Source organism: Struthio camelus, chromosome W (genome assembly GCF_040807025.1).
Source record: "Struthio camelus isolate bStrCam1 chromosome W, bStrCam1.hap1, whole genome shotgun sequence".
Classification (NCBI taxonomy): Eukaryota; Metazoa; Chordata; class Aves; order Struthioniformes; family Struthionidae; genus Struthio; species Struthio camelus.
The window spans coordinates 52511230-52655408 of record NC_090981.1 but is presented as its reverse complement, the minus strand read 5'-3'; the positions used below and the strand labels follow the sequence as shown (position 1 = coordinate 52655408).

Below are 144179 nucleotides of genomic sequence, written 5' to 3'. Positions count from 1 at the left end.
CTCATTCCATGAACACATATATACGCAACAAAATGCTGTGCTCTGACAAAGAAAACTAAAAACACTTCTGCCTCAGGGTATGCATGCTTTACTTTACTGGATTATATTGCTTCATTCCTGACATTTCGTCCACTTACTTAAATTGTTCACAAAACATTTGATTTGTGTACATTAATGCGAAACACACTCTACTGGAAGTTTCACAAATTCTTACTCCCCCCATTTCAGGTATTTACTGTTTACAGCTGTGAAAATTCTGTATTTTGGCACCTTCCAATTCTGAGGGCTAGTGATACTTAGATTTTAAACTTACTGCGCACACATTTTTGGTGAGCAATGAACACGCCAGAACTGCTAGATCAGTTTGTCTTTAAAATGTACAGTCTCCTTTGTTTAAAGTGACAGCCAATGCTGCTTTAAGCTGAAAATTTCAAAATCTATAGGGAGGGAATACTGTATTAATTTGCCTTTCATTTAAAAAATCCAGCAAGTTCACTAAAATTCTTTAATCTGAGTGGAAATAGGAAGATGGTCTCTGAGATATGCCAGGATTTGTGCATTGTCTTGAGCTTCTATTCACTTGCAGAATTTGATTTCCATATCAGGATAGGGATCTGCCGTCGTGTATTTAATGTGGAGCATTTAAGCATATTCAACTCAGTTATTTTGTGGGATCAGAAATTTCACCAACTCCACTTTTGCTCTGTTTATGTAACTGTCTTGAACTTGTTGGAATGGAGTTAATTTGCCTTTACAGAAATGCCACAGAGTCCATTAAATTCACCTGTTGTTGCACCGGGAGTGAGCATAGCCCATGGATATTATACCTTTTCTGAATGATATGCACTGGGTATTTAGAGGGTATCTAAGGGTGATATTCCTGGCAGCTCGGTTTGTTGTAATAGTGGTATTGTCTCATCCCCAGATGAGACAATGGGTTACCACTTGTTCTAGCCCATCCTCTCTCTCCTGCTGAAATCCCGGTCAAGCTGAGCTCTGAGGTAACTCAGTTCGCACCTTTTCCTTAAAGCGAACAAACACCAGCAGAGCTTTATACTCTAAAGGGGAGTTTTAGACTAAAGCCACGCAATTAAAAAAACCAAGAATCGTGAGCTTTTAAAAGATACAGCTGTGCTGGAGGAGACGGAACAACCCTGCCCAGGAGGCGCAGTGCCTGCCTGCGGGGAGGAGAGGGAGGACGGCTTTCCTCCATCTTGTTCCCACCCCAGAATCCCGTAGTGGCTTCCCAGGTTGCAGCAGTTGTTGCCCAGCCTCCTTGGCACCCCTGGCAAAAGCCCCTTTCTGCTAATGGTCGGCTTTGCTCCTGCTCCCGGCTCCTCCCCATGCCCCCTCGGCCTCCCCCACATTGCAGCCCTCCCTGTTTTCCTGGGGCACCTGCAAGCGCTGCCTGGGTGGGCTGGGACATGGCTTCCTCCTTCTTCTGGAAGGTTCCTTGGGGCCTGGAGCGCTGCTGCTGCCAGCGCCAGGTCAGGGCCCCGGGGACACTTTCCGTTTTGCTTCCCAGCTACGTGCCTGACTACACACCGCAGCCAAAAGCTGGCCCCGTTCCTCGCAGCCTTGCTTGGGAGCTCATGCATCCAGTTGTCTTTAGCCTCCATACCTGGCTTGTTCTAGCTACAAGGCAGCTCTGGCCAGAGATTTGCCTTACATTCCACTACGTTCCTGTGGAGACCATGTCTGTCTGTCTCCTCGGTGTTTGACTGGATGTCTCTCTGTGCTTGTAGCTTTTGGAGCTACGCACCTAGCGTAAGCAAGTTCAGGGAGCGAGGTGAATGACTCCAGGCTATGGAGAGCTTCCCAGGGTACACGGAAATGGCTGGCTGGTTGGGGCAGAGCCTGTTGAGGCTTCTCTGTACTGTCAGCACTGAGTTTTGCTGCCCCAAGGCTGCCAAATTCAGTTTTGCAGTGGCAGCGCCCCAGCTCCCCAGGCACCTGGGGGGGCTGGTTTGAGGGAGAAAGGGCAGGGGCTGGGAGCTGTCATTAGGATTTTGAGGATTTTGAGGTCTCCCTCTCTCCCCACTGCTCCTCTGACCTCCCCATTGCTCTGATCCCTCTGGGGAGCCACGGAAGGAAAGTCGGCTCCTGGCAAACACAGAGGGGAGGCAGGAGGCCGTGTCCTGCTGTTGTTGGTCCTGTTGTAGTTTGGCGTAGGACTCCCATACCCAGAGCTGCTGATTAACTCTGTATTACAGGGCTGAAAGAGTAGATGAAACAAATGGCCAATCCAGATGAGGATCTACATGAAAGTGCTTGTGAGAACTGACTTGGAGAGACAGCCTGGGTTTCACAGGCTCCTGGGGTTTCAGGCTAGAAAGGAACTGCTGATCTGCCTGACCTCTTGCACATCATAAGCCTTTCAACTTCATCTACTTATGACTGTATGGCTGACCTGAAGCATGATTTATGCTTATTTTGCTTCACTGATGTATGTTAATAAGAGTAGCACAAAAGTTTTGGCTGAATCCGACAAATGAAACTGCTGTTTACTGTGTTGTGATAACTCAAACTGCAGATACACATAACTACTGCTGGTTTTACTACTTTCCTTGGATACCAATCTTTTCTTTTCTTCTCTTCTCTTTTCTTCTCTTTTCTTTTCTTCTCTTGGCACATACTGGGAGAGTTTGTTTGGTCCTCAGTTGGCCATCTGGTGCCTATCCATTATCATCTTTTGGGAAAGTGACTAATTTCCTTTGGTCCAGAGTCTTGTTTAACCTGAGCTCTCTTCAGCTGAATTCCTATACCCTGCAGAAGTTCAGGAGTGGGGAGCTGAGGAGTTATTTTGAGAGCAGTAAAGTAACAGAAGACAATGTATAGAAGTAGGAGAGATTGTGCACTTACCTCTATCTTTGTGACATTTAACCTATACTGGCAAGAAAAATAGTGTTTTTAATGAGAATATAAAATAATACAGGAGAAAGAAAATTACTGAGGCAACAATCTCAGGATGGTTGCATAACAGATATGAAGTTAACATGCCTCTTTTTGGAAAAGCTCATCATACTTTGGTCCACCATTATGTTTATCTTGAAAACATATTGTTTATGTAGCAGATTATACTGTTGCCTTCTCAGGGCACTGTCATATGGTGAAAAGTACAGTTTGCTGTGAGTAGAAACATTAGGAGAAACCTTGTAGGTCAGCCAGTATAAAGTGGAGAGTCAAACTATTGCACACTTTCCCTGGAATAAATGACTAGCTACAGGTCAACACATGCTTGACATGCTGGCAGTTAGAGAAGGTCACCATCTGCTACAGGAAAAAGAAAGTCCTAAAAATTAAATTAACGAGGTGAATCACCTTTCCTCAAGGGAACTCAGTTTTCCCTCAGAGCACTAGTGATTAGTCTTAAGACTGCAGAAGACTGCACAGTAGGGAGAATCTTGCACTTGCATGAAGTAAGCGAATAGCATGAAACCTAGGTTTTAAGAGCTGTATTCTAAATAAAATTAAGCACAACATGTATAAGTAAGTACCTAATAGGCCTTTAAGTGTTTTAGTGGGGTTTAGGAAAGTGAAGGAGAGATTAATTTGTCTAATTTAGCCATGTAACTGATAGACATCCAGTGGCTTATTTCAGAGTCAGTGGAGTGCAAAGACTTTTTCTAGCCTTTTTGGTAGCCTTTCTAGGTCATTTTTAGGCACTGTCTCAGGAGGATATGAATTTGGTTATGCAAGGCATTATGAGTACTTCATTCATTGACTGAAGAAAGAGCCTAAAGGCTGACTATCTATGACTTTATGTATTTAAAAATTGGACATCTAAATATGGCCGAGATGAATCTGACGCTTGCTAAAAGCCTGGAGATGTAGTTCCCTGCATCTTATGCCTCTGGAGACCCTGGAAAAGAGATCAGTAATTTGCAGACAGTATTGTTCAGTGCAAGACTGTAAAAACTTTTACACAGCTGAATTTTCCATCTCTAGGGCTTTGCTGATTTCATCTGGCTTACAGTCTTTGCAGATGGTTCCAGATAAAGTGACCCAACTGAGTTTCTTTGCCTAGAAATTTAAGTCAACATATAATTTAGACCATTTTTATTTTTGATAAGTATAATCAATAATCATAATTGTAACATCACTGCACATTTTCCTCTGTATGCAGCATCTGAGGAGTCAAAAATTATGAGTATCTTACTTCTCAGTAGTTCACTTGCACCTTAGAATGGTGATTTATGCTTTGTTAAGAGATTTATCTACAGGTAAATTAATTTCCTGTGGAAATCAGTTGGATGAAAATCCCTCAAAGCCTTTGAGGAAATAGACTGTATTGGCTGTGCCAACACAAGTCTGTGATATGAAGGCTGCTTTTCCCATAAAAGTAAACCAAATAAATAAATTTTTTGGAAGAATTAAGCAAAATTGAAAGAGATTACCTGAGGAGAACCTCTACCTTGTATCTTACACTGGAAGGTATAAATTAAAACTTAACTTAGTTGTTGACGCATGGCATAATGAATTAGAATAAAAACCAGAGTATACAATTAAATAATCTCCTTGGCATTTACTTATTTGTTTGGGAATTCCATTTTTGATTCTTAGTTGGGTACCTTCTTGAATAAACCATTTTTTCTGATAAGATTTTCCTGATTTTTTTTTTTTTAAAGTGAGGGAAGATGGCTTGGTGTGTGGCCAACCTCCAAAACACTGCAGAAAGTCCTCTCCCCCTCACTGTTGCAACTTCTGCCTACTGGGGAAGATTGGTTATCTGCTCTGCCTGGCCACCTCTAGGACTTTGGCAGCCAAATTTGGATGCTTCAGGAAGCTGAGCATTCTCTTCTGCTCCACTGAAAATTTTTTGTAGATGGGGATAAAAGAGTGGAAAGACCAAAATAACATAGATGACTTTTCCTGTATGCTTATGGGGAATGGTGATGAGAATGTGAAGAACTGGAGCTGCCCCACCTCAAGTATGAGGGGCAAGACACATGTGCAGCAACTCACCAGACTAGAAGAACTTGCAGGAGGAGCAGACCTTAGGCTCGGTGGGGGACAATTAAAGCCAGAACTGATGAGGTAGAAATGGTGATATTACACTAAGCACTGGCTTGCAGGATTGATGTAGAGTTTGAGACTGAATGCACTGCAGAGCCAGAGAAAAGGAGATGTGGATGCCAGCCTTCTTTGGAGAGAATTGGGAAGGAAAAAAATATGCAGTATTCATTAAGTTTGAGAAAACTGGCAAAATCAACTATTTCACGCTCAATGTGGTCACCAGGGAGTTAAAAAAAAAAAGAAGAAAACACATGAAATGTATTGTTGCAGGGAGAAAGAAGTGCTTGGAGGCGGGAGGAGACATAAATGTAGTCTAAGTATGAAATATTAACCCCTCTGTCTCTGTCTGAAAGATACTTTTAAACAATGTCCTGTGGTATATTGCCTGCAGAAAGGACATCCTTGGAAACAGTGAGCTGAGTAAGAATCATCACCATGCTGGCACACGGTGGAGAAGAATGTGATGCTGCTAATTAAGCTGTTTATAAAAATTCGTGATCATTGACCAGTTACCTGACTGCTAATGAATAAAGTACATGTTCTCTGCAAACAAATTAAGTTTTGAGTAGAAATTGCTAATGTGCCTGTTCAGTTCATTGCTCAATACTAGTAATAGGACGTTCATTGCTTAATAATAGCAACAGGATATGTCGTACATCATGTGTCATTACAATGTTCTTTCATTCGATTTTTTTTGAATTTCTGGGTACAGCTGTTGTATCATCTGATGAATGGTACTGACTGTATGGCTTGTAACTCTATTAGTGTTCTTTATTCTGTGGGAGGATTTGAAGGATAATTAATGTCCTCATTTGGTGATTCAGAATCACAAACTATATCTTCATGATCAGTTGTGGTTACACTAATATGGTCATCTTTGTGTATCTGTGACTCTGGTGAATCTCTATCTGTGTAACATCTGATTGCAGATTCTCTGGGCCAGCTCTTATCACTTGGATATCATTCTTTTATCTAGGAGTTTCTTAAGAATAGTTGCATTTTTGTCCTACTAGTATTTCTGCCTTCTTTCTTCCACCAGTGACTCCTAGCCTCCATCTCTGTTTTATTTTTTATGACTTACAATTCTGGAACAATAGACAAAACTTTTATGGGAATTAGCATTTGTTCAGGTTCAGCCATTGATTCCATAGTTCTCTTGGTGCAAAATTTGGAGTAAAGGTCACATCTATTTTAATTTGCCTTGCTTTACTGTATGTTTTTCTCAGCTAGCCTGCTGGACTGCAAGCAATTGGGGCTCTAGTTAAAGGAATGAAACAGCAGGCCTTTACAAATCTAGAAAATCCCTCAGAGGTCTATTGTACTCTATTATCTCAAATTAATTTTAAAAAAATAACTAATTAAATTAAAAACTAATAGATAATGTGAAAAGAAACCCTGAAGCTGCAGTAGTTCTAACAGCTATTTTCTGCCCTGGTTTTCATGATGAGTATACATTACCCAGTTACTGCCCAGCCCACCATAAATTTTGGTCTATGAAGCCCTGACTTTTGTATCCTGACATCTGTATCCTAGTGCCTATAACCTCCATTCCCGTGAAATAAACTTACATCACTTCCAGTGCTGTCAGGGAGATTTCAAATATTTGCTCTAGAAAACTATTATGAATAAGCATTTGTTGAAAGTCATTTTTTCTTTTACCTATGAATATAAACTAAGACCTGTGTTGAAACATTATAACTCGGCTACTACCACTGAGAACCTAATCCAAATTCAATAATCAGCAAATCAAATCAAATTAATAGAGTCAATGTGGGAATACAGCTTCTTTGCATTGTCCTTGGTATTAGAGTGACAATGTCTGAATTCCTGCAGGGGAAATATAGATATGTGTTTTCATCTCCATGTAAAGAGAAGTCTAAGAAGTATTAGCAAACGATACATCCTCATAAATTGTATCAATTACAAAGTCTCAGTTGTGACGCATATTGCTGGAATATTTGTTTAGGAGTCAGTTGCCTGACTACTTCCAAGAAGTTGAACTGTGGAAATAATAACCCTGCCCCCCCCCCCCCACCCCTGCATACCTCGTTCGTATTAATGAAGCCCATTGTTCGGTAACTAAAGAACCATGCAAATGGTTTTGAGGCACACCCTGTTCTTTAGGAACCAACAGATCTTCTGCAAGCCTTGGCAGGGGTTCAGGTAATTTTGTGTCTCCCCATCACTTCCTGCACCACAAGATAGAAATGTGGTCAAATGTTTATTTTTTTAGTTTTCAGCCTCCAGTTCTTTCTCATAGTATTGGAGTCATTTTTATTAGAGTGAAGTTAGGCTCCACTCCAGAAAATGATAGCTATTTTGCCCACAAGAAACTCTCAGATGACATGCTTATTTAAAACAGTTTCGCCTGTATTCCAAAATGCTTGATTCTCTAGAACAACTGAACTTACCGAATGCAAACATGACTTTTTCCTCTTTTTATGTCTGCTTCTTCACTTACTTTGAGATTTTGTTCTTAAGAATGTGGAAGTTGCTTTATTTTAGACCCTTTCCCCAGTAGTCATTGGACTGGCTTTCATCAGGAAGCTGTGCTGTCGGACGGTTCAGCTTTGTGAATCAGGAGTAATTCCACTGGAGCCAATGATTTGACCTTGAGTATGTTCATTTATAGAAAAGGAGAAATAGGTTACACTGAATATTGACTAGAGAAGCCATTTTAACAAATAGGGAAGACATTCTAACAAACATTTAAATTAGACACAGCACTTGCTGTAATCAAGGGAAACGGCAACTCAAAAGTCAAAGACATTTCATCCTTGTAATGCAGAATCCCTCTCTCTAAGTTAGGGAAGATGCAGTTCCTATCTTATAGCTTTGCAATACTAGATCAGCCAACAGTCTGATCCTATCACCTGTAGAGAGAAAAAACTTCTTCAGGAGAAGTCATAGGAAGCCTCAGAAAAGATAACAGGAATTAGAGGTGGACCTTCTGCAGTTCGCATGTTACTATCCCTTCCCAACATTAAAGTTGTCCTGTGTCTTTAGTAATTCCTATCATCACAAAGGTATCTGTCTATTACTTGGACCCTACCGAGTCTTTTGCCACAGAGGAATCTATAGCAGCTGCTGGAATAGCAGCAGAGACTGGACTTTGGCAGCCTAAAGGAGTCACACAGTTACACATATAGTGGGATGTTCAGGAATCACCCTTTTAGTTATAACACCTGTTATAACTGGCTATCCACTGGAAATGTTGCACATCAGTCAAGAACGTCTAATATTTAGAAAAGAGATGAGAGCTGCAGATCAAGATGATTTTATTTGCTTGGCCACAGATAGTGCCAATATCATAAGTTCAGAAAAAGATCTAGCAGATCCAGTCTCTGGTTCTGATTCAACCCTTATTTGCAGCTGGAGTTATGTCTGCATGTGATGATGCAGTGCTGTGCAGAGATACCTAAAGCAGCTTGATCAGAGAGCTACGTCTTAACATAGGGAATTAATATAAGCAGTAAACTTTGCTACTATGCCTGGCTGGTGATGTAAGTGTAAAGGGAATATGCAAGCATCACTTTGTTGACGTAAATGGAATTCTATTGTTGCATCTCCAGGAGAATGAAAGTTGGATCTTCAGAACTTTAATATGGAATTCATCTTACAGATTGAGACACCTAAATTTGGGTGGGTTTATATTGGTGTTTGCATGCAAACTATACGTCTGCACTCATATCACTGCCAACAGGGATCTAGCTAACCTAGAGCATACGCTAGAGTGCTGTTCAGCTGACCATCAGCAATTCAATACACAGTGTAGCTCATACTCTTCAAATTTCCTTGTAATAGATTCCTCAGCTCCTCTGCAATTTCAGCCCATGCTCCAAAAATTTTCCTGTGGCTCTTCTCGGGCTGTGAAACTGGATACAGTGTATATGCTATGGAAATAAAGGGACATATATAGTGGTTTTGATTTATTAATGCTTAATAGTTCTGTCTCAGGCTTTCTTCCTCAGCTCTTGCTCTTTCAAACAATTTTTTGACAGAATGCTAGTTTAAATCACGTAAATTTTAAACAACTAGATAAATAACTAAAACCTCAACCATTTTGGAGTACATCTTATTTTCCATGTATAGAACCCATGATGTGTCACCCAGAGGTTGAATTTTCACTTACGTAATGGAAAAGTGCTTTGCAGTACCATTGAGAATGATTAGGAGCAGCGTGTTAGTAAACAGCTAGAGCTTTCACAGAAACTGCTAGAGTACCCCTTCTTATTTGATTAAATATAAAGTGAAATGTGCTTGACTGGAACATATACGCTTTAACTACAGAGCTTGAACCACATTGCAAAGGCAGAATTGAAACCATACGTTAATGGAATGCGGATATTGATGACAGGAAGGATGTTCTCATAAACAAAGCACTGGAAGCCATATCTCCCTCCTCCTTCTGCTTGTTTCCATCTGCTGGCCAAGTACATCCCATGACTCAGTCTGTATTAATCACTGGAAATAAGCCTAAGAGTACAGTGGACCGCAAGAAAGGTAACCGCTTAAGCACAGCAGCAGCAGCAGCAGCAGCAGCAGCAGCAGCAGCAGCTGTGAGATCATTAGCGCAAAAAGTGAATTTGAACAAAATGGATCTCGTGTGTGTGAGCATAACCCTCTATTGTCAAGGTGAAAAACTTCTTTGTGCCAAAAGACATAGTTTTGTGTGACATTTAGTTACTAGCAACAAGCTTACAAGAAAACATCCAGTGTCAAGCAGTTAATCTGTCTTCATATTGATGGAGGAATATCTGCATAATATATATTTGATTGACTCCAGACAAATCTCATCTGGAACTAAGAAAATGGTTGTTGTGAGATGAACTCTGATATAAAAATTATAGTCCTTAAAGTGCAAACAGATGCTTTTGTAAAACGCAGTTATCTCATCAGAATATAGACAAATGAAATTAACATTTATTTTGCTGCATTTGTGTCATTGCAAGCAATGGAATTACTTTGCATCAGACGTCTTACTCATCAGAAAAGACTGAAGAGTCCTGGTAGGAAATACGTTAAACATTATATAAGACTCTTCACCATTACAGAAAACTTCCAGGGAAGATTTTCCACCTCTGGGGCCCATGACATTGTCCACTATCTCTACTGTAATGGTGACAGTACTTTGGAGCCTCCTGGAGAAAGCCTGTTGAGGAGCTTTTTCATAAAGTAATAGTATAGGATATCACTTTTCATGCTGAAGTGGAGACAGTCACTAAAGTTTCTGCATGGTGGTTATAGGAAACTTGTCTTCAGGTTGTTGTTGGGTCTTGACCTTGGAGATGTATAATGGTTGCATGGTGGTGTGAGTTAGTGTGCATCTACTAGCTTGCTTATAGAACCTATTGGAGTTAGTATGTATATAATTAGTCCTTGAAGGTACTGAGGGGACCATAGGGAGAAAAAGATTGTTGTATGGTGTAAGCACTGGGATGCTGTTCTGGAGAACTGTCCCTGCTTCTGCTAATAGTACGTGCTGTAGACTCTGGGCATAAGTCAGATTTTCCACATGGATAATAAGCTTGGATTTCTCGTTTTCTGAGTGCTCAACTTAGGAACAGCAGGTCTTGGCATTTCTATCTGCTGCTAAAGTCAAAGGGCAATATAATGGTAACTATTCCATAAAATAAAGTGTGAACCTTCTCTGATTCAGTTGTTCCAAATCAGTAGACATGTTTCACCTTCACAGCTGGTGAATTCTGAGATATTCACCTCTTTGGAATGGAGATAATAAAGCCAGTCCTCTTCTGTGAATGTTATAAAAAATAAAAGTAGAATACAAATCCATCTCCAAAAAGAGGATGATCAGGCGGTATTAATAAGGAACGACTTTAACTGTTTAAAGGATATATTTATTAAAATGTTCTGACTTCAATGCGGAAGCAGTACACCTTTCAGAATACATTAAGCAGAGTTATCTGTGGGACTCTCTTCTTGTTTCTGCTTTTACTTTTCCTCAAATATATTCTACTTTTTTTTTTTTGCACCTGTTCAGGCGATTCTTAACTGCACATCAAAAAACAGATAGGTCCGATGAGAATATTTAAGGGAAAAAAAATTACTAATTGAGTGAAGTCTTCCATGTTTAATGAGCAAAGACCTTTGTGCAATAGTTGTACAAAGTAGGCAGATATGTCATGATGGGGACATAGTAAAACAGGTAACTCTCTTCAGGGGGAAGAGAAAGTGCAACATTGCCATAGAACAGAGAGTACACCCAAGACAAATAACTTTGACAATGAGTTGGAGTTTGACTAGAACTTACGAGATTCCTCTTGTGTATCTTAGCCATTTTGTCTGTTTTCAGATGCTGCCTGTTTTGCATTGAGCAGACAGAAAAAAATACCTAAAGGGAAAATTTCTATCCTCTTCTATAGAAGTCAACAAAAGTAAGCACTTAAGTTGTCTTACAACCTCAGTAGTTGCCTGGATAGCTGGAAATATTGCCCAGGAATAGCTGATGCATTAAGACAAAAAAAGTCATTATATACACATATTTCTTTCCATGAACAAACATAATCTCTCTGCACTAGTACGTCAGGCAAAAACTACATGAAATAACTCATGCATTTCCTTCACTGATAATCGCTGACATTCCTGCCTGGGTACTTTATGTGGAAGGGATCAGAAAGATGAGAAGGTCCCTTCCAAGAGAAAAAAAATCAGATATACTGAAAAACCCAGGCGACTCAGCAGCAGCAAGACAGCTGGCAAACAGCAAATCACTTGATGCATTTTGCTTTTGTAGGGGAACTTAAATCTATTCAGCTTGCAGAGTTGAACAGTGGATATTCCTCTGATGTCTTCAGTTCGTCCTCAAAGCACAAACAAGATTTCAGCTGATTTGTAAACATGAATGCAGAAGATCCAGCTGTGGGAGGAAATGACTAATAAGGAATGCATGGCAACTTGACTTACTGTTGACTTCTCGAGTGACCAGTTCAAATAGCCAGAGGATGTGTTAACTAAACCAACAACCAGATTCCAGTGGGTGGAGGTTATGACAACATTTTTCTTTCCAATCTCATGCCTGCTGACACAGACACAGGGCAGATTTCTGTTTTTTTCTGATGACTCTCTAACACATGGAATAGTCTGGAGTTCTGCATAGCTTATTTTATCTTTGGACTGTAAGAAGATACAATGTCAGGGGAGGGGAGAGGAAGTGATCTACAGGAGTGGATAGTATCTAGCTATAGAACCTTGCTGGTTTTAACAATTTCATTCTGATTTAGAATAGGATGTACCTTTTGGCATTTGCTTAGTGAATTAGAAGGAGAAGGCATTATTCACATTAAGTCATTGAGTCAAGTTATTCTAGACAAGTAGGTGCAATGCAGAAAATTGAAGTATTGTGATCATTCTCTTAGCTTTTCAACACGACCAGCTCTTTCTTACTCAAGTACTGTAAATGCACTCAGAGAGGATTCTGGCTATAAGAGAATTGTGTTGTGCTTTAATAGGATCATACTGGTTAGGGCTTTTCATGGCAGATGGCATAGGAGTCACTCTAGAGACTCCTTTTGTAGCCACTTCTTTCTTGTTTTAGAAGCGTAATCAAACAAAATAGCTTGTCATAACGGCATGCCAGTGTTGTAGTGGCACCAAACAAAATGGCTTGTCCTCATAACATGCTAGTGTGATATTGATACATAGCTGGTGTTTCAACCCCTCACAAAATGACCTTTGCGTCCCTTCACTATAGAGGCAAACTAGCTACACAGCCCTCACTTTTGTAGTGTTAGATCATTTCATATGAATGAATCTTATCCTCAGCAAGCTTCTATGAAGTTGGAGGTATTGTCTCATTTTTGGCGAAAACTGAGGCATGCAGTAGAGTGAGAGAATTGCCTTTGGCTATGTAGAAAGTCTGAACTGGAAATTGCGTTCCGGTCAGCCAAGTGCCAGAACACAAGGAGATAATGCTTCATATTGCTTTATCCTTTGTTATCATTGTTACTTACTGAATGCACAGAATACTTGCTAGAATATGAGTGATCATGGAAATTAATGACAAGTGCTTTTAAATTACTTATGAAACAGATACATTTCATTATGTCTTCGATTACACAACTTTGAAACCTAACCTTTACTTTAAAACTTAAGAGGGTAATTGCCTTGACTGGAACCTAGGTCTCCAGTTTCTAGTTTATTCTGATTATTATTTTTCTTTGAAAAATATGTTTGTAATACAGAACAGTTATACAGGTGCCTTGAATAGCAAATCCTTGTCTCTGAAGACATGTTTCAGTACGGCAGCTTCAGTTGTGTTAACAAGTGTTTGAGGCATTTGGACAAGCATAAATACAGCTGCTGTTCAACTTGGATTTCTGTTTCAATACCTTAAACACAATTCTTGTAAAAATTAGACATGCAATATTCTTTCAGACGCTCAGAACCCATAAATCTCTCATTAAAATATAAGATTATCTCAGAATTACAGAATTTAATAAAATGCCTTGTGCAATTTTACATATCTTTTGATGCATGAGTCTTCTGACTTTACATGTTCAAGATTTTTCTGTGAAGGTACAAACGCTAGAATGAACTTGATTCTTAAGGCAAAACCGAGGTTCTCTCCTCTTCCTTTGACTCCTCTAGCTGACTATATGCCTGAAAAAGTGGTAATCAGTATTGCAAAACTAACAATAGACTTGTATTTGGGACATAATGTGACAATTCTGTGCTAAAATCTTAATTCTTAATGCAAATTTGAAGCTGTATTTGCATATGTAGATAATAACTATATACACTGAACAGAGAGTGGTGATGAAGTGAGCTGACTGTTTTTTATCCCATAGTTACTAGCATGGATTTAAAAACTACTGATGAATTTAATACCAACATATAGGTACATTTAAAAACAAATACTATCTCACTGCTGTTCAACACAAATCATCACACAAGCATTTGCTCGTCCTATTATCTACTGGAGAAAGTTTCAGGTTTTTGGTCTAGAAGAGTTCATGTACGTGTAGATATTGCTCACAGACTTTGTGTGTCTTTTCTCTACAAATTGTTTGTGTAACAGAGTGCCACTGTCTGCAAAGTTCATTGGTGTTACTTCGTTGGTGAGCTAATGACAATCTGTACTTTTTAGCACTAGAATCTGTAAGAGGTACACTTAAGCTGAATCCCTCCCTTTTTCAAATTTTTTCTCTTTAGCTGCATATCTTGCATCTGAACTAAATTAGATGGACAAATCCTTTAAACACGTTCCTATAATTATTTCTTTTTGCTACTTTATAGCTGTGCAGTTTAAAATTGTGCTTTTTTAAAAGCTTTTACATATAGCATTAGCTACGTTGCTGTTAGTTTGTTACATCCCCAGCAGCGGATACCTAGGTGGCAGCGTTTTCAGCTGTCTCAGGAAAAGAACCTTCCCTTACATACTTAAATATAGAACAGTTTCCCTAACAAAATGTCAGGAATCGACCCAGTCATATTCCATAAGTTCCAGCTGATGGATTTACACCTAATCTGTTCTGGTGCAGCCTCAAAAGGAATCAGCCTCCTTTTCTTCTGTCTTCATAAACAAATACAGGGAGCAAATTATAGGTAATAATCAGAGGTGACTATTAACAGCCTTACTTCTGAAGGGAGAAAAGACAAAGGCTTGGTCCTGTCCCATAAATGGTCACTGTCTGTTACAGCTCCTTTAAGATTTTCTTTCTGTTACATTGGCTTTTCTTAAGTGGATTATTACTGGTTCCTATTTGGGCCTCGGAGGAAAACTCCCTTTTTAACTTCCAAGCTAAGTAAGAAAACTACCTGTCAATGCAGAGAACACAGGAAAGAAGAAATTAAAGCTAGAATCTGACCTATTACGCAAGTTACTCTAGGTATGAATGTCTTAGGCAATAATAAGGAATGGTTTGGGAAGGGAGAAAAATATTTAGCTGTTTTAACTCAGCTGCTTTTATTAAGAACCCACAAAAGTCATAACGGTGCTATTAATGACTGCAATTGCCTTTAGGAGAATAGAAATAACTGTAAAATTCATTGATCGAATATAGCAGTGATATGAAACTGGGTGATTTGCATACAGAGTGCTTTTTACAAGCATTTAGAGCTGTCTTTGGCCGGTGTAAATCAGTGAAGTTCTGACTTATATACTAATAGGCTAATTTATCCTAGTTGAGGACTATGACCGTTAACCTGTAGATCCCATAACTTTTTTCTGACATTGTTAATTTTTTAGTATCTCTTTGATGTAATGAAACATTAACAAGTAATGTTAATGGCAGTGTTGGAGGTAGATGTGCACCTTATGTACATATCCATGTGTGCATATATACCTGTGTATATATATATGTACTGTCTCATAGCCTGTGAGAGTAGGTTGTGACAAGCATGGTTAAAGTGCTGGGAGTCAGGAGATCTTGGGAGTATTTGCTACACTTAAGACAAAATGAGACCAAAAGCTAGAATACTGGTAACGGTTATTGGGGACTCTCTTGACAGAGAACAGAGGCACCATGTTCCCTTGCATTTAACGTTATCTTTCATGGAGTATATCTGCTTCTCCCTACCCATTTCCTGGTACAGGGCAAAAGACAGATAGTCCTGTGTTCAGAACACCTAAGGGATGTCTTCAGTATTAAAAGCACCTTGGATACCATAGTCATAAGTCATACCTAAAATAACAAGAGGGCTGTGCTTTCTGACATATCATCTCATCTTTGTATTTTCTGATTTAGGCTAAAAACAAACTTGTGAAATATTAAAATCAGATGTGCCAACAGATCACAAGGAAATAAGTTATTTTTGTCTGTCTCTCCAGAATCAAAGACATGCAAAATCTTCAGAGAAAGCTTGGCTTCATGTGATTTTTAGAATGAGACCTTAGAAGGAAATGAATTTTAGAAATACACAGCAATAGAAAACAGATTAGCAAGCCTGCTACTCAAACCTCTTAAGGTTTGAAAAAGTTCATATTTTAGATGGCAGTTTGGATTTACTACTACTTTATCTGATCTGTGCTGCTATTTCCAGAGGAGCAAGTGCCTCTATATTTATTGATATATATATTTTTTTCTATTTCTGTAGTACTTTGCAGAGTTATGCCACAGGAATTGAAAAAGAACCAAGTTTTCAGATGTGTGAGCCTGGCAATGAAAAGTATCCTCTGTCTATATTTTTAGATGAAACTCCAAAGTCACATACTACCTCCAGCAGTGACTTTCTGTTCCTTTTCTTTCTTATTTTATGTCTATCCTCCCTTTTTTATATTTGATGGCCTTCTGATTTAATTTGCCTTATGCATATTAAGCAAAAGTGAACAATCCTCGTCAAGTCATATCTAATCCTGGCAATGTGCTTATATCCGACTTTATGCATAAGATGTGAGCAAATCTGTTAAAATCAGTGAGGCTTTTCTAATGTGTGGGATCAGGCATAGTAACAAATGTCTCAGAAACTGACCTGGTTTTGGCAAAGGTGTGGAGGAAGAGGTAGAGCTCAAAATGTTACATTCGGTCCTTTCCATATGGACAAAGTCAGCTGCTGAACATGACAGGTTAATCATATTTCTATTATTCTGTAGTGGAACTTCCTTTGTTTAATTTACAGTTGAAAAGAAATGCTCTTTAAGAAAAGAAAATGGTATGTAACCTCTGATCAGTGCTGAATTTCTTGAGCTTGATGTACTAAGCTCTCTCCACTGTCTTGTTTCCAGTGATTTGTTAGCTTATGGCAAGGGTATTTTGCAGACTGGCATGACACCACATGTTTGCTGTATGACTTTATAGTTGCCATGTTTCCATCCCTGTTTCTCCCCCACCCCCCTCCATCCCCATTTAGTGGCTGTGATGCAGCAACACAATATATCTTACCAGGAAATCTTAACCACTTAGCAATATCCAATGCGTATGAACTGCTTGTCTCCCTCAGCAATGCTGATTATTACAAACACACATCATTACATGTCATCACCAGACTGATCCTGCCCTCCTTAATCTTTTTCCTAGATAATTTAAAATCAAGCAGCACTCTTTGGGCAGAAGCTTCAGGACGCTCTGGCTACATTTAACCTAGTAAATTAAGCCTAACCAGGAACGTTTCCAGGCCCTGAGGCAGTTCCCAACCAGCATGGTGTGACCCTTGTCTATACTAGTAAACTGCCTTAACCCTGAAAACAGGGCGGTGGCCTGCAAGCTGTCTGTGGGGAGTGATCTCTGCATTGCTCTTGGTGCCACGTTGTGCTCAGGAGTTACTTGGGAGAAAGCTATTGGAATGAGTCCGTTCATGGCAGGGAACATACTAAGAGTGTACTAGCACAGAGAGTGTGCTCCAGTGACTTTACTTCTATAGGCGCAACCTCAGTGACAGGGGCTGCGATAGCTGATGAACACTGAAAGCTCCAGAATGAAGACTCTGGTTGTCGTCTTTAAGTATTATTATAAAAACTTTGTTTGCGATAGAGGAACAAACTTTGTGCAGGAAATATGTGTGATCTAACAACCATCACAAAACTCACTGCCTTCTCATTTAAATACACGACACTTTTCTTTGACTTTGACTTTTCTAGCATAGACCAAGATATATGTACCTATATAATATAGCATAACACATAAACAGTTTCAAACCAGAACACTGCACTATGCGTACTGCTTGCAGGAGAAGATAGGGCAACAGACATGAGACAATCATATTTCTTAATGTGTTGCTGTAAAGTGCTCACACACAACACTGACAGGTTTCAGCAGACCAGCTCTTGGTATTTATCAATTCTTAGGCTAATTAGCTGTTTTCTACTTGTGAGATATGCAGTGTAAGTTTTCAGCAACTCCTATTCACAATTTTCCTTTAAGAATGTGGGAGTAAGACAGCTTATTTAAAATTGAGCAGTTTGCTTTGAGAATTTTGTATATTATCATATCATCCATACTTGCAGAAACAATCTTGAATTATGACATGTAATTTCTGACTTGGTGTAGTACTGCACTGTGACTTTGAGTCCACATTTTGCCTTTTTATAAAAAATACAGTGTTTAGCAGGTGGCTCAGGCACAGTCTTAGTACAGTGTCTGTAGCTTCAGTTTCTTGGTTGTATGCCAAAACCAAAAAAGTTTTCTAAATCAAGTTGCAAAGCGACTCCAGTTATATGAACTCACTGTTCAAATTTATGAAGCTGCGCTGAATAGAAGAGCTACATTTGTATTGTTTGTACCTTAGGACACTTGAGAAGGCAAGCATTGCGAATTTACACATTTTAGAAAACCTGATAATCAATTTATTGCTTAAAATATGGAAGGTTTGCTAGCTAAATAAAATGCTGGTCATCGTATAAGGTGTGAGGGACATCCCAGGGCTAGCAAAAGCAGAAGCTTCCTGCCTTACCACCTAGTTGTTTTCCATTCAAATTTTCTTTATTCCTTTCTTTGCTCCGCATCATTTTACGTTTGTTTTCTTGTTCTGCCTGAGTCATTTTTAACTTGCTTTTCTAGCAGGATTGTCTCACACTCTCATTCTCTTAGAAAGAAAACAAACATGATAACCACAATGTTTGAGTGGGCTCACAATTAAATAAAGAGTCCTTCCATCTTTTGACAAAGCACAAAATACTGGACTCACTGATCTTGGTCATGCTGTTTGCAGTATTGAGACTTGCCAGTGGTCACTGAACACTGACAGTCTCCAGATTCAACAATGGTTAGCAGCTTAACTCGTTTCGATCTTAACCTTTTCCATTCCCACCCAGGCTAAGTTATGTGCACGTTTAAATCTTATGCAATCGCTTCTTTCCATTCTTAGTCTGTGGTTTTCTCCTCTCACTCTGAGAAGTGTGAGATAAGAATAATAGAAGTAAGCCACTGAGTAGAGATTAAAGCTAATGATGTTTTCAGTGCAAGAATGCAACTGATGGAAATAATGGGTTGATGCTTTCATATGTTATTATGCTAATAGTTTCTTAGCAGTTAAAAACTCAAATGCTGCAGTGTTGAAACTGCAGTGCAAGCTGATGACCCATTAACGTCACTTCATGATACGTAGTTTTTACCTTAGCCAAACCTGGTGATTATATTATTATATAGGATGTAAGCCCAGCAGTGAGTCATCCAGCAGTTTAATGGAGGCAAAACTTTGCCTTGTCATTGAAAAAGCAGAATGGGGTAAAAACCAGTAATAGTGTCCTTTGCTTAATTAGCTTCAGTCTGAGGTAGACATTTTGCAGACTATCAGCAGTGTAAGTAATTAATTAAGTAATTTAATTACTTTAAGATGGAAATAAGTAATAGATGTTAATGTAATGGCTTACAGTCCATATCTGTCTACCATTTTGCTAAACACGCTTTCGCAGTTCCTTTATTTTGAAAGAGAAATAGCATACTAATTTAATACCACACTAGAATTTTTAATGATCCTACATAAAAAAATTTCATAGGACTCCATGGAAATTGTGCTAATAACTGCAGAGTTCAGTAAGAAATGTGATTCTGTTTAACGTCATTCCATTGTTCCCCTAGTACAGTTGGTCGGCATTAGATAGTGGACCAAAGTTTTTGCACTCACCCAGGTCTGGGGACACTCCATAAGGAAAGACTGAGTAATTGGGATTGTTTAGACTTACCTAGAAGACACAGCAGAAAAACATGACCATGCTCTTTAAACATTTAAAAGCTGTTTAAGAATAAGGAAATAAACTCTTCCCTTAAGTAGGTAAGATGTCTGTGCCACAGTAGAGGAGATGTAAGGGGAGCAGAAAAAAGCCTCTTACACTTTCTAAAGGTAGCTAAATCCTACAGGACATTTTCTGGAGCTTCTGGGATTTCTGTTATGGAGAGTTTTAAAAATCAGGTCCAAAAGGCATCATTCAGGAATGATAAAGGTAAGGGTTGATTCTGACTTTGGCAAGGGCATAGGCTAGAAGTCCCCATGAGGCCTTTTGGACTGTAACTGTAAGTTGCTATAATGAGGCTAATGATTTTATCTCAAGGTGTGTATAATGAATCACAAATACTACATGCAAATATATTTTCACAAGTACATGTTAACATTGTTCAGGCCTTTTCATTCTCTGAACCCTTTCCTTTTTGAAGCTCCACAGTTTCAGAAACCGAATAAGGGTGCTCTATTTTGTGTGTGGCAATCTAATTTCAGGTTACGTCGTTGCTTGCTTGAACTGTGCCTGCAGAACGATGCCTGCCCTTTAATATTGACCCATTTTTTAAGAAAATTTGCAGATTATTTTGTAGTTTATATAGATCAGTGCAAAAACCAAAATATTACTCTCTAGGCAGTGCTTCATTTAAAACATTTAGCCCTGGTTAACAGCTATATATTCTTCAGATAAGCGCCTTTATTATTCATCTACTTCTTTGTTTATATTTTTAGGCAAATGGAATGCAACATTTGATTATACTTTTTTTACTAATTTAATACTACAATGCTGTTTTATTGCACTAAAATCAACTACAGTGTTTGGGATTTATTCTTCCATTCCTTTATTGACTAACCAAATCCTTCAGAAGGGTAAATCATCCAACATAAACTGAATTCAGTGGTGCTCTTTTTCAGTTTTTATGGATCGAGGAATGGCCGTAAGAATATGGACTCCAGTCTTCTATCATCTGTGTTTCTTGTGGGTCGGCTGACACTTTTACAGGGAGAATACAGGGTATGAAGGCCATACCTAAGTAGTTAGAAGAAAGAGGAAAGTCCAGTTTTAAAGCAAAGAATAGCCAGGGAATGGGGTGTCTTTTGGTGGTAAATGACTGTGCGATCTGATACGGTCTTGACCCACTGCAGTTCAGCAATGTTCTCCTCAGTTCATACAACACACTGCAGCTTCACTGCATCTGCATCTGACAGCACGTCAACTGCTTTCTGAGCAAATCTACAAAGGTGAGTAGGTGGGGAAGAAAGCAGTCAGAACTAATTTGGTTGCAGTAAGGACTAAGATAAGATCAAAAGGGAGGAAATAGGGATCTTTGAATACAAGTAAAGAAAATCTTGAAAAATGAGAATAAGAATTAGATGTACTTAAACAGCCTGAAGTTATGTGGCAGGAGGGGAGAAGCAAGAAAACCGTGAAAGTGGGAAAGAGATGCAAGGGACGTTTTATAGAGGTCATTATTGTCTGCCAAACAATTCTGTTTGATTTCTATTGGAAAGTGAGCCTTTGGGTAGGAACACCCTAAATGGATGAAGAAAACTGGAACAAACTAGGAAGGGTGAGAAAAGAAGAGAAATCTGAAGGCACGCAAAAAAATCAGATATCCCATTCTCAAAGTACAGAGTAAAACTGGCTGTAAAATGTGATAGGAATATATAAAAAAAAGTCAGCCAAGAGTCAGAGACCCTTTTCCATTCAGATAACTGAGAAGTCCCACAAGCTTTGATGGGCTCCTAATATATTTGCCTCTGGAAGCACTGAAACAGTGTGGAAGTTCTGGACAGGAAGTCACCAATGCGAAGCAGAGTAGCGTCTCTTTATAACCTGAGCTATTCCCCATTTGGGAATTTTTGTTTCCTACTTCCTTTGCATTGACCTCTATTGAATGTTACCTAACTGATTTCCAAGAATTTATCCTATTATCATGTTCAGATTGAATTCTAATCCTGTCCTCCACATCATTGCCTGTATTCCTGTGCCCCACAGACTGGGGTATATGGAGAAATCTCTGAGTTTTGAAGCGTACTTTGTAGTGCAGTGTTAAGATCATTAATAAAAAATATATAGTAACAAGCTCAGGACATACCCCTTGTGTGACATCACTTGAAATCTCCTTTCTGCTTCAGTGGTCGGTAGTCTTGAGTAATATTTTTCAATGAGAATAATACATGTGTGGTGTAGAGTATCAATATAGCTATTGCACCCTGGCTGTAGTTTTTGAGTTTTCAACTGAGAATGTCATGTAGGAGCATGTCAAAAAACTTATCAAAGCCAAGTTTTATCCAATCTACTGTGCTTCCACTATCCAATAGGTCACTTTGTCAAGCATGAAATTTGTCATTTGTGGAGTTTGGTAATAGTTAATACTTTCACTGTTTCCCCTATAAATCCTTACTTTCAGGGAACTATAACGTGATTGTAAAAATATTTTCCCGGTCTGACACTTAGGTATTCATTTCCGCAGCACATTTGTTTTCATAATATTTGAGAAACCCATTTGGTTCTTTGTCAAATTACAGTAGTGCAAGTGCAAAAAGCAAATAAAACTAAATAAAGTGAGTTACTGCTTTCAGATGTTCTTCCACGCTTCTCTAATTCAAACATTGCTTTGTTTTTCAAAATGAAATTTTGCAAACCCTCCCAATCCACCCTTTAGTGGTTGCAGACTGGTACTTTTGGCCTACTCAGGGTAATAAACATTTTAAAATAACTAAATGCATCATTTTGGAAAAACTGCTCCTGCACATGTTTAGCCACAACTTACTCAATCAAAAATGTTAGACAATTTTAAAATTGGAACATGTGGAAGTTGCAATGACATATATAAAAATAAGCCACAACAAGGGTGCACATTGGCAGATTGCTGGTATAGTTCCTGGATGTGCTGTGAGCCTGGACACCAAAGGCTGAGAGACTTCAATATCTTCAGAAGTGGGTTAATAGCACACTGCTGTGTGCTGTGTGCTGTACATCTTGACATGATTAATTGGTCTTAAGTGCAGCTTGCTGCTAGCGTATTTCATTAATCTCTTTTGGAGTTTCATTTACTATATCTTTTCACTGTGAAAAATAACGGTCAGTAGAAGAATGAGAGAAAAATTACCTGTGATTTTGAATACATTCTCTCATTTTTAACCATTCTTCTTCTCAGCCTTCTTGGACTATTCAGACTCTTTTTGATTAATTGCATTCACCCAATAAGTTGGGCTGTCCTCCCAGTAGTAGTCTGAGATGCAGCAGCTATTATTAGCAAAAAATCAACAGTGAGTTTGGAATATTGAGGAAATTTACTTCAGTTTTACTTGTGTCGATTTAACTGTCTATTAATGCTCACTCTTATGATGACTTTTATATATTTCAGTGTAATTTCCAAATGTTACAGACTTAAAACTACTTTACATTTAAGGCCCTGCAAATGCTTCAGGTAGATTTAACTTGCTGCAAATGCACATGTCATATGACTTCCCAGGCAGAACAGAACTCCTCGCCTGTTTTTAAGACAGTACTCTGTTTTTTAAGACTGTACATATGAAGTAGTAGGATCAAGATTTTAATTTTCACAATAGCTATCTAGTTAGAAATGCCTTCAGTAAGAATATCCAAAATATGGACATATCAGAGGCTTCTCATTCTCTTTATGCTCAGGAAAAGAATTATAAATTTTGCTGAGAAGCCGTACGGTACATTGTTTCTATAAGATGCTTCACACTGAAGCTGTACAGTGTTTAAATCATACTTTAGGCTTAGTTTTAATGATTATTTGTTTAGTTTAATGATTGCTTATTTGGTTTAATGATGATCTGTTTAGTTTTGTGTGGTAACACAGACACGATCTGTGTCCAAAGAATACCTGTCACTATTATCTGTGATTTTGCTAGAAAACTGAAGGTGAGATTTTTCTCATCTACTCACTTAGTCTTAGTGACTTCCTCTGACGGTCAATGAATAGAGGTTGTTGCCTGTGGAGAGGGACTCCTACTATCCTAAAATGGAAATTTATCCACTGACTAAAGAGGGTCCCAGTCACCTTTTAGACAACTGAAAATGAGTCAGATGAACCTTGGCCACTGTTTATACATGAATGTATATAATCTGAACTAGCAGGTTAAAAAATGTACTTCAGGAAAGAATTTCCTAACTAGCATACTTTTTATTTAATTAACATGTAGAAAAAAAAAAGCTATATTGTTGCTGAAAAGGAAGTGGAAACCGCAAATATATCTACTTAATGAGATAGAACCATGTTAAAGGATCAAAGTAAAGTATAACTATTTACATCTTTGCGGTTTGACAGACTGTCCATTGTAATTAAAGTAAGATTAAACCACAGCATTACAGTATCATTCCAACAAAGGAGAATACCGTTCTTCCAGATGTCGTAAACAAATGCCAGACTGGCTAATATCATTTCATATGGGAAGGATCAATATTTGCATCTTGCTATCCCAGTAGTGTGAAATTCAGCTAACAGGTTATATTGCAGTGGTTCTTCTAAATGGATAAAGAGAAGTATAAACTGCAGTCACTTTAGGCAAAGTATAAACAACAGCAACAACAAAGGAATAATTTTTAATGTGCCGTACTCTACTATACTAACTTCTGGAAAACAAAGCGAAGATTTGTCTGGGCCGCCAGCCTGACTGCAAATTCTTTGTAAAATACCTGGCTCAGCATGTGCTGTTTACTTTATAAAGGCAGAGAATGCCCAATAGTATCATATTTTTCATTATATTTTTTCTTTTCACATGAAGGTGCCTGAGTGTGTAGAAGGGTGAATTTTCTTTGAGCCATAACCTGCTGTGAGTGCAAATTCACATCAGGAAGTTCCTAGCAGGTTGAGACAGGACAGAATTCCTTTTGTTCCTCCAATTTTTTAGTGAAGATTATCACAAAGAACTTTTCATTACTTTTTTTCTGGATGAAAAATCTAAATCTTCTAAAAAGGCATTTGGTTTATGTACCTTTAAATCTGTGACATCTTTATTTCCTGAGAACTGCTTTTTTACACTTGAAAGCACCTTCCTGTGCACAAAGACAACAGCCATTTTTCTTTGAATGAGTATAGAAGACAAAATACATATACCCAGTTTCTCACATGGCGATGTCATTTTCGTTAGGCTCATTTTGCATCTTCCGTTGTGCAGGAGAACCCAACATAGATTCAGATCCTGACTGGGAGTTAACACAGACATGCTGAGCCAGATCCTCAGCAGGTATAAATCAGCACAGGTGCCACTAAAGCAAGCAGAACAGTATTCCAGGTCAGAAGAGGGTCTGGTCAAAGTTTTCTCTTATTTCTTTTGGAACTGAAACCAAATGTCAATTTACTGAAAAACCTCCAAACATAAAACAAATCCCAGTACTTTCTATTCTACTAGCCAGGATGGAGTTAGCAGGAGGGGCTAACAGAGCTGTAGACCCCTCTTCAGTGTGACCTGGAGTTGTGCACACTCCATGTCTCCAGATGGAGGGAAAGGATGTGCTTCTGAACTGCTGACGGCAATTTTGTGGCTACGTGCAGTCCTGGTTGTAATAAAAAAATTAAAAAGAGAATGGCAGGAATGGCTGTTTTTCTGAAGTTTTTGCAATGACATAAATGTTATTATTTTTAAATCAAGCTGGCAAAACTAAAATATTGTCTATAAAGTAAAACTATGTATGGAAGTCTGTTTTAGGAGCTGAAATGGGGCTGCTAAGAAAATATGTTGGCCTCTTCCTTCATGAGTAATTCAAAAGTTAGCAGTGTTGAATCTAACAATAACTTAATAGCTCATTTCTCCTAGAGTAGCAACAAAAATGGTTGTTTACTAAACACAGTGTTTGAGCTGCTGTCTGTAGCAGTCACTGAAAGTAAAGGCGGTATTTGTTAAGATAAAAGATGCATTCATGCTATTGGAAATACAGCATTATCCACATTCGCAGAATCCATAATATTAGCATTTTATGGATTTACTTTCCGAATGAAAAGAAATTATGAGAAAGTTGTCAGTCTTATGAAGCAATCTACAGGAAGGTAAATCAATTCCTTTAGATGATTTTTTATAGGTGGGAACATCTTTAACAGACTAGGACAATCAGGTAATTTACAGCCCCCCCTTTTTTATCTTTTTCATATTTAGCTGAAAATTTATGATCAAAAAATTTCTGGAAGTTCTTTTAACATCTCTGAAGGCCTTTGCATCATGTCCTAGAGTAGCCTGTTTCAGACTGTCAGGGAGTACAACGTACATCGGCAAGCTACAAGTTAGGTAGTATTTACAAGTTTCAGAAGGTGTTTACTGTCCTAAGTCTTCTCCTTTAGGTTGGCATGTACAGTCACTCCTGCACGAGCTCCTGTCACTTGTGCTAAAGCAGCAGATTACTGTCAGCTGGTAAGCTTTTGCTCTTGTTGGATTTAGTTAGAGATATGAGCATGTTAAACTAGTTTTTCATTCCTTGTTAGAACATTTTTTTAGGATGTGAAATAAATGGAATGGGGTTTCTGCCGGCAGATTTGGTCAATATTGCGCTGGTGATGGTAAATCAGAGTAGAGAAGCACTGCCACTGAGTAGAAAATAGGAAGGTTTGACCATCAGATCATTTATTTTTCCTAAGAACATTCAGCCCAGCTTTTCTAGCAGTTTCATATTAGGAGGGAGTATCAATGAGCCACTAACAGAAACGTCATACTGTAAGGATCTCTTTACCCTCTCTCTCCTTTCATAGGACTTTTCTGCATTACTGGTCTTATTTCCAGATCTAAATATTCTGCAGTCCAGCAGAAAATCCTCTAACTTTGGTGTTGTTTAAAACTTACAAACCCAAAGCCAACATGGTAAATAAGTTGGAATTGCATCTGTTTGGAGTTATTTTTTAGATTTCTCAAATGAAACCACTTTCCACAGAATTATTAGTTGGAAGTGATTTAAAACTAAACAAAGAGCATGAACAAGGAAGAATAATTATATTAGCAAAATTAGAAACAATATCTTGAAATTGTTTTCTACTATGTAACGTCTGTGCCCCTGAAAACTAGTCCCTAAAAGTAACTATAGTAAATAAGTGCTTTGTGTCTTTGCATTCTTTGTGATACGTTTTAAGAATCCAGGGGTACCACAATTAAGTGCCACTTGCCAATATTTTCCAGCACTATGTTAAGTTAACTACTCATATAAAATATATTGTCTCCTGCTGCTGACTTTTTATTGTCCTGTGTCTGTAGTAAATGCTGCACTGGTGTGCTTAAGGATATAATTTGTGCAGGAAACCACAATAAGGTCTGGGAATAATTGCAACAAAACATTAAGATTAAAAGATAGAATTTTGCAAAAATCATTTGGCATTTTTATCAAAAGGGCTTATTTAAATACGGCAATTCTAATGATAAGTTCATATACAGAGATAAATTCTAGCAAGAGTAATTGGCATTTAATGTTGCCACACACCAAAACAGTTATATAAGGCTTAATCAAGGCATGACGTTACCTTGTTATCTGGTTTAACACTGAGCTGGAAAACCATTTTGTTACAATATTTTACAATCCTTCTAGCCACGAACACAGAACCACAGAATCACAGAATGCTGGAAGTTGGAAGGGACCTCTAGAGATCTTCTAGTCCAACCCCCCTGCTCAAGGCAGGGTCACCTAGAGCACATTGCCTAGGATTGTGTCCAGATGGCTTTTGAATATCTCCAGGGAAGGAGACTCCACAGCCTCTCTGGGCAACCTCTTCGCATGCTCAGTCACCCTCACAGGAAAGAAGTTTTTCCTCATATTCAGATGGAACTTCCTATGTTTTGGTTAGTGCTTATTGCCTCTTGTCCTGTCGCTGGGCACCACGGAGAAGAGTCTGGCCCCATCCTCTTGACACCCTCCCTTCAGATACTTGTACACATTGAGCAGATCCCCCCTCAGTCTTCTCTTCTCCAGGCTAAAGAGGCCCAGCTCTCTCAGCCTTTCTTCAGAGGAGAGATGCTCCAGTGCCCTCATCATCTTGGTAGCCCTCCGCTGGACTTTCTCCAGTAGTGGCATGTCTCTCTTGTACTGGGGAGCCCAGCACTGGGCACAGTACTCCCAGTGAGGCCTCCCCAGGGCTGAGGAGAGGGGCAGGATCACCTCCCTCCACCTGCTGGCAACACTCTGCCTAATACAGCTCAGGATCCCATTGGCCTTCTTGGCCACAGGGGCACATTGCTGGCTCATGGTTAACTTGTTGCCCCCCAGGACTCCCAGGTCCTTCTCTGCAGAGCTGCTTTCCAGCAGGTCAACCCCCAGCCTGTACTGGTGCATGGGGTTATTCCTCCCTAGGTGTGGGACCCTGCATTTGCCTTTGTTGAACTTCAGGAGGTTCCTCCCTGCCCATCTCTCCAGTCTGTTGAAGTCTCTCTGAATGGCAGCACAGCCCTCTGATGTGTCAGCTGCTCCTCCCAGTTTAGTATTATCAGCAAACTTGCTGAGGGTGCATTCTGTCCCCTAATCCAGGTCACTGATGAATAAGTTGAACAATACTAGACCCAGTATTGACCCCTGGGGGACAGTGCTAGCTGCAGGCCTCCAACTAGACTGCCACTGATCACAGCACTCAGAGCCCTGCCAGTTCTCAATCCACATCACTGTCCACTCATCCAGCCTACACTTCCTGAGCTTGCCTATGAGGATGTTCAGCTCTAAGGAATATATGTTAGATATGGAATTCAGCTCAATCTTCTACTTATGGAAATCTTTTCTTGAGAACAGTTGCCATCCCTGGAGATCTATACAAGGTATGGGTGAATTTAGATTGCCTTCCATTTTAAGTTGTTCCAGTGGAGATTTTCTTTTCTGATGTATGAGGTCAGGAGAAGAAAGTTGTTTTATTCAGAAAATTTCTTCTTGATATGAAGTGGAAGGCTGCCCTAGCCTCCTTGGTGCTTGCCATTTTGCCCAAAATTCCCTTTGAATTTTTTTTTTTTTTTTGAGAGGGAGAAGAATTGATTTATGGTTCCAATGTTTCGCAGACAATTCAAACCAAGTCCACAGCAACAGAATAAGCAACGCTGTAATCCGTACAGCATGTGCCATCTGTAGAGGATGTAATTGCAATAGTGTTATAACCTCTTCTCTGTGGGCCAAACATATGGAACACTCTCTAGAAGTTATGTTTTGCTGAAAATGTTCAATGTCGTGGTATTTTGAATTGGGAAGAACATCCAGTAACAATGTACTGTTCCCAAGCAATGAACAGCTATCAAAGACAGCTTTAAAGAGGGGCTTGTAAAACACTAGGGCTTATAAAACCCGTACAGACCCACTTGTGTCCGACTGGAGGAGCTGTACTTTAAAACTTTGGTATCAGATTCATGAATTATGCATAACTGTGTTTAGTTTTACTAATTTGGTCTTGACCTGAGCATTTAATTCATGCCAGTGGGTCCAGCTGGACCAAAGAAATAAAAAATGAGCAGCTACTTGGTTTCTGAAGTGTAAAGTATCTGACTATTTTGGTGTTGAATACTGTTCTACTGTTGAAACAGTAGAAGATGCCCATGAGTGCTTTTTGTTATCAAAATGCATGGATAAACTTAGAGAAGTCATACTTTTTAATAATAATACCCTAATTGCTGTTTATTTCCACAGAAGCTTCTATCAGGATTGTGAACATTTTGTAGAAGAAAGCAGCACAGACAGTCCTTTGCCTAAAGAGCTTAAAGTCTTAAGATGGCCGACCTTTAACCTTATGCAAGTTAGCATCTGGTTTAAGCTGGGGACCTAGGCTTCTTTTATAGCCAGTGAGGAGACAGCTAACTTCTCATGATACCCGTTTCAGGCTGAGAGAATTTTCTGATGAACTTAGTGTTAAACCACAGAAATTTTCCTACTTCCTTGGCAGATGGTCTAACCTTCATTCTAGTCCAAGCAGTAACCCAATCACCAAATGGGCCATAGGTGGGTCTAAGTGTGTTGTAGAGGTTTTATACTATCCAAGGAGAGCTAACTACTATTAAATATCAGAAGCAAATATTTACAGCCAGTTGTCATTCTCTTTTCCTAGGGGGCCTGAGCTTTTGCCAGATAAATTAGAAGTACTTAGTTCTTTCCCTAGTAATTGCAACTGTGATGTGATGGACAGTGAGAAGGGATTTTGTCACACAACGGTGGATGAATTGCTAAAAGGGACTCATCATCCTTTGACAAGGGACTTGCCAAAAGTCTGAGAAACAAACACTGTTCTGACGAACACTGTTCTGAAAGAAAACCTCTTTCTCTGCCAGTTGTATATTGTGAAAGAAAGTGCTGGAAGCATCCGTGTCTTTTTATAGATGTGGTTTTGTTGATGTCAGATCAGCTAGCCAGATCCTCAGCCCCCCTGAGCACCTCACCCAGAAGAACGCCATACTTATTTAGGAGGAAGCTCAAACCTGAGGTGGGGAATCCTGATAAGAGATACAACACATACAGTTTAGAGAATCTTGACATGAAAAAGGAATTTGCCTAAGAATTGCTTAAGAATTTCAGCAGCAGCCAAATGAAGGTTGTCAGATTGAAAATTTTGATTTTTGATTCACTTATCATCTGCCACAGACCTACTTTGGAATCTCTATTTAGGTATTTTTATTTATATTTGGCCCTACATGCCTTGCCAAGGTCACATATAGCCCCTCTGGCAGCTGAGATATGAGGTCAGAATTCCAGTCCAGGGCCTTACCCACCAGATGATTATCTTTACTCTTAGACACTAAAGATATCTTTGAAAAGTTTGGTCTGTGGTTAAGATTGCAAACAGATTTCCTGTCTTCTACAGTAAACATTTCAAAGAAGGATAGCTTTTGGTTGGAGGTGACACGAGGATCTAGCACTCAACAATTGGCCTTCAAAAGTGAAGCACAGGGCTGTAATAACAAATTTACTATGGCTTTTCTCCTCTTCTCCTCAGCTTAGTCTGTAAAGAAAATTTCGTTCTATCAGAGCCAAATAAAATAGAAGCTGCATATTATTTAATCTCCTTTCCTCATTTTAGGTACTTTAGCCGGTCAGTGCTCTGGCTAAAGCAACTTTAAAGAAGACTGTAAGAACATGCTGAAGAACAGTTGAAAAACAGACTTGTTTGAGGTCCTCAAGTTCAGCATTAAATAATTGCAAAATGACTACTTAGTCTGAAAAGTCAGATCCTGTCTGGTCACATCAGGGTACCTGCCTCAGGATCTATTTCAGCATCAAGCAGGTTTCAGTGAGGCACCACTTACATTCAGCAGCCTGCTCATAGGATGCACTGTAGTATCAAAGCCTGTATATGTTTCTAATTTCAAAGATCAGCTTATCTACATGCTGCTCCCTTACCATCAAGCACAATCCAATGTGTTTTAAAGATCTAGCTCACCTCTAGTCCCTCCTGGCCCCTGTACCAGAAGAACAACCCTAGTGGTGTGCAGTGGAAATGTAGGCAGACATTTTTACAGTGATTTCTAAAGTGCATGACCTGCAAAACTAAAGGCTGCCTCCTATTTATCTACAAATCATTAAAAAGTTACAGAGCTTACACCTGATCACTTACTGCTTTTAGTCAATATAGGATAACTGAACCCTCCAAGTATTCCAGTAAAAAATAGTAGTCCATCACTAAAAACAGAAAATGAAAAAAACATTTTCATGAAAAATAATATTTATTTTGTTGATTTTGCTGAATAATGTAAACAGATAATCAAACTTTGACTCTACAAATAGGGGATTGACACTGCAGGGCACAGATGCAGAAGAGTGTGAGGTTTGAGCATATAATAAAGAAAACTGAGTCATAAATTACTTACAAAGCTTATCTGGTAGCCTCATAGTGATCAGTTCTGGAGAATGGCTAAACATAGCATCTTCTTCACACTGACCCTGGGAGCAGAGTTCAAAGCCTGAGTTAACGATATGAGTTCCCTAAAAGTTAATCAGAAGAATTTGGGAGGCAATGAGATTCTTGATGGCCTGCATATCAATCTGGTGGAGCCCAAGCTGACCCAAGAAAGGGGTGTCCCTGATCCCATTACTCTCCTGACCATACATACATATCCTCTGCCCTGAATGGGAATATGAGAGTGGGGTTCAAAGGGTAGAATAAATCCCTTATAGAATTAAAGTTTGGCCAAGTGATTTCCACTTCAAATTTTATTGAGCTTGGAATTAATTTTTCTTTGAAGGTGAAGAAAGAAGGGAGAAGAAAATAGTACCACCAATCACCTTTTGTATAATAATTTGAGGGCATTTACCATTCTCCAGTTCCTAAGAAACTGGAGGGTTCAACTCTCCCATATCTCCTTGAGAATTGCCACTATAGAGCCAAGTGACCAAACTAGTGTAGCCAGAGAAGAAGGAAGGAAGTGGAAACACATGTCTCTACTGCCAGGGATGAGGATGCTTTCAGGGACAGAGGGAGTCCTAGGTTCTCCTCCTTGGTTCCAGGACATTCTTTGCATTAAAAAACATCTTGATGTAAACATAAATAGCAGCTACAAATTGGCCCAACTTAGGCAAATCTTCATAGGGAGAATGGCAGGATATTCTGATTATGAAACTTCTTGCCAATCTTCAGGTCACTTCCTCAAAGGACAATGGTGCTAAAGCTGCTCAAAGCAAGCATCTATAACGTCTTTTTAAGATAGCACGTTTTAAACAAGGAAGATTGTTTGAGTAATGTTTTTTTCACCTCTGACATTTGACTTGTGGTTTATTAAGTCTAATGAAAGGCTGTTTGCACTTTGATGAAAAAAATTAGCAGAAAAATGTTTTCAGACAAAACTTTTGAGTGATGTGCAGTGATGAAAACTTTCTGCATCGCTATTCTCTTTTGAGAAGTTCAGAATAGGCATCCGTGTCTACACCTTTCTTTACAGAGGAAGCTCTGTGAAATTTTCTCAAGTTGAAGTGTTAGTAGAAGCAGTTTAGAAAAAATTGATAGAATGAATAGAAAACAGTTTTCACAATGAGCCAGAATTCGCATAGATTTTCTGAAGGACTGATATTTGACATTTCTAACTGACCAACTGGGCTGTGTAACCTCTTGTTTAAAGTAACACTTGTGCCAGAGGGTTGGAAGGTTGCAAATGTGACACCAGTTTTTTTCTATAAAAAGGTTCCAGAAGAACCATGCAAGGCAAATTGTTATAACTGTACTGATAAGCAGGATTAGTAGACACATATGCAAAAATAATAAGAGTGGAGGAGAACCAACAGATATTCTGTAAAAAGAAAGTTGTGCCTTTATGACAAACCTCTGAATAATGAGATTTAATTGATGTACAGTACCTGTATGGTATGGTGTACGTGCGTTTCCGAAAAGCTTTTTGATGAGCTTTCTCACAGAAGGCTAACACTGCTGTTGGATACAAGAAAAGGTGGGTTCCCGTTGTTAAAGGTAGAAATAAATGTCAGTTTCCACCGGGATCAGTGCTGGGGCCTAGTTGACACCTTCTTAAAAGAGCTGGAAAAGATGGAAGAGAAACCGTATTGGGATAGAAAATCATCAATGGCTTCGAGAAGAGTAACTGAACTATTTCTTATCATATAATAACTAGGTAGCACACAGAGGAATGCGTGATTTAAAATATGAAAAGATTACTTTTTACTACACTTAATGAAATTGTGGAAGTCAATGTCATGCAGTGTTTGGATGCCAAGAGCACAGGTGGATGCAGAAAGTTATTAAATAGATTCAAGAAAGGTAAATTTGTTGAGCACTATTAAACATGATGATATAGCACTATTAAACATGATGATATAGCTACCCCTGACCCCTACTTCCCAAGGTCAGGAAGTTCCTAAACTGCGGTTCTAAAAAGCTGCATATCGAGGGGGCCTGATTAGCTGGAGAAGGGGCAGAGGGGCAAGGTGATACAGACTGAATCATCACTTTATACTTGCTGTGTTCTTATTTTTTTTGCCTTAGCATTTTTTTTCCTTAGCCACTACCAGAGAGAAGACGCTGTGCTAGAAGAACTTCTGTGGTCTGACTGAGTACAGCAGGTACAGCTGTTTTCTGGTCTGACCATGTACAGCTGTTTCAGAAAGTGGTGTGTTACTGAAGATGAGATAATGAGTTATTTCCAGACGTTAAAAACACGATACCTGGGATGTGTGGGATCGCTTTAGATTATTACAGATGCTGTTAGCTGTCTGTTAGGCCCTCAGGATGGTGAGTTAATCCTAGCTGGCACCCGTTTGAGTAAACTAACTAAACTAAACTCTTGCCTCTATGGGGTTTATGAGAAAACTCAGGCAATTCATCTTGACTTCGCCTTCCTGGACCTCAAGGAACAAACCTGTTTCTAAATTCTTAGAGCGGGAGTAGCAGCTGGTAGATAGCAAAGGTGGAAGGCAGAGAGATGAGATGCTCAGTTTATGAGTTTTGGCTCTGGACTGGAATTATCATAGTCTGGGTTAATATTTATCTGCAGTGACTGGATACTATCCATGCAGTCCTCTCTGCCATTCTCAAGCAAACTAGGCTCTCAGTGAAATTATTATAAAGTCAGGTCATAGCTGGTAGAAAACTGTCTTTCACTGTCAAGATTACATGAATGCATGTTTGGACTGGACAAGAACCGGCTTGGCAAACACAGGAAACAGATGGGGACACAGATGCAAGTAAGCGTTCATTTATAAAAAAAGGCAAAAGTCATTCCAGAAAGTTATTAAAAGCAGCATCACTTTTAAGAGTTTGGATCTGATTACTTCATGCTACCTGGTATTGATGAGGACTTTGGAGAAAAGGACACATTTTCTGAAAGACATAGAGACCGGGGATAACTTATCATGAATGATAAGTATGATAAGCAGTTTAGAAAATATGACCTCTAAAGCAAGTATGAAAGAATTTAGTTTATTTAGACTGGAAAAGAGAAGAATGAAAAAGGGGTATGATAACAACCTTCAAATGCATAAGAAATTATTACAAAGAAGATGATGATCAATTTTTTCCTCCCTGTAGAAGGTAGAACATGAATTAATCAGCTTAGTCAGCAAGGGAAATTTATATTAGATATTAGAACAAACTTTCTCGTCAAAAGGATAGTTCAACACCAAAGTAGGCTACCTACGGAAGCAGGTAGAATTTCCATAATTAGAGGTGTTTAAACTGTCAGGTACACTTCTGTCAGGGGTGGTATAGGTAATTTATTCTACCTTAAGACAAAAGAACTGGAATAGAAAACTTGACAAGTTGTAGATCTCCATCTCTCTGATAAAGAAAAGTAATAGGAACTAGGCCAACAGAAAATGAATTCTGATTTTTGTAGAGATTCAGAAATTCATCACTTGGTAGTTTTTCTGAAAGCTGCAAAATTTTTTACATGACATTATTAATGATTATAAACAATGAGAACAGCATGGAGCTTCATATTTGTTATGAGTTAATACAGAAAATCATGGGTTTAATGATTAGATGAACAATTTTTAGCCCATTTTTAGCCCATTTAGCCCATCAGTGGAAATGGAGATGCAAACCTATGTTCAGTAAGTTGGGCATGTTGATGATGGTTTTATTTTCTTAATCCCCTTTCGGCCCTTTGGGAGCCATCCACACACAGCACGTCCAAAATTACTGAATTAAATCATATTCCTTACACATACAAGATTGCAATTGTATGCATGCAAAATTGTAATTCCTATCACAAAGGCATGTGGATATACTTGAGGATCTACAAGCATTATATAATTCCAGCTGCAGGATTTGTGAGCTAGAGAACTAAAGCTTAGTAATAGCTAAGAGGCCTCAAAGGGAATTTAGAATTTATGAAGTAAATTAGATTTTCTTTAATAAGATAAGCTTGATAGATAAAAGTAACTGTCTAGATATACTACATTTTATAAACATTCCATTTAGGGTCATATCATTTTGCAGTTATAAAAATCAACACCGTGAAATAGCAGTAAAACATGTTACGATTTACCAATTGACAAAAAGTAGCCATCAGCAGAGAAAAGCAACTGAAGAGAGGGCTTAGACAGGCGTCCCAGAAATATTCATATTGGCCTGATGCTATTCAAAATTTTGATTAATGACCTGGAAATAAACATAAATTTCTCACACATCCATATAAACTAAGTTCATAAAAAGCATTTTGTGGCAAAAATGGACTAATCTCATCCTCAGTAAGTAAGGGTGATAAAACTAGAAAGTCTTGTTTTGCACAGTAGGATACTTTAAACCCTACAGATGCTGATAAGCAAAAAGAATCTTGAAAGTAATCAGAGGAGAAGAGCTGTACCTTATGCTGAACAACCAAAAAATTTGTCTTATTTACTATTCAGAAAGGTTGAGAGTGACTTGATTCCAGTTAGTCACAGAAAGTATAACACTGGCTATGAATGCCTTTTCACTCCAGTGAAAAAAGGTGTAATTGAAATGGAGGATTAGCATTAAAGCTAGACAAATATAAAGTGTAAATAAAGTACATATCTGGAACAAAACTGGGCTCTCTGTCTCTTTGAGCACTGCTGTCAAGACAAGATCTGTTCCAAGAAGTTATGCTTTAGTGAAAAATAATTTACACTGTAATCAGCTACAAACTTATTGAGTGAAATATAGCTATTACTGAGGAATCTGTGAAGAAAATCAGGCTTGAAGAAAGGATATTCCCTTCTGGTTTCATACTCTTTAGATGCATGAGAGAAATATTGTCAACAATAGTTTGCATGAACTGTTCTTGAAAAATTATGTTTCTAAATAGGTGTGTAAAAATATTGGTCATATCATGATCAATGACTCATGATCAAAGGCACAACAGTCATGAGAATGTGGAGACAAATCATTTATCATTAAATCATGCAGTGCTTGCAGTGAATGCTTAGACTATTTCTTGTACTGACGAAGTTCTTGTGGTCATTGTAGATAATATGTGCAAGTACAGATAATTGTACCAATGAAGGTCAGTCTGCTTCCTGCATTTTCTGCTTACAGCCTTTCTTTTCTGTCATCTTGTCTTCATTCAGTTTTTCTGATCTTCTTTCTTACTTTTTGCTTAGATTGGTCTTGCAGGAAGCAATATTTACAGCATGGTGGAATCTTCACCCAAACATGTCACAGAAAACAATGGCTATTATCAGCTCTATTTGCTGTTTTTCCACTTGGTGAAGTATGTTTGCACTTGCTTTATGCAGCCATTCCTCCAAAGAGTGAACTCTGATGTTGTATTAGATGAGAAAAGCTGCAAAAGTGAAAAGCTTCTTTCCTAATGGATTTTCCAAAGTATTTTCAACAATAGAGATCTGGTTTACCATGCAGGCTAACCTGGCTCGCTGCTCCCATCAGTAGTGCCTGGGTTGGCACGTGCTCCGTATCCTGTGCCTGGGGAGACACAAAGTGATGCACAGTCCCAGTCAATGCTGTGGTTGTGCATACAGTACTGGCTATACGCCTCTGCAGGAAAAAAAAGAGTGAGAGTATCTTGTTCAGTTCTACCTAGGTGGCAAGAAATCTGTTGTGGATTTCACGCTCAATAAAAAAAAAGACAGGAAACGGCACAAGATTTCTATGTATTGCAATAGTACTGCCAGCTGTCCTCTGTTTAATTAGGGCTGTCTGAGTTATATGGTGCTGTTTTAAGTGTAATCTGAATCAAGTTAAGAAAATTCTCCGTATTTATTTAAAACACAGTAATGTTACCAGCAAAATGTTTACAGCATGGAGTATCTGGGAGAGACTGAAACAAACAAAAATCACATTTAATTTAATAGCTAGAACCAAGTAGCAGCTTGCTTCTAGGACTGGGATTGAAGAAAATTTGAACTTCTTCCCTAGGCTCAGGCACTGCCTAAAATGTAAAATGAACCTTTTCTGTGAGGTTCTGCAAAGTTAATTTAACTCCTTCTTCCCAGTACTCCTTATTTCTATTCCTGTGCTTCCTGGTGTAGCCAAGCTTAAATTCTTCTGCTGCTTTTGTGATATGATGTCTGCATTTGCCCAGTGGTTTCTTTCAGTGATCCCCTATGCATGAAACCTCACTTACATCACCTGGGTGGATTTAGGATGTGCCTTCCAAGTAAAGTTTAAGGCTCTAATTTAACTCTACAAGGCTGATATGATCCATTTTACTCTCATGTTATACCATCGCTCTGAGCTAGCTCCTTTTTTAAAAAGGGAGTGACTAGAGGAAAAGCATTTTCAACCAAAGATCTGTGGTTCTAGATCTACCACTATCCCTTTCCTCCAGTTCTCAGCCTGACACAGGTGATCATTACACTTATGAACAGCATTGATCATTATGTTGATCATTACAGTGGCAAGGTTCATCTTTTCCTCCTCTGAAATAGTAGTAGTATTTTCTTCTAAAGCACAGGTGTGTTTTCATGATTGCTATGGTTTTCTCAGTAATTTTATTTTCTAAGTTAAAATAATGAAGTCCTATATAGAGACAATATTTCAAAAAGGCAAATATCCATTTATTTCTAATACCTTCCTGACCTTATTAAGTTAGAAAGATGTGTTGTATTCTGAGAAGACCATCATAATTATGTGCTTTGAACACTATGTCCTTTTGCTGTTTGCCCCGGATGCCAGTTGCGTTGTGTCCTTCACTATGACTATTAAGGACACTGTTGCTAGGATCATTCTACAGTCACAGGGCTTTGCATGCTTTCATTCTCATTCCATTTTTGACCACCTTTGAAGAAGAGGGCCCCATTGAGGCTTTCTCTGATATGCCTTGTATGATATACTGGTCTCATAATACCAGCACTGGTAGTTGCCGCTCCCTTCAGTATGTCTGTGTTTTCTTTCACGTTCCTGCCATTGGACTGAGGAAAAAATATAGCACAGCTGCTACTTTATTTTCTTATAATCGATACCTTGAAATCCACCTCTTCAGTGAGGACCACAACCTCATCCTTTCCCTTATAGGTTAGAGATATGCATAGCAATATTGAGATTTCCATAATAACAGTCTTCCATTTATTTCTCTTTCTCTGTGTTATTCTACCCTATCAGAAAAGTGGTTTGTAATCGTATTGTCGTAGAAACATGTCTTCTCTCTAACCGTTCTAAATGGTACCCAAAACAATGGAGTTCTGACAGCAGCAGTAGCTAAAGCTAACGACTATACTTTTGCTATTAATAGTATGACTTGGAGATGCAAGGCTCCAAGTATAGGTTGGAGCCTATAGTAGTATAGGTTTATAAGAGCTGTGAATTTTAAAGATGGGCATATCTTTCATGGATGCTAATCAAGCTAACTTCCTACCTAAGAGGAAAGTAACGGCAGGTGATGACATCAGCGCTCCTATGGGATGAAAAAATGAAAACAGCATAATGAGCTTGGCAAGAAACTGCCAGTGGTATATGTGTGTGGTATTTATGACCATAAGATATAAATATTTTCACATGTTTTATACCTTACCATTGAATAAATTTAAGAAAATGGAGTTTGGGATGTGCGGCATAATATATTTTCTGATATATCCATGCCTTGTTAGGTGTACAACTATTAATTGAAAAAATAATTTTTCCCTCTTCTCCCTAGATTTTAATTATTCTGAACCCCTGCTACCCTTGCATAGAACCTAAGCAGTAACAGAACAGTCATAAATGTTGAATATTTCCCTTTTCCTTACAAGCATCATTCTTTTCAGTGCTTGTGTAAAATGGTGATAGTGAGTATGAGAAGAAGAAACTGTGAGTAGCTGAACTGTCCCCAGTACAAGTAGAGAGCTATATATATAATGCAGGGTCAGTCTATCACTTGATCAACTACCACACATTTTAAAAATGAACAAAAGATAATAAACATGAAATGAGCTCTAGGAATGATTAAGCTACAATCAGATCAAAGACTTGCTTTATATAGAACAAACTGATTTACTGGTTAATTTATACTGCTATTAGTGATAGCTAAAATGAATAAAGGTTCTTCAACAGGTGTTAGGACATAGCACATCTTGAGGAGTAGTGGTTTAATGGAGACATTTATTTGCTGCAGCATTATCCTTTCAAGGACCACTGAAAAATATAGCAATTATCTCTGAAAATTATCTGGTGTTTTCGTGCAAGTTACCAAATGTCAAAAGGAGGTAGATATTGACCTTTGCATATCATAACTGCCAGGGTCAGTCTCGTTTCCTGCAGTCATGTGCAATGGAAGCTTGAGTCAAACCCAGATTGCATCTCTCTATAATGATTAGCAAAAAGAACAAAATATCGTCTGGCTGAAGTTTCCCATCTGAGTTTGGGCTCTGCTGGAAAAATTTACACTTATGGTGCTTTTAGTCACTCTAATTTCTTATAGTTAGAAATATGTTAGCTGCCTATGTTTCCTTCCTGTTTGCCACTACAAACACACTCGTGTAAAGTCATTTTGGGGGACTGGATGGCTCTGGGGATTTTTAATAGGATTCTACATATTACTGTCTTGAGCTTGACCCTGTTGGTAATAACCGAAAGTTACTACCGCTGTTGACTGCCTAATATTTTGTATAGATTCAGTCAATGGCTTCACAGAAACATAGAAAATAGCAATGTGAGGGATATTGGAAAAGAGCTAGTCCATCCTCCTATCAGTAACAGAATCAGCTATCTAAACTGTTCCCAATGGCTACCACATCCTTAAATCTCTGAAAGGAAATTTTAGAACCTTCCTAATCAAATTCATTCAGTGTCTTCAGTGTTAGGAAGCTTTTTTTCAAATATTTGATCTTACATTTTGCTTGCTTCAGTTTAGACCTTTTGTTCTTGTCCTGTCTGTGGTGGAAATAGGGAGCAAAGTATTCCTTTCCTACTTGCAAAATCCTTTTATATATCTTGGAACAGTTACTATGGCTCCCCTCAAGTACTGAGCATTCCTCAGTGTAACAGAGTAGTCTAACTAGACAGGTACCAAAATCAGCACTGGGAGTTTTGACTGGTCTCCACAGATTTGAAGTGCTAATTTAATGGTTCTGGGAACTGAGCAGCTTCCTTAGCAATAGGGTTCTACCTCAAAGTTAGATGAGGCATAGATGTAAAGGCCAGTATGGAAATGCTGCCGTATGATGGTTACAAGCATTGTGGCTTTTGGGAAGAGCTCATTCTCCATGATTATCAGTACAGGATTATTTTGCAGAACTTGTTACTGGATGCCTCTTTTACTGGAGTTTAATTTAGTAATACCAAATTTTGGAGCAGAAATGTTTAAATATTTCTAGCATGGCGTCATAGTATTTTATACGTGCTGTAAATAGAGATTAGAATCTACTACTCCACACACCGTCTTGATTTTCTTGGACACAGAAATTACATGCAGATTAGATGCTGAGGCTCTGGCTTTCTGGGGTATGCTGTATGTACTACGTCTATGTTTCACAAATGACCTATGTACTTGCAGTCAGCCTGAAAGGCACTCGACATGCCCAGCTACTGCAGTACTGCTGATGAGCAGATCTGCATAAGAGCAGTAGCTACATGGGTATTTTTGTTAGCCTAGAAGCAGGAATTACTGAATACGAGAACAGCCATATTGTGCCAGACTAAAAACTATCCTCTAAAATATTGTATCCCCAATAGTGAGCATAAAAGTATAGCAAAAGGAGAGAGCAAAAGAATGGAGTAACTTTATATTTGCTTAGAGTACTCTTCTAGACTCCAGCACAGAGAAGCTCAAGGACTTCCTGGGCTAAAATCGGTGTCTTGTATTAATAGACCTCAGTGGACAAGCTAAGACAACTATACAAAGCTCTCTAAGTCCTTTTTGGCAAAAAATATGGCAAATTTGGGGAAAATATAATATGTGTAAGTCTTAGCCTAATGCAAAATAGCTGTCACAGATGTGCTGAACAGTAGTGTGTTTTCTTACATCGGGTCCTTGCGTCACTGGCAATTTTCAGCAATGGTAATGCTATGCAATCTTCCACATGACATTTTTTATATGGTATTTTTTCACATGTGAACTTCAATCCTTACTACTTGGTATACACAGGACTTGGTGCTGGAAAGCTCAGGCTGTATTCTCTTCCGAGTATAATGAAAAAAACCTACATTACTACATTACTCTGACAAGACGTCCTGGACAAATGCTGCAAGACTGAAGGGAAAAAGATCACATTATTGCCACAGTGACTTAAAAAGTCAGTAGCCGTCTCCTTTGACTGTGAATAGAATTTGCTGCACATTCCACATCTCTACGCTTAGTCAGAGTCAAGTTTGGTGTGACTTTAAGAAGAGACACTAGAGCAGTTAGAAGGGTGAGGGCCCTACCTTTTCTTCTGGATAACTGACTTCCTCAGTCTGGAGGCCCAGGTGTTCACTTACAGCTTGATGATGGCTTTCAGAATGAATATAGGCTGAACCTGGCTGCAGGATTCTGTATCAAAGCACTCCAACTGCCCTGTCACTGCACCTCCCAATTATTACAGAAATGTAATAATTACGTCTATTAGTAAGACTTTTATCTCACACTATATCATTCATCTCTGAGCATTTAACAATCAATTAAATAAATGAATGAATTACCTCTTATCCGTCTCTGTCAAGCAGAGGACACGATGCTCATTTAATAGGATAAGCAGGGCCATATCTCTTCTTTTAAAGCTGGAATCTTTTTAGCAAAGCAAAATAGTAACCCATATTTATGAACATAAACTTTATGTTGTATCAGTAGTGCTCAGTAAGTCAGACTGGCTGACCATAAGGAAGAGACAGAGACTGACCCCCCCTTTAACAAGATTGCTGATATCTCTATTCTATTTCATCACTGAAATAAGATCCAGTGAAAGACCAGCACAGGCCGTGTACTGGCTACCAGTTGAGGAAAGCAATCAATCAAGATCGTAAAGAACAATAACAACATAATATCTTTTCCTTCTGTCCCCTAGTTCTTGAGTAAACCTTGAAAAGGAAAAGCACAAGCATGATACATTTTAATTAATTTGTAACATTTGTTGTGCGTGGGGGTTGTTTAAAAGCAAAGCTATCATCAGAATGCACAATTAGCTTTTGAACCTATATTTGCATGTTTAATATTAAGTATATGGGTAGTTTCAGAGGAGCCAATGGTTATAAAAAGCACAATACCATCAATTGGTCTATGAATCACATTCTATATGGAACCAAAAATGAGAGTGGTATGTTTGTGGCAGTAACGACAGCATAGTGCAGTCATCAGCCAGGCAAGCTACCTCAGTGAACCATTTATCAGTCTTGCTGTTTGGGGCATATCTACACGCAAAAGAAGTAAGAATTAATAGAAAATTGCCATACAAACACTGGACAAGAAATATACTGCAAATAGGTAGTAGGGTAAGAGTAAGCTGAAAACTATGTTTTTCAAAAAGATTAAGTGAAGAGCGTATAGAGCTGGGGAAAAGAGAAACTACATTTTCACTTTTTTAGTAAAAATTCTAAAATGCATCATATGAACACTTATGCTACGATTTTTATTTATTTTTTGGGTCTGCCATATTTCCTCCCACTCAGATACACCTCATTGAATAAGGTAAGTTTCTGCATGTTGTATATTGAATGGAATCTGTTTTTCATATTTAGAGCTAGATGAAAAGGTCAGATTCAGGTGTAGACCTGCATTTGGCCTTTTCCCAGACTTTTATGAAGACTTTTAACAGATGAAATGGTTAAAGAAGTTAGTTAGTTTAGCAATTAGTACACGAGTTCCATCATCAAAAAAAATTATTAAAAGCAAGCCACTGATTAATTTGAATGGCAAAATAGTATATCTGGAGCTTGGATGAATGGCTATGCTGAACTTTACATTTCAACAGTAATAAAAAACCTGCAATATCTTAATTCTTCATTTACTACTTTATTTCGAGATACACATAGAATATGAGTTTTGATGTAAATATAGGCTCTTTTTTTTCTCTCTCTGTAGTCTATTATCTATATACTATCGGTGCTCTACATATTTAGCATAGAATTATGCACTGAGGTACTCCACGTGCTTTTCTTCAGGTATTGTGTGGCTCAGCCTTGTATCTGGACAATGGAATGATCCAACATGCATTTCTTATGTCACCACCAGCATATCCATTTATTCAATTGCATGAGTTAGTATTTTCCATTAGTGACACCAGTGTATACAATTTCATTAAAGGTTCTGATGAGGAGTTTCAGGAGTCCGAATTCTCTTCATTTAAACTGCAATAGCCTGGAGTGCTGCAGCAACCCAGGGTGCTGCAGTATAAATGTACTCCCTAATCAATTAATTGAGGCTCATTCAAGGTTCCCCTAATTTACCTTTCACAGTTACATACCCTCTTTATGTTGTTGGGGTGGGCAAAGGACATACAACATTTTTTATTCTGGGATGAGTGAATATAAAGACATCAGTCAGGTATTTGTGATTCACTGTGCTTCATTAGAAATTGAAAGTTCCAATGGTTAATACCAAAACTTATTCCCAGAAAGTTCACAGACTGTTAAAACATGAGGTTCAAATATTCTGAGTGAGTAAATGCAACTATAAACAATAATATCTTAGGTTAAAACCCAATTTTTTTCATATTCCATTTCTTGCCCATCATGCATAGGAAACTGCCATTTTTTTGCCTATATTTGTCTGTTACTGGCAGTTGCACTGAAATTGCTTCAGCCAATGAGCTTTTTCTGAAAAAACTGAATCATTTTTTTCTGAATCAGTAATCACACCATGGCTAGTCGCAGCATAAAATGTGTGTTTGTATGTTATACTTTACTTTTCCTTCTCCAATGGCATAAGAAATTCTGTCCCACAGTCTAACTTAAGTGAATAATGACACTTGATACTTCAAAGCATGTGATGTCTTCCTGCATTAGTTTCAAGATCACTCCTTGAAGCAGTTATGACTGATTGTGTGAATATAGATGATCAGTTTCAGAAGAGGCCTGAATTACAAATTTGTGCTCGTACGCGGGTATTTTTATCTTACTAAAGCTTACTAACCTTTAGTGAACTTTATAACCTGAAACGTCTTGAGTGAAGTCTTATATAAAATGCAACTATTTGTCTTTATCTAAAGTTTACTCAAAAATGTGAGTACATGTTCTTCTTCCTAAAGCCCTTCATTCTTTCATCGAATGTGCTTGTTTTAAATTCATTGCTTTTTCCACTGTATAAACTAGGTGGACCTGAATACTTATGGGAAGAATTTAAAGCATTTGGTTGTTATTAGAGTGGAGATAGCTGACTCACACATGCAAAAAATTAAAGAAACTTTACAAATGTTCAAGTGATTTTTGTTTTGTTTTGGGGCTCTACAGCACCAAACCACATCCTGTAGTACAACAGATCTTTTCCCTTTTTGTTGTGCAGTATTTCAGGTTAATAAAACAAACAAGGAGAATATTCTCTATTCCCAGCATTTTATTATTTTTATTTAAATATAACATACTATACATTGTTGCTCAGTGATTTTTGTTTCCCTTTTCTTTTTCAAATCCCTCTCCCTGTTTTCCTTTTGCTCAGCAGTCTCTTCTGCTGAGGGTACCAGAAAACAGAGCTTACGATTTAGGATCCGTGATACTCTGGATAGACTATCTGCAGTTTGCTTCCAGCATAGTGGGTAGTATATTATGTCAGTTATGCAGGAATTATCAGTTTCTTCATGGATTTTTTATTTTGGTTAATTCTCAGAAATCACTATTCACATCGCAAATGGCTGCTCACGTTTTCCTTTTTTGGCCTCTGAGCAGCACAGTGTTTTCAGTCCTGAAACTGAATCAATCCTGTTTATGTATAATTGCTCCCCTGACCAAGTAATCTTGGTATTTCTGTCAAAAGGAACCTCATTTATACCCTAAATGTTCTTGGAGTGGTCATCCAATGCTACATTTGCCCAAGCAGACATTAAATGTTCACTGTGGGTGGTCCACTGTGTCTTGTCATTTTTAATTATCGAGTACAAATTTTAAACAACAGAAACTCCCTTTTATTATGGTGGTGAAGTTTTGCTAATCATCTACAATTACACTTCAAATCTGAAATTCTCATTTCCCTTTTTTGAAAAATCTCATTTGTTAAGAAGCAAGCTGGAGATAAAGTCCACGAAATATAACGTTAGCTATCAGCTAAAATGTGTCTCAAATGACTTTCTGGTTTTAAAATAGTTGACTTTATTTAAGGACAGGAAATACAATCTGACCATTTTGTATTTTATGGGAAAATTACTTTTTTGCTTTTTTAAAACAGCTAATATTTAAATAACAGATTAAGATTGAAGTGCTGGTTAAACATTGACTTAAATAAGTTATAGAAGATCCCAACAACATCAGCCTTTATAGAGGTTAAACATTCTCAAAAAGACACATTAAGCAAGGCTCTCCTTTGTACCAAAATACAGTTTCCAAACAATAAAAATAAAATCAACTTTTTCACAACAAGAAATATCGAAGATAAAACTGCAGCATCAATATAATCTCATAGTTATCACTTAAAGTATTTAGAACAAAATAATATTATACTACTTTTGTTTCTTACTACAGACACTGCAAAGGCTTATTTATTTATTTAGTGGAATACAATGTGAAGACAGTGGTACAAGTTGGTTGATGTACTGCTTTCTATTTACCTGCTCTAACAAAATGAATCTCAATATGGTTACACTGATGAGCTATCCAGAGCTCTCTAAAATTACAGAGTAAAGCAAAACATAAAACAAACCTTATGTACCTTTAATTGAACAGACTTCATATTATGCTTAACTTCGTTATACTGCACTTGCTCAAGTTAAGCCATGGGACTAGTAACACTTCATAACAATGTGCTGGATATTATGTATTTTGAGCCTTCAGTTACTATGATGGATATGAAAGGCATGCTAAAGCTGGACACCAGCACGGCTTTTTGGTTGGCTCTCATTTATAATATACATGTGAGTAATAATCTCTGATAAATGCATGAGAATGATTTTGGATCCTACCCCTCAGTCCTTATTTAGGTATTGCTCCCACTATATGCCGGTGACTCTACAAGCTGGTAACAAGGACAAATGGGTGTATTAACTAAGGAATACAGGACTGTGTTGCCTTCTCACTTACCTTTCAGAGCCCAAATTTTACACTTGGGCATTACATCCTGCTTAATTCTAACATTTGTGATTTCAGTGATTTTAACAGGGCTGCCCACATCTAGGTTCCAGCCCAATGCTTGCTGCAAGATCTCTCACTGACTGCAGTGTACTAGGTCTTAGAACCACACTGAAATCAAAGGCAGGTGAATATACGCACAGATGCATTGATACCCAAGTACAGATGTGGCCCCTTCTCTAAATTTCAAAACAGCAGAAAGACCCTTTGAACAAAGTATTTCTTGAAGTTTGTTCTTGAGTGCTGAAACCCTCTCCAACATAGAGACATCCAGTACCATAAATCCAAGCACTGCTTGTTTGGTCTTTTTGCTTAAGTGCAAGACAGTTTAGGAAAAAATGGATTATACACATTAAATTCTGCCTTTAAAGCCTTGTCCATTACCTATTCTCAGAGTACTTATGAGGTTTTGACATTTTAACCTAACAACCTCTGTGTGAAGTACAGAGAAAAAGGGAAAATAACAAAGAAGCAAATGAGGAAAACACTTCAAAATCGAAAAGATATTTAACATCCTATTAAATAAATAACTTAGAGAGAAATAAAAAGGAATGAAGTTAGAATATACAAGCAAACCATACTATCCGTTTTGTTAGAACAGTTTTACACTACTTTGCTTATGTTCCTTAATCCTATCCATTCTTCCACAAGGCTTCTCCAGAAACGTCTTTATTTGTGCCTATGATCCAAGTGCTTCCAGTAAATGCTTGCGTGTCTAACTGTTCATTGGATCATTAGGCTTGAATGAGTAATTAAGGTCTTTGATATGAGTTAGTATTCCATAAATAACTTTCCCCCCGAAGATCATTCAACAGATATTGTCTCTCGTCCCTTAAGTTCTAGCGCAGAGATAAAAAAGAAACATTGTTCACGCTGGCAACAGCTTTTATCCCATTTGCTCCAGCTTGTATCTTGATTATAACATATGACACCAAACTAATTAAACGTATTTCATGTGCCAGTAATGAGTATAAAACCCTTCGAAGGCTTCCCCTGCTCTCTTTTCAAACAAGCAAATGTCTGTACTATTTCTTTGCATTTAATGTCTGCACTATTTCTTTGCATTTATTCTTCAAGAGGATTACCAAATATTGTTGACAAAGAGCCTTTGGTTCAACTGCATTGATAAAACAGTTCCTTCATCTATGACATTACTACCATTGGAAGAAAGTGAGCTGAAGTGTTTTTCCTTCTTGTTTTCTGTCCTCTCTTTGTGGCTCCCCGTCCATTCAAGGCCACAAACATTTGCCTTCCATTGTGCTTCCAATTTAAGGATGCATATGTGTTATATCCATTTTCTTCTATTCTTTCCTTCAGTTTGCAATCACTGTTAAACTCTTTCTGTTGAAAGAGGGAAACAAATACATAAATTCAGAATATAAATAATGTTTCAGAGTTGCAGCATACTGAAGTTAAATAGCTTCTAAAATGTTTTGGATGATTTCAGTGTTTTATACAAGACATCCTTTTAGGATTCTACAATCCATTTACAGAAATATTTCACTGTGTCCGTAGCGTTTAAAGCAACAGCAGTTCCACTGTAAAAAGTGTAATCAATGAAAGATATAATCAATTATGCAGGATATAATTAAAGTAATAGAATGATATAATTCACTTTCAATTGAAATGAAACTCCTCTATGTTGGAATAGGGCAGTCATAAGGGCTCAAAGTATGAGGTAGCAATCTTGGAATCACTCATCATATTTCAGCTCTAACAACCCTTAAATATCTCAAACAAGATTATTAATACCATATGTTAAGTAAATCTGCACGGCGTAAGCCTACTTCTTATTGAAAGTAAGATCCTTTACACCACAGTGCCTTTGAAAAAGGGCCTTTTGAATGGGTACAAATCACTGTTGTGCTGTTCTTACAGTACTTGTGAGGCCCGTTTACTTTGCTGACCTCGAGAGGGCCTTAGCCTGAAAAAGGAATCAAATATTTGATTGATTATCAAATAATCAACCTTTATCTTCTTGAGAAAATCTTCACAGTAATCCTGTAAGCAATTTTGTTTACGGCACCAACGACTAAGGTTTTCTATTTTTTCATGAGAATCAGTTGTCAGTTTATTTGGAAGGACATAAAATACAAGCATGTAGGAAGCATATGGGGGAGACTTTCTTTTTCTATGGTGTTAAATACACTTACACAGATCTGCATCTCTATAATGAAGACAAGAATGCTTGTTCTCACAAATAATTCCTATATAGGAAAGAATCGGTTTGACTAAGTTACTCATATTTCATTTAGAAAGTCTCTGAAAGTAGGACAGTTTCAACTATTTAAATAACTATGAAAAATTAGCATTTCTGCTGTTCCTGCATTTCAGAAAACAAGAAGTTATTTTACAGCTCACAGCCAGAAGCATGTCAGAATCGCAGTGTAATCTACCTAAGTACTTGTAGTATTTTTAAGATGTCTACTATGAAGTTAGCAGAAATAATAATTAATGTCTACATAGTGTCTAAAAATGTCTAAATAATAAAATATTTTCCATGCTGCAGATAAGAATTCCAGGAGTATTTTAGATGATCCAAGTCTTTAGATACTCAGCTAATAAAGTTATAGAAAGTATCTATATTAATAATATGAACATTGTTCAGCTGACTGGCATTGTTTCAAAGTGGAGGACAAAAAGAATCTTAAAAAAAAAAATCTCCACTATTCATTTAAATTAGAATTTTTAATCCAGTTAATGGTCAGTATTTTGGTACAGTAAGAATTTTCATATTTTACTTAGTTTCTGTTAAGACCACAGAACACATACGTATATTTTCTTAATAGGTTTGTATGTATCATTCAAGCTCAATTTGACTCCCAACATCCTCTTTAGTTTTGGAATTAGTAATCCATTGAAAAATGAATGTTAGGAAAAACACTGTGAAGGGAAGGTGCTCTCCAAAATGACTCTTAATACTCCTTGCATTCATTTTCTTCTATCTGCTAACACTTTACTTTGTTGAAGAAATCAAATAGCGAGTCTTCCTTTGCTCCCTCATCCTCACCGAAGTCAGTCAAATGGCAACGTATTTGATGAATATAGAAACCGTCTTACTTGGCTTGTTTTCCCAGATGCAGAATCACTCTGGAATCCAAACTTTTATCTCTATTCTTAGGTGATACAGAGAGAACAGATGGTGTTGTGACATGGTTAAAAAGTCTCATTGGCAGGGGCCTGAGTATCAGCCCAGGACTGCTTTTCTCATTTCAAACCAATTTCAGTATAATGCAGCACGAGTGTGTATTGCGCACATGCTTAAGAGTGTTTTTAAAATTTTTATTGGTTCTGCTTTTCATATCCATCTGCAAGCTGCCACACTGTAGCAAAATGAGTCTAACTGCAAGTCTTGAGAGGATGGGAAAAATAATAACAGAAGCATTCTCAAAATCTCTGAAGTATTATAGAATAGGTTTTGATACGTCATTATGTTGTGATTTTAGGATGTGAATATTGAAAAATTATCTCAGCTGGAATTAAAAAAAAGGCTTTCCACATTCGTATCCCCCTGTCAACACTATTCCTAATACACTGTGAATTACTGAATCTTATGACAGCAGTTTCCACCTATTGTACATGAAAATTGCCTTGCCTTCTTTTGTGTGTGTATAGAGTTGGGATGAACTTCCATGACACCAGCACTGGCAAACAACTTGGATAGAAAAACTTGTCTTAGGCTTTAGGGCAGATAGATAGTCACAAATGACTAAGTTAATGTAAGTTAATGGAATCGTTTCTGCAAAACCAACTGAGACACATGAATTTACTGTGGTGATTTATGCTAACACCTTCACATATGCCCAGGAGTATATGCACAATCAATGAATGAGGCTTAGTGGTGACTTACAGTACTTTGACAGCTACTCAGTATACCCTTATCCCTCTCAGTGATGCGGAACTGAGCAGTGATCATCCTGCTTTTCTGTCCTTTGTAATTTTAGAAAGTAAAATCAACATTTAGGGGGAAATTAAGAAAGACTTCTCTATTCCAGTCTTTCTTTCGTTAATGCGCTTCCTTAATACGACTCGGGTGTTTAGGAGGTTTGAAGTAACCTTGTGAATGATAAATGACTAGCCGCAATACAGATGAGGGAAAACAAAGTTTATATAGTTTATATGAACTAAATCCACCCAGTATAAAAGCTTTCTTAAAAAAAAAAGGACCAGTGACTTCAACCCACCTGAGCATCAATTGATTCAGTCTCAGTGGTGAGTCTGGTAGTCTCAAACTGGCATTGCTTCATCATTTCCAGCAGAGGTAGCTTAGCTGCACTGCCTGAGACTAAACCCAGCGTCAATACCTATTTGTGAAGTGCTCCCACTAAGGCCTGTAGATGTTCTGAACACTGAGCAGTCAGAAGACTGGCTCATAATCTTTGTAAATGACTTGAACAAGTTTAGATTTATGCGGGCTCAAACTCACTGGAACTGGCAAAAGGCTGCAAAACCAGAAACCAAACTTAGCTGTAATACCAGATCAATCTGGTGTCCGTGCCATCGTGTGCATGTGTGAGTATAAAACAGAGTTCAGTAGTCTGATTTACTAGATCACGTTGCTTGCTATTAAAAATATTTGGATGGCTACTGTGTTTTTTACTGAAAAGATCAGTAAACCTAAACTTACACAAATACACATACATACGGATAGTTTTCAAATGATCCCAAAATTCTGCTCAACCGTAAGTCTATAGGCCTGCTGATATAAAACTCTCTGTTTTGCAGTACTCCCTGTAATCTTATGTGTTAATTAGTACAGTTCATGTAAAGCTGACTACTCCGGAAATCTCTGTGCTCTCAGTCTGAGAATTTAGTGTGTCTGCTCCATCAGCTAAAGTTTACAAGTTTTGAGGTACTCCTCATCCCCTTCCCCCCCGCCAATTATTGATAAATGTGGCTTTACTGCAGAAAAAGGGGGAAAAGAGGCCTAAAGATTACATTTTGTAGGTCCTTCCCCATTGGCTATTACTTAATAGGAGACCTGCCTGGAGCACTCAGCATGCCAAACACCAGCAGCTGCCTGGGTATGGTAGGAGCCTAACAAACAATGGGGAGTTTGTAGAGAGGGGGGCTGCTGGTTTACCAAAGGATGAAATTTTGATGAACAGCTAATTTCAGCTCTAATTAGTAGTAATACGCAGATAAGTGAGCTTTTCGGTAGGTAAGAGAGGGGACTCTGCTGACTACTACAAACCATTTTAAAGGAAAAAAAGAATACTTACGGAGCCATAGACTTTTCCTTTTTTGTTCATGGCTAAATAATAGTTGCTTTTAATGGACTTAACTGCCACAACTCCAATTTCCACAGATGTTATCTCCAATATGCCTAAAAAAATAAAAATTGAGATATTTAATCTCAATCCCTTAAAGGATTTTTTCACCATAGAAAAAGAGTAATAAACCTGAAAAATACTGAACTTCTAATAAACTGACCAACAAACTTTAGCAACATTCTTCTGCAAAACATTACAAGAACATACACAAACATTGTTTTAATTAACATGTTTCCTTTGCTAACCCCGCATTTTAAACCCCATAAATACTGAAACAGCTCCATTCTTCTTAGCATAGATTTTACTAAAATTTATCAGAAGAGACATCTGAACCACAGCATTAAATTAAATCTATAGCATATGTCAATAGAATGTTAGATTTATCTCAGTCTTCAAAACCAGTGGTAAACTATTTATTCCTTGTAGGGCATTTAGATAAACTAAATCTCTTGGCTGAGTTGTGCTGATAAATTCATTTTTGGCAAGTGTGTTGACGTTTTGGGATATAGTAAGACTAACCCTAACGGCCACATTATCTTTGTCTTTCAGATATCAGAAACATTTTGCTCTGTTTGTAATAAATATGATTAAGCTTTTTTCTTGAAAACAAACTCCTTCTGGGATACTGGATGGCTCAAGGGGCCAGTAATGGGAGACAGAACTTTTCATCTCTGTTTTCAGTCCAAGTGCACAGTGCTTTGGGAGCAGTGGAAGTCATGACCACTTATAACTTATACAGTGACTTTAGAGCTCCCTTTTCAGTTATAAGTAGAGCAACTGCAGGGCTATGTTGTTTGGGCACCATGTTTAATATAGGATAAATATAGCTCCAACCAAATAACTTCCAAAATGGTTTATCCAGATGGGATGCCTGGCTCCACCTTTTCTCCTGATATTAAAGTTGTAGTAGTCAGAATAATAGCCCATCTAACCCCGTGGTCACACAGTTTTTACCACTGGAGAAATTACAGGAGAGGTAGAACTTGTGAGAAATTTTAGAGAAAAACACCCTAGACAAGGCCAACAAATAATACGAGGAATAGATCAGTTGGAACAGTGATAAATTGCCAGCAAGTTTAAAAAAATAGTATCCATAGTAATTTCCTTCCAAATATGTGCTACGGCTTTTGTCTTCCTTGATTTTCTGCAGGAGCGTTCAGTCATGCCCTAAAGTATTTGTGCTCAAAATCAAGCACAGTTAAGTGGAATGCCTTAAGTGGATTACAAGCTATTGGAAGGTGAAAATGTGGGGTGAACATTACCACAACAACCCCTTCTTTTTGTGCGACTGATGTTTTTTCTCTTTTCCATGGTAAAAAATGACGAGAAGAATTCAGTCAATTCCTTCTACATGAAATTAATTGCTGCAATCCTAACTAACTGTGACACCAGTAAAACTAGGCTGGGTCCTTCTCTAACAACAACAGCAACCAAAAAAAATCTGATACTGGCATTACATGGGGCCTTATCATTTGTTTTATGTGGAAACAGATTAAATGGAGTTATATTTTGTCGTATTATCCTTGTAACAATAACACTATTTTAGACCAATTCCACTGAATAATGCACTTGTGAAAATTTTGAGTGCAGCTGAAGTAGAACAATGCTTAAATAGGAAACTGTCACTGAGTTAAACTGTTTTGAATGTTTTGTGCTTGAATGATCTTGATATACTGCTTCTCAATATAATACCTAAGTCAATGCAACAAAAGTATCTGTATAATTCATGAAAATGCATGAAACTCTTCTAGTATACTTTGGTCACAATCTCATACTCCATTATATCCCCAATGGCCAGCTGAGAGGAGATCATGAGGAGAAATGTTGTTGCATTTACGTTATATACCACAGGAATTAGTCTGGTTATACCCTGTTACGCTGTTTTACTGGAGCCAAATGTAGCTGCGTTCTTCAGAACTATTATCAGTTTGATCTCATCACCAATGATCCTGGATATATTTTCACTGTTTCATGTATTTGGAATTGTAGTTGAAAAATGTTATGTAACTTTCAGAGATAACTATGCAAATTCTAACCTCTGCAATCTTTTCGGGGAGAAGGGGATTTCAACTGATGTTTTCATTCCAAATAAAGGTAATACTCTTGATCTATTACCCCTGGGTGCAAGGGATCTAATTTGGTACTTATCTACCCTACTACTATAAACCCCAGAGACTTTACTGGAGTTACATGCTTGTTACAAGCATGGAACTACAGCTTTTGTCTAGTTTGCAAATTATCCAGCATTAGTTATAGATTTCACTCTGGAGGAGATTTGCTCATGAGTTTGACAGAAATCTATCGAAGGCAATGGAAATCTTTTCAGGGGGGCCGGGATGTAGGCACAAGTTCCAGAGTTTAGAATGAGGGCACCAACTCATTTGACATGGATCTACAAGCAGAAGCCCTAACATCTTTCCAGAACTTTGAACCAGATTGGATTTAAATCAAGAGTCTTCGATGTAAGGGTGAAAATACGTTTCTGTTACACTTCAGTTATAATTAAATTCACCAAGAAAATATAAAGAAAATAGATTGAGGCCTACACTGTGAAGCTCAAAGCTGTAAATAGTGTTTTTACCATCTGATGAAACTGACTTCTTTGAGGGCAGAAGAAATTATGCTTTATTTACCTAAGTTTTATATAGTAGAGCCATGGGCCATGATTGGGCTTACTACTGCAATAAGAATAATAGATAATTTGTATTGGGCTCAGAGGATAAGACTCCATAAATTAAAGTAGTTTCATATTCTTCAGGTGCTATGGGCTTGAAGATAAGGGCTTATACATAATCACAGACCGTATGTCTGAAAGGATGCCAGGAGATCATCAAGTCTATTCCATTGCCTGAGTTAGGGTAACTGTTCTTGACAGATAGCTGTTCTTAGGGACTTGCAAAAACTGAGCTTCTACAACCTCCCAGCTACCCTATTCCACTATCTACCATAGAAAGATTTTCCTAAGAGTTAAGTTAAATGACCTTGCAGTAATTTTAGCCCATTAACTCTTGTTCTAACTACAAGTGTAATGAAAAAGATTATTTTTCTCTATAGAGACGTTTTACATGATCAAGGACTATTATCACGTGTACCTACCAACTTTTTAAACAAGCTCAGTTTTCAAAGCGTGCCTTAAAACTTTCAGAGTTTCTAGACCTTTGAACACTCCTGTTCTGTGTCCCCGGAACATAATACTCTTAACAAAGCCTTATCAGTGTTGAAACAGGAAGGAACATTTCATATTTCATATTTCCTACAGAGGACATACACATACTCATACATATATGCATAGACTTATGAATACTTTATTTTTTCACAATAATGTGATAATATTGATTCATGTTCCATTTCTAATCCATCATCCTGGGATGCTTGAAAGAAATGTAACCAACCATTCCTTATCCTCTATTTGTGAAGTTGATTACTCCTAATTAAATTTCATTTATATAATTTCATTTTATCATGCTCTACACCTGCTTCAGCTGAGTGGCCTCTTATTTATTTTTTAATTATTTCTCTAATTTATCAAGGTCACTTTGAGTTCTTATTTAGTCCTCAAAACACCTGCAACTATTCCAAGTTTGATATTGTCTGCAAGTTTTATAACCATATTTTCTATTCTTTCATCCAAGTTAATAGTGAATTATTCATTAGGGGATACCTCAAAGAGACTCTTGAGGAACTTGATGCCTCTGTTCAATTGGCAGCAAAAAACTGATAATTCCTATATATGGCTTTCCATACTGTAATATTTTCACTTAGATTCTGCTTGCTTATCGTCGCTAAGAGACTGTCATTAGAAAAATTGGTTTAAAAATCTTTTCAAAATCTATGATATCTGCTGCTTCTTTCCTATACATGAAGCTTTTTATCCTGTCACAGATGAAAATAAGGTTGGTGTGCCATTCCTTATCTTTGATAAATTCATCTGGTTACTAATTTCCTGGGTAGGTGTTTATAAATATATTTAAAAATTACTTTTCCCGTGTTTTTTTCCAAAAATTCATGATAGAATGACTTGTCTCTAGTTCTTTGGTTTTCCCCTTTTTAAAAATAGGCATTACATTTACTGCTTCCTCAGTCATCTGGGGAGTCATTCTTTTCTTCACATTTTCAAAATGAATCTCTAGAGACTTGGCGAACCCACTCAGTACAGAGAGTAAATTTTATCTAGTGAAAAAAAAAAAAGATAAATCATCCAACTAATTCTCATCTTGCTCTTTTCCTATTCTATGTTAGCTCCTCTTTGGAGCTTGTGTTACTTCTCTCTGAAGAATGAAGCACCAAAGACATGTCAAACTTTGGTCCTCTCAGCATCACCTGTTTCTTTCCTTCTTTTGAGTATTGGACCACTTTGTCCTTGCTCTTCTCTTTACATTAATGTACTGATAAAATACTACCTTGTATTTTCCTTGTATGTAATTTTATGCCATGGCTTGAGCTCTAGCATTTTCATGGCTTCAGCTTCATCAGTCTAACAAAATATGTAAAAAAAATAATTTCCATGGAATAATTTGACTTGTAATTAGGCTTGATAATGAGCACTACAAAAAATTAATATTCTGCAGGGGGGAAATTCCCATTAGTAGCTGCTCATTCCTGTTCCATGTTTCCATGTTCTTTAGAAACTTGGAAAGGATAATAAAATAATAAAAAACAAAAATGCTGTGGCCTCCATTATGGTTTTAAGATAGATAGCACACTATTATTTTACAGTCACAACTCTGTAAACTTTAACAATTACAGCTAATCCCCTTTGACCACATCCACTGTATAAGCATGGTTTTCAATACCCAAACCATTTCCAACTCATTATAATTAGAAACATTTTAAATATCAGCTTGAGATGTGCCCTGTAGCCATGCATGTGTTCTCTTTACAGGTCCCAAAGGCTAGAAACATGTTCCCCATAGAAACCAAATATATTTAACTTAAATAAACTGTATTTTTATAGTTTATAAAAGTGATCATTATATAAATGACAAGGCAACAGAAAACTGACTGGCTGTCTCACTTCACACAGAGGGGTTATAAAAAATATAAAAGTAAAAAAAAAAAGCTCTTACATAATTCTGTACACTCTTTCCAAATGTCTTAGGTTGTTATACATATAATGGTAATATGAGGCAAAAAAATTTACAGAAAATCCTGCAACTTGTGTGAAATTATGTCAAGCAAGTTGTTAGAAAACAGACAACTTGACACAGTATCAGATATTTTGTCAAGAAACTACTACAATGGATCCAAACATGCCCTGCAAGAAGAACCATTTGATACTGGGACCAAATTCAATTTCTTTGCATTGTGAAACAGCGACCTATTCAGCTGTAGCTGTCATTTGTATAATGAGTTCTTAGAACGGACTTTAAATGCCTGAAACCCTAGACTTAATGTAGAGGAACAGGACCACTTTCCATCTTCCTCTCCCCTCTGAAAGCCTTCTGCTTTCAGAGATGATCCAATCTAGATAGATGTGGCAATGCACAGGCAGTCTCTCCTTCCTTTGCCTTTTCTTCTGCCTGCAGAAATACCACAGATGAAGAGCGAGTTCAGTTGGATGGAATGTGATGACTGAGAGCTTCTGAAACCTTCCAGTTTCCCAAATGGTGACAAGAAGCTGCTGGGCCTGTGAAGGCAGCTGCTACTCTTGGATAATTGGAGAGGGAGAACTTGGGTAGCATTCCTCCAAGCTAAGTTTTCAGAACTTTGATTTGTTTACCCTCCAGTGAGCTTCTCTGGAGGGGTTCCTTTGACTGGCAGTGGCTTAGGTCAAATGCAGTTGGTGATAACACGTAACATTAAGGATGTGATAGTCCAAAAAGCTGTTCTTAGTAGATGGCTTAAAAAGAGGCTGGTCTGAGGAAGTGAGAAGATTGGTTGGATATTGTCATGAAAGAGAAAAGAGAAGCTACCGAGGCCACTGAGTCTGTTGCCTTTCTGCTTCATCATTTATGCCTGTGCAAAGTAAGTTGAAAAACATCCCCAAACTGGAAGGAATGCCACTATTCCCATTTTTAATTCGTTTTACACAAAAGCTGCTGACAAGATAAAGGAAGGTGGTGGCTTAGAAGACGGAACAAACCTAGGAAACTGAAACTGAGGTGAGGAAGACTTGCCTTTTGGAAGCATTTTTAATAAATCAAAGCAGTTTCACTGATTTATAAACTTACTGATTTTGAGGTAGTCTTTGTAAGGCAACTTCAAACACAAATCTCATATCAAATGTACTTCCCTACAACCTGACGTATCCAGTAAAACCCACTATGCCATAAATATGGACAGAAATCCCAAATAAGAACCATCCTGAACCACAGCCTGATCTTTGACTTAAAACTAAAGCTTTATGTAAAGTTGAAATCTGTTCAGTGCTTTTTATTTTCATTACTATTTAATATTTGCCTAGACCTTCACCCATCCTGTTCTAGATCAGAAGTGAAAGTACTGAACTAACACAAACAATTGCTGCATGAACGTTGATGGAAAATATAAGGATCTGAAAATCTCAGCATGCTTGATCCCAATATTGCAGGATTAGGTACCTTGTGGAACAGACACAGAGAGAGTGTCAGAATTCATTATGTGAATTGTTATTGGGACACAGGAGTTATAACTGACAATTTATACTAAGCCAAGGCATGATAGCTATTCACAAGCCGAGAGAAAAAAAAGGAAACCAAACAACCACCCCACACCTGATATATGTAATTAGATACAGGGCTGTAGGTACCTGATTTGTCAGGTCTGGTGACAAAGATGGCTGAAGGCTTCTCAGCCTCCCTGCTCTTCCTGTCCCTGTGATGAAGTTCACCAGCCCTTCAAATACAACTGTTTGTGGAGCAGCACTATAAACAAAATCATTGGAACGAGCTGGCTTGGAAATAACTCTCAATAGAAAACAAATCAACGTAAAACACTAAGGACTAAACAATCCAAGTTTTTGCAGTCATTCCTAGTGGTATATGTTTGCTAGACCTCCTGTTGCTCTCTTTGTGGATTATTTCCAATTGGCTGATTTTGTTGAAGTGAGGTGCCCAAGACTGGACCAGTATTCTAACTAAGGCCTGATGGGTACCGAATAGAGCAGAAAGATTACTTCATGTGTTTATAAGGAAAATTGGATCCCAATCCAAACCCTAATCGAAACTTGGCAGCTCATATATATTTCCATTTAGTATACAGGGCCATGCATTCAGGATTTCTGCCAAATCTTAAATTTCTAGGTCTCCACAGAAATACACAGGGGAGTGTAGACCTTATAAGAGATCAGTAGAGCTCAGTAAGTTTTCCCAGGGGGGTATGGAGCTGCCTATTTGTAACCTGGGTGGAATCCTGAGTCATCTTTCACATTCATGATCATTGTGTTCACCCCCCTGCATTTTATTATTTGTATAAGTTTCAATATGAATAAGACAGCAAATTGAAAATAACTGGATGGAGTTAAGGCTATGCCATTTATTGCCCATCCTAACACACAATGAAGGGATAACATATAGGCAGTAGCACTGCACAATAAACAGTCAAAAGGCATAGAGACTGCTGGAAGTACCTGTCCATCATCTGCAATCTCAGGAAAGACAGGCCTTCACTGCTGTGACAGGGCAGTCTGGAGGACTATAGGGTTGTCAGCAGTTCCTAGCAGATGCGGTACATACATTCGCAAACAGGGCCCAAATTAGAATTAAATGGAGTCAGTTGTCAGAGAGGCGCTAACAGGTACGAGCAGAGTGAAGGGAGCCTGGATGCTACAGTAGTCAGAGAGAGTATGTACAAACAGATGAAAAAAAAGCATCCTTATGGGATGTTGTAAGGAAGGTACATAACTTATGAAACTCAGTGTGCTGCAGATAGCCTCTGCTGCTTGTCTCTCAACAGTCTTTATCCAAATGACAGGTCTGTTGCCTCCTCCTGCAAATATCTGACACATACTGTGGCTAGGGCTGCTCAACTGCCTGTCAAAATGAGACAAGAGTTTCATTCAGCAGTTCTGTTTAATTTTAGGTCTCATGTATTCTTATGATGGATCTCAACTTGAGTTCCTCCTCTGTAAAACAACAGCACTGTGAAAATACAGTCTCTCATTTGCTAGTCTCAAATGCTTGCAATATTGTGGGAGGTGGGAGTCAGAGGGAGACTCGTTGCACCACAAAGCTGTGAATGTGCACTGCACTGCCTGTGCCAGCTAGGTCCTCTGGTAAATCTGTGTGAGAAAAATAACCTAGGCAAAGGCTGCAGACTGAAACAGACAGTGGCACGGCAGGTAGAGCATGTCTGTGTTATCTGTCAGTAACTCACTCTAGGTATAAGAGCCAGTATGCTTTCAGATTTGTTTGTCAAAGAAAACTGAATTCCATACCTGTTCAAAACAGATTTTGAAATTTTAAGGAAAATGTTCTTATGTCATACTGTAATTACTTAACAAAAGTTGGAAGGTTTGAAACCGATTTTGAAAACATCAGGATAAAAAGTTTTTAGTTAAAAACAAAATCTTCTCTCATAGCAATTAATGGCAATTAGCGATAGATAAACTCAGAACTGGAAACTGACAAGTAATGCACGAGAAATAAATCATGGAATCCTGGATGTAAAAAGCCAGAATATATTTCCAGATATTATCTACTCTTGTACACAGGATGCTAGACCTTCTCTACTGAGCACTTTAGACAATTTATTCTTGAAATTCTGTAAGATAGCTCCTGACAGAATACTCCATTATCCTTATAGCTGGAAAGTTTTCCTTTCTGCAGACACTAAACGTACTGCATGGAGTACACTTCTTTCTCCTGGAGGAGAGAAACAAACAAAACAGATCATCATATTATTTTCAAAAATTCTTTCTCACCCCAAAGACTTTTACTATGTTCCTCCACATTTTATCTTTTCAAGACTAACAGATCCCCTTTTTAATCTATCCTAACAGGTCATGTTTTTCAAACCTCTTCTCTTCCTCATTGCTTTTCTCTGGACTCTCTTTCTGAAAATAGCAAACAAATAAAACAGATTAGATAAACGCAAAAAGATGTTTGAGAATCAGCATCTGAGTGTGTGCGAATCAAAATGTTGTGAAAATGTTCGTATCTCATACAGAAAATGAAGAAATATAGAACTTTGCATGATAACTTTGTCTTATAGGCAGGCAAAAGTTATTCAGAAAAGAAAGATTAAGTGTGGGAAAGGAAGATCATTGCCAGAAGGTTTCACAAAAGACCATATAAATAAGCTGGTACCAACCAGCTTAATGGTTGGAGGCTTCATCCGTGTTATCCTCCTCCTCTTCTGCATTTGCTACTGTTAATCAAGCGTGCTTGTATGATAGTTGCACAGAAAATAAGTGCCTATTTTTACAAATAGGCTCAGCTCACGGCCTGTGGACTGGTATTCACACTTTAGGGGCAAAAAGTACATACTGCATAATTACACACAGCAGGGTCCAATGCAGGTATTTCTTCACCTATAGGTAGAGTCTCTTGTTTGCAATTATGATAGTGTTTTCATCCTGCATAGCAGCAGTTACCTATATGGAGGTAAGTTCAGCTGAACTGCTGTAAAAAGCTGTGAGGTAAAACAGAAAATCTCAAAGTGTTGTAGGCTCCTCTTGAAGGGACTGTGGCTAGGTACTGTGGCTAGGTACAGTTCCTGGCACTATCCTGCTACTCCTGGCTTTCTCTGAAAAGGATATGATATTGTTTTCCACGCAATCAGAAACTTGCCAGACACGCTCTCCACTGCATCAATTAATTTTTGGTTCTAACGGTTTTTATTCGTCTCTGCCTCACACAGGAAAAAGGAATCCACGACATTTTAAAATATGGGATCCACGTGTTTATAATACAAGACCAACAACCACTGGACAGCCATAACGGTCACTCTTCTTTGCATGATTATCTTAGGCAGCAGGTACTCACCAGCACTTTCAGCATTTTTCTTCTACAATGCCACAACTATTCCTACTATTGCTCAATCATAACAATTTTTTTAAAGGAAACTTCATAATGATTGTGGGCACAGAATGAATAGTTCAGAAGCGTAGATTAGGGCAGATTTACATTAAGGGTAATCAATATTAAGAAAATGACTGCAAACAGCCTTTCAGTATATCTTAAGATTCCTAACTGGTTGGTTATCCTTTGCAGCTTCCTCCCACCACCCCCTAAACACCCATTTTCTTGACTAACATGGATCTAATCAAACAAAAGGCAGGTGGTTTTGATTCTGATACTTGCTTTATTTACAGTGTTTGGATCAGTGCTGTGTATGAGTTAAGATGACCAGTCATAGAGTGTTAATAACCCTGATGGGTACCTTGCAAACTACTGTCTAAACTTTTTCAGACAAAATATTTATTGAAAGAGACAACCAATATCAGCACTTGTTGTTGGATCATCTTGGAGTAAATAAAAAGATAAAGTGAGTGAGTAAGAAATTGTGAGTTGTTATTTCATAAGATGTTAAGGCCAACAGTTTAGTAACTGAAAAGAACTAGATGACCTCTGATTATCAGTTCATCTCTTTCCCCCTCCATTCCTTGTTTTCTCTGTCACAAATAAATCTATGTACTTAATTCATCCTATGTTATAACCTACCAAAAAGACACCATTCAATAACTGCATATATTATTCTTGTTATACTGCCTTATGATCAGCTTCTCATTTTTTAATTCTAGATTTGTACTTTGTCAAACATATCCTGTATGCTTTCTTCATCATCAAAGGTATGCAGAAACACTAAAGCAAGTAACAAGATCTGTATTCTTGCACACAGATGTAAACTATTGCCTGCTATAGTGTGAGCACCTGACGTATGTCTTTCACAGTGTTTTCATCTTTAATACTTGACTGCCTCCTAACCTGGCTGGGCCTGGTATCTTCAGTCTTCTAGTACAAACAGTTTTTTTTTAAACTCTGATGAGCAGTGGTAAGTGCTGTCTTCTTAAACATTTATTCAACACCTCATCAAAAAGCAGGATGACAAAATCGTCGATCTTGCACAGAAACTTAAAAGGCTGATCTGCAGAGGACAATCACTTCACACCCTTCTGCTTTCATTATCCTCATCTCCTTCTTCATTGTTGCCCATCTTGCCTGCCGACATCCTCAGATAGCAGCTAACAAGCATGTTTTGCACGCAGGATTATGTGATCTAATTGCACATGCCTGTGCCTCACATGTTGTCTTTTTATGCAAACTCTGCTCCCTAGCCTGGGTTCCTGAAGTCTTTTCTTTTCTCTCCCTTTGCTCAAAATATATGATTCTTTTGCACAATACTCACAAAACTATGCTTGGGACACAATTAAGGGACAATATGATAAAGAAGGTTTCATATAGTCTTTCCACCTTTTCTAGTCAATCTTCCATATTTAAAATGGGGCAAGAAATCCTAACCAACCAACCAAACCTTAAATGGAGTGTAATCTCTGTTGTGATCCCAGCAGAATCCTTATTAGGGAATACGTAGAGGGCAGGCATGCACAGAACCTTCTCTCTTCTCTATCTACTTTTATGTCAGACTCGGTGATAACTTCACTTAGGCTACTGTGCAACACTGTACAAGACATCTAGCCCTGAGGCCAGCTGGTGAAAACTGGCTAACAGTCACATTCACACCTTGTGAGATGGGCTGGTACCTGGCTCTCGGTTCAAGTTTCCTCTGATTATTGCCTCTACAGACTTTACCCCATGGCTGTAAGACTTGCTTTGTCATTTTTCAGTTCTAAGTGTCTGACACACTGCAAAGACTATGTGGCAGCCTGCCAGTGTGCTGTCTCTATAGTTTCATGCCAAGGGCATGGGTACATCCTCTTGCAGATCCTGGCATTAAGGTGTCTAAGACAAAAGAAACATTGCCCTTGTCGGCAGCTGGGTTGTTCTTGTCCGCAGTGCCTCCCAGGAGTGGTGTCTGCAGTGAACTATCCCCAGAATTTTGTGGAGGTTTTGTCTCAGAAGGAAATAGTTCATCCCAAAAGAAGCTAAGAGTAAACTAACATATGTGCAGTGTGAATGATCAGCAGCGCCGTATCCAAAAGCCACTTGGGGAGCTAAGTCATTTGACAGCGTAGACTTAGCCTTAGACAACTATGGAGATGAGCAGTTGAAGAGCAGAGCTGTCATGTTTCTGTCTGGGATTTTGCATGTGGAGACAGAGGCTCCTGAGAAATTTCAGAGCTACAATGCATGTGCTGCACATGCAATCTGTGCACATACAACAAATTTAACACTTTCTATGCACAGTGACTTACTGCTTGTGTATGAATCAACTCTATACCAGCTTTATAGTACCCATGCTGCGTAGCTGATGTACAGAGAGCAGTAAATAAAATAAATAACAGGCTAAAAATAGGAAACAAAAGTAACTAGTTTTATCATGAAAGTAACCAGTATAGTTCTAGAGATGTCTATGTTCAACATACCCATTAATGATCCACATGAACGGATAAATCCTGACATGACAAAGCCTGCTGATTATACTAAACTACTCAGGGTAGTAAATTTGAAAGGGAACTGGGAAGAATGCAGAAGAATATCAGGATACCAGCTAACAGGGCGATAAAATACTGGGTGAAATTCAAGGTAGATGAATGTAAAGTGGTGCATATGAGGAAGAGTAATGACAATTTTATAAACATGGAATGGCCTATGGCCTAGCTATCACTTCTTAGTCTTATAATAATAAATAGTCCTTCAGATCACTACTAAGCAGTGGTCAAAAAAGCAAAATTGAAGTTACAAACGCACAGGAAAGGAACAGAGAACATTTAGGAAAAGGAAAATGTATCAACAATATTTAAATCCATCTGTGCTTGCACTTTGAACACCATGGACTCCTCTAGTCGGTCATATCAAAAAGGACAGAGCAGAACTGGAAAAGCTTCAGGAAAAGACAATGTGCATGATCAAAAATAAGGAGCAGCTATTTTTTGTGGAATGACTAAAATCTAGGCCTTTTCAGGGTGTAACAGAAATGACTTGGGGAAGAGAAAAATCTATAAAACTGTGCGCAACCTTGAGAAAATGAAGAAGGAACAACTATACATTGTCTCTCAAGTGAAATTATTCAGCAAGATTTATAAAACAAAAGAAGATATTTTTTCACCTTCCGCTTGTTAGATTGCAGGTGGGACATTGTGGCTGTCAGTTCAAACAGACTGAAAAATAGCTAGAGCAGTTATGGCAAAAAATATCTTCCTAGGACAAGTAAATAAAAAGATATCTTCAGTTTCTGAATTGCATACTAATGGACACTAGGAAAATATAAGAGGGAGTCATGACGATATGCTTGTTCTGCTCTTCTCTGTTCTACTTGTAAATCCTATGGAAGTTGGGTATTCAGCATCTCTGAAAGCTGGACTCCCATCTGTACTTCATACAAGACTTACAAATGTGTAGGGCTCCTTTCACAAAGCAGGCTCAGCGAGAGCAAGTGTCCTACACGAAGATTTCAGAACCACTTCTGAAAATACGGTTCTCAATGTCCATGTCTTTTTTCTCCCCTCTGGTGAATTATTTTCTTTCTAGTCATCATTTTTGTGGCCTGCCTCTTCTTCCCTCAAACCAGCATTGTAATCTCCCTCCTCTCTCCTTCTGGTTGCCACCAACAAAACAGTTTCATAGAAAAAGAACAAGTTGAAACATACGACTAAGAATCACAGTGGCTGCCTTTAAAATGTCAGTCTATTTATTTACTTTATTTATTTTGCTGTTTTGAAATCTGTGTGTGCAAAGACCATGCTCTGGGAGCTCCTTGCTGTGTATAAAATCACACAGTAATCAAGAGTTACAAGACACCGCTAAATGTCTTGTCATGCATCTGCACAATCATAATTCACTTCCATGGCACTACAAAGCAATAGGACTGCCTGACCCCACTCAGACCAACGAGTTGTGTTATCAAGTGTCTATGAAAAAATGAGAGCCCCTAAAGCAGAAAGTAACAAATCTAGCCTCTGATTATAAAAGGAGAGGGGAAAACTCCGTACCAGCATAGAAATTATATTGCCAATATTTCCTTCTTTATGACAACAGAGCAACACCGATATACTACAGAAACTATTTACAAGTTATTAGTAATTTTCATGTTCCTTATGTTTCATGTACATACTGAACAACAGCTTGTACTCTGTAGAATCCTTAGTAAGACAGAGACGAAGAAATCCTGGTTTGACAAATCATCTTCTCAGTTCTCTAGTATCAAAATAGAATGATACAAGAAATTCTAGTACTTTGACCCAAATATCTCAAAGCTGTCAGTGCCGCTACTGCAAATGTCAGCTGACAAGACCCAGTGCACGCTGCCCTCAACAATCACTTGGAGTTTTCTATATGACCTAAACTTTTGAATATCAATCTGTGATTTCCATCATAACAATTCCAGTGTTGTGGGACATATGAAAGAGAGATTCATGGCCACATTCCCAAATTGAGGCAGTTCCCAAACACAGTCAAGCGGATTGTAAGATTCCAAAGACTGACCTAGTTTATCTAAAATCTGTCCTTCCTCCTCAAATCCCATTTCTACAGGAGATGTCAGGCCAGTCTATACTTGACCAGACTGGCACAATTCTCTGCTGGTTCACCGTTATTTCTTTGAAAACACTCCGAATCCAATGCTCGGAAATAGAAAAATCTCATGAGCAGTATGTTCTAATTGATGAAGCCTCATCTCGTCTTCTTAGTTAACATGACATTTGTAGAGCCAGCAATCAGCACTGTCCCATAATATACTGTAAACATCAGTTGATACTTCAGCAATTCCTTATTGTTATGCTGCCTCTAACCAAATATACATAGATCTGAAAATTAACAAAAAGAATTCTTACAGATCTGTGTCCTGTGGTGGATTAAATCTAGCATTTGTCCTAGCATAGGAACTAATAATTTGTCTCTGTTCTGCTTGCTTGCCTAGTATCTCAAAACTGCTAGAGCTTAGTTTACATAACATCTCCAAGCCATTTGTTATCAGACCTGAATGAAAATTTCCAGAAGATGTAAAAGGAGAAGACAACTAGCATGAGTGCATAAACCTTGCTTCCTTAAGAAATCTGGCTAAGAAATAGCAACTGGGCTAAGGCAAATCTCTGGTGGATTTGTCACAGAACCATTCTATATTGTCTTCCTACTTAACCCTAACATTTATTACGGTGTACTTTAAAATAAGACTCTCACCTATTTACTATTAATAGACCTACCTCTGAATGCCATTTCCCTTTATATACATACTATATGTAGAATATGTTTCTATACATATTGCAATATATCAGAATGCCCTGAAGGAGTGTGACCCTCATTCTGGCATGGCCAGGTAACAGCCAGTAGGATCATTTTTACAAGCTAGTGAGTCTCATTGCTTAAGGGAACTGATAATTTTGCAGTAGTCACTCTGAGTTCCACTTCAATGTTTTATCCATTTAGGCCACAATGTTCATTAAGAGCAAACTTTTCTAATTGATCGTAACTGATTTAAATATCAAACTCTGATTTCCACCATAATAAACGAAGTGTTATGGAACATATAAAAGATTTCCAGATCCCTTTTTGATTCATGAAACCGTACAATAATTTAGGTCGGAAAAGGCCTTTGGAAGTCATCTGGTCCAAACCCCCTGCTCAACAGGGACAACTTCAGAGTTCTATTAAGTTGCTCAGTTTCTTCTTTTTGGTATCTATGTCATCTCTCATGCAGCTATCCCAGAAAAGAGTGAAGTGAATTGCATGACTGAGGATCCTTAGAATCCATCTTCATCAACAATCTCTTCCAAAACTGGATCTGCCATGTGCAAACTGAAACCAATGGAAGTCACAGGATAGAACTGGCATCAGATTCAGAATCTGGTCCTGATTCCACTGTAAATGAATTAGAAGCATTAAGCTTGGAGAAGATCACGGACTTTTGACAAGAAGGTGGCTAATGGGCACTGTAAAACATACGCAAGAAGACAGTGACAGCTGATTCTGATTTCTCTTCCAACATGTGGATTAGGTTACGTCCACCCAAGCACTAAGCTTTCATCTCAAACAGTTGTGAAGGTGAAGGCTTCTGGGGGTCTCATTCTCTAATTATGTCTGACTTAGAATTCACTTAACTTAGACTAACGCACATAGGAAGTCAAGTTCTGTTAGCTGTTCCACCTTTCACCTTACCACACATCTGGGAAATATTCAGATCAAGATCATAACCTTGCATTTTGGCATTAGCTACCTAAAAAAACATTAAGATATCACCAACAATTTGCCTTTGACTGGGAAAATTAGAAGCATATTTGAGATGTAAACACTGTTGTGGCACTAATATTACTGGTAATGATTAAAGGCCGCTACTTTTACTATAATGGGATAAACCAAAACTGACAGTCTTAGTCCATGCCCATTTTAAGTTGAAACAAGACAAGGAAATTCCAGTGGGGTATATCATATTCTGAAAGAGGGGGAAAGCTGGGAGTATTTAAAGATGAGTATTTTCCATGAGGTCTACAAATGAAAAGCAGTATTTGTAAAGTACTGTAACAAATTTATGGTTACCCAGCAGAAGTGGGGATAGGACCCAGATCTTCCTGCTATAACAGGCCCCTCTATCACTTGAACTTAACAAGAATTGTCTTTAACTGTAAACAGGCTAGACCTGGCATACTCTAGGCATACTCTAAAGTCTCTGCTGTAGAGGGCAGCACTCATTAACCAATTTATTTCATATTCATCAGCCAATTTCTTAGGCCATGATCACCATCATTATTGTTTTATTTCAAGAAAAAATACTGAAAGTCAGATATTGGTACATACAGGAGTTTAAGGTGACCTTAAACTTTAGGGAGCTGGGGATATCCACTTGCAGGAACAGGGAGATTCCAAACTTCCTTTCCCCTTCCACTTCCAAATCAATCCTTAGATCTCAGATCCAAGGCTGGGCCTATGTTAGGAAAAATTTGCTGTTAGGGTAATACTGGCAAACCTTCCTTACTTCCAGGATTATTTCTGTGTTAGGGCTTCTGTTCATTTTTTTTAAAAAGCAATGACTGCCTAATGTAAAATACATAAAGACTGAGCAGAGATCAATCTATGGGACCTGAAGTCAGGAAAATTCATCAGGATATAAAGAACAACATTTTAATGAAAAATGTTGATCAGCCTTTGGTACCAGCTATCAAAGTAAACTGAAGATTCTCCTTATCTTGATGTGTCTAAACAAAGACTGACACCTTTTTGGCCTTTTCATATAGTTAAGTATTCTAAAAATCTGCTGTGTATTACCAATTTATAGTCTGTTTATTTCTTTGCTCCTTCTCTTCAAAGCTGCACCTTCAGGTTAGAGTTATTGTGAAAATGAAATTTCCCTTCAGAAACAAGTGTTTCCTACTGTATCAAATTTTCCCAACAATAAATAGAAAAATAATAGTTCTCTTAAATCATGAAGCTGTATATGCTGTTAAAGATGGTGAAATGAGATACAGCAGAGGTTAACAACAGCATCTGTCCTACATGTTTAGTTTCTTAAGCCTTTGATGTGTTTCAAATATCAGTAGAGTCTTCTCCTCACCTTCCCCTTTGCAGTGCAAGTTCAAAGAAAAAGATATTATGAAAAGGCTGAATTGTAACAAAAGCTTCCTAACAGCTTTGAACTGCAACATGAAGTTTTAGTGTAACTTTATTGATCAGAATTGCTATAATATCTAAGTCAAATACACTATCATTTTTTGTTAATTTTTGACCGTTTATCTACTGCAGACAAAATAATTGAGGGTAGTGGAAACAAAATATATCTGCTTGGGCGACATCAGGACTATATAGCCTGTATACTGGCTATAGGATTTATTGTGAAAAATTCAGCTATATAAATCATGTGTAACGAGCAAGTTCAGCCAGTAAAAAGTAGAAAACCCTAAGCATCAAGGAATTTGTGTCAAGATAAAAATAATGATTTTACCTAACGCCAGATTTGAAAATCATTGCTCCTCACAAAAGTGATACACATGTATCCACCTATGTATGAAGGTACTACTAAATATAGGTAACTCTCTAGAAAGGGTAAATGTAGACACACAGAAGCCACTGGCAAATATCACACCCCAAAAAGGAGGTGGAGGGGGAAGGAGGAACACAACCTGCAAAATCCAAGGAATATGGCATTTTCACAGTCTCCTTCCCAAAGTATACTTATTTTTAAATTAATTTATGGAACTTTTGATAAATTACCAGATTTAACTAGGCAGTCAGTACATGCTGTGTTAAACTTTAATATCAAAAGTTAGCATATTTTTCATTTCAAGATAAAGTGGGTCCAGTTCTGCCATCTTTACCCATCAAGATTCTCCTTCATCCTTACCGTGTTGCTTTGCCTGGAACTACAGGATAAAACAGCATTATACCCTAAACTGACAAAAAGAGCCAGTCTACAATTAGTTCAGGTGCATGTGGCTAAAATAGTGAATAGTGACTTATGTTTAAAGTAACCTTGGCGTTAATTTCCTTCCAACAAGCAGCTGATTGAAATACAGATTTTGAACATCTGTGACAATAAAATTCAACGTGCTACATATGTATGATGTGCAGAAACAACATGTAAAATTGCATGTATAGGTACTGGAGGTAGAAATTTGAATGCTAGAGAGGAAGGAAAAATACTGCAGTGTAAACTCAAAACAGCTCTTCTGAAATCCTTAGAATCCACTAGTGCTTATGAGTAGAGAAACTTCAGAAATATCACTTACCAGAACAACTGAAACAGCACTGTAAAGGTTTTGAGAGAGTGCAAAGACTTTTAGAAAGGGAAACATGATTTATCATCTTAGAACAGCTAAGAATCTGAGAAAGCAGCACTGTTTGTGTGATGAATTCCTGAGCAGGCTAGGAGATTGCACTGATTCATCTAAATCATTTGATTCGAATATAACACCTTTGGAGGTTGCCTCTGCAGATAAGGCCAGATTGTCCTTAATTTCCTTTTGCAGACCCTCTGTCTATTCCATCTCACTCGATTCCATGCCTTTCCTTTCTCTGCCTTTTTTCTGATTTTCTTTTCTAAGAGGGACTGCTTTTCCTTAGTTACTCTTTCCACTTAGCCTACTTTACACTTTCTCTACTTAATAAAACTGTATCTGATAGAAAAACCCTAAACAAATATGGTGATTACTGCCACCACATTCTTCACAGGAACTGTCTCCTCTTTTGTATTTGCACAGTGCTTAGCAAAGTGGGATTAGCATCAGAGATTTCTAGGAGCTGCCACAATACAGATAGATAACTGCCAATCATTTTGCTAGAGATTATTGCTTAAGTAAGCTACAAAATTGATATTCTTGTAATTTAAATGCTCAGCTAATATACCAATATATTCCACTAATATTCCAATGTGATACATAGGATAAGTAAAATGCACACAATTTGTCCCAAAGCCACACTGTCTTGAGAAACAGCACATCACTGGCAATTCCTGCTGGATAGTTCCAGGGCATTAACCTCTGGACTTCACTGGCTTCCTGTACCCTCCATTTCCTGTTAGATGTTCTGGAGTTAGCTCAGCAGGGTGATTCAGCCCGGTGGCTCCACTGCTACTGGTGCTCAGGCTAGCTGGTTTGAAGCTACTCTGAACAGCTCTGAAACACTGTGGTGAAGAAATATATTGTCTCTCCTCCAGAATAAAAACCACCCATTCTGTCTGAGTCTTTCTGCTCCTCTGTGCTTAGTCATTCTGCTGCATTATCTATGTGCTCTGTGCTATGCATTCTGTTGCATCCTATCTTTATGCGGTCCACTGGTTTGGGTGACCAGTGGTCTTTCCGTTTTCATTCCTGTGTTATTGTGTCTTCAGATGGTATTTAGAAACTGGTATGTGCTTGTAAACACCTGCCATGAACAGTTTTACATGTCCTTTTACTTAAAAGCAGCCCCAAACCCAAATGACTTTTAGGTTCAACAGCAAAAGTGAACGGTTGGAAGTCAAACTTTTATCTAACTTTGAACCTTCAAATATCTTCATTCATCTTGTTCATAACATTAAAGTATGAGCTCTTTCACATGTATATTGGTGCATATGTGTTAAATATATCACTGTATACATGTACATTACTATATTTGTGATGTAAAAATATATCTCTAACAATGTCAGTGTTAGCTACTGAAATTCAGTTCATGAACACTTTTAGAAATCCTTCACATTATTTCACACAGGAAATATTTCACATAAATTCTATAACTATTTAGAAATGTGTTCCTAAAATCACAAGTCTATACAACTGGCTGTGAAATCCCTGGTATATTTCACATTAGAAGTCAAATCACTACATAGCTACCAATTTTTTCATGCTTTCAAATTATTCTGAACACTTATAAAGCACACTAGCTAGCAATGAATATTTCTGATACTGAAAATGACAAAGAAAGAGAAAAGTTACATCACCCATGCAGACAAAATTACAATGACCTCTTCTAAATACTTCATGTAGTCAGACTGAATTTGCTTCTCTTAAAATTTGACATATTTCTGCACAGGCGAGAGGCACCATTCATCTTCCCTTCTCATATTTCTACTCACAAGACACATGTCAATGTTGTCTAATGGATAGATCTAAGCTATTTCCCATCTGGAGGCAGGCCAAACAAAAGAAGTAACAGCTAGAACCAGAGGAGGATGCCTTTTAAAAAAGTATATGAAGGTTTTCAGCAATTAGGATTATCTTTTCAGCTCAGCTGTGTTTAACTTTCAGCAAACAAACATGAAAAAGATGTTTTGGTAACAGATAGCACATATGCTTAAATCCATATATCCTTAAAGATACTAATATCTATTTATAATAAGCTAATTAATTAGTATTAGGCTCACTAATACCGGTTTGTTTCATTTTCAATGCTACAGAAATATTCTTCGTCAGCTATCCCAATGCATGATTTTTCAGCCATCTCATCACTAAGCAGAAACATCATCATCAAGTGACAAAAATAGAGAATAAATGACGAAAACTGAAATTGAGGCTCTAGATTGCTAGCTCAGCACGGGGCTGAAATGTGTTCATGTAACATGTTCGCAGACTTACTGCAGGTACATCAAAAATGCATCATCAAAAAATTGGTCTGTACGTGGACACTTCATTAATAAAAAGGAGATCACAATGAAACATTTGACTGGCTTTGCTGAAAAGCAATTGTGAAATGTAATTATGAAATGTCATGTCTGAAAATGAGTCTATGAAATGGCTAGAGTTTATAGTTTTTTCTTCCTGTGAGCCATGTTCAAGGGTGGCAAATACAGTAGAGATAGCGGTTTTCATAGATGTATGTCTACCATAGTTGAGTTTCAAGTTTGCTCTCCTACTTCGCCACATGAAATATATTCTCTTTATAGCCTGCAAGTCTGGCCAACATTGGAAACAATCTACCACCTGAAAAAAGGCTTAGGTAGGTCTCTTAAAATATCATGAATAATAAAGATCAGAACTTAGCAGACATTGCAGAATTAGTAGTAGATATTGCAATACCCATGGACATTTACAGCCCGTCATACAACTTCCAAAGCAACATTACTTTGCTGTGTTCATTGCAGTAACATTTTATTTTTTTGTAGTAGAGTTGGTAAGTGAGAAATGCACAGTAACACATAGGATTGGCATCAACCTAAAAAGTTCTTTTCTGTGCTAGCTCTGCTCCCATTAAAGTTCCCTGTTGACTTTCTTTCAACCCCTCACCTGCTACGTATAACATAGTTTCGTCAGTGTCCGTTTATTGAAGGTTTGGCCTTGAAGGACTCAATGCGTGTATCAAGCACTAAGTAACTTTTGAAGGGTGGTTTGTAGTCATCCTATTTCGCTTTGCCAGATTAGGGGCTAAGCACGCCATCAGTAACAACAAGCAGATGCTATTTTTCACTGATATAAGACAAGGGCTCTCAGCTCCAGCTCACCTTATTGCCAGTATCTTGTCTCTGCGCAAGTTCAAAATGCTGTGAACTAAAGATGGGAGCAGCTGCCTCTCTCAGATACAACTTTATAAAGAATTTGCTGTGACTTTCAAATATATTCAAGCTACTCGGACATCCATGCCATCCATATACTGTGGATCTTTTAGCTATATAAACAGACACTCTTTTGATTTCATTGGGCTGTACAGAAATCTGAATTCAATATTCACTTTGCATCAGGGAATTTGCTTAAACAACGTTACAGCACTCCCCATTATTAAGTGTTCACTACTTCTTTATATTATGTAGTTGGAAACACACAAATATGTGGCACTTTAACACTGATTATTTTTAATTAAAACAAATCTAATTTAAATATCTACTTTATTTTTCATTTCACAAATATTTAATGAGAAAGTTCAGGTGTGTGACAACATATACTAAGGCTGACACTAAAATCATGCAAATTAAGTGAAACAGTACATTTGCTAATGCATGCTAATGAATCCTAATGATGTTAAACTACTGAAATAGTAAAGGACATTGATGAAGCCCCTTGCGTCAGAGTTTGAACAGAGAAAATGACTTCTTCATTATGATTTATTCAACTTATTCATGTGAGCAACTCATTCATTCAAAGCTAAGAAATGTTTGCGATTTTGTAAGAAAGTAACATTTGCAAAAGGAAAAAATCAGTGGTGACAAATAAGGTGTCAGAAGATCAGATCTACTATGTTAAAAACCTAAAGGGCATGGCAACCAGAAACAATCAGTGCAGTTCACTAACCGCATATACTTCTTTTGCTTAATAAATTAGTCCAGACTAAATGCAAAGCATGTTTTGACAAATTATTCTTTATCTATCCAACATATTTAATGTAATGTAACTAACAAAACAATATAAAATTGTTGGTTTTGAATTCTCTTAGTTACATGCTAATTTCTTTCCAAATGTGGCTTGATAAAAGCCATATGCAAATGATTAGCTTGTAAATAACTAACTTATCATCCACCATTTTCTAGCAAACAAAAGAGGAAAAAATTAAGATGCAAAATGATTATTTTCAAATTAAATTTTTCTATTGGATGCTTTACATCATGATAATGTTAAGTTGGGAAGTGAAGCTGACTTAAGCTACTTCGTATGTCAAGCAACCACATCATATACTCTATTCAAAAACTGATAAGCCTTAATATCGGTTTAAATTTCTGTTAAAAGTGCATTTCAAAAATCTCCCTTATTGTATAGTTTAAACACATAAATTCCAGCCTATTTGTTTCTGTATCATTACTCTCTCAGTGTAAGCAGGCATCTTGCGTTTTTTCATATCTGTAGTGTTACTGCTCTATATCTTCCTGCTTCGATGTGTGAATAGAGAACACTTACATCCTCTTTCAGTCTTTTTGCTTGGTTAAACAAGTCAGGTTTTGTCAGTCTCCCTAGTAAAACTTGTGGCTCTGCATTACAGGACTATCCAAAGATTCTTGTCTGCACCATCTCCCATTTCAATTTTTTTTTTTTATGAGAATTGTACATTTTATTTCAGATTATGTCTTAAAAGTGCTTTGTACAATGAATTGCAATTTCTCCTCCTCTATAGGAAATTTCTAATATAGAGCACTGGAGGCTTGCATTTATATTTTTCATAGCTGCATCACATTAGCAATTCTTATTCATTCTGTGATGAGGCAGTACACTGAAATCCTTCTTTCTGGATGATTTATAGTTGCCCTATAATACATATTCTTGTTATTAGTCTGCATGGGCATATCTTGTTCTTTATGCTATTACATTTCCTTCCACCTCTCCACTCATCTAGCTCATCAAGTATTTCCAATATATACTACTGCTTTATATTAACAAGACTTCCCAGTGTCACACCACCACATTTAATTTGTTTTGTTGTCCAAGTTACTACTGAAAGCACTGAAAATATACTGACTCTGCTGAAGTCCAGCCAGATAAATGAGATCTAATCTATTTCCCCTGTCCAGAAAAAACAATCATCAGGGAAAGATATCACCCTGACATGACGCCCCTTTGAAAAATCCATTTTGAATGTTATCCCATTTTCCATTTATTTTCATTCATTTAGAACTCATGTTGAATAAGAGAATATTTTACAATTTTTAGATAATCTGATTTTTAGTTATGTGGATAGAACAAACGAAAAATCTGAAAGGAAAGAGCAAAAGAGTCTGATCACTAAGAGCATTCTGCCTCTTCCTCAATCATGAACAGATCCCACGACTACTGAATTTTTCTGCCTGTTAATGGCCAGTGGCGAAGCATCCCATTCCCTTTTTAATGCTACTGAGTAAGGAGTAGTAATGGACCAGTGTGGCCAACTGCCAGGGGATAGAAGTCTGTGTGACGGACTGAAATGTTTCATCTTATGAGAACTGCTCTCCTTTTTTACTAAAATCCTTTTTTAACACCTTATGTCCTTTGAAAAATGCCTCACCAAATGGTGTTTATCTTAAAAAATGCTTGAATCAACCTCTTTGAAAAAAAGGTTTATATCCTAATCAAACAGTATGGCACTGTAAAGAATCACAGTCTCTGCTCCTTTATGGACAAATGGAAGTGAAAATACAACCTTGCTCTCTTCATGCAATTGCAAGGAGTGAAAGCACATACAAGTAGGGGATGAGAAAAGTAAGGGAAAAATCAGATAACATGATTACTCTTGGTTTGTAAACGTGCTTAAACTGAAATTATTATACACATTTACACAAGGCTCTGTACAGAGGAGTGAATTATACCAGCCCTTTGTCTATGACCATATCTGTATGTGGTCTTATACAAACCATCAAAAGCATGTGCCTTGCTACTTTACAATTACAAGAAGAGTTTTCCTAGTATGGAAAGCTAAGGCTGCATGTGTGTGTAGGTGTGTGTGTGCAGAAAGAGACTAGGGCATTACTAATTATATTTAATTAATTTCGTTTTTTCTTGTCAAGATAAGAAAACAAATTATTTATTTAGTATTTCCACTTAGCTGCAATGGCACTTCAGGATCTCATTCAGGATCTAATGTCTCATCCTGCAGAGCTTTGTATTCACACTCATTATTGAAATGACTCTTATTTGTCTGAAGGGTTTCCACCCTAAACATGCATTGACAAGATGCAGCAAATACCAAAGCGAGCACCAAAGTGAGCACATAACATTGTGATAGTGTGAGGAGGTCAATTAGGAACAGTTTTCTGTGTGTGTTGTGGTATATGAATTGGAAGCAGAGACTGGTATATTGGTTTCTACAGACTTTTAAAAAGAAGACCTCTTCTCCTAGGTGAGAAGGAGCAGATGAGAAATAGCGATAGCAGTTGCAACAGTTGCAATAATGGTCAATAAAGACTAACAAGGCTAGCAAAGCCCAGATAAAGCTTTCTGGAGATAACAGTCTTCAAAATTCGTATCAATGGACTTTGCTCAATGACTCATAGCTTCGTACTAAGACTGTTTCTTTGTGCAGATAAAAATATTCCAAAGATAAACTCTAGGCATAATAATGCCTGCGTGAGAAAAATGAGTTGGAAATTGTTTGAGGGAGATTGGTGGGAGATGAGAGAGAGCAATCACAGTGAGATCATCTCCAGATGTCAATGAGACCTAAATCTTTGAGGGCAGCCATGTGCCCAGTAAGGCCCTTAGAGACAAGACTGTATTCAGAATAAGATGCTGTCAAGGACGAGTTCAAAGTCACGTTGCAATTGCTATCCAGGATCATTTTTCAGGAGGATATATGCTTGTCTCTGAGGCAAAGGAAGAAATTTGACCCTTTATCATCCATCCCAAGCATACAATAATTTTTATGGATCATTAAAGTTTGGAAACACAGAATGGAAATCTTCTAGAGTACTCTGAGAAGCAGGAATACAACAGTCTCTGGCCTTTCCAACCTTTTTATCTAAGCTAAAACACATTTTAATTCTTAGCTCTACTTCTAACAAATATTCTGCCAAGACAGCCATGTTAGAAGTTGATTTATCTGGAACTGCAGTTAAAAACCTGATTCAAAAACTCCATTTAAAAGTTAAGGTAGAGAGTAGCTCTCGAAGACAAGCAATTTAAAAACAAAATAGAAAAATCAACTGCATGTTTGACAAGGTTTTCCTTCTCATAAAGGTTACAGCTAGGCACAAAGACGTACCCGCTTTTTAACACTGCATTTTAACAATTTAGGGACTGACCTCTCTTTTACGAAAGAATCTACATGTAAGAACTGAAATTCCTGTGTTGAAATTAACCATTGTTATCCTCCAATTATGAACCAGAAGTGCAGGGTAATATTTCTTTAACTTTAGTCTGGGCCTTTTAATCGCACATGTCTCAGTGAAGTCCATTTCCTCACAGCTCAAACTCAACTCTCAATCAGAATAAATATTATGTTATCAAGTCTGAAAATATACACACAAAGCAGAAAACTTCTGTAAAATAAAATGTACCAAAAGTTCATGTTAATGTCTCTTGCTGATCAGCTACGTCTGTGCCAGATACAGCCAATAGTTGTTTTTTAATCACTCTACAATGAAGGATGGATTTTTCTTCAAAAAACAGTAGTTACAATCACTCTATCAACAGCTCTCAGCAAACATATGTAAGGGGGCATTTCCTATTTGACCTTTGAAAGGGAAATATTTGAATACCAAAATCAAAATAGCAAAAACACTACCAAGCCTTTCCCACTCTCAAAGACAAACAAAAACTTGTGTAATTCAGTAAAACAAAAGGATCAGATCCTCACCCACTTAAAATCAAAGCTGCTCACTGAAGTCAACACAGTACCTGCTTTTACCCCTCAATATTATTCTGTCTTATTCTGTGTACCCATACTGATTATTTGGGCAGCATACAAGCTTTTAATTAGTTTCTCGGAAATCAAATTGTTTGGATTTTGCAAGCAGGATGATAGGTAAAGGCACCAGTGTCACATAACAGCCTAATGAGGTTTTGGTTTCTGGAATTTCAGTGATTTAGTGTCTTTCAAATGGGGATGCTCAGAGCTTTTGTCACCCACTGAACACTTGCTCATAGTCCCCAAAGAACTAATGCCCAGAAAATGTTTTTCTTCTCTGTCTCTATCTATAACAACAAATTAAGAGGCAACATCACATTAAAAAAAGATCTCAGCAATTGCAATGGAGCTATAGTACCCAAGAATCTGCCCCAAATTACTGTTAGTTTGTATACCGCAATGCTATTACTATGACTGCATAAAATATAATGACACTGTAAGACAAAAAGGTGAAGGTTTGCCCTGCTGCAAATGAGGTAATCTCTCTACTAAGTTTTGTTTCATACCAGGAAGACCTTTGGGAATGTCTCTGTCGGTGACTTCTATCTAGGGCAGTATTTTTTCAGCGGAGTATTTTGTATGACATCAGGTTTGTATGGACCTCAACACCTGAAGACCGTGAAAGCTAGTTCAAGGTTCCTTTCAAAGTGCCATTCCTTTTCAGAAATCAGGGGTTTACATTTTAGTGCGATACAACCCATGCTCCTGGCTTGACTCCTAATGAAGTCAATGGCAAAACTACTGCTGACTTGAAAGAGAGCAACATCAACTCCTGCAATTCCAGCTGCTGCTTTCTTTCTCTGGTGTAATACAATGAACAGATGCACAAAATCCCCTGAGGATACTGGCTGTCTTTGTCAGAAAATTAACTTTCACCAATTTTGGAAAGAAAATGAAAGCAGTGTATTTTGTTACTATGTACCTATCACTGATAAGAGATTGCATCACAGTGTCATGGGAAGTTAATATTAATTTAGCCTCTAAAGAAAAAGTTTGCCTTGGATTTAAGCAAGAGTTCTTTGATGCTTTCCACCGAAGAAGCAAGAGGGTAAATCAGAACTTTGTAAACTGTTTGAAATCAAAGAAACTTGTTCTCTTTTAAGGTTTAGTCTGAGAGTTTTCCTTCTAAAGAAGAGTGATCAGCAGGTATTCAAATATTAACCCTTGAACATTCGGTCTCCTTGGTCATCAAAGTTGTTTCTAGTCTATTGCCACTAAGCTATTCTCGCAAATATGGGGCAAGGGCCCTTTCTAGTGCTTTTCAGTGCTCAGCTCCCTGAGTTCATTCTAATTCTATGAGTCTGCACCAAGATAGTCTGTCTCCTCTCATTCCTTTCATTCAACTCGGCAAACGTGCCCAGAGCACAGCTTGCCCCAGAACACATTCCCATTGTTCTACCTAATCTTCTCTCAAACTACAGGCACAACTAGACAAGGAAACGTTTTGTGATTCTTCACCCAGGAGCAAATGTCTCATTTTGCAACGTGAAGGTCCTTACAGTGATTACAAGAAATCCTGAAATTCCTGGTTGGATGACAGTTCCTCACATTCCCTCTTTCTGCCCCTTTTTTGCTCACTGCTCCCTAAGACAGAAGTGAAAGGCTTCTGGAGTTCAGATAATGCTTTGTTAAGTGCTTGCACAGCTCCTGGCAAAATGACCCTTGTAGTACTGAAATCCAATTCCTTAATTAAAAAAAAAAAATCTAAAAAAACCAGCTAACAACTAGCAACAATGAAAGAACAGCTTGACGTCTTTTAGGTGATCTCTTAAAGATATTCAATACTTCTTTTTATGAGAAGACTAAATCAGGACAACTACTGCAAAAGAGAACCTGTCTGGGGTCCCTAGCTTGCAAACAATATACACAATTTAGGGCAATTTTTCTTTTGATTGAAGCAGTGCAAAATGAAACTCTTACCGGGTATTTTACTAGGGAAAAGGAAGTCTCATTCATTACGTGCTTGTTTACATACATACTCGCACTTAGTTCTAATTCACAACTTTGATTATTCGTATGGTTGGAAATGTAGGGATAGCCTACTGACTTGAACCAAGTAAAAGTGATTATGAACTGATTTACTTGCTTCAGTATGTATTTGTAACCGGCCCTATTTATTTGCTTTTTTGCTGAAACAGTATCCGTTAGAGAAAGATGAATGAATGGCACTATGTGAATGACAATGTTTATCACTTCCTTACAGAGTCTAGACTTAAATAATACTTCCTCTTGTTTTGTTTGCACTTTCGTTATGCTAGGCAGTAGCATTTATGAAATAATAAAACATGTTGAGATGGCAACTTAGGTCCATCCTCAAGGTAGATAGATGACCATGTAATTTTAAATAGTTAAAAATATTTTGAAAGTATTCCTGAAATTAAAAACAAAAGCCAACTTGAGGCAGATCATATAAACTGGCATGCCATTGTGAGGATTTTGCATGGACACCCACACCTCTAACAGGTTTCACATCTCAGGTGAGCTCTTCATATAGTTTTGTTAAAAACTACTGCTTTAGAAAGCATTTTGGCCTGCAGGGAGGAGACATCCAATGAGCTTCATGAAATAAAGGGTAGCTTTTTACACGGTGCTGCCTGTAGCCTACTTAGGACCCATGAGTGTGATGGGAGCGGGGTAGCAATGCTTTATGCACTTTGCAAAGAGACGAAAACGTGATTGCTGGCTATCTCCAGCCATGGCATTTGCCATTGTACCAGGCCTTAATGGAAGCCCTCAGTAGGCACAAATGCTTTTCACACCTTAAGTCTCATTTTGAGAATTCCCAGGGGGGATAGGATGTGTATATCATGCTTTATTCTTTCCCTTCTTCCCCTCCAATATAACAAAGACAGTATTTCCTCAGAGTAAGAGAATATGTGGTATTTTGCCAGAGAAGTATCTCCTAACTAAGGTAAGATCCATATCTACTGGACCAGGACCAAAAGACTTTTCAAACTCTTGGTGCATATTAATAACAAAAGGCAGGCACACAGCTCAAATTCCTGGATTCATACTCACAAGCTAACAAGGCAAGATGCAAGATGCTCAGTCCAGCTCAGGCCAATATTTATGTAACGGAAGACACTTTCAAACTGGTATTTATCAATATCTGGATGACCCTGCTGCTCTGATACTTTTGTGCCATGAGTTTCTGAGGAGTTCAGACTTCAGAGATGACAAAGATGCTGGATGTTGACTGCTATCTCCCCCCTGCTATGTACACAGAGCACTGCGGTGCTCTCATCTACAGGAGTCAGCCAGAGGACTCTGCTTTTGTTGGTTCTTCTCTGCTTTCTGCACAGCTGAGGTTTTCAACCCTTAGAGAGTCACCAATTTGCCTCCAGGCTGGAGTTTGTAATGAAAGTCTTGGTGCCAGGATTTTGTACATTCTATTCTGCCTCTAGTCAGGATGAGGAAACCTTTAAAAGTAATTATCCAATTTTAAAGACAAAAAGTAACAAATGAGTATCCAAGGGGCTGTAAGGCTCAACATAGGCTATTTCCTCATATAGTTGATATTGGCCTACACACACCAGGCCTAAGTTTAACGGTGATTAAGATCGAAAACTCTGCAGTGCAAAGAGAAATAAATCTCTGTTGAGGAAAACTGCTGTGGTGGGAAGCTGTCCTCTACACATTACCACCCACAAAGCCATATGGGGATTCCATGGATAAATATGTGTTTGCTAGCAAGAGCTGGGTGGGAAACCATTTCCCTAGCCCAGGAAATATTTCAAGATTGCAAAAGTGTTCTCATTCTGCATCATGCAGGCTGACCAAGCTGCTGCTACCACTGGAATCAGATAGGTGAGCACATTTGTGTTCAAAGTAAGCTATGTTACAAAGCAGAACAGACAGGAACAGGATATGCTTCAAAATCAACAGCGCTGGGAAAAAAATTGGATTTTCTTACCACTGGAGTCTGAGACCAAACTGAGAATAGGAAAAACCTAATCAGATCCTGTTGGTACGGTTAAGAATAATGTACAGGAGAACAGACAAAGCCTGGAAGAGCTGCGACACACTTCCCCTTTCTGTTTTCAAAGGTGAATTCTTTAGTGTGATAATATCTGGTCGTCAGACAGTTTAAGAGTGGGATGAGACAACCCCTAGTGCATAGCCTTGATCCAGAGACCACCAGAATCCAGCTGGTGGCCTTCTCCCTGCTGCCTTTTTGTTTTTTTAATGGCACCGTGACAGGAGAAACCCTGTCACAACAACAAAAAGCAACAAAAAGCATGATCTTGATTAAAGCATAGATCTAATTCCACTCCCATGGCAAAGGGATTGTGATGTGAAGGCCCTCAGTGCCCCTATACTTTTGACTCACTCACCCAAAAGTTTTCAGTGGACTGACAACCACATTAGCAGACTGCCCGTGAAGTATTTGATACTGCATCCTAGCAAATACTCTTGACGGAAAAAAATCACTTACAGCCTAGAAAATCTACAACGGCATAAAACTCAGAGATACCGAAAAACCATTGAAATGTTCCCCTGAGATGAAGATAGCATTCAGACTGACATGAGAAATGTAAGTTTTCCATAAAAGCTTCACAAGACTACTAGGTGTGAGAGAGAAATTCTCTTAACATCTAGCACAATCCTATGACTTTTCATGGATAGCCTGAGGAAGTTTGGGAGGAGAACAGAAGGAGAAGATAAGTTTAGAACAACGCTAACCTCAGTGATGATAACAGGTGAATTTTTTGTGTTTTTGAACAGTTATTAATGGCAAAATACTGAAACTACGAACATTGCGTAGGGAAAAAAAAAGATACCTTCACTTACCACACTACTAGTCCAGCTAATAATCAAGTTTATTTCTCACACAGACATGTAAGCTGATTCTGTTATCCTGCTCCATCACATGCAAAGCACTGCAAGACTTTTATTGCTTCCTGTGCTTCCAGAACATTAATTAGCTTATGTTGCTACAGCTTTGAAAATGTAAAATACAAGGGCTAAATATTCTTCTGTTCAACAGGGTGATTAGTATTACATTTAACTTTACAGCTTTCATGCTTTGAATAAAATATATGTAAAATTCAGGATAAAGAAGTTTTCTTTCTTTTTTAAGCTGAGGAAGTGTGCAGTGCTTGCCCTGTATTTCTCTGGCTCCCTTTGTACAGAACTAAGCAATCCTTGCTCCATAGCTTCTTTATCTGTAAAAAGGCAGAACAGATTGACAGTCTTCTCCAAGGCCAAAAGACACCTTGGAATGCTGTGTTTGAAGGCAATAGCGCACCGTCGACTCAACTAAACGTTCCTCCTGTGTATATAGGAGAGAAGCCATCAAAGCACACTGATGAACTTGAGTACCCCACAGTGTCTGATGTATACAATGCAAATACTTTAGTAGCAGTGAAACATTGTCCAGCTGTCTCTTCTAAGCTTTCAATCCAGTTTAGCAGGAAGCCAAACGGTCCTAGGCTGTTACATAAATTTGGTGACATCTGAAAGAAGTGGTGTGCTCAGTTGGACAGACAGGTTTTGCATGGGAATATGTCGTATGAGGAAAGTTATAAAGCAGCTGGAGATTTAATACAGAATCTGTGATGGATAAAATCCAGGGCTACTGGCTATGCTACTGCTTGCCCTTAGTCACACCATCTCTACTCAGCCAACACATGCAACATATTAACAATCCAATAATTAGTACACATTCCTGTCTGCTACTTAAAACTTCACTCCCAGATAGTGCTTTGGTCTGATCTCAGTTTTATTACCTTTGATGATTCCCTGCACTTCGTAATACCAGGCTCCACTGCTAATCATTAGACGCAACCGCGTTTAGGCAGACACTAGCTGCAGCCAGGTTTCTAACAGGAGTGCCCTTCCTCTTATTTCATGCGGCTAACTTCTGTAAATTACTGTAAGTCCTTGTTCCACAAATCACCTGCAATATCTATTAATGCATCTATGTATCTAGGCAAAACAAGTGCAGCCATAAGAACAACCATGCAGCTAGATAATAAGCCAAAGGGTTAGTTAAGAAAAAATGAAGAAAGCTATTTTGCAGCAAACCACCTTGAGTAAGGTAATAGCTGCTGCTTGACCTATTCTTTCTGTAATTTCATGTATGAGCGTGCGCACACACATCCTCTTTCTAATTCTTGTGGTTTCACTACACCCGTAATACTACAAGACACCTACTATCCTTTTACAGCTGGGCAGTCAGACCTGGTCATCTTGTATAAATGAAGAACTAAGAAAACACTCATGAAAAGTATGTCAACAATGACATTTTTGTTTATAATTTTAAACAACCAGATCTCTCATCTCTTATCTTATTGTTCTTTCCTTGTCTTCCCTTTCTTATCTACTCCTACTTTGTTACAATATATGTGAGCAGAGTGAAATTATTTGGTGTATCTTTCCAGACGGCAGCTATGAATGCTTGAATGTGTGAAAAACTATGCGCGTTTGGACACTTTTAGTGGATACCCAGAGGCTTAGCTTCCACTGTGAAAGATTTTAAAGTTCTTTTAATTTAAAGTAAATATAAAAGGTAAGATTTAATAAAAACACAAGCAGTCAAGATTTTACTTGGATAGGTCTAAACTAAATACTGCTTTAAACATCTTTAACTACCTCCTTGCTTATGCTACAGCAAAATATGCTAAGTGAAAGGGAAAAAAACATTATCTAGTTTGCAACAACTGGAAATATTCACAGCAAAATTAGAAATTGTGACGCTTACCAGACATTGACTTTAATGAACATTTTAGGACTGAGCAAACATTTATACAAATCATTCAAAAGGGAACAGGGGCAGTATTCTTATTTATGGGGAAATCTTACCAAAACTTGAATCTTCATTTTACATTTGTATTCAGTGAAACCCAAAATAAAAAGCTAATGCTTAAAACAGGCAGCATACACCTAGACCAGAATTACAGGAAACAGTTACATGAGCCCTTTACAACTGCAGTTCTTGATTTTCGGATGGCTTTCTTTGAAACTGGCTAAAACGCATTGTCTTCTTAAATTTTGACATACTTACTATTTTTGTAGAAGAGAGAGTTTAATTTTACCTTCAAACCTCAAAGACATTCCTAGCTACAATTCTAGTCTGACCATCTCTTTTTCTGATATGCTGTTTAGAAAGCTGTTGTCTGTCATTGCACAATCGGTATGAATGTAATAATAGTGCAATGGTGTCACTTCTTTTACCCATGAGGAGTAATTTTTCGACATGGACATTTCACATCATGTTCCATTTCAGGATACATCTTACGCTACCCTACTTACTGATGGGATGGAATAAACACACAAAACCAGCAAGCTACTCAAATTCCCCAGATCGGAGAATGAATAATTAAGTGTTAGCATCCAGGAAGGGTGTCAAACCAAACAAGGGACGAATGGAGCTTGTTTACCACACTCTTAATCAAAAAACTACTTATGAAACGTATGCCTGGTCATCTTGATAATGGAAAAATAAACAATAAACATAACTCATAAAAGCTGGAGTGTGCAGATTTTGCTCAACTGAAAGTGTTTTGGCAACTTGCAAGGAGACCAAAGCTGATCCCGCAAACTCTTCCATAGTCATGAGAATTTTCCAAGGGGTTACAATAGGGCTGTGATATAAATAATGATGACCCTTTAAATTGTACATGTACTCTAATTTATGGAGAAGGTGGCACCCATTCTGAGGACCAAGATCTCATTTGACAAAAGATAATATATGCATTAACTCCCATGGGTACGCTTGTACCACTGAATACTTTTATTTTTTAACATGCACCGTGTGCTAAAAGACCCTTTACTCAGTGCACTGTTCTCCTGGGACCAGCAACTTTCTCCTCTGTACGAAAGGGAAAATGCCTACACACATTACCGCTTACAGAGTTCCATAGCTCCGCTTTAGACACTTCTCTTATAAAGCAAACTCTTTCCAAGCTGTCTTCATAGAAGAGCCAACCATCAAATAGCAGCTAATTGCTATTTACAGGCATTATTGTATCAACAACAGCTTAGTCCATTTCAGTTAAAATGTAGAATTCAACTGTTCTTCCACCCACTCTCCCCATGAACAATATTAAATATAAACTCAGTTTAATACCACTCTGCCAAAATTTAATAATTTCATTAACTGGACTACCTAACACTCCTTTATTACACAACACACTAGATGATATAAACATAATTTTTGGCATATGTGCATTTTAATTCAAAAACTGAGTTGGACAGCACAATACAACATTTGGCAAATGACAGTCTTATCTTGGCTTTTGTAGTAACGATGTCTAAACAAAAGTAGACATTTACTGGCAACAGCAAACAACAGAACTTGTGTCTTTTCCTTTTCACAATTCACAGTATCATGCTGGCATTTGTTATACATTTCTAAGCACATTTTGACAGCTAAAAATGTCCCACATCATATCTCAATGTAATGGCTGTTTTACATTATATTTTTGTATCTAATCCACTTTAAAAAAATGATGATCCAATTATTTTTGGTACAAAAGAATTCCTTAGAAATTCTAGTAATTAAATCTAGCAACCTGGAGAATTCCTTGAGTGTCCCATGATTTTTTTTGCTGTGATCTCATATAGGCAAATTCAAGACAGCTCCCATGCAAGCAGGGTCCAAGTTGCTTCAAGCATACGAGCCATATCAAACAGATTTAAAAGATTATTGAGCTGCTGCTCTGAAGAAGCAGGAATGAGGTGAGACAGAAGTGAATTGCCACACTTTAAGCTCACTGGCTGACCTTCCAACCCTTCCTCAACTTGTTCCTCCATACTCCAAGGCATAAAGCTGCCTCTTCTCTTAAAAAGGAATAAAGAAAATGGTGTTAGAATGTAAGAAAACTCCTTAACAAGAGATGGAGTAATATATTAGAGGGGAGCAGGTACTTGCACATTTATTTCTCTGTCTTACACAGGAGATAAATGATTTCACTGGAGTTTGGACTGAAATAAAACAATCTTCAATGAGATATGATTGTTCAGAGAATTGCCCTCTTTGTCTGAAAAGCTCATATTTCTCTTTTTAAACTGACACCTAAAATGATTCTGTTCAAAAGTTAACAACGATGTATCAGTCTGTTCACACTGCACTCTTAACACTTTTTGTTTAATCAGTTTTAATATTTTCCCTATATAAGTTAGTTTCTGAGTTGATGTGAAATTTTCATGGAACAACAGAGAATAAGTGATCTTTAAACTAGTGAATGTGATCACGGCACCTCAAAAATTGTTGATAAGCACAGGATGTGCAGGTGTTCTACCAAAATCAATTCAAACTATTATTAAAAGAAAAAAAGGTTAGGCACTTCAAATAAAAAGAAAACTTTTGGAAAGTTATTTAGGTTTAAATATTTTGAGGATAGGTAGGAATCTTTTCCCTTGTACATACGAAAGAAATACCACACACAGTAGGTGGAGCTGACCAACAAACTTTTTTGGATGCAAAACTGGCCAATCGAAAGTACACAGCCATGTGTGAAAGCTTCAAAATCCAAGCATATAGTGCAGGGGATGGGCAACTGCAGTTCGCCTGCTTTGCTAATGATAGTTTCTCCCAGATTGTTTATGTAGTGTGCTGAGAGTGGCAACTGATGTGGGTAGTGCTGGAAACTTTCAGGCATAATTAACCTTTGTAGCCTCTTAATGCAGTTTCACCTATAATCCACAGTTCCATATCAGAGAAGAGCAAGGAGCTTGTTCAGGCCCAATTGCAACATTTCACAGAGAAGTCACTGATTAAAGCCAGACATACAGACAGTAAAAGAAAAGGAAAACAAAAAAAAATTGTCATGTGGTGCCCATTATCTCCATATATCAGCTGCAATGGTCCACACTTCTTCTGTGACATCCTGAAGCATCAGGGGAGCGCTAAGAATAGCTTTGGTTGATATATCTATCTTGGAACGTCAGGAACAAGTGAAATTATATCTAATGGCTTCAGGAAACACTATATTGAAAAGATCTGTCACAATATGAAAAAAAACCCCATCAACACATCCTCCTCACCCCTCCCCAACACAGAAGCAAGAGACCAATATGGGTTATATCAAATGCAAATACATAGCAACATAAAGCACACTGTTTCCTAGAGGGATGTTTTGAATACAAATGTGTACGCACCATGGAAAACAGATAACTTCATGAAATAAAGTCTTGGTTCCTCAGCTTGCTTTGTATCCACAACTGACAACAAATGTCAGTTGTTTTGCTACTCCTGAAAAAAGTGAGGGGAGGCAATGCTTTGTTTGGGAGGGAGTAAACAAGCCTATTTGCTGATGTTTAGCCCAAAACCACTGATAGTAATAGGGATGAGGCTAAAGAAGTGAAGGTACAGCTCTACCTGTTCCCTTGAGTGTGTGTGTGACACAGACAAGTACCTATGCACTGGTTTCTGCATGGAAAGCAATAGTTCTGCGTGCAGCATTAAGCTGTTACTTGTATCTCCCCTAATTCTGTAGTATTTCCTTCAATAAGCTGTTATAGGTGCTGCTGTTAGGGACGGAAGCTACTGAAGGACTGGCTCGAATTGCCTCTTCCTTCAGTTGTATGGACATGAGTGCAGCAAGCCTCGAGGAATAACTCAGACATTTTACAGGAGGTCAAACTGCTTGCTGGACCAAAGCCTTGGGCACAGGCCTATGTGAAATACAGCATACTCATTCTCTGTGTTTAACGTAAGTTCAATGAAGAGCCTGATTATTTTTGGCAAAGAAAACTACAACTCTCTTCTGAGCATTTATCTTGTTACTTTCCAATTCCTTTCTTATTTTGAAATTAGTAGCTATTTATAGAATTCGCATGGGAGTTTTCTGACCAAACATTATTTAATCTGAAAATACCACTAAATTCATTTCATTTTTCCCATAGAAAGAATAGGTTTCAACGACATTTCCAATCAAATATTCTAGAAATTATAGTAAAATAATTATTACACTTCTAAAAGAAAAATAGAAGCATTTTATTTCTAATTTAAGCTTACTATAGGAAAAACTATTTCAATATTGGCAGTTTTCATGATATATTTCTAAAAAATTTCAATAGAATGCCATGCCTAATCTAAACTGACATTATTTTGGACTTAAATTTTGAAAAAAAAAGTTTGTTTTACTACTCCATATTCACTCAGAATGGAAAATACTTTGGCATTTCAAATATCTTTCAGAAAGAGGGAAACATGAGTTCCTTCCTAAAATCAGCCATAAACCAATACACTAATTTCAAATTTAGGGAGAAGCCTCATATACCAACCACATCAATTAGAATAGTATGTTCTGTGATAAATTGTCTCAGTTCACCTTTGTCTACACCAGGTCTCCTCTGACCACCACTCTTTATACAGTGCTTCTACCACTGCAGCCCTCTGAGCTGCTAAATACACTGTAAACAAGTTCAGTTTCTCTAGCCCACGTCTCCTTTAACTATTGGGCACTAGGGCAGCCTTTGCCAAGTGACAGATGTAGGGTTTGCTCGCGGGGTTTGTTGGTTTTGGCAGTCTTACAGTTCTTCTTATGAGGTATTTCCTCTAGAGGTGGGAAATTATTATTGCCAGTACTGAGCACGGAGGGTAGAACCTCACCTGGCACACGGTGTGCAATTTTGGTTGTGTGTGCTCGAGACCAGGCATATAGAAGTGGTTCTAGAAACACAGGAGAATGAAAGCATTATCTTACAAGAGAAGGTCGTGCCTACACAGAACCACCCAGAGCCGGAAAATCCAGCAAAAATACTTCAAAATAAACTGCCCCACGAAAGATACTAACTCAGATTTGGAAAACAAGACAGCTTTTTACAGGGCACCACACACAGATGGATGAAACACATAGCTTAGCAGCCTGTGAGGATGTAGCTATCCTGCTTCCTGCCCAGAATTAGCAGGAGGCTGGTGAGGCTAGGTCTCAGTACGCTGTTGTCCGTTCAGCAATGCTTTTGGCATAGTAAGCTTAGCAGAGGAAAACCAGAGATGCTACTGCTCCCCATGCGTACATTGTGGAGGTGAATGGTGGGACAATGAAAAACACTGTTGGCATAAGAATGGGAGGAGTACCACTGGCTATGTATGTATTTTGACTGAAAATGGGAGGTGTTTGTAACCTTTAGAGGAGTGAGATTCTGGAACAACCCGGAGCTCAGGAGTAACATGAGCAAGACCTACCTTGTATAAACTTCTGAACAAAATTGCGTGATATGAATGCTTGTGATAACAGGGGCTAGACTAGGATTTGCAGGAGGTTTCCTTCTGTGCCTTAACACGTTTTTAATTAATGGAGATGCACTAACTAATGAACGCCCATGGCTAGGCTGTGCACACAGCAGGACTCCCCAGTCACTGCAAGCCACACAACAGCATTGACTGCCTCCTGATACTAGGACACGTGGCCTGTCTGACCACTTTTAAAGTGACCTACCAAAAGCTCATGTAAAAAAATGAAGCTAGAGAAAGAAAAGCAGAGATTTTTTTGACACTGTAAGTTCACTGATTACATATTACATTGCTTTGCAGGACTTCCCTGTTCACAAACCACTCCCTGCCTGACTACAGCTCTCAAACTTCTACCCACACTGGATATTTATAGGTGGGAGAAGCCATCTGGAAGGTACCGATCTTGTGGATGAGGGAGCAATCTGGAGGTAAATACAGTTAAAATACTGTTGATACAGCTTATAGACTGTTGTTTCATAGAAACTGTCTGCTGAAGCTATCCAGTAGGAATGGTTCCAGTATTAGGAGTTCAACTTTGAAATTTACGCAGAAAAAGAGAAGATAGAGGTTCTAAGGTAGTTGCAGGGCACAAACGATGAGAAGCTTATTGTGTGAATTCAGAGTGCTCCTGCCTCCCCACCAGCTATTCTGAAGTTTTCAGTACAAAGAATTCTTTTTTAATTTCCTTTTCCTCTTTATCCCATGACTGACCTTTTCCTTTGGCTACTTCAGCTGTTTGTAAAGCTGACATTTGCAACCTTTCCCAGGATTGGCACAACCCATAAAATCAATTGGTATTTTCTCCTGGTCTCTCTCCATAATACTAGGGCATTATTACTTTTATAAGGTGCTGGAATGATACTCTTGATTGATAGAAATTGAAATCACGGTGTGAAAAAAACTGGCTACTTAATATTGCCAACTTGAAAGGAATATGAGGAATGCATAACTGAGATCCTGGACTGCTGCACTTATAGATACGGCCAAAACTCTGTCCTCTCTGTTCAAAGAGACTGAATCTAGTGAGCTTATATCAAACAGAACTCCTCTTAGCAGAGTTACTTTTTCCTTCTACAACATCCTGCATCTCTGTTATGAATCACAATTAAGGAAGAAAAAAGTTCTATACAAGCCAGTCATTATGTGATTTCAAGTCCTACTTCTGCCAATGGCCGTACCAGATATTTCAGAGAACGGAATGATAAAGTCTGCTGTAAAATTTTTCCTACCTAGACCTTGGATATGGTCTGATTGCAGTGTCTCTAGAAACTTGTAGGTCTGGATTGCTAAGAAATCCAGAAATTCGAACATCACTGATTTCAGCAGGATAAAAGATATCCTTTCCAGTGCTGGCAGAAAAGCCTCCTGTCTGCAGCTGCTGATCACTGTTCTCAGATTGGGTTTAGCTGCTCTCCAAACACTCCAGTATACACTTGCTTTAGATGCAGGATCCACCTTCCGATATTTCTGTCTTTAGATAGATTTGCCATATAAACTAAGTATAATAACACCTTATACTTCAATTCTCATTTCTATCAAAAACATGAATGCCATTGCTTGAACTGTGAACACAAAATAGGGAACAGACGAGACTCATCAAGGATTTTCAAAAGCTAATCACTAGGATGTATGTGGAATAAGGCTGAATAAATGTAAAAGATAGAATCCAAGTCTTTAAACTCTCTTCCTTAGTTACTCTTTCTGAAAAAGGGGAAATAAGGGAAATAACACAATCCTATTTTGAGGCTTAGTCAGCTAATGTTTGTAGGGATGAGAGAGTCTAACACAGAACAGCAAACATACAGGAAAGCTCAAAGATCTATAGTATGATCTTTCTAGATCTTCTTTAACAAGTGGATATTTTGCCTACTTTTCCGATATCCTTCATTTTTACTGCAACTGGGGAACTTTCCACCACTACCTATCAAAAAAGTAAACATTCCCAAGTACAGAAGTATCACTATGGTAAAACAATCTGTTGGCCCTAACACAGGACTTGTGGTACTCTCTTGATATAAAGACCTCTTATCCAGTTGAAAAGGTCACCTTACCATATCAGTTATTTTTGTTTAGAGGTATTTTAACTTCTTGCTCCTAATGGAAGCCAATTAGAATAATGAGGGCAAGAGGTTAGACATACATCTGGTCTCTCAACTTAACATAGAGGTTTATCTTTTGCATGTTGCTGAAAATAATTTGGAAGCGAGGGGGCACAACAGAAGAGAAAAACACTTCCCCACCCTAGCATTTGTATATTTTTCTGTTATGAGAACTGCAGCCTTCATTTCTCACTTGACATATGAAATAGCTCAGCCATAAAAACCTGTGTTTTTCAGCTTTGCATTTAATTGTCGGAGTCAAGAAAAGAAGGTGAAGAAATAAGACAGATCTTACTTGGGCTGACACTGTTTAAAAACTAGGCTATGGCAGGCATGGCTCTCATTATATTTAAGTGAATTAGTCTGTTTCCTTTAAAAAAAGAAGGGGGGAAAAAAAAGGAGAGCTTAACAAGCCACCAAGGGCCCGCTGTAAGATTTTGACACTTTTAGTGGCTTGTGACATATGACTTGTGAATATCAGCTCTCCTTCAAAAATCAGAAAACAAATCTAGCATTTGGATGAGGAATGGGAAAAAAAACCCAACAAAAACAACAAAAAAAAAAAACACTCAACCCCCCTGCTACAAGGTCATGGTAACTAGAATTCATTATCAAGGTATTTACTGGAACAGGAGAATGAGATAAATTCTTTAACTGACTAAACTTTAGGATTATTACTAGATATACAGAAGTTTTTGCAACATTTGTCACCCTTTGCTGGGCAGAGAAAAGCATATACAATGGTCCTTTTGAAGGCATTAATCTAATGGACACAAATAACGGAATAATATTACGGATTTCTACTTATTCTCAGGACGGTTTATATCACAAGAGGTTTTATATCACAAGCTTGATAGAGAAAACTCTCAGAGAGGTACTCACAGCAATAACTACACAAGGATTACACCTGAAAATACAAGTGTGCTCATCAGTTGTTAGGGCCTTTAGAGATTCTTTGGAAATTTCATCTTATATGAGGAACACTGGTTGCATCAGTGTGCAATCTATTGGTGCATCACCAGTACATTTCTGTGAGTGGGTAACAGGAGTTCTGCATTCAGAACTTCCATAGTTTGACACACAAAACACATCTAAAAACAAAGAGGTTACATGTAGTTAGATGCATTCAACAGACTGCTGTGAAAGGCAGAAAGTGTGATCCAACCGGTGGTCTCACCCTGAAATGTTTCTTATAACAATTAGATGTCATGCACTGAGGGAAAGAAAGATTCTGAAACTATAATTACAAAACGTTTAATTGAAAAGCCAACATTACAAATATTACTCAACTAGCAAAAATATGTTCCCATCCCCATCAGGCACTTAATAGAAAGTGTCTGGCAACCTCAGCTCTAACATCCTGCATTAACCACAAAGTAACAGGGAGTAGTGAGATGTTCATATGTAGTGGTTTTCCCATTCATCATTAAAATATATTTTTTGAGTCTGCATTGGTGTATGAGCACAGGTGTTCATACACCACATCTGTGGCTCCCTTTTCAAGGACTTTAAACTGTGGTTAACGTTTGGAGGTCTTTGGATAAGAGAGCTGAGCTAACGCTCCCTTCATCAGCAGAGCAGCAATATTTTTGTTGCATTATTGAATTAAATAATTCAGACAGCACTAAAGATCTTTCTGAATATAAGCACTGTGAGGTTATTTATTTGTTTCCTTTGGAGCACAGGAGTTATTGCAACTTAATCTGTATTGAAAAGCTGGATCAGGCTTTGTTATGCCCATAGCACAATTGAAAACAAAAAGGTTACATCTTGCTGATCCTTATGGCCTATTGTGTACATTTATAAAATCAGCAAAACCAAAAGGGGAAGAGTTCCACAGAAAGATTATTATAGATATTTTACAAAGCGTTTGTCTCCAAATCCTCATCTTTGCAAAATGTTTCCTGTTTCATAAGCAGAATCAGCTGCAAGCAGAGTCCACAAATGCATGTGTGGCAGAACTGAAGGAATAAAGCAAGCATGGTGAATTTTGAGCAAATCTGGATAATGCTTTGAGGAATTATTTGGTGTGTGGTCTGAGGCAAGAAGCCACAGAGAGGCGGAAGTTAATCTTATGTACTCCCCAGCTGCAGATATGTCTTTTCCAGAGCAGACTGCAGCGGGAGACACAGAAGAAATGACCAAGGGACCAGATTAATACCACATGAGCCAAGTGTCAGCCTCATTATATGCATTTTCACTAAAGTTGAAAAGACTTTAACTTGGATGGCTGTCATTTCAAAGAGAAGCTGTGACATGTAAAAGTAACTGTAATAAATTAATCTGAAAGAATAATGCCTGTGACACCAAAGGGGAGGTACCAAGAATGAAAAAAATGTTAGGAAAAGAAAAAAAACAAATAAAATTCCGGTAGCTTAACTCCAACACATACACAGCATTTCAGGGAAGTGAAGGCAGTCCCAAAAATGTATAATGATGCCAAATGCTAAAAATATTAGGCAGAGATCATGCTCAAATTCCTGTAAATGAAAGGCATAAAGGTTCAGAGAGGAGAGTGAAATGTCATCTACATTTTAACTGTTTTAATAATAATCATGGAAATGATACAGATCCTTGAGATGAAACATCCTAACGTTCAGGCCTTTTAAGTAAAATCAAGTTTGACATCTCTCATGTTTATAATGGTCCTACAGCATACTGCCCTCACTATTCCTTATAACAAACTTTACTGTAAGAAGAGAATTATTACCTTCCTGGTGGGCTTTTTTTCTGGCACTCATCACAGTGTTACTGGCATGTTTCACAAATAATTTGTTTTCACAACACCCTTGCTAATGTAGCCAGTATTATTATCCTGGTTTTATACACAGCAAGGAGCCAAACAGAGATTAGAGTCAAATACATTTATAAATTTTGGGGTACAGTGGATAACAAACATATATAGGGCCTGATATTTCACAGTACCTAATACTTTATGGCACTTCATACACTCAAAGTTTAGTTCCCACAGACTATCCTTGTGCCAAGTTGTTCAGTCTTCTTCCCTCTCCCTGTGAAGTAGGCAGATTCTTCCTCTGTGTTGCTTAACTTTCAGCAGGAGGAGCACTGGGGACTCAAAAAAGCTTGTACCCCAACCCTTTTGTGCTCTCTGTATCTTCTTCACAGCTTATCTGTGACAAAGGACATGACCCTTTATTTCTGCACATTCCTAGGTTATTTATTATTCCAGCCCTTGCGCATTTCAGCCTATTTTGATCAAAAATTCCATCATAGTCTTTAAGAGCCTTTTTAAAGTTTAATTTAAAAGTACTTCTACAAAAAATGCTGGTGTTGGACCTTTTCTTTCCCAACCCATTTAGTTGTAACCTTGAAGGAGTAGCTGTTGTAAGGTATAGCACCTAGCTGAAATGCATTTCCTCATCCAAAGCACTATAGAAATGCATTTTACACACTCCATGTACTAATAATAATCTTTCTGTCTTCCACATAGTGATCTTAAAATGTTTTTAGTTATGTCAGTGGGTTCAATTCTTGTAGCTGCTTAATACACAATTATTATCAGCCTTAAAGCAAATGACAATCAATGTTCTTGATTGGTTTATGCCATGCGAGAGAAGAAACTATCACAGAAGTACCACAAATCCATATACAGTTGTCACATAGTCTAAATGCCACAGGATGTATAGGATTCTAATTCCCACTCAGAACATTTGGGCATGGGAAGCTGTGAGAGAAACGTCCCACAGTATGTTGGCAATAGGAAACATCATCATTGCCAGGATAGACAGACTACCAGCCTGCATGATCTCAGCATCACGCTCCATCTTCCTTAGCCCAGGAGGAGGGCTACCCACAAAGCAAAACCCAGGGGAAGTAGCAAAACTGCTTGAACCCACTTCTGGGACTTAGAAGGGGCACCATTTGCACCTTCCACTGCTAACTTCAGTAAATCTGGGTTTGACCGCTTAAGTGGTTTAAAACATGCACTGCCCCAGAAAGCAAATCATTGCTTGTGTGGACTCATGGCTCTATGGAAGCAGAGGTGATGGTCTTCTGTGAATCAGTCTAAGAGAGACACTTGAGCAGGAAATATTACTGTTTGCAAAATTCAGCATACTTCCAAAATATATGCTTTCACCCAGCATCTTCACCTATAAGCAAAAAAAGCCGAAACAATTTATCATTTCCTTCCATATCTTATATACTACTCACTGTCAAGCTATTTCTCTGAGAACCCATGTAAACTGTCAGTTTAAAGAGTTTGCAATGGTTTTCATGCCTGGTTGCAGCTCAGAGCATCTAGTGAAATTGCAGCTCGTGCTAACTTTGTGCTCCAATTTACATATAGTTGTGTCTTAGCCCAGCCCCTGGCCAAATAGTCTACTGCTGACCCAGATTCACCAATAAGGGTACCACCAAAACCACACGTGCACCTCTTGTGCAAGGAGGCTACCTTTTCAGCATATAAACATCCAGCTGAGCATCCAGGCTCAGGCTTTGAAGCAGAGTAGCAAAAAGTGGCCATAAGTCAGCTTCTTTTCATATTACAGTCAGTTTTGCAGCTCTGGGTTCTCAGTGAATACACAACAGAATTCATTTCTGTACTGTAGTTATAAGCATTAGCTTTCTGAGAAAGGAAAGGTGTCCCATCATCAGGATGTGAGTCATGGGTACCATTCTGTTTCCCCTAAAATAGGGGAGAAAAATTCAGTGAAATTAGTTGAGGATGAATTTCAGGGGAAGGTTTTTGTTACTTGTTCTACCTCCAAAAGACAGGTGCCACAAGTACCACAATAAAGATGAAAGAAGAACTTCCAGATCAACATGATCTGCACTTTTAGTGTTTACCTCCATGGAAGCCATGGTGGGAGAGAATAAGTATCTGGGAAATACATGGGAATAAATTTTGTTTTATCAAAGTCAAAAGATTATTTCAGTGAGGAGCTTTGACAGCATATTCTAAAATTTTCACAAAAGCACAGAATGGTTGAGTTTGGAAGGGACCTCTGGAGATCATCTAGTCCAACCCTCCTGCTCAAGGCAGGGTCCTCTAGAGCATATTGCCCAGGATCACATCCAGGCGGGTTTTGAATATCTCCAGCGAAGGAGACTCCACTACCCCTCTGGGCAACCTGTTCCAATGCTCTGTCACCCTCACAGTGAAGAAGTTTTGCCTGAGGTTCAGATGGAACTGCCTGTGCTTCAGTTTCTGCCCATTGCCTCTTGTCCTGTTGCTGGGCACCACGGAGAAGAGGCTGGCCTCATCCTCTTGACACTCCCCCTTCAGATACTTGTACACGTTGATGAGATCCCCTCTCAATCTTCTCTTCTCCAGGCTAAAGAGAACCAGCTCTCGCAATCTTTCTTCATAGGAGAGATGCTTCAATGCCCTCATCATCTTTGTAGCCCTCCGCTGGACTCTCTCCAGTAGTGGCATGTCTCTCTTGTACTGGGGAGCCCAGCACTGGGCACAGTACTCCAGGTGAGGCCTCACCAGGACTGAGTAGAGGGGAATGTTTTTCAAAAACATATGAAAAGGAGGCACTAAAACTGCAGTCTTATGAAATCCACTTCATATTAAAGTAATGCAGCCATCCCATATTCTATTCTAGAGCGTAAATTCCTTCTCTCACTATAGTAACAAACAGTTAATAGATGAGCTTGTAGCTGTATAACTGCTTCAAATCTTAAAGATAAGCTTGTAAAATATGACATATTTGATAATAATAAACATATCGGTCATAAAAAAACACCCTATTCCAAAGCCTAAAGAGTAAGAAACTTAGAAGTCTGGGGTTATCTTGATGTGATTTTTTCCCCCCACCTTTCAGCTTGCAAGTAGTCAGCACCAACTTTGACATGAGGAATAAAGCATGTTATTAAGCCTCTTGGAGAGCAAGATAAGCTGAAGAAGAGAATCCCGGAGCAGGTACTGAGTACTATCTACAGAATGGGGTCAGACAAGGTACAGTGAAGCTGGCAGTTGGGGATGGGGGACATGGATGACTTAACATCCCAACACTGATTATATACTTCTAGGGAAAATTATTAGGTACCTTAATGAATCCATGGTTTCATAGGTTCAGGCTGTGAGCAAACCGAGGATACAATCAGATCAGATAGGATAAATCACTGTCACTAGCAGTTCACTGCTGCCAAAACGGGTAGGCCATGCTCCCCCTCTCACCACTTCTCTCCCACTTGTCACACATGCTTCCCCTATTTCTTTCTTGTCATCCTTTCTAGTGTTGCTCTGGCACTCGTCACACTTCCCATCCCCTTCCTCTAATGTGGGCATAGTATCACTCATTTATTCCCAGCTCCTGCTTAGCACCATACCTTGATTAAGCAACATCCTGAATGCTTCCAAAATGCTTCAGCAGCCTTTCCCCAACTCCCACATACACTGACTACAGCTGCACCGATGTGCATTAAGAACCAAAAAGAAAGCTTATTCCTTTATTTCTATGCTATCTTTTGAACCTCTAATACCAGCAGCAGAAGAAAGCAACTGGACTCCTCAGGTCCCCCATTTTCACCTCTGCTCCCCATGTAGGAGGAGTCAGGAACTGCAAAAACCAAGTTTTTCACCATGAAAGGAGTAGGCACTATATTGTTTTACTAAATGAAGGTATATGAAAGATCTGATCTTTGCTTTTACATAAAGTTCACGAGCATTCATGTTTCTAGCATTTGTAGCTTTTTCCTCTCTTGCACAACATCAGAAACTATGCAAGGGGAGAGAGAGAAAAGGAATGAAACTTTTTGCTATAAGTTTCAGCATTTCCTTTTTCTTGAAAGTCAGCCTCAATGCGTGTGAAAATTCCTCTTTAACTGTAGAAGATATACACTACTGACAGATTATTTAGAGGTAAATGTGAAAGGGGACAGGCTAATAATTCTTTAGGCTAACTATAAAATAGGAGAATGCTTTACAGCTGACACTGTGAGTATATCAACCCAGTAATTGGATGCACGTGTTAGTAGCAGTAAAAAGGCACTGTCCAGTTGTCCACCTTACATGGGAATCTACTTTGAGTGTATTCTATGATTTACTGTCGCAATTAGAACTGAATGTTCAAAGAAAGAACACAAGTGACCTAATTTAAAAGCAAAGAGTGCCTTTAAAGCCATTATTTAGCGTGTGACCTGGCTCACTTGTAACCATTTCTTTCCCCTGCAACTTCCATTTGTTGCACTGTACTCATGAAGTAGCACAATCAGTTTTAATAATCTATTCAGCTAATCAATTCAGTTTTAATATTCATCCAATGATTAAAGAGCAGGTCTCTTCTTCCTCAGCCCTCCCCTTAAGATTTTGATTTTCTTCATACACACAGAGAACTTTCCCAGGCTGACTTTTTGAAAATGTCATGTAACAGTATTTCCTGTCTCATTTTTACTATGTTGTAGCTAATAGAGATGTTTTACAACAAGTTGGCACTTGCAAGAAAAGCAATTAATACTGTTAAGAAAGGATCTTTCCAGTTCACAGAACTAATGGTCCTAAGTACCATCAACTACTTTTTTTGTGTCCAAAGCATCTGAACAATGAAAGGCTATAAGATATTAAAATATTGCATCAAAATAAACTGTTGAAGCAAAAGAGGGAAAATCTTTTGGTACGTACATACAGTCAGACTAGTACTAGTAAACACATCAGTCAAAAAACGTATGTGTGCTCACATTACTAAATGCATCCTCCATTTCTGATCTGCTAGCTTGGTTTTCTTAGCCTGAAGAAAGCAAAGCTTACTTTTCTATTCAGTCTTATCAAGCTGACACTGGTTGTTAACGCTGATGAATGTTGGAAGTATTTCTTTGCAGTTGTGCTGTTTAAAGTGGCAAAGAAACCACTAGAAGACAAAACCTAGAATATTAGAATAAAGTATTTCAGTGTTTTATGGCAGCTATAAGGAATGGTCACAAGCGTTCAATATATGCAAAGGCAGCAAGTATTCAATATGTGCAAACTGAAATTTCAACTCTGCTATTTTGGGGAGGTGAGGACGATAAGAGCTTGATTCACAAAACTCTTCAGAAAACTGAGAAAACAGACTAACAAAGACAATCCACAAAGAGAGCATTATAACAAACCCCTCGTTGACTGAATTGTTTCTCTACTTTATTGACACAATTTCTATCATCCTAAGCTTATGAATAAAAATAGAGTATTGTTTACAAAGATGTTTTTCCTATTAAGAACCCTCCCTGTGTGGTTATATTATTCACTCAGAGAAAAAGTCAGGAATCCTCCATGAGAGGAAATGTTGCACTATTCATACAGGTACCTGCTGTTTTTCCCTCGAGACACACAAGTTAACAAGATTTGCTCATACAAGGGCTTGTCCTTTTCCAAAACGAAAGGCTCTGTTGAAGAAATGAGAACTCTCCTGTTGCAGAATCTGACCTAACACCCATTTGAAGTGAAAAGGCCCCTATTCACACACACAGCCCAAAGACATCTGAAAGTCATCTTAAAATGACTTATTTCAAAACAGAGGATCTTATCCTACAACTGAATGCATGCAAGATGTTTCAAAACCGTAAGCACATTCTGTAGCGCTCACTCAGCTGACACCAGCTTCAGTGGAGGTTTTGGCCAAGCCAATACCTGAGAATCATCCTGTTGTAACAGCAGCGTGGAATCCACAAGCTTGTACGCCCCTTGGTCTCGTTCTTCTGAGGTTTTCAGAAGAAAGAACCTTCAAATGTCCCTAATTCTTTCTTTTGTGCAAGTGGTTATAAGTTAGATTTATGAAGACAAAAAGACTTCTTACAACTGTATATTTTAAACAGATTTATGACAGGGCTACAGTATCAGCACAGAGGGTCCACAAGGCAGGAATGCAGTAAGGGCAACAGGAGAGTGTCATGTAGACATTAAATAGTACAATTCTTTCCACAGTCATAAATCCTACGTGCCTGATGTGTACACTGCTGGTTATAAATTATGTAACTGAGTTCTGGAGAAAAAAAATAAATCAATAAAATCAAGACTAAAAATGAGAAACTATCTACATAAGAACATATACACTCCCTGTTAAACCCCCAAGATTCAAATAGTTCACTGAAACAGTATTATTTCCTATTTCAGTCTTTTTAATTGGTAACAAATATAATAGATTGCTATAGAGAGTAAAACAATGAAGCACATATGCCTAGTAAGCAGCCTTTAGAAAAATAAAGAAAAGTCTCACATTAATTTACAAACACCAGCACGTGAAGAGCTCATAACCTCAAACAGCCAATTGAAAAAGAGTTCAAGAGCAAGAGAATCTATTTTAGCAAATATTCTAATTTGTTTGAAGCTGTGTCTCTGAAGTTAAGATAGCTATCAAGCTTTATGATTTTATTACACCAGAGAACATTGATTATAGGTACAAATTCAGTCACAGGAAATAACTCCTGAATAGGTGAAAACTTTGATTTGTAGACAGTTAAATCTATATGCTAATGATGCAGACTGTTTATGGCTTGAGATTTAGTTTATGTTCCAAAACTAAGTATCAAACTACACATACTTAATCAGAACACTACCCTTTAATGCTATTTGCATGCATACAAATCAACATGCAAATGTATTTATATGTTACATATACATGCACACACTTAAAACCCTCAATAGTAATATTTGTTGTTTCTAACAGTTAGTTCAATTATAATCATTTGGGCTACAGAATTTAGACTAGAAACTTTCTTGCTATGAGTCACTATGTTGCTAATCTGATCCCACACTCACTACAGCATAACCAAGAACTACCAGAGACTTCAGCAGATTCTAAAGATGTGTATTAAAGACAATTGCGTACTCAGGGGAAAAGCCTGGAATAGGTTAGCTTGTGAAGAGTAGCTAATTATTTCATGCTAGCTACCAGTGAACACTCTTATTCTGCACTTACAGTGCCTTTCTACTGTTTGGATTAATCCATTTTGAACGTTCAGAAGGTCAATTAATAGCCTCTTGGCTAGCTAGCGTAAGCCCTTGCAGCTTTACTGGAACAAAATAGGCTCATACAGCTGAGGATCTGGTCCCTTCTTGTCCACCTACTTTGAGTGGAGGTGACACCAGACAGTGGCTGTGCCGCCATCTACTGTAGGTTTTGCATAGCACTGCAAGCAGGGCTTGGTCCAAAGCCTGTAAGAATCGCCCCATTAGTTCTTCCTACTAACATCTGGTCGTATATTAACATAGACTCCTCTCCATAAACATGCACCTAATTGTTGGCCTTATCCTGCAGTCCTTGCTCAGGCAGAACTCCTACTACAAAATGCAGGTTAATGCTAATTAAGCATTACATATTGTATCACAGTTTCTCTGCTGTAACTATGTTTGAAGTCCAGGTACTTCTTCATAGCACGGTTAATGGTTGCCTTACAATTCAACTAAAAATGTATTTTGACAGCATAACACTCCAAAATAAGTTCAAGCTTTTGTGAACCAGCTTATCATATATCTTGTAGGCCAAACCATACTGCCCACTAAACCCAAAGAGATTCACTGACTTCAGAAAAGTTTTCTGGGCACAGGTAAGGTCAGAATCTGCCCGCTTGCAGTTGTTTCTCCATTTTTACATATGGTGGAAGCTCCTCTTGGTCATCTCCGATGTCAAGTTATAGCTAATGCTTTTGCAACTAATCTTTGGAGTTTTTTTTGGTTTTGTTTTCCACTGCAAGTACTTAAGTAACCAGAAAGCAGTACAGCTGTCCTTATTCACATATGCAAACGGACCTATGCGGTGGCAAGGGGCTTCACAGCCGTGGTGCTGAGGTATGAGCTAGTATTGAGTGGTTGCATTTCAAGGACAAAACTCTGTATGTAAGGAATAATAAAACAAAACCTAAACTGTCTAGCATATATATATCTAGTGACAGACGCACTCCAGCTCTGCTAAATTATGCAAGCTCCCCAGCCTTCTGACAAAACAGTCAGAAGCCACCTCTGTTCCCATTATCCTATAGGTAGAGTAAGGCTGATGTAATAATTACATGCAATCAAGTTGGAAAACATCTGCCAAAGTAAACTTTTATTTAGTGCACGCTACACAATATTTATAGAGAAAATCTATGAATGCTGCGTGAGCCATTTTAAAGGCTAGGGACTAAACTGCGTTTTCTGAATGTTTATTCTGACTCTCTCCAACTGTTCCCCATGCTTGACAGCGCTTAACTGGCAGCCAGCCATGAAAGCTGTTGTCTAATTACACAACATATCATGATCTTACAGCCCTACAGATAAGGTTTTACTGCAGCATAAATGGATTTTAAACATTATCATATGAGAAAAGAAAATTAATCCCTAAATTAGAATATTTCAAACAGAGTCTTATGTAACAATAGTAATTATTATTTGCTTAGGAAAGTGTGGTTTTGAAAGAGGAACTTAATATGAAAGAGGAACATATATTAGAGATTGAATAGTTTTAATGTTTAACAGGCTACAATTTAATGGACCGGCTTGCTAACTCTTTACGCATGGCAGAAATTTGTTCGCATGTAACTACACATTTTAGAATATCTTAATAATACCATGTATTTGCATGGAATCAGTCTAGCTGGGGATTATGGCGGCATTCTGATCAGTTACATGTGAAGTTACAAAAAGCATAGATTTTGCAAATCACTTGCAACATTTTGATACTGACACCTTTGAAACTAAGAGGCAGTAACAGTATTCAAATAGTCTCAGCCTATGTGCTTTTACATAAAAAGAATCATTCCACCAATTATAATGAGCAGTAAAGAAGAGCATATAACTTTGACTCTTCTTCTGCTAGCAAAATCCTGATCGCTTGCATTTTAAAGATGTTTTACACTGTGCCTGATTTAGTGATGCAAATGGAGCTAGCGAGCAAGCTAGTAGTTTTGAGAAGATGGGACTCCTTTCTCCATTGCACATAAACTTGAGGGACAGGATACAATTATGTATAATAAAGCCATTGGTTTGTATTATATGCAAAAGAATTCTTCTCTCTTTCAGTAGATATTCTGCAGATGTGAAAATAACCATGATATAATGTCGGTTCTCTTTCTGATGCGCCAACTAGAAAACTAGGAGAAAGAATCATACCCTATAGTTAAAGGGAATTCTTCTTGAGTGCAGACTGACAGATTGGGCCTTGAAAGATGTATATAGGCATCTCAGTTTATTCTACCTCCTCACGGCAAGATTCTGCAGGAATTCATGCTTGTACACAGCTTTACTTACTGAACTGTTTTGCTGGCTAAGTGGGGCTGCTCGGATAAGTAGTTACTTATCGGAATGCACTACTGAAGGATCGGGCTCCTTATATCCTTTTCTGCAGCAATATTCTGAACCAAATGGCTTGCTCTTTTTGGAGATGCATGCAAAGCTTTCAGAATCCCATTTTAGGGGAATCTCACTATACTGCTCTATAAACAAAGGTAATGTAAGACATACAGTGCAAAGACCTAGTTAAACACAAATTCATCAAAATGAAGCCTTCATTATGGCTCTGTTTTTCCAGAAACTGGCTTTCTATGAAATATAAAAGTGAGGTGGTAAGATTCAGCTGCTTTGACATCTAAAGCCTTTATAAACATTAAGCGCGTGATAAAGTGTGAAGTTGCAAGGTGGAGCAAGTGAAATAGTGACATATGATACAGCAGCCCTCTCCTCCCTGTTTGTAAGCGCATATTATGGGTATTTAATAGAAATACAGAGGAATTAACGGTAATATTTATTATACAGCATGGCAACCTGCTAAAGTATTCCATACTTTACGTATCAGCTAATAAGGGAGCTACTTATATCTCTTTAATTTGTCTTAATTTAACAGCGGATATGTCCCTAGGTTTATCTGGATTTGCAAAAAACAACCCAAGAACCAAAAGAGCTGTTCTCCACCAGTGAAACAAGAAAGCTTACTCAAACACTTGCATAACGGAGCTTACTTTTTCAGCATGCTGCTATAGTGGGATGCAGTCACTGAAGAGTTACAACGCAATATATCGTGATTTACTACAGTTACTTCAATTTGAGATTGCACAGGCAGGAAAAATCAAATAAAGGTTACATTTCTAGCACTGACAGCCAAAAATGCATTACCAGAAGCCTGCTGTTACTAGAAGCCTAATTAGTACTACAAAAAAGCTCGAAACTACAGCCATGGAAACAGCCTTATGACTTTTACTTTGAAATTATTTCTTAAAAAAAAAAAAAAAGGGACAATGAAATGTGTGTGAGGTCTGTGCGAATCCCCAGCCCCAGATGTTTACAATGGAGTGAGTAGTAGTATAGCGGCGCTGCAACCCGAGAGCTCCGCGGCGGCAGGGCGCAGCACATATGCCAGGGACGCGGCAGGCACGAGCATCGCGTTACCGCGGGCGGCCGGGCGGGCGGGCGGCAGCGCGGCCGCGCACCGGCGGGCGGCGGCGCGGCAGCGCGGCCGCGCACCGGCTGCCAGCGGCCGCCGGCCGGCCCCCGGGGGCGGGGGGCATCCCCATGGCACGGAGGAAACCCAGGAACAAAACCCAGCCCAGAGCAAAACGCGCTTTTTAGGGCTCGGGGTGCCCGGAGCTCTTGTGCGGCTCAGAGAGAAGAGCGTGCGCGTGGGGGGAAGCCGATGCATTGTTTTAATATAGCGTTCTCATCAAGGCACTTTAATGACAGGGGATAATTATTTTCAGATTCGGGAGACAATGCCCCCCCCCCCCGCCCCAGACACACACTCCGCGCCACATCCTTACAAATCTTTCTAATTTGCTCTTCTGCCAGGCAAAGAAACAAACTGTGCTCGGCGAAGCCATTTGCAAAACAAATTTATCCGGAGAGATTTGCAGATACGGGATTGCAGGGAGCCGCGTCAGAGAGGCACCCACCCCACCTCTTGCCCTCTCCCTCTGCCCGGTGAGGCGTCGCCGTCCCTCCCCAGCACGGGGGCTCGGGCGCCCGGAGGTTTGGGCGGCGGCGGCGGGGCGCCGGGGCGGCAGAGCCGTACTTACTGAAGGGGCAGTTCTCCTTCTTGGTGCCGCTGACCTTGCCGTTCTTCTCGATCTTGAGAAAGTACTTGTTGTAAGAGTAGAGCTTCCTCTTGCGCACGTCTCCTTGGAGGTGATTGTAGCTCCGCACGTGTCTCCCCGCACTGGAAGGAGAGGAGAAGGACGAGGGGAAGGAGGAGGATGATGAAGAAGAGTTGGTGGCCTCCGGGGACAGCATGTCCTGGCCGAGGTCATGGCAGGTGACAGGCACAGAAGACACCAAGAAGAGCAGCAGCAAGCAGCAACAAGGCAGGTGGGAAAAGGCTGAGGCACCATTTGTCAGTATCCATTTGCACATTGTACTGAAACTCTGGGCGCTGGAAAATGTCTTATCGAAAGAAACATACTGGAAGGGTAAAACCTGGTAAAAGGCAAGTGGAGAGCCGGTGGTTGCTGCTTCTGGTTAGATCCCTCTGAGCTCTGATCTGACCTGAAGTAAGTGCACCAACATCCATAACTCAGGGGACAAATCGCCTCAGAAGTTGCTGCCTTTTAATCCTTCGAGTCCTCCCTCAGAAAAAAGAGCTGTTGGTTTTTTTTGGGGGGGTTGCTGTGGTTAATCCTCTTTCCTTTTTCTCTTCCCCACCCCACCCCCCCCACATACACACACACTCCCCAACCTGGTTTGAGACTTCCCAGTAGTTATTTTGTTCTCTTCCTCACTCCTTTCTTCACCATCTTAGATGCAGAAAGGTCTGAAAAATAGATGACAGCAAAGTGAACAACAACAGCAATAATAACCAGCAGAAAGGGGTGCTGGAAGGGATTTTTCACACACACCCCCCTTTACACACACATACACACACACGCACTCACACTTTGTGGCTTTGCACCTTCTTCTGATCCCCACCCCCTTGCTTTTTTGCAAATCCCAAACCAGTTGCACAACTCGTCCTTTCTCACTGACAACCCCAGAGGAGGCAGTTTCTTTGTTTTGCTTTGAATTCTCCAGAACAGTATTAAAAAAAATCCAGAGAGAGAGAGAGAGAGAGGAGAAAGAAAGAGAGAGAGAGAGAGAGAGAGGGGAAAAATCCCAACTTGTCTCCCCCCCTTTCCCTTCACTCTCCCTCCCCCTTTGGTTGTAAACAGGTTGGAAGCTGTAGCCTAAATGTCAGCGATTACAAGTCAGAGGTGGGATGTGCCTCTGGTGGTCAACCCTTATTTGCAGGGGGTCAAGCAGCGGTGGGACATCTGAAACCCTTTTGCAGTTGGAGTGAGCAAATGCCTGCTGCGGAGGGAGCCCCAGGAGCTGCCCTGGCTTCCTCCCGGGCGGCGGCAGCAGCGGCAGCCGCCGCCGCCTTCAGCTCGCTGCTAATTGCTCCTAAAGCGTCCTTCTCCTCGGAGCGCTGGCCACCAGCATGGCTTGGAGACTCATGCTTTACTAATTTCCCTGTCTTCCCGACCGAACCAATCCCTTCAAGGGAGGCCTTCCTTCTTTTCCTTCTCCCCCCCCCCCCCCCCCCCAAGAAACTTGTTTTCTAGCGCAGGATTTTATTTTATTTTTTTGGCAGTGAAGTGCTTGAGAAAGCCACCTGGAGCTTGTTGCCTGCTAGAACTCCCCCTCCCCCCCGCTGGAGGAGGGGTTGGGTGGGGAGGCTGGAAAGAAGTATATACTACAGGCAGACCCTGGAAAAGCAGATTATATGCTGGTCAGAGAGAGTAAAAAGGGAAGAAACATAATTAGCTCCTTTTCCTTCTTCTTTGCCAGCTTCCATGGAGGTCTTTCTCCCTCCTTTAATGAATCACTGATTTCTCGCTTCCGTTGCTGAAATAAAAAGTTCACACTTTAGCCTGCTCTTCCTTTTAAGCCTCTCAAGATTTATTGTGTCTCTTTCCCCACCCTCACCCTCCTTGTCTCAAATGAAATCAGGGCCCTAAATGACCATTTTCTAATTGCTAACATGAGTCATTTACTGAATCAGCATCTGACTTCAAAGCAAAAGGGGCTTTATTAGGATTGCAAAGGTTTCCCCATAAAATCTGTCTGAATGTTTTGCTGTCTTTTTTTTTTTTTAAACTAATGCAGTTTCCTTTGCCAGAAAGAAACAAATTCTCTATTTTCAAGGCTATTTTAAAGCGATTTTTCAAGCTATTGTTTTCGTGGAGAGGCATATGTTGTTAGGTTTTCCTTTGATTCCATCTCTCCTAATAGATTTGTCATTTAACATACTGAACGCTATAACAGATTCATATTTCCATCCCAGCACTGAACTGTCAACCTAGCCAGTAATTAACAGGCATCTTCCATATGATGTACTATGTTTTAACGCCACAATAAGGGATCCAGGACTGACAGGATCTGGGCAGCATGCAAAACATTTGATTTTGGGTCACCATTTACTATTGTAAAATAACGGGACTGGAATGCAAGTAGGTGGAACAGTGGCTGAGAGAAGGGAGTAGCGGAGAAGTGAAGTGACGCAGAAACAAAGTGAGTTCCTGAAAAGGTAAAACCAGAACGTTTAGAAATAGACACAGTTTAATAATGCAGATCAGTGGAATGCAATGGAAAACTGCCTATGCAATTACATTTGCCATTTGGAGTCAATCTTAATTTAAACAACAGAGAACGCAGAAAAAGACAAATAGTTCTAAAATTAGGCTGATTCATTAGATTAGGATGTTAAATATATTGTTAACTTCACAACAGAAATTAGAAATGATTTTCTCCAATTATGGTGTTTATTCTGGAAAGAGTTGGCTCTTAAATTTATGTGTTCAGCTTCTGGGGGTGACATTTAAACAGCCTTAAAAATGTAACCATTTAATGTTAGAATCAATATGTTTTATGATGTTGTTTATGGTACTTCAGAGTATTTATTCTGCATGTATTTGCACTGAGTGCAAAGCATTTCAGAAAAAATTTTGGTGACTGTGATTTAGGCTTTCCTTTTGTGGCAACTAATAAAAAAAGAAATAAAAACAAAATGAAAAGCAAAAGCCTACTCTGTGGTGAATGCCGGACAGCTTACGTGAGTGTCTACAAAGCTAATTTCAATGTTTGCTTGCTGTCTAGGTCATGAAGGGTACAATGTAAGATTTCTGAAACTCAGGTTCTTTCAATTCCAACATCTTAAACCATAAGCAATCACAATATGTCTTAAATTTGTACATTTGAAGAAACCTTTTGTTTTTGCTCTTTTTCCTGTCAAATGTTGGATAATACAGTAAACTGACGTTTTAGGTTCTCTGTAGTGGCAAGAGAAAATAGCAGTCAGAGCTCAAACATATATATTTAACCCCTACTGCTTAAAAAAAAAAGCCTCTTGAATTTACTCTTCTCAAAGAGTTCTGCTTAGACCTAATTTTAGCTTCTGGTTGGTTGTATGAGTTAAGAACAAAGGCTAGATCTCCTGAATTTCATATTAAATCTGGTTCTGGCAGGTGCAATAATCAGTGCAGTACTTAAAGCTGCTACAACACAGAGTCCTTTTCTATCCCATGTGATGACAGGGAGGGCATTTACAAAACAGAGTCCGAATGAAAAGCTGACATAGCTTTTTAGATTATATCTCATTCTTTTTTCTACTTTCTGTATAGCCTTTCTTTTATAGCACAGTTGAATCCCTAAATACCCCACTACTTTGTATTGTTAGGTCACCTCTTAGGTTAGCCTGAGAAAGCCTGAGAAAAGTTCCGCAGGAAAGATGCACTATTTAACGGAATTCAATCTGTCCCAATAGATTTGAATCACTAACATAAACGTATGAATGTAGATTATATCTCTGTAATGAGGCCTGAATCATTCTCAGTTACTTCAAAGGACTGAAATTCAACCTTCCTTTTTAGCAGCAACAATCAGACCTTAATGGGTTCCTTTATTAATTGTTCCATTGCTAAGTTTGAAAAGCGACTACCTTCAGTACAGGTCCTAGACCAGAAATGGTACCTGCTGCTTCTAAAACAGTGTTTCTGTTTTGCCTCTTACTGCTCTAAGATTTTGTGAGAGGCTTCTTTCACTGGGGTCTTATAAGTGCTGAATAACATTGACCCATCCACAATGAAATAAACAAAAGCCTTTCTAAAAAATGTGCAAAGAGTCAAGAATATATTTTAAGGATTCTTTGGGGGCTATTTTCTTTGCAAGGAATGTTCAGGGAAATGAATTGCTTAGGTAAGTTTTAATGAAAAATAGTCCAAACGATATGATATAAGCAATTGCTTGTATCATATTTTTGTCATTTGATCAGCAAGGACGGATCTTCTGTTTTCTTTTCCTTGGTAAACAGATGACTTGAATCAGAGGAGTATTTCAGGGTAGTTGGCATAGATTTTGCCTTGTATGATTTCCCTTAGGCAACGCATTATCTTTTCGGGTGGTGTACATAAGTTCTGTCTTCGCCTTTGAGTGTTAATATAATCAGCTCTCTCTCAGATGTCACCAGCCCCTCAGTTTGGATTGCTAGATAGTAATCATGACCACTTGCTGATTACAGTGTGATTAGAGATGCACATGCATCTTGTGGTCATGGGACCCAATTCTGTTCCTATTCAAGGTGTTGGGAAATTTGCCAGTGATTTGATTGAGAGAGACTTGGGCTGGGAATGTCACTGTCAGAGAGGCAGTGCTGCCAGAAAGGAGGCAGGGAATGCTAGATGACAGTGATGGCTCAGATGCCTCCATCTATATGTCAGTTACAAAGTGCAGAATTTGGCAGTGTTGTAAAACACTAATCTTGGTTCTGAAAAAAAGATGGTATGGCACATAATGTCCACAAATACCAGCCAGCAATGACACAAGCCATTTGACTGAAGGTGAAATACTGTTTGCTGAAATTTCTGCACTCTGGAGTCTGGGCAAATGAAGAGTAGGGACTGAAAGCCACTGAATTTTATCTGAATTAAGCATGGCTTAAAGCTTGAAAAAACTTCATTACTTTGGTTCTCTTTCGAGTAATCTGCAAAATCACCACCACTGCATTTGTCTTTATCTATTACCTTTTCATGGACCTCCATGTCATTTTTAAAAAAGTCCAAATACTGCTATTATTCACATTTTACATATAGAAAGAGGTATTAAACAAGCCCTTAAGTTGTCAAAGATCAAGACTGAAAGAAGTGAAACTCATCCTTATGCTATATAAGCCTGGAATAAGACATATAAACCCAGAGTACTATTTTAGTGCCTGTAATGGGATTTAGCAGTGTATGAAACATGTTCCTAGCTCCTCTCTGCACATTCCTTTCAAACTAACTGTGCAAAACTGGAAAAGAATTCAAGTATTTTGATTTTCATGGTGACTCCAGTAGACCAATACTGCCCTTTAAAAATCAGAGTTTAGTAAAAGTTAATAAAATGTTTGTTTCAATGTTTCTTTTTTTACTTCAAAACCACTTGCCTTTCTAGGTCAGACATAACAACACACACGTGCAAACCGATTCTGAAATAAACAAAATTTAATTTGGCCAGACCTTGCTGCACCCTGCTAGTGAGAGTGGCTGTGTGCCTTGCCCAGAGAGAGCCTAGTCCTCAGGAAGAGTAAAATGTTTTCTACGCTCTGAGATCTGGTGGAAGAATAAAGGTTTGGCTGGGTTACTACTTCCACTGGAGATAAATAATGATTACCTGGCATATATTGTGTTTTATGTTTTCCTTTTAAGAAACAAACGCAAAGTATTGCAGCTCTTAGGACTACGCAGATCATCTTCTTGTGAATAGACATATACCTTGTAGGACTAGGCAGGATTTGGTCATCAGGATTTGCCCCATTACTTAGATTAGTAGGGCATGTTTATTTGTTGTGGATGTATTGGCAAAGCTGTTTGAATGCTGCACTTCAAACAGACAATTAAGAAAATAGTTTATTCTTCTTAAAATGCTAATTATGTCTACTCTCTTAGGATATGTTTATGGATATGCTATGTCTGGAAAGAAATTAAGAAAAGATTTGTAAATAATGTATGCATGCCAAATTCAAAAATATCTATATGATTTTTGTTTGATAAATAGAGCTAGTTACAAAAGAAAAAGAAATTGGTAAAAAAAAAGCTTTCTACAGAGGTCAGCTAGCGGAGACTACAGACCTCCAGATATTGAACCGGAGTCCCATAAATAGCTTTGTGCATGGGTTAGACTCTGACAACGTTTAGTAATGGTCTGCTGGCAGGCAGTTTTGCATACTCTATGGCACAAAAAAAAATTAAAAGGCAATATTTTCAAGGAGTTACTTTAATCTTAGAAGATCTGTTTTTCTTCCTCATTTCATACAGAACAACCATGAATACAGGTCACTTAAATACCTTCTACTAATATGAGCACGTGAGAATAAAACTGCCAGGAACTGCCAGGAAGGAGCAAATGTCAGTTAGGTCTTTTCAGGATTCCTACCTTTTTCCCATCCTATCTAATCTGAGCTACACTTCTCACAGAGGAACCTATCAGGGCTGCAGGGGGAATACTTTGTGCATTCTCAGAGACATCTCCTGCCACATAAGCCAATACACCTGTGGGTTTTCTTTGAAATGGATAATGCTAATGCTGTCATCCACTGAAGCTCTTTGTGAATATGTATCCTTTTACTGATGGGTTTCTCTCACACTGTCTTGAGAACTCAACTGATTTGGTGGATCTGGTCTTGAATTATCATTTGAAATGAGCTTGTGTGCCATGCTAATACTTGAAAAAGACAAACTGACCCTTTCTGATAGAAGGTGTGATGGCAGTAAATTCTTTTTTTTTTCCCTTCATTTTGGTTATTCCAACTGTTTATAACTTCTGAAGCTCCACTGTAAAGATTTTCTCTAATCATTCCCAAGAATCAAATCTTCCACTGAAAGAAGCAGTTGGTGCATTAGTGACATCAAAACTCCTGTTCCCTGGATGAGGCTTTCCCAGAAGCAGAGATAATTTGATACTTAAATGTATACAATTATCTTTATATCTTTGAATTGTATCTATTAATTTGTTGGGAAAAGTGTTTGTAATGGGGTGCAACTTAGACAAAAACAGAACAGTTACACAGGCTTTTTTATAAGTGGGAGCGCATACCGTAATAGGTGCTAACTATTCAATACGCTTTCTGGATCCAAGCAAGATCCCTTTTACAAAGGCAACAAAGCCAAACCAAAAAGCTACAGCTCTGTGAGGCTCTGTCCTTCTTGAGTGCTACTGGAAGGGGGCGAAGAAGTCACTTCTAGGCATTACTTGTGGAGCTATTTGAAACTGAGCTGACAGCTAGGAACATCAGCCCAACAGCTGAACATGCTCGCCTCACCACAGGCAACCAGGGTAGCCAGCTGGGCTCCCTCTGAGCTGGTTAATAGCTCACACATTGCCTCTTCTTTGTCACTTAATTTGTCACAGTCACTAAAATTACTTCTGTGAGGAAGCACCTCTCAGCAACAGGACGGGTAATGGAACTGAGCCCTTTGCGAGCTAAGAAACGTGCCTAAGAGTCGGTAAGCATCGGACAGCTCCCTATTTAGCCTGTGCTGAGCATGCACCTCGGAAGTCCCTGCAGGGCAGGCTAGGCACCTGTCAGCCTTCTTCTATACAGTCATACGCCTTGAGATATGTAGCATATTATGTCTTAGTACAACGCATTCTATTCGTGTCTCTACAGGAGTGCTGTACAGGGTTGACCACCACCTTTCCAAAGACTTTAACTATGCCTTTTTGCATGTATATAAAACAAACATGTTTCATGGGGGATACCTTGAAGAAAAAAAAAAGTGAATGGACTGTTGAAATATGTGTTTGTTTGTTTTTTTTTCTAAGTACTTTACAGCTTGCGGTAGACTAGTACCCTTAATATTATTACTAAGAACATCATGACACATGACTATAATTGCTCACCTAGATACAACCTTCTTATTATTTAGTCTTGGATTTCAGGAAGAACAAGTAAGGCTTTATTGCTGTGCTAGGCTCTCTATCAAAGACTAAGTTCCTCAAAGAGAGCTTATTGTGGAGTTGTGATCTTTTTAAAGATGACTTTCTTATGTTAGAATGTACTCTCTAGCAGCTGAATATGGTTTTGGAAATGCAGCTTAATTAGATTTATATTTATTAGCAGATTGTTTAGCTTTCTATTACGATCAAAACACAAAGACAAAGGATAACAATATGATATCTTCTTTCAAGCATTATTTAAAATGTTTACAGCATGTTAAAGATTTAAGCAACTCTCTGAAGAGCAGTCATCCATTCGCCTAAGTTTAAATACATTATTTTTCTTTACAGCATGTGGGTAACAACTGGCCACACAGATCCACATTACTGTAGATTTTAACCACCTTACCAGTCACTGATGATAATAATTAGCTCCTAAATGCCAGATTCCCTAAAATTGACCTCACTTTTGATGTAGCCTAAAGGAAAGGAACTGTGAAAATGATGCACATTGGTTTGTCCACACCAGTATTTTGTAAAAATAACTCTTTTGGATATTTCTAAATATTAAAAAACTGCTGCAGGTAGTTTTTCAGCCTCTTCAGTGCAGCTCAGCAGTATGTAGCCCCAAAACCAGGCAGAAATCTGCCAAACCAAGAGATATTGCTGACCAAAACAAGCAGTAGAAGCCTGCCTATAGGGTATAAATTCATTCTGAGCATTTTTGAAAAGCAGAAGAGACTCTTGTACCCAAAAAAGGGAGGGAAGAATGAGAAAAAGGAGATGCACCTCTATTTTTTTTCTATGACTGTTCTATGATGCTGCCCTGCCCCTGGTATATTCCTTCCAGCCCTAAATCATGAAGTTATCCACTTCACATGATGCCTGGAAAGCAATATTGGAGACTTTTTTTGTGCATCTGAATGATAGAAATATAAATAGTAAAGAGCAAGTTACTTACTCATGTTAAGTGTTGACTGTTATCTGTGGAAAATCACTATTTAATACAAAATGCCATTTAAGCAGAAGGGAGCATACAGATGGGCTGAGTAGGAAGGTCAACCTGCCATACCCACAAATGACACTGGGGTAAAGATATTTGCCTAGTTTTTGAGGGCTTCAACGCTAAGGATTTTACTATAGATCTTTGTTATGTCTTCTGAAGTTACATGGATCTATTGTACGAATGATTTAATAAGAGCGGTGACCCTTGCCTCAGCCTGCCCCATATCAGCTTGAGTAGATGCCTCTGTCAGGCATATGCCAAAAGGTAGCAACACCATTAAGTAATTAACAGTAATTTTATTATTTATTTATTTAGTTATTAAAGTCAAGAAAGCTCTAGGCATGAAAGTCAGCTAATTAGATTCATAGTCACTGATTGGTACTTACCCAGAAAAATTAAAAAAGCATTTACAAATAACATATTTACTCAGACTATGCAGTGATGTTAACAAACAACTCTTCTGGTCCTGGTTCCCTATGGATGTGCATTCATATTTTGTCAAGAAATTGCATCACCAGATACGCCACCACAAGTCAACTCTCTTTCCTGTCGTTGCTGAAAGGAAGAAAATTAAGGCTTTGAGGCCTCTTACAGGGTGGAGTTAAAGCTGTTCTCAGCAGTATGCAGTAAAAGATCCTCTTCCAGAAGTCTAAAACTAGGACCTTGTGTACTGCTCCATTGGACAATTTCCTCCTTGGTGGCTTTCAGAAGAAGCATCCTTCAATTCTCTTGCCATTGCTTGGGATCCTGAAGTGGGAGCTAGGAAGAATCCATACCTCCTCCAAAATGGAAACTTCTCCCTGGAGATCTGTTCAGGTATGCACAGTTTTGTGGGCCTGAAAACAGTCCCATCTATTCCCACCGCCCAGTGCGGATCATCCACAAGTTAGAACCTCTAGTGATAGAGAGCTGCGCAAATGATAGCTGGTGTGTCCTCTCCCCAGTTTTTGGGTCAATGGCTGACAAGTATAGAGCTGCTTTCTGACCACTGAACAGAGTTGGGGGGGGAGTGACTTGGCCCAAGCTGATACTGAATCAATCAATATTAGCTAATTTTAACTAGAAAAAGTATTGCCCTCTATGACAGGAGCCAATGTACAAGTCTCAAATGTATACAGAGATGATTACTGTGATTATGAACGTCAGGGAAATAAACAGAAGTATTGTCACGCAGTCATAACGTGTTCTACTAAGTAAAATGACACAGAAAAGCGTCCATGAATCAGATCCTCTAATCTATTAGAAATCTTTGAACAAAACTAGGCTTGGCCCTGCAAAACACTGAGCCCTTTGCCAGTGAACCTATTTCTTAAGCACCTGAGTATTCCAATAAATTTCAATATGATCGTTACGTGTGTTTAAATCTAAGTGTGTGTATTTACTCTTAGGGCAGGATTATTTAGCTTTGCCTACTCAGACCTTTAACTGAATTTAAAAAAATTTCAGGTGTGAAGTCCGTATTATAGAAACCTGGCTATCAGGAGTGAGATTATCAAGACTTTTATGAGATTAAAAGCTACCAAAAATGTGTGAAGAAAAACTATGTTTGCATGGCACATTTTTAAATCTGAAAGATGCTAGCATTTTCACAGCCTGAAGGAATGGTACCAAGGCAGCCCTTACATATCCTTCCAGGAGAAGATCATTATTGAGGAAACAATGTTTGCTGCTGTTGATGAGCATTACAAGGGACTAGTAGGTTTTACAATCTTTTTCATATGAAGTGAGTTAGAAAGACATTATTTGGGTTGTGCTAGGTGGACACGATCTGGTGCAGGGATCAGCTTAGATGATCACTGAATTCTTTTTCTATTGCTTTTACCATTTTGAACAAACCGAATGAATCTTAATTAAGAATTTAAAGTATTTTGTCTCTAAGTGACTTCTCCTGCAAAACTACAGCATGAGCAAGAATAGTGGAAGCTCTCTCAAACTTTCACAATAACTTGTTTTCCATTTCTTTTTAGGAGGATCTAAAACTGTAATCCTGTAAAACTTAGAGAATAAACAGGACTCAAATTTCAGTTGATGCTGGGCAGCTGACTTACTTCCACAGATTCTGTGTGGTTTTCCTGTGCTGACCAAATTGCAGAAAATACATCAGGGTGTGGCATTTCTAGAAATTCCCAGTGACTAAGGAGGACAGTAATTAATGCTCATTCAGTGCATGTTGATTTTATAGTCCTGCCTATAGTTTTTCCATTTCAGCATATTTGTGTCATATGTGCACATCCCCTAAGAGCTTCACTTAGAAATTTATTTTACATCATGCACTGAATACCTGTCAGAACCACTGTTTGATCACAACTGAGTGAAAAATCAATAGCATAGCAGCAAAAGGCTTCTACTTCTATTCCTAATCCTTTAGTTTTTCAGCTATGCTATGCATTCATAGCATAGTGTTTGCTGTCTGGTTAAAAAAAAAATGTTAGCAATTCATTAAATTCTGGGATACAAATTTCTCCTAGATTAAAAATGACATTTGCTTTAAATACTGTTTTTCCCTCCCCCATAACAATTGCTGGATGATTTTGATTTAGAAAGACAAGTGAACAACATTTAAAGTCTTCAAGACTTTCTATTGCATTACTGTAACCTATGAATAACTTTTGCTTGTTAAATGAACATTTGTAACCAATTAGTTTGAAGAATGCATCCTTGCAGCTGAGAAAAGAGAACTTCTTCAAATACCCCTTGTTCTGGTGCCTTGGTCTGCTATGGCAGCAGCAAGTAAGAGTTTTTTCTGCTTGGTTCACCAAGGTATTTAGCTAGGGATGACAGTAACAGAGACTAGGTAGTCCAGGTTCCTTTTTATTCCTCTCGTGCTTAGAAGAAGGGAACTTTGGCTGGTGATATTATCAGCCCTTATAGAAGGAAAAAGAAAAGTCAGGAGAGGCTATCTGAGTCGGAGACGCTTCTTCTGTTATAATGCTGTTTCCTCACTACCCTTGTTCAAGGCTAAATTAAAAATCTGGGTCCTGTAAATGGTCCTAGACCAGTTCTGCAGCTTGTTTACTCAAAGAACTCTTGCTGGCTTTAAAGGAGTGTCAGAAAGGTAAGTATTCCATCAGTTTCAAATAACCTTTACTTTGCCTTTTATTGAGCTAGTATTTTGGGTATTTTCTGCATAGATAAAAGATGTGAAAAGCAGGGAACTATACCAAAAATCATATCCTCAAATAGTTGGCATTCAAACAAGTAATTCAGTAATAAAAACTTAGGAAGTTGTAATTTATACTGCTACAAATCCCAGTTGAATCAATCTCTGGAAATGTGTGAGAGCGCACACACACCCACCTACAAGCACACACACTCACACATACACACATCAAGGATTTTTTGCAACATTCTTGAAATTAGCTGTAATAAATATGATAGCAAGTTAAGGACCTGAACTTCTAGTCATAGCCAGTGTTTTACTCATATCATAATGGTTGTAACAGTCCTAATAGTTAAGTTATGCTTTATGTGACTGTCAGAATGTCCTCCCTTACTGGTACATCTAAGACATCTAAAACATTTTTCCTTTGAACTGAGGAAAGAATCAGAATTGAGGAAAGCATCAGAACTGAATCACTGCCAGAACTGCCAGAAATTGCTGGGTGGCTGAAGACAGTATAATGTGTATGGGTGAGCTACTGACTGTTTCTATGCAATATGACTACCATGAAAATTTGTCCATAATAAAGGATTTGAGCACAGTCAGGTTCATCATCGCAGTCCCTGAATGTCATATAACTCCTTTAGAAGAAGCTACAGCATGTTGAGTTTCACCTGTTGTCTGTCTACCTACAACAAAACACTCTGACCTGAATATGACTTTGACGTGCTTTTTCCATACTACAGGAAGATGCCTGCTTCTCCGTTGAATTTATAGACACTTCAGGTAAATCTTCTTTGTCAAATGAAGGAATCAGTACTGTGAAACAGAGGTGAAAGCGCAAGTGGTGATCGTCTTTCATCAAGTTCTTACTAACGTGATGGAATTTTTTGGTTCAAATCGCTCTGCCTGAAAAGGATTTAGGTCTAAGTCTCCAGCCCAGAAAAGTGCTTGAGCCACAAGGGAATACATAATATGAGAAAGAATCACCTCCTCCCTTTTCCCTCTTACTCAATTCTTTTGAAGCTTTTCTACTTTGACTGGACTGTTGTGCAGAAGAACACCAACTGTAACACTGTAGCTCAGGGTTAAAAGCATCCCCTGTAAAATAAAGATCTGGGCTCAAGCTGGTGCTCCATAGTCTGTTTATGTATTTTGCCTAATGCAAAATAAATAAGCAGCAGTTCAATCAGGCACTGAAATTCAAGTCTCTTTTCTCACAGGTATGACTGTTAACCCCTACTGGACTGACTCCCTTATGGAGATGAGCAGACTGAGATGCAGGGTTCCAGCATAACGTGCTCACACCAGGAAACCCAGTATGCACTGGGGTGCTGTGTGGCTTGGTCCTGTCCAGTTTTAGGACCTTTTGTACACACCAGAAATTGATATGTAGGTGCCAGTGCAGCTTTATTGAGAACGGACACGCCCATGAATTTTAAGCAGTCTCTGAACAAGGGTTTTCAAAAGTTCACTGAATTAGGTGCAGAAGCATGCCTTAAATCCAGTTTTAGATATGTTGAATTGCTCTGGGGTAATATTATTTGCCCAGAGGTAGTGCTGTGGATTAAATTAAATCCCACATGCCCTTTTTGCCTTTGAAAAGGATAAGATCACAATAAAATATGTAGCCAATACAATTTAAGTATGAGAGCATTATCAATGCTTTACAGAGGAAATCCATTTTGCAAACTAGGAAACAGGCTATGAAAGTGACCTGCCCAAGGCAATGCAGCAGGCCAAGTGACAGAGTTAAGAGCCCAATCTCCAGACTCCTAGTCTGCTCCTGCATCTATGCAACAAACTGTTTCTGCCTACATAGTGTTCATTTACTTTGGATTGTAAAATAGCTGACCAAATAGGACCTACTTTGCTCATCTCATGCAGTTTTAAATTTTAAGAAATAATCCATTGAATTATCTTCTTTACTTCTCAATTACACCTTGCCTTTCCTTTTAAATTACTACCAGCGTTGCAACTCTATAGCTTTGTATATGGTAAGCGTTCTTCAACATATGGAATAAAATTCACATCCGCTATTGATAAAGGTTGCTTTCTTATAATCCTTTCATAAACATTAGAGTGGGGAATAACTATTATACTATAACTAGTATACTATAACTATTATACTATATAACTATCTCATCCAACTTGCTTTCTAACACATGCCACAGAAAACTCCTCTTTCCCATATCTATCTTTCACATGATTCCTGCAGCTAATCCAATGACTTCTGGTTAAGAGTAGATTTCCAGAAGTGGAAACTCCAATAGTGGATGCTAGTCAGCACTCTAAGGAAGAACAAGCCAGGAGTATGACATCCACTGGCCTGTGGACTGGAAATTCACTAATCTATACCATAGCCTTGCTCAAAAAAATCAAAACTGAAACAACAAAAAGACACGTCAGTTTCATGAAACTGATGTAGTTGGTGCCTAAGTACAGAATGCTTATTTTTGGATGAAATACTGAAGAAACTGCTGTATTTTATTTCCTGCTTTTACAGTACTTTTGAGATTTTAAACTTTTCCACCAGCTAAAAAGAAACTCAGCATAATTTGTATTCATAACCAAGAGATGCATTCAAAAATAGTTTTTCTCTCTCTCTTTCCTGTTTGTGCTATGGCAAATTCACTGAGATGAGGTCTGAAGAAAGGAAAATGAATCCTGTGTGTCTTATCCAGTGCTCAAGTTTTTCTTCATTAAAGCTAAAGATAGCAGAACTGATTCTGTTGTAGTTTATGTCTTAAGAGTATCAAGGCTGTGGAAAATATTAATGTAATATAAAATGAAAGTGGACGTTTCTACATCACTGAGCTTTGTATTAGTCAGAATGGAATGGAAGAAGATGACGTTATAGTGAATCAGGTCTTACAGTGCCAAGTTTTTCATATGCTATTTCCTTTAGTAAAACATACTTGCTTCATTTCTGTGCAAAAACAAGAAAGAAAAAAAGTGGACATGTCTAGGCATATGGTTGTTCTAGAAGTTTGAGATGTTAGATTCGTTTTTTGTTTTTTCTTTCCATGAAAACATTAGAGAGGAAAGTTCTGAGTAACTAAAACAAGACCAGACTGCCAGTTTGCCTTAACGTAAAGCTTCTTATAGATGAAAGATTAAATGTCAGAAAATATTAGAGATAAACAGAATATTTCAAGAAAGAAGCACTCTATATTTATTCTGCAGTAATGCTTTTGGCTGCCATATCCCAACATGTCCCATGTAGGTGCTGCCATCATAAGCTTCATGATTTCATGTTCCAAAATTCCTGCTCCAAAGGCTTATGACAGCAGCTGCACAAAGATCTCCATTAATGTCAGTGTTTTCCAGACTGGGCTATCAGTGTGTTAATCTGAGGTTGTGTACAAGTGTTTGCAAGAGTAGTGACCAGATTGCAGTATCCCAAACTGCTGTTACTCCTTGCAGTAACATAACTCTGTTGGCGAGTTTTGACATCTTTCTGTGCCAATCTCAAGACTGCACAGAGTCTCCACTGTACGGTTGGCCTGTCATCCTGTTGGCCAAGGTCCCCTGTAGCTGTAAAGAGAGTAGCCCCAGAGAAGGCATTGACAGGGAATCTGAAAGATTTGGAAAGGAATGTGCTGTGAAGAATGGCAATTTTTACCCTCCTTCTCTCTTGTGGGTAGCTGATGACAGATCAACTACCAAACACTTTAGGAGAGGGGAAGAATCTCTTTCATGCTTGCAGATTGTCCAAGGCCTTACAATACACTAAATGTTGCGTAGCCATATATTAAATGATAGGCCTTGCACCAGAGAGGCCAGTTTAAAATGTACATTTCCTGTGTGGATGATGCAAACAATTTTCTTTTAACTACTATGTTTGACATCCATTAAAAAAAAAAAAAGACTTAAGCTGCTACGGGATAGATTTACTCCTGAATCAATATCATGGCCAAACGGTCAACTGTGCATATCTTTTATGTAGGACTGCTTTAAACAAACCCAAGACTACACTAAAGGGCAGCCCTGTTACAACAGCACCTATAAATCATTGGGGAGATTCAAGACGGCAGAGGATGGGAACACCACAGTATAGCAGGCCCTCAGTTCTATTTCTCTCACTACTGGATCTGTGCTGACAGCCTCAGAAACACTTTTTATTGCTTGTTTGAAATACTGCCCAACTCTCTTGGCCGTGCTGGTACAGCTTCGGTCAGAAGAGCCATACAAACTTGACTGTTTCATTCTAGGAAAGTAGCAGAGGTCATTGTTCACCTACATGAAGCCTTTGACTTTGACATTGGTGTCACTTCTGTCCTGAAGTGTCCCTTAAAGCACCTCTTGTATTTGATGGCTTATATGTTTTCTTTTATACTTCTCTTTAGATAGCAAGTAGAATTGTTCTAGCCTCTGAAACCTGATTTAAAATATACTAAATATATTTCTTTACTATTTTTAAAAATCTATCTTAAGTCACAAAGTGTTCAGTAAAAACAAATTCATCTAGAACTGATTGGCTGCGTCAGTTTTAAGAAGACTCCTTTAACTGAACGTCTAGTGCTCACCACACAGACACAGATCTCCTTTCAAGTTTCTTTTCCTTTAAAATCCAACTTTAACATGAAGGGGCAGTTAGTTTGCCTTGTTGTAGCAGACTAGCCCAAGTGGGATTTCCTACTTAAAGCAACTGTTTTTTCTCTCCAAACAAACAAATAACTAGACAGTACTAACACAAAAGCCAGTTGAAAAACATCACATGCATGAAGCTTACTGAGTGACTATAAGTCCTTTTTGATCTTTCAGCATGGACCTCTGAACCCAACAAAATAAACAACCCAGATTATGTCCTAATTGCTCCTAGCAAGCAGAGCTGCAACACCTGGGTGTGTGGTTTCCCTTTATAAATTAAAAGGTCAAGCTAGCCCCTCCTCCATTTAGGAAAACATCCTGTGCCTATGCTTTCAATGGCCTTAGGCAGCTAATCAGCTTTGTGCCAGTGGGTTAGTTGTGTGGGGGTGTCTGGTCTGAATGTACTTTTTTCCCCCCCTCCTTTTGGTTGGGAATTTTATCCTCAGATGCTAGTTTCCTTTGCATTCCTATTCTTTAAGCATTACAGGGACAATTTTTAACAAATGGGAGCACCCTCATATCAAGTACTGAACCTCTGCAGGACTATGTTGAGTTCTCTGAATAAACTGATGGTGACCTGCACAAATAGGTATACTAGTGGTATTAAGGTGCCTTGGCTACCTCTGTCTATAAGCAGGGACTCACCCAGTGAGGATGCATTCTCAGTCACACCAGCTTGCTGTAACAGAAGAAAAATAAGAAGGGAAAATAAATGTTTCCTAATTAGAACACAGCAAAAAGGTAAGACATGAACTTGCATTTAAACAAAATGTTGGAAAGAGAAGAATGTGAAAGAAAAAGTTCTCTGGTGTATCAAGCTTATAGTGTTTCCTTTTTTTGCAAGCCTGAAACGTGCAACTGAAGACAGAAAGGAGCTCTATAAAACATCTGCCATGTCTCAGTTCCCAGTTTTCTTTTAGACTCTCTTTCAAAGTGTGTGTGGTTCCTTTCTATAGGTGGGTCCAAGATTAGAGTGATTGTGTTGGAAAACACTGCCATTTGTGTATCTTTTTACAAGTGTGAAAACTTTTTATCAGACTAAAGTGTTGTTAATGCTTCGCTTTTCTAGTTTTCTATGTAAACTTTCAGAAAATACTGCAGGTATTTTAAAAAATAACTTTTTACAGGGGAGTAACCATCACACTGGGAAAAAGTATTTCAAGGAAATACATAGTTAATTATGGTGTTGCCAACAAACAGTCCGAGTCCTTGCACAAAAAAATGAGAATTTCAGAGGTGTGTATTTAGTGTTTGCATCTAACATAACTGGATGCTGTGGCATAGTTGAATCTCACTAACCATAAGCAATATCAGTTAAAGTAAGTAGATAATAGTAAAGTGGTGTTTTTATTAGTAAAAGACACTCATTCCCTGAAAAAGAATCACCTACGTAAGGTACTGAAGCTGCTAACAGAATGATGGTTTTGTTATATAGTTATAGGTAATTTTATAGCAGCTGCTAAACAGTTACTTTTCAAAACTTTTTTTTTTCCCCCTGTAGGCCAGATTTAGAGTGTTGTACTGAACTGTCTTTTAATTGGTTTGTTTAGCGCGTGTTCTCTGCCAAAAAAAAAAAAAAATCAATAGTAGTGTATCACAGACTGGTCATATTGAATATCTGAGCTGGGTGGTTGGACATCTACACTCATTGGGGTTAATTTCATTCCAGAGGTATCTGATTAAATCTGCAATGCTACTTCTGTTTCTATCCCAAGAAAACTTTTTTTTTTTCCCTGTAAAAACAGTTTTGCCTTAGGAACAGAAGAATCTGGAGCACTAGAAGCTCTATCTGAAATTCACAGTCATAATCTCAGGGAATGCTCCCACAAAAATGTATAGAAACTGGGGGAAGACACAGTGGAAGTTAAAACCTGTTTAAAAATCACCAAGGGATACGTAACCTTTTTCAATGTAAAAGTTCTTCAGGGGCTTTTAAGTGAAAGATTCATAATCTTATCACCATGTCTTATGTAATGTAGCAATGATTCTTAACTGTGGGGCAAATATGTGTCTGTGTGTTTGTATATCTCACTTCTTTCTCTGCAGCTTCTTATGCTACAGTGTCTTCCCATCCTTGTTTGCACTCGAGTTCTTCCTAAAGGCTTGCTTCTAACAATGACGATAATTAATGACTGTGCTTCAAGGCTTCCCAGTACATCCTGTCATTTCAGAGCCTGTCTTCTATACTGTAGGCTCTGAGAGGCAGTATTTGTTTTCATGTTTTGTCTTATGCAATGCCAAGCAATTTATTCTGCTCAACAAACAATAAAAGTGGGTGAAATTTTGCTCACTGTTACACTTTTGTAAAATTTAAGCCCTTTAACTCCATATAGAGAGGAGAAAAGGAACATATTTCATTTGCATTGTTGCATGTCCGTATATATACCTGTGAAAACAAATAAGTCTATTACATTTCAGAATGGGAAATTCATTTATTAAGCCATTCAAAGCAGATGTTTCTCTTTACTGCATAAGCAAATATTTTTCCTGTTAATCTAAAGCATTCTACATGGTCTATATTATTTAAGGAAGAAAATCTCTTGCTGTTCCTTCCTCCCATCTTTATCACAGCTTTGCGCTCTTAATTTATTATAACCCAATATTGAACAAGTAAACGTAATCCTCTTTCCCCGGTCTCAGTTCAGCTCTTCTAAAGAGTAAAAAGTTTTGTCTGACACTTTTATTGTCCAGATGGTTTGTGAAGTGTACAAATGTTATATTTGGTAATACACTGATTATCAAAACATGTCCTGTTGCTCACTTGAGGGTTATGACTTGATGGATAGATCTATTACAAAGATTGATAGTCTTCATAAATACTAACCTACCAATTCTGTAAGTGCACAGAGGTTTTGTTGTTGATGGTCTTTTTTTAAAGATGCTAGATGGCACTGCTAGTCCAGGCTTTATTTTGAACAGCTGGGTTTCATAAAGCTAATTCTGCAAGTTACGAAAAGGGCATGTAAGATATTACTTAAACTTGACAGCTAATGCATTCTGAGAAATTACATACAGTAACGTTTGCACTGTAAGAAAATTCAGATTTTGGTCTATAAACTCTAGTTAACTGCACTTAAAATTGTTATACAAATATCATTGTGTTTACGTTATGCCTTGTATGTTTCTTTGTCATATGCCACCTTGTTTCATAGTTGAAGAGCTATGACAGAATGGGACTTGCTACATATTTTAATTTTTTTATTCAAAGTGTTGATCATGGTACTTCAAATGCTTTCTAAAATTTAAAGTTGGAGATCCATTTATGGAAAAATAATTTCTAAATTATTTTACTGGAATCTTCTATTTCATAAACAGTATGCCACTCATGTTGAAAAACATAATTATTTTGCAGTTCTGCAAAATATTTAAATATCCCTTTAATCATAGTACTCTCCAGTTTCCCTCATTTACTTTAACTTCTGTTTAATTTATAGTTCACCTTTCTTTTATGCAATTTAGGGATTTGATGCTGTTATCTGCCAGCAGGTGAGGTTTTCATTTTAGAAATATACCTTTTACACTTTAAAAAATGAGGGGAGGGGACAAAAAGGAAATCTTTGCAATAAAAGACCCCAGTAACACGCGTAGTCATTCCTGCTGCGTAAAGATTTGTGACTTGAAAAAGTTTATACAATGTTATTGACTATTCATTCTCTGTTTAGTTAGTATCAAATTCCTTCCTTTTGTTTATTGTGCAGTAAGCTTACAAAGAAACTGCAAATTCTCAGCCTCTTGGGCAGACAGTTGGATCCCGTGTGTAAGCGTTCGGAGCAACCAAACGGAACCTGCACCGTTCTGACCACGGGCTGGGTCACCGGCTGGGGCGTAAAGACTCACCTGAGTAACTCGAGAAATCCTTTCAATCTCCCCTTTTGATTTGCCTTTCACAGGCCAGTACTTTTTATTTCTTCTCATCTGTCTGCTATCATGTTAACAAGCAAAGGAGAACCTCAGCAGTTCATTGACAGCATAATAAAATGGGATTTAGATTTCAGTATCTGAAGAATGGCTTGCTTTTAGGGTTTTAAGCTTTCGTCTCATGCTTGCATTGCCCCAGTGATCAAAAAAAGCCCCAAACCCCACAACATACATCTCTGGCCCTATGAATTGCTCACCTAAGTTGTCCAACTCTGACTGGCAGAACCTACAGTGCATAAAGAACTTCAGGCAAAGCACCTCAAATATATTTCATGGTAATATTACAGTATTAATGCATATTCTGTGGGGCTTTTCTCAGGTAATTGCTCCCGTCTAAATAAAACTGAAGATGCAAAATCTAGTTCAACACAGTTGAATAGAGAAGAGCCCAAATTCATTCCAGACATGAATCAAATGGACTGATGAAGTAAATTTGGCCTTGTGCGTCTGCATAGGAAAACTCATACTTCCTCTTGGAAACCCAATGCAAACGTAACCCAAGAATATTGCTTTGAAAATCTGTGCTAGGTGATGCTCTCAGGTGAATATTGTCCTGAATATTTCATGACTGCTGAGTGATGTTTCTTGACAATGATGCGTTTCGTTCCTAGATGAAAATAAACACTGCTCTGTAAAAGCAAGGCAGAAGTGAGCGTTGGTAGAACAATATTATTTATTGCTGATGGAACAATATAGCATAATGCAGTATTGAAATACCTGTGAGTTAATATTACTCTAAAATATGGGTTTTTTTTATTTTTATAGCAAGGCTAATCAAAAGCACTAATATAAACTGCATTATTGCTTTTAAATGATGCTTCTATGTATATTTGTGTTAGTTCAAATATCCCTTTTACCTGATCAAAAGAGTAATGAGAATTATATTGATCTGAATGACAAATATTGTTGTGGCATCTGTGGTGGGGGAAGTCCACCTATACAGGTTTTACGCAAAATGGCAGTTCACCAGGTATACTGGCAACAAATACAGTGGTATCTACTAGGATAAACATTAATGTGTATTAGTTTGTCAGCTGTTCCTGATTCTGCATAATTTAGATGCTATGAACTGGAGAGGTGTGCTTTATGTATCAATAATGTATGTGTGGATTAGTTTCATGTGAGAAAGCTGAGTAAATAAAACCACTCTAATGCTCTATTTATTATTAATCAGTGCAATAGAATAACTCTTAAAATATCCCAGTACGCCATAGACATCAGTAATGGTGAATTTTAAGGACTTGAGACCTATTCTGCACTAAATTTTTAAGTTACCCTTTCAAATCATTGTGATGCTATGTCTGAAAAGACTCTAAATAGAATTTGATTTCTTATGAAAATATTTATTCATTTTGCCTGTTGTAATTTTAATCCACGTCCGCAAGGGAGAATTTCAAAGTAGGGCCTTCTCTCTCCAGAGACTCCCATAGCATATTAAGGCACTTGCTGAGAATTTCTTTGGCTTTCCATATAGATGTAAGGTCTAGCCGGAAGGCTTTCAGTGCAAGATCAGAACCAAAATTGGCAAAGGCTGAACATTTCTTAAGGAAGCTGCATTCTTCTTATCAAACTGGTGCCTGGAAAATAACCTGGAATTCAATATCAGTTCCATATGGAGAGGAACCTCGGAATGGAGTCCAAAGCAGCTGAACACAGTCACCCAAGCTAGTCTAGGTGAAAAGCAATGAACAAAGGTGGGTTTAGTTCTGCCCTTGTAGGGCTTATATGTTTTATTCTGGATTTCAGAGAGAGATCTTTGATCTTCTCAACTTGGAAACCTCACGGGGTGCCAAGCAGGTGGGATACTTGAATGTGGCCGTCTTTCGAGGGGTGGGAGCATGGTCTTGTGCAAAGAGATAGGTTTGTGGGGGAAGAGGAAGGATGCATTCACTTGTTCCCTGATGCTTGCTGTCTGAGAGACTGCAATCTTCAGTGCTCTGCTGGTAAACGAGACCTGCAGAACAGCATGGTGCCTTGCTTCTTGCTATCTCTTTCTGTCTTCATGAATTTTGATTTTTCTTTTTTGTTTGTTTTGATGGAAAAGCTTCACCAAGAGGATCTGAAATCACTGATTTCTCTAGTTTCTTACCTGTCATAATCATCAGAATAACCAATAGCTGGAGAGCTTAGGCACACCTGGAGATGTGGACTCAAATATCCTCCGGCAGAAAATGATTCTTTCATCACCTGGACATGTGCTCTGGTCACTTGGTGAAAAGGGGAAGATAGTTCTTTCAGGCATCTTTGAAGTGAAAGGAATCGCTACCGTGTTTTATGCAGGTCCTATTTCAGTGGTTGTTCAGTAGATGTGCTCAGAGAATGAGTGCTTGATATGAGAAATGGGAAGAGGGAACCCAAAGGCAGAGCTCTTCTCACCCATCTCCAACTATCTATGTCTAAACTAGTTGTCCTATTGGTAAAAGAATGAGTGGAATTACACCATATTTCTTCTGAGTAAATCTTGGGACAAGACGAGTTGTTCCCTAAACACCATTGACTGCAGTGTCTGGATCTGCCTGGACCATAGAAAGATTCTTGCTGACAAACTCAGAACTGGGCACTTATGTTGTAAACACGTGCAATTAGATGGAAAGGTCTCAGTCCGAGAGTTCTGGATCCACATCTGCTTCATAGTTAAGTGGGAAGCAGTATAATGCTGTTAAGAAAGCAGCTGCTCTTAGTCTATGCTTAAGTGGAAATAGACATTTACAATAACAGAGGCATCTGCAAAGTTTAGGAAGTTGTTGAAGAAGGGTTTTCAGGGCTGCTCTTTTGGAATTGAGTGCCTAAATTGCTCTCAAACCAGCACCAGGCACTTAAATATTGGTTTTTAAACCTGAGCCACCATATACCTTTGAAAATGAGGTTTCCTGAAACTGGGATTTTGAGATTCAAGATCCATTGAGTATATCAAATTTGTTTGACCTAAAGTATAAGTACATAAAAGGCTATCCTGTTTCTTTTGAGACTTGCATCTAATGATAAAGGCCTGATCCTGCCGGTACTGGTGTCAGAGGGAATATTACCCTTACCTTCAACAGAAGCAAGATTGGTTTTCATTTGTGTGCACACGTAGTAAATCTGCAGTATCAACAAGCCCTTCCTGACACTACAGTACTTCTTAAAAAACTGTTTCATTTTTAACCAAGTTAATTAGTTTCCAAGTGAGTAGGATGCTTTTATACCCTCTTAATATTCTCTTTGCAGCATGATGGTTGCCTGGGGTTGAAGTGTTTTTGATTAACTATATGCGATAATGAAAACCATGAGAATGACCTTATGCAGAAGTTCTCTCTTTCTGATGTTACATATAAAACTGCGGAAGTCTTACAATATTTAACACAGTCTTTTCTCTCTTCCCACTCCTTCACCAACCCCCTCCAAGTGAGAGCTCGAGCTAATTATGGAAGTGTTAGTAATGGTTGTATGCTAAGATTTAAGACACAAAGCAACTACAACACTAACTACTTTGGCTACCTGTGATGCCCTGCAGTGTGACTGAGGGTGACGCTCAGCTTAACACATGTATGCTTAGGGTTAGTGAAGCAAGTGGGACTCCCTGCTCCATTTGCACGTTTATTTTTTTCAGCTAAATGTTGTTGACTGTTGGACCTTTCCTACATCCTGAAGCCTATGAAATGGAATATAACTAGCCTGCTGGGACTGAACAAGACAGCCAAATGCTAGGCGTTGAGAAAACATTACTATCTACTCTGGATTCTGTGTTATGGGCCTCATTTTTCATGTTAATTCCCATTGCAAAAATACTTTTGGATGATATGGATGATCACTGTGTAAAAACATGCATAGCAGGGTGTAGTCCCTGGTAAAGATGTGAAGGGAACTGATTCTTCTCCCACTGAAATGTGCAGGAGTTTTGCAATTTCCTTTAATTAGTGACCGAAATGCTTTAAAGAAAGAAATGGCCATAATATGCAGGCAAATTTTGCTGTGTCGCATGAGTATACGTTTATAATAAGTGAACTGCAATGGAATTCAAGTTTACCTTTTAAAAATATTTTTAAGGCTACTAAGGTGGTATCAGACTGAAAATTCTCACCTCTTTCTGTGTCACTAGTAGGAGGAGCTCTGTAGACTGTTGGGATTGATGGCAATCTCTTCTACTCTGTAGTTTTAGTTGTAGCAAGTTGACAGATATTATTCTAGCTTAAACTGAGGAAGGCGGGCAGATGCAATGGCCAGAGAGTCCTTACAATAACAAAAAAGGCTTTGAGAATCAGAAGCCTAAAATAATTGTGGCTCAGATGTTGAAATAAGTACAGTATTCTTGCTGAATGTTGTTATATTTTTTTGTCAAAAGGATACAATGCAGTGTGGTTTTGTACCTGTGGGAATTTTGCTACGAGCTATTACTGAAACAGGAACCAATATATTACTCTCTGGCGTATACTGCATAAAAACTTTGGAGCGTATGTAGTATTTCCTTGCCATTTACTTCTTTCAGGGGTAGAACTATGCCCAGAATGGATAAGAGGAACCAAGTATAATTCAGATTTTGTTGTTTGTTTTATGCTCACAAAAATGACCTCCAGGCTAAGGCCAGTTTAGACCTAACTAAATCCTGTTGTAGATACTAGATGTGAATGTTACAAAGGAAACCTGAATATACTCTAAGCATAAAGCGTTCCGAAACACAAATAATTCTACAGCAGCTGAGCTGGTGTGTATAATTGCACCAGGGCCGTGCTATTATGGCTTTATAAAATGTTACTGTATCAGGCTAAGAACTTGGCTCGTTGTAGTTACAGGGGACCTTTTTTGTTGATTCATTAATTTCACATCATTTGGCAAATGTGCAAGCATTTCATTGCAGGACTATATATATGATTATCCTTTCTGCAGCAAAATCAAGAACGTGCTAAATAAAGCTGAAACAGCCATTGTCAGCACCAACCAAAGAATAGTGGGTATTACAAATATTAGATACAACTGGTGCTATCCTTAAAGAACCCCCTCGCCTCTGCCCCATCTCATTAAAATCCTGCATCTGAAACCACTAAGTTATCTGTTCCTTTACAAATGCTGTACTACAAAGGTGCTAAATTGCAGGGATCAAATTAACTCTCCATACATTCAGATTAATGCTGCTGTGAAGTAAACACTGCCTAAATGTTCAAAGTAAGAGTAGTGGCTTTGAAAAGGTGTTTGGGATAACTGTAATATTAGTTTTTACCACAGCAGTATCCCGATGGCAAACAGACACATCACAGCATGTCACCTTTTGGCAGATATATGCTGGGTCGTATTTTGCATCCCTGTTGGCTTTAACTGGGGTTCCATAGAGTGTAAATCTGAGTAGAATTTGTCCAGCTGTATCCAAAGAACATTGCTGTGAAAGTTAATAGGAAATTCAGCAATAATTTTTACTGTCAGGTGGAAAAGCATAAGATCATGCCAAGTATGACTCGATGCCAATTCTCAATTCCCGTTTAAGTATTAGTAGCCTGATGCTTAAAACCTTTTATTACTTTAAAAATCAAAAGTAATATTTTGTCAGATGTGAGAAGTATGACTCATTTTTCTACTAGCTAATTGTAAATGGCACAAACCAAAATTTTAGGAACATTTGTGACTAATTTAGTGTTACTTATTTGTTTAATTAGATGACCTTTAAATACAAGCCCAAACTATTTTATAAATAATTAGCTTTCCAATAAGCTATATCCAGATATCAATCTTTTGATAGGAACCATCTGCAACACTTAAACTTTCTGTACATTCAAATCTTTGCAAATTATTCTGTTGCTTTTGTTCTGAAAGCATTGCTTTTTCACCAATGTTGAGATTAATGATGCAGCACCTGAACGAGTTCCCAACTCTGTAGTACACAACAAATGTAAATGGCGTGCTGCTCATGATTAAAATCAAGCCAAACATGGATAACTACTTTGAATTAGATGACTGCTAAAATTCCCTGTAGCTCAAACACTCTTTGGAAATGCAGATTCTGTAGAAGGTAAACAAAAATCACGTAGACAATGCACTGATATAGATTATGGTAATAGTGCTTTCTAAATTTGTTTTATATATTAAAATCTGTGTATTCCATGAAAGTGATATTGAAACAAGATAATTATGTTTATAGGATAGTAAAATAACACAACTGACTAGAAAGGTTCTGATCATAGTTTTGCATGTGCCATTAACCAAAGAAACAGTCTCCTGGAAGCTACTGAGTTTAAGCAATAAGATATGTATCTTTCAGGCACTTACATATTAATTTCATCTTTTTCTCTTTCTGTTGGCATTCCCTTTAACTATAGCAATATCGTCTGAACTTAAAAGACGGACTATTAACAACAGAACTACTTCTTACTGTTTCACCTGTTCAGGTTAGATTTAATAAACCAAAATATACCACATGAGAGGAAAGGTGTTTTTCCTGATGAAAATAAATACAGTTCAGAACAGTTCTTGTGACTTCTCTGACGTGGTGTGTGTGTGTCTTGCTATTAAAGTTCAGGATAAACATCTGTTGTCTGCGTGGATTTTCCTGGAAGGTTTGATGTCAGGTGCACAGATTAGGACTTAATCCTGTTAACCTTTGCTCAAATGAACAACACTAGTGATCAGTGGCTACCTGTGAGCCAGGATTTTCAGAACTGGGCCCTCTCTGTTTTCCGAGTAGTGAACGTAAGTTTAGTCTGAATAGCTTGTGGCATGCAGTTGCTTCGTATATAACTCACGTAAATGATACTTTAAGCAAACTATTGTCCTCAGTGTAATTGCTCATGTTAGAAATAGAAGAATTTTTGAAAAGACAAAGGAAAGAAAGCTAAAGAGAGATATACGGCTTTTTCTCCCTTGGATACTTTTTCAGCTATGATAGCTGATATTACTTAAGAATACGAAGGCATTGCATAAAAAATCACAGTAATAGTTGTGTCTGTTCATTAGAAATGCATTTTTAGTGTAATATGCAATGTAGATATAGAAATTGCTTTTATGTTTGGAGCTTAATGCATCCTCAGCTTTTTTGCTATGGTTTATATTTCAAGAATCTTGACTTTATCAAAGAACTCCCTGTGTCAGACCTTACGCATATGTTTATCTTCCCCTGTTTTGCCCTTTGTAAGAAGTTTGTGTTTTTAACTGGAGTGTCTGTTAAAAAGTTGCTGAGGTTGGAGTACCTTTGTCACAGTCTCTCTAAGCTTTATCTGCTCAGTGGTGGTTTACAAATTCTTACTAATGCAAAATTAGGGCACTAATTTCTCTCAGCTTGTTCTGTTGTTTTCCCCTCACCCTTGGCACTTCAGCAGGAAGAGGGAACATTATAAAGGGACAAAAAGCTTTAACATACTCACCCTGCAGGGCTGAGGATACGGAAGATCACAGCTGTCTCTACCTCTTGGATCTGGATCTTATTAATGTCATCAGGCAGTGAATCCTCTGTAGCTGTAGGCTGGACTTTTCCTGCTGTTAACAGGCCTCAGAATGAACTGAAGTTCGGCAAACTTTATGCAGCTAAGTAACCTCGACGTTACTCAAGTTTTCTCCAGAGCCTAGGATGACAACAAATGGGATAGTGTTAGTACAACAACCCCATGGGGCTGTTTGATGTCTGCAAATTGACTGAAGTGCTAAAGTGGATCCTTTGGGGGCTGCCCCTCCTCCCAGCCACAACCTGCCCCTCTGAGAGGGACAAATTCGAGCAGCCTGCACGCTCTGGAGGTGAGACGGCTGAGGGCTCCTAGTGCCCTCTAATTCTTTGTGCTATCCTACTCACATCAAGCTCTGCCTTTGCTATCTAGCCTCTTCTCACTATGTTGCGTGTGGGAAGAGCAAATTAGAGAACAGGGAATGGGAATGCTAAGTGCCTTCCCTACAGGATATGAGAAAATAGCCAAGTGAGAAAGAGAGGGAAGAAAAAAAAAACAAAATAACACTCAATGTCCCCAGGATTCTAAACTATTTCTTTGTTTCATTTGGCTGTTGTTAAAGAGGGAGCTTCCTTCCATGAAATGTGTTCACGATGAATCTGATACCTTTATATTGTAATGTTATTATACTATTTATAAAGACAGTGTAAACCTGGGAGTGCAGTTACAACAGATAACCTAGTATAATAAGCTGAAACGCTTGGGAAAATGTAGCTTTAATATCTACAAAATTCTATGGCTTTCTCTCTGGAAACTGGTTGTCTGTTATTAGCAAAAGAGGATTTTTCAGTAATGTGCAGAATTTAAGGACATCATTGTTAATTAGCTCCGTCATGTTGCTTGCCTAATGCTAAATGTTTTCAGGATGTCATCAAATTGCCAGTAAGAATGGATGGCAAAACTGGAGGTCCCCAGCTTTGCTATCTTTAAAAATCTTGGACTATGGTAGGAAGTTGAACTAAATACAAGAGACTGGTATCCCCAAGGGTATTCTGGGGAGACACAGGAATTACAAGTGACTACAGATGGGAGCGTCATCTGAAAGTGATACTGTATTAAACTACTGCAACATCAAGACACAAAAGAAATCTTGGAAGATCACAAGATAAATTCTTTTTTTCCTCATTGCTGCTTTATATTTCTTAGGAAGGAAATCTGCTTACCGATACACATCCTGTTTATCTATGAAATAGGGAGGTCATGATAAGAGACACTTGCATGCCACTTTTCAGTTAGAGCTGTTAAGATGCGTCATCAGCATGGATAAATATTGCCATAAGCCCTATTTTCTTCTAGGTGAAACTGAGGCAAACAGATTAGAAGTCTTGTAGGATGTTAACGGTACAGTTGGCACTGGAATCCAAGTTTCTAGCTTTCAGTGCCCTAAAGAAACAAGTATCCTGTCTGAGTGAACTCTTGTTTGTGGATCCTTGAACAATACTGATACCCACAAAGAAAGAGAGAGAAGGAAGGGATAAAAGATGCACAGCAAAGGAAAGATCTCCTCTATAGTCTTAAAGCAGTCAGCAGATTAGGGAGATAGGATAGCATGAATCTGAACTGCCTACAGTACAGGACAAAGGGTTTTTAATTTTTGTCATGATAAATCGTACTTCATACAGATCTGGAATCTTTTATCTGAAGGATTTTACAGAGCTTTATAAGTGAATACTCCACTGAATGTTTTTGAAGGTTTCTAGAAATTTAATGGGACAAAAATTAGAAAGCTAAAGCATCTTTTAAATGTACATGAAGGGCTATGTCTGCTTTGGTAGTAGCAATATGTGGAGTTTGACCTGTGAAGTGAACCTCACCAGTCAGGCTAGTTGAAATGGCTGTGGGGCTAAGGCAGGCAGAACACAGCTCACACACAGGGTTTGCCAAAGAATGGGTTAACACCACTCTTTTGTCAAATAGTGCAGTGGTATTTAGTGATGAAGAGTTGCATTTTGTTTGAAAAAGAATCCACAGCACAGTGCCACCTAGCACCATATTAGGACATCGATTTGAACTGGTTGGAGGAAAGAATGTGACCTATCCAACAGCACTGTGCACCACAGAATCCTAGGCTGGAAGTCTTCCACCCGAGTTGGCTAGACTTAGCTCTAACACCCTTATGAAATGTCAAAGTCAATCTAAAATGGGGGTAATTTGTGAGTGTTTTTTAATTCCTCCCAGAAAAGCTCTCTATTTGAAGTTTGATTTAGCAAAAAGATGATCAAGGCGGGGGTGGGTGGGGGGGGGGAAGTTTGGCCTTTGCAATGCAAAAGCCTGTTCAAGGTTTCAGTGGTGGTTTCTGTGGGATGTAGTATTTTGGGGCAGATTGTTTTTTGAGACACAACTTCTATAAGGAAAATTAAATAAGATTGGAAGTCTGAGTTAAGTTCTGATTTGATATTCCCCAAATCAACCTCACATACTTCAGTGCTTCAGTTTTACTTAGCTAATTTATGATGATGTTGACTTTTAAGTGCTCTTGGCCTGTTCTGGATAATGAACTTGGAAGTCTTTTAGCCACTAAGTAAAAATTTTCTCCTGGAACTGAAAGCCGCTTTCCTAGGGGGACTTACTGGAATTGGAAGCCAGTTTCCTAGAGCTTTCCAGATGTCCCAGCTGTAAGAAAAAATGCATTAGTGTAAAAAAGTCTACTTTGTGGTTCATAGAGAAATAAACATTTTGCATGTTTTCCATGATATCTTCTGTATCTATTTCCTGGTACTGGTGTGAGTGCAATGGCAAAGAAGGAGTTTATCTGCCCCAATCAGAAGATAAATCTGAAATATTTGTTCAACAACAGTTTAAAGATTCCCATAAAGAATCTAATTCTGATGTCACTGCAGCCAGATGAAGTAGGTTTACAAAGACGTAATGACATGCCATGCTGTTGGTTGAGTAGATTCTTCAAAAGATGTCCAATTCTGGTCTGAGAGATCAGAACATCTCTTTCTAGAATATCTGTGAAAACATGGAATGCAATATATTTCTAACTAAAATAAAAAAATCCCAAATTAGAAGCCTGAGAACCAATAAGTCAAGTTGGTCAAAACTGAGTTCATAAAGTTAGGCTTTTAATTTAACTTTTTTCTTCTGGGAAAGTTCCAAATAAATGCCTGCATTCCATAACTGCCCCTTAAGAGTCTACCTAGATGGCTGAAGAACTGCTTCTGTTCACATTGGTGCCACTAGCTTTGGGTTTATTTCAGTTCTTCAGCTTATATTATAGATTTGATCTCAAAGTTGAGGTGATGTGGAATCCATGTGGCTGCAAAAGAAATGCTTCCGTAAAATTTCTTTTGGACAGATAATAGAATGCTGGAAGGAAGAAGTAAACTGATAGTAAAGATTGCTAAGAGGGTATAGGAGAAGATTGTGAGAAGCAAATATTTATAATTATCTTTCACACCTGCTGTGTGAGAAATGAACAAATTCTACTGCAGATTATTTCTTCAACTTGTCTGTAGACATGGGGTGTGACCCTTGTTGCTTTCTTTCAGGGAAGTTTCTTTGGTGACAATACAGTTTGGAAGAGTACAAATGAGATTAAAAAAGAGCAGAACCAAGGTTGCTCTTATGAAATACCAGAAAGCACAGGAGGCTTGCATTTTCTTCCTCTATTTATTGAATATTGAAATTTTTAGATATCAACCTTCCCACCACTTCAACCTGAGGAAAATTTGCCCCAGCGATGACATTTTTATGCCTTTTTTCTTTTTCTAAGCAAAGCTTTCAGCTTTTCTCAGATAACCTAAAGATAAAAAACGTAAATAGGAAAAGCAGCAGTTGGGGGACATTGGTGCTAAACTTACGCAATGCCTTTATAGAAAGCAATGAGAGGGCAGAAGTTTAAGATAGTTAAGAAGGGCTTGAAATTCTATATTGGTATTATTTGTTTGCCTTTTTTCAGTTTGTCATTGGCTATGTACATTTGGCTGTTTCAGTTGTTATCTGTCTTGTGCTTATTTATGCTAGTCACAGATGTTTCCACTGACTTCACTGGGAACTTAAAGGCTTGGATTTTTATCCTGAATCAGGTCCCTAGAGGCATAGGATGATTACAGTTCTTAAAATAGCCGATAAAATTTGCTTATGCTTAGTAATTCTGGAAGCAAAAGCCTAAATATGAATGACTAACAAGTACATGTATTAAAAATACTGATCCCATTTATCACTGTCTTTTATAAACTTGCCTTCAGAAAGACCCTTGACACCTTTGAAGGTAAGACATTACACAGGCCAAGTGTTAATAGTTGCACTAAGACAAATTCAACTCTTAGTTCTATCAGCATAAATACAAAGTTATTCAGTTGCCTTTCAGTAGGCCCTGGGGACAAACAATGCACATTCACTGACACTTCAGAATAATTCAAGCTGTTGTTCTTGAAACATTGAAGTGAATCATGAAAGTGAGGAAACGAGTGCTGGCAAGAGGTTAGCAAGAGGCAAACACTGTGTAGCCATGCCCATGTAGCTATCCTCCTTTGCCTTCTTCGCTCATGACCTGCAACGCCCTGAACGCTCTAGTCCTGGATCTTTGCGGAAAAGCAGTTACAAGTCGTGCCAAACTGTGTGATGCTTTTGTGCTCTGAATACATGTCCTCCAGGGGCTAGGATGAAACCACCGCATTCATTTGCACTTGAGTAAAAACTACATTGTTTTTGCAGCCATTTGGCATCATGTTCAAAAAATATAAGGTCAAATTCAGCTCTAGTGTTGCAACTCAAATGATTTCAATGGCATTTTGCCCACCTACATCAGAGCTGGATTTGGCCCATCATCTGGATCTACTTAGTGGATACTGTGCTAAATGTTCGATGCCTTGCACAGGGTTTTAGTTATGTGCTTAACATTGAATTAAATGGGAACTGTATTCTTAGGATCCTATACAAATTATGAAACTCTAGGACTGTGAAGGGAACTGTATTTTTCTTGGAGTTTGTGCAGCACCAAGCACACTAGAACTTACAACTGCAGTTGTGGTGCTGGGCATACCTATAATACCACTATTAAACATCAGATTCCTTATTAGTGCTTCAGTGAACAGAACATAATAGCAAATGATGAAGAGATTAAGCTTTCTGACATGGGATTACTTTGCTTCTGTTTCAGAATAAGTGATGACTTTGTACATTAAACAGAGTGAGTGTATAGCTTTTCTAAGCAAGATCCTTTTAATTGCTTTAGAGAATATTTGAGGATTTTCCTGCTGCAGGGTAATAAGATAAAAAAAAGTTTGTCTTTTATTCTGCCTGAGAATTCAACTTCATCCTCTTGTTTATGCGTCTACATCTTTTTTAATTATTTAAAGCAAATATATTTTAAAACTTTGACTAGATTTATTAGTAAGTGGAAAGCTGCTATGTTTTGATGATTGGGGAGCAACACAGTAAGTCAGAAGCCTTTAGGAATAGATTCACTACATGCTGCCATGTGTCCAGCCAGAAGTGATTGAGTGATTTTGGTCATGTTTGTTTCTTTAATAGAAAATTGAGTATTCAAATACAAGTTATTTTTCCTAGAAAATCACAGAATCACAGAACAGTTGAGTTTGGAAGGGACCTCTGGAGATCATCTAGTCCAACCTCCCTGCTCAAGCAGGGTCCTCTAGAGCACATTGCACAGGATCGCATCCAGGCGGGTTTTGAACATCTCCAGCGAAGGAGACTCCACTACCTCTCTGGGCAACCTCTGCCAGTGCTCTGTCACCTTCACAGGAAAGAAGTTTTGCTTTGTGTTCAGCCAGAACTGCCTGTGTTTCAGTGTGTGCCCGTTGCCTCTCGTCCTGTCGCTGGGCACCACGGAGAAGAGTCTGGCCCCATCCTCTTGACACCCTCCCTTCAGATACTTGTACACGTTGATGAGATCCCCTCTCAGTCTTCTCTTCTGCAGGCTAAACAGGCCCAGCTCTCTCAACCTTTCTTCATAGGAGAGATGCTCCTAAAATGAAATGCTTTTGCCAAAATGTTGACTTTCTGTAAATCTCTTAGGACTTGGGAAGTACTTAATCCAAATAAGAAAGGTGATGGTGTGAAATGACCTATTTATTTATTTAATAAATTTAATTAAATTAACATTTAATGTTAGATTTATCTAATCGTTGCTTTCATGTAGTTTCAATTTGTCTGCCCTTTCCTGTTCTAAATTAATCAATGGCATCCATGACATTTATCATCTGGGATGTTGTTTCAAGAGGTGGCCTTTTGAAGCTCTAAGTATATGTGAAATCCCTTCAGTGCTCAGTGTTGACTCTTTCACACCCCCCTGCCCAGCAATTCAGTATCTTATGGGGTGTGTGAGGAGTAAGAGCAAACTCAGGGAAACAGGGATGTGGTGATCACAGTAGCGGTGAATTCTACACCTGTTATACATGTAGGATGCTGCTTAATCATGGGGAAAAAATCCTCTAATGTCAATGGGCTATATATGGAAAAGGCCAACTCAACATGAGAAAGGCTTTTTAGAGTCCATCTGAACCACAAGTAAATGAAGTAGAAATAAAAATACATAAAACAGGCATTGGATTGTGGCAGTGAATTCATTGGCATCTGAAGTTAAAATCTGACTAAGGCTGCTCTTTCGAGGACAGTTGTTTGAAATTGTACTCTTGAGTGACATATGGTTAAGAATAGTGAGGCTGACCAAGAATCAGTCAATGAGAAACCAGACCAAGGATACCGAGTTTACTGTAGCTTTTGTTCAAAGTTAATTGTAGGGGATCAAGAGCTGTGAGGCAGCTGCAAGTGAAAGATCTAGAGGATAGCTTGGAGAAGAGCCAAAAAAGCAAGAAGCAATTTTAACTATGCTTCTCAGCATATGCTGGTATATTCTCTAAAGTAACAGTAAGCTTGAGAGTTTTGATTTGGTGCATCACTAGGAGGATCAGAGAATGTTATTGACAGAAAGCTGATATTACCTATCACAATACTACCTAAAGGTAAAAGACTGAACAGTGAGCTGATTAGACATCCTTTATTGTAACAGTTGAAGAATCATAGCAAACCTGCAGGACTTGGGTTGATTCGGATCCCTAAAGCACAGATAATTCAACTTATTTAACAGCTTTCCCCTGTAGCAGACAATATAAAACACTGGGAGTAAAATATTTAATATATATTTTTCTGGTTATAATTAAAGCAGCACCTGAGGACTGAGATTAACACTCGCTAAGGACAACTTTAATTTTGTGGAATGCCCTTTGGATTCATAAGTGAGCATTAAGTGATCTAGCTCAAGTCTTTGGGAATGGAAGACATTCTCAAACAGTTAGGTAACTTCAATAAACATACACAATACAAGAGGTAGGATTTAGTAGGAACTGGAAGGGTCCTAATGCTATCCAAATATTTGTTCCCAGTTTAGACTTCACATCTTAACATGCAGGAATGCCATGCAAATTTAAATGAATGTAATGTGTACCCGTGCTGCTGGGCAGTGAGCAGGTTGCTACTCCAGCTATAGAACTGATCATTAGAAAAGGCTAGATAACATCTACAAGACTGGAGGAAATTCATATGTTTAAAAGTACTCATATGCAGTTTTGATGAGTGGGCAATGGTATTCTAGTACGAAATAATTGAGTGACTTTTGCCAGAGGAAGAGCAAAAAAAGGATTTGAATTGGTGAAGAAAGGACTTTTATGAACTAGATTGTATTTAAATTTCCAAACTGATCCTAGGCACTTGCAGCTTCTGTATGGGAAATTACTTTTATGCAATGCTAAAAGTTGCTCTGGGATTTGCACTTGAATAAATTGGGCTTGACTGTTGCAGAGTTTGGAGGCCGCAAATTAAACTCTTAAAGTCTTAGTGAAGACTATAAATGCTAGAATATAAAAATAACATTTGTTTTCTTTGCTAGGGCTCTATTATCCATTACTCTCCCTGAACTTATTTTTGCAGTTCTGCTTTCTTGTGCCTTAATAAAAAGGCACTGATAATTACCAGAGTTCTCTTCAGGTAGCTGTCATCAAAGAGTGTTTTTATAACTCTGCCCTCAGCATGTTATTTCTGAATATAAGGCAGTTCTGAGCTACAAGTAAGGCACTAGAAACCCCCCAAAAAATAGAATTGTGTGTCTGTCCACGAAGCAGAAAATGCACAGCTCTTGATTAGAAAAAATTGCCAGGAAAAAATTTCCAAACTTAGACCTTCTTGGGGAGAGCTCAGCCCAGTAATTAAGAAACTAAACAGTTTATTCTTGTTGTACAAAAACCAAGAGCTCGTTCCTTTGCCGTCCTTCAAGTCCTGGCACAGAGATTTAACAAACATCCCAGAATGATGAAGAAGGAATTTGGAACTATCCCAGCACTTTTTTTTTTTTTTTTAATGACTAATAAGAGATGGCTTGTGGAGGAGAAATTGCATAGGACTTGAGTGTTCTACTTGCAGCTGATAGATCTAGGTAAAAGTTGCTGCTAATCTCAATCAAAGAACAAGTAATAGTCTGGCAAAACTTTAGCAGCAGACTAACACAAGCTATTTGGATGTCAAGAGTTTCAACAGAAACAAAACTTCTGTAGGTAATTCTCACTAAATGAAAGGGAAGGATGGTAGATAATGAGTTGTAATCAGAAATCTGGGCATCAATATCTAGCAATCTTTACACTGACATCTTTTTTAGTATTTCTTTTTTTCTGTTCAGATGGGGTAGAAGGAAATGAAATTCTGTCTGTGCTACTGAGATGCTTACTTGTCATGTTCTAATGAATAATTTCATATCAATAAGCAAGCATGATAGTATGTCGCTGTAGTAGTAGAGCTGATAGAGGTTTCTGGCTTGAATATCCAGAGGTATTTGATCATCAGGACTCATAAATACATGAGAAGATAACTTCTGAGGTTGCTGCGGTATAATGCTCTGGATCTATTACTCCTGATTTGTACTCTACAGTGAACACTAATGCTGTTTTGCACACTGAGTTCGTATAGGCCTATATTTACATTTATCATATGTTATTCATCTACAAAGCATGACCGGCTGTTTTATATCGTGCCCCCTGCCGTCCTCCCCCAAAAGTCCCAAAGATATTTGGGAAGACTGCAAAGCACAATGCATAATAACAGTGATAATGATTGAAAGGGAGTATAATCCCCCACAGGAACGTCTCCGCTAGGAAGACTGAAGAGTCACAGCAATTAAGGCACATGCAGTTGCATTTTTAGTAATCACTGTCAACTTGTGGGCACAAATATTACTGGATTTTTAAGATACTTAATTTGCTATGCAGGTACCTGCACTGACATAACCTGTAATGGTAAGCTTAGAAGAGAGAGAGAGAAAAAAAATCATCTTTGTCTGCAAATTCCATGGGAATAAAATTGCAGATTTTCTGGGCAATAACTACACTGCAGCAATTTACTCACCTGCACAGCATGCTACAGGATTGTTTTACAACGTGTTTTGAACAAATAACATTTTACATATACATCCCCCAAGTGGCCTTCCATCATTCATTTTACTAGATGGCTTTTTCAAAATCTGTTTTTTCCTGCTTTGGGCTGGTTGTGTAAATGATATGGAAG

General features: G+C 38.3%; 1 protein-coding gene across 1 annotated transcript; it reads right to left on the bottom strand.

The window, feature by feature from the left end:
* Window positions 1–44882: 44882 nt before the first annotated feature.
* LOC104140561 (fibroblast growth factor 10) lies at window positions 44883–107893 on the bottom strand. Its single transcript, XM_068925567.1, has 5 exons — window positions 107629–107893; window positions 107433–107507; window positions 106777–107337; window positions 51842–51945; window positions 44883–47960 (listed from the first exon to the last, which is right to left on the bottom strand). The coding sequence occupies exons 3-5, from the start codon at window positions 107108–107110 to the stop codon at window positions 47763–47765; spliced, it is 636 nt and encodes a 211-aa protein (XP_068781668.1). The 5' UTR covers window positions 107111–107337; window positions 107433–107507; window positions 107629–107893; the 3' UTR covers window positions 44883–47762.
* Window positions 107894–144179: the final 36286 nt, after the last annotated feature.

Coding starts and splice junctions, on each gene's coding strand:
- LOC104140561 (XM_068925567.1), bottom strand. CDS start 107,110: ATGTGCAAATGGATACTGACAAATGGTGCCTCAGCCTTTTCCCACCTG. Junction 51,946..106,776: donor GAAGGAGAACTGCCCCTTCA/GTAAGTACGGCT, acceptor TTATTTTTTTAG/GCATATTGGAGATAACATCT. Junction 47,961..51,841: donor AAGGAAAAGTCTATGGCTCC/GTAAGTATTCTT, acceptor CTCTTTCAACAG/AAAGAGTTTAACAGTGATTG.